The 144,179-nt window shown below is 36.4% G+C and overlaps 1 protein-coding gene across 2 annotated transcripts; it reads left to right on the forward strand.

The window, feature by feature from the left end:
• Nucleotides 1-5,491: 5,491 nt before the first annotated feature.
• TBC1D32 (TBC1 domain family member 32) lies at nt 5,492-76,272 on the forward strand (the record flags this gene model as incomplete). Of its 2 annotated transcripts, XM_082276840.1 has the most annotated exons (35): nt 5,492-5,533; nt 6,087-6,224; nt 7,727-7,881; nt 11,148-11,309; nt 12,457-12,634; nt 13,276-13,347; nt 14,529-14,654; nt 15,532-15,610; nt 15,755-15,855; nt 15,936-15,997; nt 16,498-16,642; nt 17,389-17,448; nt 19,309-19,399; nt 19,670-19,807; nt 21,199-21,291; nt 21,547-21,689; nt 22,386-22,510; nt 23,630-23,828; nt 25,637-25,719; nt 27,347-27,485; nt 27,983-28,070; nt 29,562-29,680; nt 30,265-30,381; nt 33,738-33,826; nt 44,058-44,180; nt 45,445-45,553; nt 46,397-46,490; nt 54,651-54,776; nt 61,579-61,662; nt 68,259-68,328; nt 69,137-69,252; nt 70,257-70,411; nt 71,796-71,936; nt 73,711-73,899; nt 76,153-76,272. In XM_082276840.1, exons 3-35 carry the CDS (start codon nt 7,727-7,729, stop codon nt 76,270-76,272), a joined length of 3,891 nt encoding a protein of 1,296 aa, XP_082132966.1. In that variant the 5' UTR covers nt 5,492-5,533; nt 6,087-6,224. The 2 variants fall into 2 exon arrangements, with proteins under 2 accessions (XP_082132966.1, XP_082132965.1); XM_082276839.1 differs by lacking the exon at nt 5,492-5,533 and having other exon boundaries at nt 5,626-6,224.
• Nucleotides 76,273-144,179: the final 67,907 nt, after the last annotated feature.

Consider the following 144,179-nt stretch of genomic DNA (forward strand, 5'->3'; position numbering starts at 1 on the left):
TCTGCCTATGTTTTGCACTTCCTTTGGCAGCACAGCCATTGGCAGCTATGCAATTGACAGAATCGCAGAATAGGTAAGGATAGAAGGGACCACGGGAAGTCATCTGCTCCAAGCTTCCTGCTCAAGTCAGGTCATCCTAGAGCACCTGGCACAGGACTGTGGCCAGATGTTCTTGAACATCTCTGGTGTCCACAACCTCTCTGGGCAACCTATCCCAGTGCATGGCCACGTGCACAGTAAAGTTCTTCCTCACATTCAGGTGGAACTTCCTGTGTATCCGTTTCTTCTCATTGCGTCTTGTCCTACTGCTTGGCACCACTGAGCAGAGCCTGGAAATACTGTCTTGACACCCCCTTCAGGTACTAACAGACATTGATGAAGTCCCCTCTCAGCTGTCTCTTCTCGAGGATGAACAGGCCCAGCTCCCTCAGCTTCTCCTCACAAGAGAGATGCTCCAGTCCCCTCATCATCTTCATAGCCCTCTGCTGGACCCACTACAGGAGCTCCACAACTCTCTTGTACTGAGGACCTCTGCATCAAAGTGGCATTTCTGGGATAGCAGTTCCAGAACTTGGGCCCTTGTTCTGGATGCCTTGTGAGAGCAGTCCTGGAGCTGACAGAAGACTTGCAGGCAGGAGAATCACCTGGCATAATGCAGTTCTATTAGCAAAAGAGATAGGGGAGGAGAGCCCTGTTGCAGAGATGTCTTTGTGGGCTTCCATGATCCTCCATTTAGATTGCAGTGGGATCTGCAACTCCCTGACCAGGCAACTGCTAGCAAAATGAAAGGAGAGAAAAGTTCTCTAATTATTTCCTATTTCTAATGTCGATGCAATCGCCTTGCCTCAGTAGCAAAAGCATTTCACAATAATGCAGTGTACCACATCCAGGGCAAAAGGAGAAGATCTAAAGTTTCTTTTTTCATAAAACCCTCAAATGCTGTGAGATAGTTGGCCTGAGTGGCCCTAGAAGTGATTTTAAACGATTAAGATCAAATGGAGGAATGGAACTGAAAGGAACCCTATAGACAGGCTCTAACATTCCTTCAGTGATCTCACACAACATTTGTAGTGTTTTGAACTGCTAATGTAGTGCCCAAAAATGAGCTTACAGATTACTTCAGAAAATGCATATGATACAGGCTTCACTGAAGACAATGAAATGGGTAACTTTAACTGTAAGCAACAGTACATTGTTAAAAATATTTAATACTTTAGGAATACTCCTTTAGCTTCCGAATTTTTATCATATGAAAGAATAAGCAATTCTAATGCTCCAGGCCAACATAGTTTATTCCTATGTTCTAATGATATTGTACATCCTGTGTCTACAACAGAAATATCTATGTAATCAAATTTTGATTTTAGCATATGATTAATATCCATAAATACAAATACATTTACATTGAAAGAAATGCTGTATTACAGGTCAATAGGTTCAAAAGTCAGACATTCACGCAACTCCTGAATATTGCTGCCACCTTCAGGAAACACAGGATAAAAAAAGACCAAAATATTAATTAGATAAAAAATGGAAAATAAAGTCAAGATTTATGATGCCACTTGGTTGTTATGTTGTAGTTCTGTGAGATTAATTTTCACAGTGGCATATAATTTTATTATTCTCAATTTATAATGAAGACTTAAGTCTGATGCTAAGAGAGCTGCCTAAGGCCAGTCAGAGCTAGTGACACATGTCCTTGGCTCCTTGAAGTTTCACCAAAAGAAAGTTGTGGATCAAAAAATTATTTTATTGGCATTTGGATATTTGTATTGTCATTGAAGCTTATTTTGCCTTTGACTCTTTGAGGTAGTTACTTAGCATTGCAGTATGGATTTTATCACTTCAGTTCCAGTAGTTACTTTTACAACCTCAAGCAGAGCATCTATTGAAAAATGCGTCATAAAATACAGATGGAAAAATCAGTACGCATATATTCACTAAGTTACATTTTTAATCAATAACATTCCTGATTGCTATTGGACAGGCTGGTTCCAAGTTGGTGCTTTACAATGTTATGCAAGAGTCCTATTGATTTCCTGCCAGTTTCTCACTTTTCAGAAAAAAGAGATCAGGAACAGCAAAGTAAGATCTTCAGTCTATTTGAAATGTCAGCATAACTGAAGTTTAATTACCAAATAAGCAAACTGACCCAATTATTTTTTTGATTCCTGTAATCGCTTACATGCATCTCATACCAGCTTAGCTCTCAACAGGAATGTACAAAGTCATCTGATGTAACTTTAGACCTGTCAGGACACTTTACATCTTAGCTGTTATGGAACTGATATAAATTCTGTTTGCATGTGTTTTAACACAAGACTTCCAAGTGCAGCTGACAGCATAAGTGCTCCAGCCTGCAACCCTCAGGACCATTTACCCACCAGTTCCTTAGTGTTTGTTTTAACGGAAACATCTAGCCATGGGTTAGTATTTCCCTGGAGTGTACAGGGAGGAAAGGACAGATGGTCTCCAAAACAGAAAATTTCCTTTGGAAATTATTTAAAAAGACTTTCCCATCAACAGTAATATTTTAAGCAGTTTCCTTTTTGATATTTATGATTAGATTACGATCTAATGATGTCTCAAAACATGCTCATTGTTCCTCCAAATTTGGGAAACTGCCATAAATGTGATATGAGAGGGCAACAAATGCCACAGCATTCATACAAGGCTTGATGAAGTGTCTTCATCTTTTATTTGGAGGCTCAAGAACTGGTAAAGGGGTGTCAGAGTGTGCAGAAAGGTGGTACAGACTTCTTGTGCTACCACCAGAACCAGAACTCACACTTATTTCTGCTTTCCTAACTTATTTCTTCCTTTTCCTATCTTAGTCCCAGATTGGGAAACTCTAAAGTGAGTTACAGAAACCAACACCTTGGCTCCTTCTGGTCTTGATTTAGCTCTGAAATGGGAGTATAGAAAGTTGCTTTTGGTTTGGTTGAGTTTGTTTTGGTCAAGTGGACTTCGCCTTCCCTTTTAGTTCTTTGGTATATACTCCTTTGAAAACTGTATCAGTCAAGGAAAGGCTGATAAACTGGAATTTCAATAGATACTGGCTATGTTAAATTATTCAATCAGACAGTAAATGCCAATTCCTTTAGTAGGTCCTATATACAGAGCTGGTGAAAGTCTTAGCTAAACAGTCTTGGAGAAACTAACAGCTGTACATCACCTACATAAAATCAAAATCTCTCCAGACCTTTGTGAGTCATCCAGAAAAAGAGTTGTCTTTGTGGGAAGTTACAATGAAGGAAAAGAGAAAAGTCAGAACGAGCAGAAAGAGGGGAGAGAAATTATGTCCCTGGTGTAATGACATGAGCACCAAGACAAGCTATTTCCACTGCTACCATCAGTTGTAAAGAAGATTCCTTTGTTTTCCACAGTTTCCTTCTTTCTGGTCTGCCACACTGAAGACACTGCAGAAACATAAATTTACAGAAATTTGGCATAAACTGGTAATTCAAATTTTGGGCTGTGTTCAAGGTATGGGGAGACAACTGTATCAATTAAATTAAACTTCTCTATAATACTTAAATTATTCACATTCCTATGTTTCAGAGTTTGAAACTCTGCTTACCTTATATGCTACACACTCTAAGAATTTGTGTATTTGTCGTTTCCTTTAAGTTTCTAAAATTATAGAAGCCAGCACTGTGACTTTCTAACAATGATGGGATCTTATGAAGAGTTATTTGTATCTCATGCCTTCCTGAACTGGGGTTAGGAGCCAGGCTTTCCTGTTTGTGCAACCAAGAGAGAACATCTGGAATATTTTTACCAAGGAGAAGGAATTCCTAGTATAAGAGAGAGTGGAATTTCACCACTGTGAAATCCACAGGAACAATTCCACAGTGATTGCAACCTCTCTCATGTGACAGACATCCATCCATGTAAATTCACTGTATTTCAGAACAGCGTTGTTCACTCTGGAGTATCACCCTCGGAGGGTGTCTGCCTGGATGCATCCTAATAATCATGGCCAATGGCATCTGAGCTCTGCCACCTTTGCTCATGAGAAAGGGCTCCAGGTTCCAATGGCTGCAAAACGTGGCTAAAGAAGCTGGATGAAATACAGAAGGTGGGAGAGGGTAGACAGGAATGGAAGGATTTCAGAAACACCAGAGGCATCATGAGGACATCTTTCTGTGATGCCACTACAAGTGCAACTTTTCTTATAAGGTGTTTTATAAGACAGGGAAGGCTTGTTAAAGTGGGGACTCTTTCAGTAAGGAAATGCTGAACACTATGTACATTGAGTTTTTTCTATTCCTTATCAGCTATCAAACAGAGATGCTGTCACTTGAACCAGTGCTTGTGAAGTGATAAAGGAATTAGAAGTATTGCACCACAGCGCCTCTCAGTTGGTATGGGGAAAGAAAAGAAACAAACCACGGTTACCTGTGAAGGAAGAGCCTAGCATGGATGAGGAATAAACTGCTGTCACCTGTAGCCTATTCCAAACAGTGCACTTAGACGATGGGGAGAGTGCATGGCCAAGTTAACAGGACTCAGGTTAATTTACTGGAGACCCTTTGCAAGTAGCAATCAGCAGACAATTTTCCCATCAAGGAAAGGGGCAAGCACGGGCCCCTTCAAAGGACTGAGGAGCTCAGTGCTAAAGATTTCACAGAAATTCTGTAGCAACTGATCAAAATCTGGTTTCTGAGAACTGGCAGTAAGATAGGTTTATGTTTCAATTCCTGAATTAACCCTTTTCGATAGAAATACTGCAGTTTACATTCCTAGTTCTACTGTGCAAATAGATACCCACCCTTAGGTAGAGCTCTATTAACTGAAGGGGCTACAAGTCCAGTTAAAGGAACAAGTCCTTACGGAAGATTAGCGTTACATGGAAGATTAGCATTAAAGGACACGTCATCATGGAAGATTAGCTTCCCCCACCATCAGAATCACTAGAAAAATGTAGGAGGAAAGGATAATAATGAACTAGGTAACACCCTGCATGCAAGCACTGACAAACATTGTTATGAGTACTTATGGTAACTAGATTCTGGTTTATTATAGCTAAACTAATAGAAATTATTTCAAATCAAACTGCTTTTGCTGGTTTTTTGTGTTATGCATTTATTTGTTGGAGAGAAAAAAATACTACTTGATGTTTTTGTAATGTTTCCTTCATCACAGGAGGGAATGGAGAGTTAAAAATAGGGCTGAAAAATTCCTTGCCGTTCACTATTTTACTTATTGAGACAATCTGCTCCCCTGCTGATGTAAATTGGGAATAGCGGCATGACTGTATTCCTCTGATTTCAGTGGGAAAGCTGGGGGCCACCATCCCGGGCTGAGCAGAGAGGAGCCTGAAGCGAGAGCGGAGCGTCCGCTGAGCGCGGCCCGGTGACCCTCACGCGCGCCCCCGCCGCCGCCCAGCGCGCTCACAGCGCCGCCGCCGCCGCAGCGCCACCCCGCGCGGGCGGGGCGCGGGCGGCCGCTGCGGCCTCTCGCGATGTTTCCAGGGCCCGGCGAGACTCGGCGGCGGCGCCGCGGTTGCCAAGGGCCGCGGCCGCCCAAGGTGAAGGGCGGCGGGCCGGGCAGCGGCGCGGGGTCCGGCCGGGGAGCTGGCCGGGGCTGCCCTAGGGCTGGGCTGGGCGGGACTGGGAATGCGGGGCTCTCGGGGCGCGGGGAGCGTGGTGGAGCTGAGTGGGTGCGTGGGGAGAGCGCATCCGAGGTGCCCGGGCTGAGCCCGCCCGCGCTGTCAGCGATAGCTGAGGGAAGCACCTGGGCAGGTTTAGCCTCTCCCAACGCTTGGGAAGAGACCGACTGCTCTCCTCGTGCGTGGGTTGTCCCAGGAATCCCGGGTGCTGCCCAGCACTGGTGCGCAGCCGAAGGACGGGCGGTACAGCGCGAGAAGGGGTAGGAATTCTCGCCCTGCTCCCATTCTGGGAACTGCGCTCCTTGGTTTGTTGCTAAAACTGCCTGCGTGCTCAGGCGAAGGCTTGTGTAAAGATAAATGCTGGCAACAACAGGCCGCTTCTGAATCCTCCCTTGGGTTGTGGGGCAGGATTTGCATTCTGGGACAGTGCCGGGACCTTGAAAGGACTGCCCTAACTGGGCTTTGGGTAAAGCTGTATTTTAGGGAGAAAACGACCATTTAAATGTTGCCTGGAAGCTGAGTGGGGAATAAGCCTGCTGGGAAATAACCCCCAAACCAACAACAACCAAGAAACCAAGCACAACAAACCACAAACCTTTACGAATGAAATGTAAGATATGTATCTTTGTTAGTGGTTACATAAGTCAGGTATGACTTTCCAAGGAAAACTTGGAGATGAAGCTGCAATGTTCTCATGACGTCTCTCTATGAATAATTTGAGCGGAGCTTTGTACTGCCAGCCAGTATCTGGATACCTTGTGCTTTTGAAAATCCCTAGTTATACCAAAATGCTAGGTGATTTTTTTTTTTTTTTTTTTTTTTTTTTTTTTTGGATGATTAGGGTATTATCTGATGTTTATATAGACCTAAAAATGCATTGACTTTGATTAAGTATCTCGAGATTCTATAAGAAAGAAGGCTGCAAATTTAAGATTATTACAAGGAATTTGAGGTGTTTTGTTTGTTTGCTCTGAATTTACTTTAATGAAATTTCTGGTAAGATGACTGAATTAGTATTGAATTATGTTTGATCAAAATAAAATGTTTGGTAACTCTGCTATTTACAACTGAGAAGTGCTAACTTGATGAACTGTTACCTTTCTTAAAAGATACCTCCAGCTAGTGCTGTACGGCTTTTCATTTTTTTAATTTTTTTTTTTTTGCTTGTTGATGCTGTTTGATTCTTGAACAGTAATTTACTATATTGTCTCTTCCAAGTGTGTGTGTATTTATTCACAGGTGCTTAAAGAGTCCTTAATTTTTTTGACAAAAACGTCAAATATCTCTGAGTAATTTTTACTTAAATAGGCTATAAATATATAAGCTAGAACTGCCACTGAGGTTTGAAAGTATTCCATGGCATATAAAGATTTTTAAGCCATTAATTAATTAAGATCAGAATTGAGCTTTTGTCTTGTTTCACAGCCCTTGAAAATTTAATTGATAGTCTGTCCTCTGGACTTGACAGATGTTTCCAGTTTCTCACTGCTTCTGCTCCTCCCAGTTTTTCCCAGCAGTTTCAGTTTAATTTGACAGGACTCTGTCTAGTCACTGCAGTTGATTAGCACAGGGAAATTAAGCAGTTCTGATAATTCCACCTGGCGCTTCCAAAAGCTCACAGCACTTTCAGTCATGGGCACAGCAGTAGCACTGAGTAGAGGGATCCCAAAGTCAGAACTGGGTAGTTACAGTGGATGAGAAGCAGGTGAGAGACTTACAAAATTTTCTTATCAAGATATAGTCATTATATCTGTAAAACGGTTCCTCCTTTTTATTTTTCTAGCTTACAGTGTGGTCTTGTGCCTATATGATGGGCAAGTTCTCAAGCAAGTACAAATAGGAATATTCAGGCTTTTCTTAATGTAATATCTCCTTTAAGAATATTATGCTACAATATCAGGAGTTTTATTGAAACTGATTTGATTGTTTTGTTTCCAGTTTATCTGAAGATAAGCTGTATCAAATATTTCCTGTCTGTGATTGTGTCTTTTGATAGAAAATCCTATTCGTAACAGTAAAAAAGTGGCAATGTAAGGGATTTGTGCTTTTCTTAGCATCTTGAGGAAAAACAAAACTATGAGAGTTTCTTATTCTTCTGTTTGTTTTCTACAGATGTCTCACTTTACAAGTGAAGATGAAGCTCTACTACAGTCTATGCTTAGACAGTTGCTGCAGAGTGTGAAGGAAAAAATCACTGGAGCCCCATCAGTAGAATGTGCAGAAGAAATTCTCTTGCATTTGGAGGAAACGGATGAGAATTTTCACAAGTAAAAATATTTTTGCTATTTTTAGTCTTTTAAAGAAATTGGTATGTGTTAAACTGTATTAACAGTTGGGAAAAGTCTACACTTTATATTGCTTTGTAAATATGTGTGTATTTATACATATATAGATATTCCTGTCACTAATCAACTCTCAGGTGATGCTAATTTAAAGAATAAAATTAATGTTGCCATTTTCTTGGTCTGGTTTTTTTTCCCTCCACTCTTCCTAATATATTTTTACTGTAGTAGTAATTCATGAGCTGTTTGTGAGAGAGGAATTTACAAAGCTCTGATGCATGTGCACATGGAATGTACTAAATGCACACATGAAAAGGAGCTAGAAGAAGTAGTCACTGAAGGCTCTCAGTATAGTTGACACCTGCTAAACAAGATAATCTTGTTTTTCAAAATAGAGTACTTTTTCAGAGCGCTATTTGGCTTCTGTATTTGATTGTTCTCTCTGGCCTATATTACTGAACATGTCTATCTTATCAGGGAGTCATTCTTTTAATTTATGTTTAAGTAAAGCAGAAATGTATCCCAGTCACACTTCTGTAAAATCAGACTTGACAATGTGACCTCACTTACATGCAATCTAGATTTCCAGATCCCATGCTTCTCTTTCCTTTCCATGATGTTATAACTTGGTTATATTTTTACTACATGGGAGATTTTTAGTACACATTTTATGACAAGCCAAGAGAATATCAAGCTGAAATGACCTGCAGACATTTTTATAAGGAACAGAGCTCTGTGATCTGACTTCTTCTGAGAAAGCTGGTTCCCTGTCAGTTTTTTCAGAAGTGGCAACTATTTAGTCTCAAATTTACCTAGGTACTGGCATTGCTTTGTCAGTGGTATGAGTTAGGTGAAAGTAAATAAGTGAAATAGAACTAAGGTTTATCTAAAATTTCACTGTAATTTTAAAACTTTGAAACTTCCATGTGTTCTGAAGATTCTTTAAAAGGTATTTTAGCTCAGTTTTAGTTTTTGTTACGAATTATATTGGATTACACTGTTGCTTGAACTCTTGTGAATTTTGAGTAGTAGGTTGCTGGGTGACAAGCATGAGGGTAAAAGAATTTGGTTGTAAACATATGAAAGTTGAAAGATACATGTAATTCTGAAAGAAAAAAAATAGAGAAGATTTATACAATAAAGCTCAAAAAAAATTGAAACTATTTCTGTCATTTTGTCTGAGAACTTAATAGAATACCCAGGGTGAGGGAGTAAAGTCTGTAAGGAGTTGAAGCAATGCCTGTATAGCTTTTCCTTTTAAACAGTGAAACCTTGTCATCCATTACTCCTGTATGTTAGAAAATTGGTGATCCTAAAGATACTTTCTTTTCATGGGAACAGTTTTAATTTACATTTAATGGGAAATCAAGTGATCTTTAAATGCAGAACATGAGGATTACTCTCTGGTGCTGTAATATTTCTGGAGGTATTCTTGTCTTGTTTGTGACCCATGGCAGTACAGACTGGTTTTCGTGGGAAGTCAGAGAGGTCATATGGTCATTTATAAGTGAGGCCATTAAGAAAGTTTCTTCTTAACCCATCCATCCAGATTGCAGGCTCCGTTATTAGTAGTGTGTGCTTTTGGACTGTCCAATGCTCTAGTTCAGCTCAGCATTTTGAGCAGTACTGTTTCTGTAATTTTACCAGATTTTGAGACCTTACTTTATCCTTTGTTCCCACTTCAATGTAGAAAAGACAAATGCAGGTTCCTCAGAAAGCTAATGAAAAGGAAAATTGAATCAAGTACAAAACTTCTGTGCAGTAGTAGACATCAGAATTTTAAACTACATAAGTAGGATGTTTCTGTTACATTAGAGGTGTTTTTAACACCACCCCAAGCGTGAATCCTTTGTAAGCCCTGCCAGATCAGTCTGAATTGATTCAGCTTGTGAAGTAGTACTGTCATTGCTGAAACACATAATTATTACAAAACATTTCTAAGGTGGAGGAATAATGCAGAAGATAAAGACTAGAATATTAGACATAAAAGTAGTGGTCTGAATAGTGATGTGGCTGCTGTATATTTCAGAGTGAAGGAGTCACTGCAAAAATATTTATATGCTGGAAATGTTGCCCTTTTAAAGCAAAGGGGAAAAAGTTTCATTAAAGCTTTCATGCCGTGGAGAGTTGTGTGCAATTTCACAAATGAAAACAGAAATAATCATGTTTTGCATCTTTCTTGAGGTGTATTTCTGTTACTTTCACTGAGAACAAGAATGGAAAGGTAGGAAAAAAGAAAAATACTGACACACCTGATGGAATCCAGTGAGGAAGTAACTATCATGATACAATTTTGTGTGCTTTGTTGTTTGGTTTTTGGGGTTTTTTACCCAAGTTAACATGAAGTAGTTGCACATTTGATACAATGAAAATAAAATGATACATCTACTGAATATATGATTACTTTTTTTGTATGTTTCTGTTTGCCTTGCCCTTTATACAAATCGGAAAATTAGCCAAAAAGAAAAGTTGATTTATTCTGAGCAAAAGTTGATTTATTCTGATACTCTTCAGCAATTTCTATAGCTAATACAAAGTTGGAGAACCCAGGGAGAGTCTTTAGTTTGAAATCTCCCTCTGATTATTCTATTCTTTTAGCAAGGATCTGTGGGTATCTGATCATTAGACTGCAAAGTGCTAAATCCTTGACTTTAATGTGTTTGTGTAATCACAGACAGCTGTTTTGTCAATTTGACTGACATTTGTGTACTGTCATGACACATAGAATTTTATAAGCCATAGGTATTCTCACATGCTCTAATTTATAAACTGTGTTTTCTGTGTACCTTCTTGTTTTGTATGTATGCATAAATAATAATACCAGACAGTTTATACTCTAAGACAGTGCTATATTCAGAGTGCTACAAGGAATGTTTCTTTTGGAATTTGAAATTTCTTGATACTCTTTGGTTTCTACCTAGAAAACCTTAACCTTTTTTTCTGAGTGGATTTTTACTTCTAGAGGAAGCGCAAAGTGAAATTGTGCTATTTGGTAAACTAGCTATTGGTTTTGTTTCTTCTACTTGGTATTGTTTCTTCCTACAATATGCTGATAATGACCATATTGAAGAAAATCAAACTGTAACGTGTTATTTCACACTCCTAAAGTTTATTCTATGCAAGTCATAAACTCTTACCTCAGGTAACAGGTCTCCTGGGAGAGAAGGTAGTGGTTGTTGATACATCATGTTGAAAATGTTTCATGGTGAATCAAGGAGATGTTACATTTTAATTTTGCTTGTTTCTCGCAGCTATGAGTTTGTGAAATATCTTAGGCAATATGTAAAAAATACTGTGGGACCTGTGATTGAGGAAGAAACAGAAAAATGTACCTCTGCTCAAAATCAGGGTGAAATATCTGGCTATGACACACTTGTCCAACATCTTACTAAGAAGACCTGTGAATCGAAAGAGTGAGTATATACCTGCAATTCACATCTGTTTCTTCTTTGTCTTAATTTCTTTTCTCTTTTTCATAATGCGTTTTGAAAAAGTAAGATCCGAACCAATAACAATTCTGAACCTGTAACCAAAGACAGTGCTAAGCAGTTCAGATAATGCCAGCCTACACTGCAATTTGTCATGCTTTCTCTCACCTTGGAATTAAGGTTGTGAACTATTACATAAAAAGATTGGTAGCAAATATGTGACATTTTTTACGTATTTAGGATTTTAGCATCAGTGGTCATTTTTATATGCTGCAAAATAAGAAAACAGGAAAACAGATGTTAGGATGACCATTTTTCAGATTATGCTTGTATAATTTTGTTTCAAGGATCAGGACCTTAGGGTTCTTGTGCTCATTAAAATTGGTAGAAGAAACTCCAATGAACTAAATATGTGTCTTATATTTTTAATTTGACATGTAGGAGGATATTAAAGCACAATATGATAATTTGTATATTTGATGACTGTAAAATAAATAATTGTATCACTGAGGTAAAAAATAATTTGAAATAAAACATCAACATTTTACAACAGAATGCTTTTCTGAAGCATTTTTTAATCTTGAATTGCTTCCCCGTGGATATTAATTTTCTATTAATGGAAATTAGAAAAACCCTGGTTTTGTTGAAAGAAAATTATTTTGTGTGCTTGACCTGTACTCAAGATCTTGAATTGGGATAATGTGTTCACTTCTACTGGTTCTGCTTGAGTTTTATAACAGAAGAAAAATTGGATGTTGAGCTACAAGAAACGAACAGTAATAAGGATGAGAACTGGCTTATTTTCTCAGGGACAGATCCTCCTTTTTGGTGGACTCATGTTGTTCTTTCTTAAGAAAATCCCAAAATAGAATTATGCTAGTGGTAATTGAATGGTTCTGGAAGGAAAAAAAAGGAGTTTTATTGTAATTTAAAATATCGTTAACTGAAACATGTAAGGTTTCATTGCTCAATTTGGATTTGGATTTCATATTCATTCATTTCTGTAAGTTCAGTGAGTTCAATTTCAATCAGCATTATGTCATATTCAGTTATTCATGATGTAGCGATTTTTTCATTTTTCTACATAGTGATTTATATGTTCTTTAATATTAAAATCATATTAACTTTGAAGATACAGAGAAATGATGCATGCCTTGAAGAATGTCATGATGATTGTGGTAGAATCTTTGATTAACAAGTTTGAAGAAGATCGGATGCATGATAAGGAGCTGGATAGTAAAGCAAAGAAAGAACGTCAGAGTGGCTATTACACAGACAACTGTTCTGACAGTGACTCCTCCTTCAACCAAGTACGATGGGTTTTCTCTCTGTGTTATGAAATAAGCATGATACTGCAAAATTGTTAAGTTTCTGTCAGTGGAGACTGAGAATGGCCCTAGAGAATGATTAATTTTTCCCTTCTTTTTTTGTATCCTAAACACAAATTATTTACTTTTCTTTCGGTTTTAAGTACTAAGCTTATACTAGCTACTTTAGGCATCATATGCTGGATGAGATTAGTATGATGCCCATATGCTTCAAAGTACCTATCCAAGTGTGATATAGAAAAAGATAAGATAATGATAAAAGCAGAGCATCATCTAACTTTTGTAATTTTACTGTAGAAGCCAAATAATGTGCAGTTCATTTCCAGACCACCGTAATTTGCTAGATTGCTTGTTGAATAAATTATTTTAAAGATTTTCTGAATATATGGAAAACTTTGAAGTAAAGCAAACAAAATATGTCGTGGTAATTTCATTATCTTAAGTTTAACTTCGGGCAAACAGCAGAAAACATTTGGAATGTTGACTTTGTCATTAAATTAGTATAAATGTTGGAGTCCTAATTATTAAAAATAAATTAGGTGTCAGAAAGACTGATGATTTTAATGTTCTGCTGTTCAGTTTAATAAAATATACTAATGATCATTTTATAATGTGTATTACAGAGTTATGCGTTCATGAGTCAAGAACAATTGCAGCTGCTCACAGAAAGGCTTGACCCTATTCAGCCCAAGGAAGTAAGTTTAAAAGCAGAAATGAAATGCTAATACAAATGAATGTTTATGGCATATTGGAGAACAGCCTGTATGTTCTTAAGAGTTCCTATGTACCTAAGTGGAAACTTGTCTTTGTTGGTTCATATATGTTGGCTTCAGTGCAGAAATTCCTCTGCAGTGCAATATTTCATTGTTTGTAACCAATCTGGTTCAAAAACTAGTGTTGCAGCAACTATATTTTTTTTAGAAGTCTATGTGCTATAGATCATCATTCTTAGTTTAAAAAAAAGTTGGTTTATGATAAATAAAGTAACTGAACATTATTTGCCCTGTATTCATGTCCCTTGTCCTGTTTGATAGCTTCTGTATTGCCCTTCGAGTTTTCCCTGTCAGGAGAGATAGATGTGTGCTGATTTGCCAACAACCTCCTGCCAAATGGAAAATACAAAGTCCAAGTTAGGTTTGCTGTCATATCAGTGGCAGTACTAATTTGTGCCTCTAACCAGCAATCAGCACCAGCTGCTGATATTTTTGAGGCTTGGAGAAATACCAGTTTGAGTGTGCTGTCTTGATAAGACTTGTTGGGGGTTGTCTGGCAGTTGAAAAAGCCATGGTAGGTAGGAACTGGTACAAGCATTGTGATGGACTTGTATTAGAAAACCAGATAAAAAGTCTGATGCTATTAAATGTTATTAAAATGTCCTACAGTTTCTTTCAGTAAGATGAAATAAATTGCTAGAGATTGCAGTTGTCTATGAATAGAAAAAAAAATTGCTTGAAATTATTTAGAATGCTGATGAAAATTTCAGCAGTATAACACAATATCTAATATCTGTGTCTACTTTTCCTAGTGAAGAGCTTTAGAGAGCTATATTCCCCAATAACAAAATATTTGATTACAGGCAGAAAGTAGAACATAAACCTTGCATCCAGTATTGAAAACCTATTTAAAATGGTTTTATTGCTTCTTCGAATGCACACATTTTCCCCACTCAGTGATGTAGTGTTTTGTCTAAATAACCATCAAAAATATAGCAGAAGATAAGTATTTTTTTATTTCTTATCTGTTCTGCAGCCAGGTTCTGTTCCTTCCTTCCTGCCTCCCTCTTCCCTACCCTCCCTCACTCCCTCTGACTTGTAAATTACGGATTTCAGAGGTTGCTATGAATGGATTTTTGGTGTTTATCTTTTGACTGCTTCAGATTCGCCAAGAAGCTTTGCAGACGCTGTGCTTGGCCCCTGCCTCTGATATCCTGAGCTCTGAGAGTTGGCCAAGTCTGCGTAAGCATCTGACAATCTCTCTGGCAGATCCTGATGCAACCTTCAGTGTAAGGGAATGTTTTGTATCTAATTATCAGATGTGTATCCAAAGAAAGGAGTACTGAAGAGATGTAAGAAGTTACATACATATTATAAGTAGTCCAGCAAGGTTCCAAGACATTTTATTATTTGCGTATGAATCACATAAACAATTTTTTGAAGTAAAAGAAATACAGGATTCCAGTAAATTTTGGTTTAAAGGACTGCAACAGGCTTTCAATAGGATTTTTAGATACCAAAGTACTCATATGCATTTCTTTTAATGGCAGTGAAGATGTCTGAATTTCTTTTAGCAAAAACACATGTAAAAAAATGGACATAACTGTTCTGTAAAATAGGTCATGTTAATATTTCCTACTCAAGTCAGGTTTATGCTCCATGATGATGAGAAAGTGACACATAGTAATATCACACAGGCAGTGATGAGGAAAAAAAAAAGACAGCTGCTTAAATGGCTTTTAGATTATTTATTATGTCAATTAAACTTCTTTTCTTCTTCTTCAAATTTTAAAGTGATTACCAAATAAATAGGAAAGTTGCTTCAGCTGCTGTCATATATTTCTCTTTCACCTGAGTTCTACAATTTCTTTTAAAACAGTGATAATTGCAAGTCACTGATACGTAATGGAAAAGTAATGGTCTACTTCGTAACTCAGTGAGGCTTTGCATTGGTGCTGTAGTTCAAGTATTTGAATAAAATTTCCTTTGAACTGTAGATTTCTGTAATCAGAAACGATATTTTTATAAAACATGCTTAACATCTGCACAGATCTCTAGATGAATAATATGTAATATTGAGAATAATGCCTCTGCATATTGATTATTTTGCAATTATAATACACAGTTAATGACTATTTAATACATTGCTTGCTTTTTCACCCTTAGGAGAAAATCCTTAGATTCTATGCAAAAACCTTTTCTTCTTCTCCATTTAATATGACAAAAGAAGTCTATACAAGTTTAGGTATGTGCATTTAATTACATTTCAGACTTCATGAGTCACGTACTTTTTGAAAAGTTTTATAATGAAGACTGTATAAGAGTCTGTTTTGTCATTGTTGTCATGGAGGTGAATCGTATTTTGTTGTTGGGTTTCTTTTTTTTTTAGCAAGACACTTGGAGTTGTACTTTCTTTCTGGAGGATATTCTCTTCATATTTCAGCTGGCCTGGATGTAACTAACTCAGATGTAAATCGTTTACTTAAAAAGGTATGAATGAACTTTCTGTACCTTTTCTATCATTACTGAAACATCATGCATTAATTATTTTTTAATAATTATGTTTTCAGGTTCGCCTTTTAAATGAGTATCAAAAGGAAGCACCATCTTCCTGGATTCGACATCCAGAAAAGTATGTAATCTTCAAAACCCAGTAACTATTTCTTAATTTAATAGTTATTGACATAAAATAGGATGCATGTAATTTTAGCAAAGGCATGATTATAGGATGCACAGTGGCTGGTCAGTGAAAACAGGGGAAATAAAAGTAGAGGGTGAGAAAAGTCAAATATGGAAGTTGCATAGGAGTAGTCATATTAAGCTGCTAACAGCTTTTGGAGTGTTCTAAGTACTTTTGAACAAAATAATAGTTTGGATTCAAGTGTAGCAAGTGTAATATTTAGCACTTAACAAAAGATGTAATAACTTGGGAGAATATTGATGCATATTAGTTTTATTTGTGGTATTACAAAGAATTAATATCTATACTAGATCAAAATAAAGATAATGCTGTTGATATTTATGATCTATCTGAACAAGGTTTTATGAGAAGTTTGTTCCTGAATATTACTGGTGGAAAGACTTCAGTGATATTTTTGTCTTCTGTCCATTTTTTCCTATTTGTGTCATAAGGTACATGGAAGAAGTAGTGGAGAGTACCTTGTCACTTTTGTCAGTAAAACACAAGCCTAATCATGCTGCCTCTCCAGATTTCTTGAGTCCAATGCACTTCTTGGCTCTGCTAGATATCAAAGCAGTGTGGTTTAAGAAGTGGACGGTAAGCAAAAACCCGCAACCCAACAACGCATAATTTATTCATGTCTGACAAGTATTTTGGAAAGTTTGGGTTGTGACATCACAGACCTATTGTGTCCTATAACAGCCTATACTGAGAATTGTAATTAAGGAAGTGCAAGGTCATTTTAGACTTTTATGTCCACTGCTTTTCAATACTACCCTCCACTTCAATTTCTGTTCAATTACTAGTTTTCATGAAATTTCTGAGTATTTTCTGTGCTTTGTGACTTCAGTCCCTTTCGTAGAATTGTCTGACACCCATCAAAAGATGCAAGTAATTTTTTTTGGAAGAAGTGATGAGCATGAAAGAACAGTTATTATTGCACATTTTTTTATTATATTATTATATTACATGTTACACACAACTTGCTAACTTCCAGTGGACATTAGAGCTTCTTCCAGTCTACCATTTATAAACTTACGATGTAGAATTTACATAGCAATGTCAAAACACTACATTTAGTATTTCAGTGTACTTACTCGTTTTCTGTTTTTACTGCATGTTCTACTACACTTTTTTCTAATGATGTAGGGTTTTTTTGTCATAAATGTACTAAAGTCTCAGTTGAGTATTATACTGGTTTACTTGAGCTGGAGTTCAGTACATTGAATATGTACGGTACACGGGATGCCTAATAGAACAGAATCAGGCATAATTTCTACTTTTTTGGTTAAAAAACAGAACATATCTTTGCAGCTGATACTACATCTTCTTTGTCGTTTAAGCATGCATATTACAGCAGAAGAGTGGTATTTAGGCTTTTGGAAAGGAAATATAAATCCTTGGTAAGTACTTCTATTAACATGTTTTATTGATTATATATTCAACAGGAGTCTGTAAATAAAATTTATTGAGAGAACGAGGGCTAATGGCTTCAAACTGAACGAGGGTAGATTTAGATTAAATATTAGGAGGAACTTCTTTGTTATGGGAGTGGTGGAACATTGGAAAAGGTTGCCCAGAAAAGTTGTGGATGCCTCATCCACAGAAGCGTTCAAGGCCAGGTTGGATGGGGCCCTGAGGAACCTGGTCTAGTGCAAGGTGTCCTTGCCCATGGCAACTAGATGATCATTAAGGTCCCTTCCAGACAAGGCCATCCTGTGATTCTGTGAATTACCAAGACAAGTTTACTTGCAGCTTTTTTTTTTGCACATTGTGATTTGGACTATTTTTTTCCTCTTTTTTTCTTGTTGGAGCTATTCCATGTTGTTCAGCTGGATAAGCCTTTTGGATTTAATTTTTTTTTTTTTAATTTTTCTTTGCTTAAATGGATAATTGATAAATGCAAAGAAGCGTATGGCCAGCTCTGAGTAAGGGGAATTTGGATATTTTATTGCAGGTGTTTACTTGGGATTATAATTTATTGATTTGTTATGTTGCATTCATATTTAGAATTATTTCCACAAATGCATAAAAATGGAAAATGGTGCATGAAGAAATATCATAAATACTCTGTGCTATATTTTGATTTTTGACAAAAAGAGGCTAAAAAACTGCCATTGTATTCTTTGAAGCATTAAGGGTTCAGAGTCAGCAAGATAAATCAAACTGGGAAAATATAGTTATATAAAATATAGTTATAGAAAATATAGTTATAGAAAATAGTTATAGAAAATATAGCTGTTAATCCTATCATATATTTTGTACGGGCAGATCTCTTTACTGGGGTGGAGGTTTCATTGTTTTCAATAAGACCAATGTGGATGTGGGATCTATTCATATAAACAGGACTTGGCTATGTTTTATAAAATCTTGAAATACAAATGATATCAAATGTAAAATATATGGGACTGATAAAACCTTAAGATGGAGAAAAGGACACAGACAACTATAAGAGACCTTTATCTTTTTTTATCTGTGTGCACAGAATAGAGCATAGAATAAAGCATGATCTGTGCAACAAAGAGTTTATAGTAGAAAGTCCATGAGCAGGGTAGTCTAATCTAGTTTATAAGCACAGGGTAAACATCCAATTAAGGCTGGGGTTTTTTTATTGTGTATGTCTGCATATTTACACTTGCGAATAAATCTTGGCAGCTCCAAGCTCTAATAAATCTAGCTATTCTTCTCAGAGCATAAGAAAATAGAAAAAATTAACTCTATCCCAGCTGAAACCAGGACAATGTGCTTTGTGTTTCCTTGCTACAACCATGCTTATAATTTTTAAACTTTTATAAACCTTGATTAGATTATGATGCTATGACAGTGATACACCACCAAGAAATGTAATAGCACTGACAGCACCTGGCAACCAAACTTACAGTTTAGTAAGTGTATTCAAGACAAAGTTTTTCAACATGTGTAAACTTAAAAATCTTCCAGACTAATGATGATGGGGCATTCACAGATTGCTGCTGACTTCTCAAAACACTTGCATGTTATGTTCCCTCTACTCTTCTTCATAGATTATCTTTATGTGTATAGAGCTGGTTGTGTGAAAATGTAATAATAATGGTGATATATTTTAGTAGCCCTGTTAAATTTTGCCTTCTGTTGGTTAATTCATCCAAAGCACTGAAAAATTAAGTCATGGAAGTGAAGTGGGTATTTAAGTTCTTGTGTTAAAGGACAATACTTGAATACAAGAGAGAATGAGTTTATTGTGAAATATCAGGTACTTTCTTATTTTGTGCTTCATTCCACAGATTAATGCAGCTGTCCAGCAATGTCTTGATTATTTTGAATTTTGCAAAGCAGCAGTTAATAAAAATTCCAACTTTTCCCAGCAGCACTGTTGTGAGTATCTTTGCATGTCTCGTATTATATGCACATACATCCACATACTTTAGGTTTTTGAGCATGCTACCTCAAGAGGAAGACATTCTATCTATTCTATTTCTTCCCCAAATGTTGTATGACTGTCTTTCAAGAGAAAAAGAATAGTGGTGGTAAATTACTTAAGCTGTCTTTATATACAAAATGATCCGCTTGTGTTGCAGGTAGTAGCTAGGTACTGTAAAGTAAACTACAAGAGAAAAGTTCTAATTTCTTGCTTTGTTGTTACAGATGATATGGAGAGTTTTTCTTACACTGGGCCAGAATTGCAGTACATCTATTTTGTTCATTCACTGTGCCTCTTAGGAAGATTGTTGATCTATAAGCAAGGCCAGAGTCTCTTTCCAGTACAGCTGAAAAATAAAAAAGGTAAGGGGAGAGTTGAGGAAAACGGAACCTGTTGAGAAACACTGTATCCATACTTGGTATATATTTATATATTTGCACTGCAATATTGTGGATGTTGAAGAACACTTTGTTCACCAATTCTGGGCCTGGAAACTTTCGTAAAGGTGGTGTGTGTATATACCTATATATATCTATATATGAGCATCTACGCAGTTTTTTATTCTTTGATGGATGTGGTTAAATGGATCGCTTATGAATTTTACTTTTAGTATAATTATTTCATGTTGAAGGACAGTTGGATCAGTCCTTCAAGTGATTCAGTTTTTCTAGGTGTGAGTAATAGCTTCTGTCAAACCAACTGATGTAATTGGTTGGAAGAGAGACATGTCCAGGGACCAAAACTGGTTCTCAGGTGTGAAAGAAAAATCAGTATTTCAAGCTAATTGCAAATTGAAAACAAGTGCTGTGAGTTTAACTTACTAATTACGATAAAATAAAAGTAGAAGAAAAGTTCCGTACCTGTGGAACAGGGTTAATAGGGATACAAGATCTAAGATGGAAAAGCTCTTGGATATCCAAAGAAATCTATATTGTGCAGGGTTGGGAAATGGAAGCGTGTGAGGGCAATTGTAGCATTCCATTGCTTTAGTGTCTCTATTAATTCAATGTAGAATTCAAAGCATTACTGGATACTAGTTCTGTGACTTGTCTTTTATCCCTATGGTTAGAGGATCAAGATTTGATAGATCCAGTGTAGGGCAGTTGTGAGTAAGAAACATCTACTAACAAAGTGCTTTTGTCGTTTATGCATTACCTGTGTAACACCATTCCAGCAGAGATCCAGGAGTGGTGGTTGCTTTGTTCTTTTCCTTACAAATGTAACAATCTTGCCATTTCTCTTCTTAATAGTGTCCTTCTCAGCTTCATAGATGGCAACTTTTTTCTCACAAATTGTCTGATTTATTAAGATAATTACATTAAACTTGGAGCAATTGTTCCCATCTTGCATTTTGCTACATTTCTTGGTTTTGTTTCAGACCTGAGAAAGAGTTGTCTGACAGCCTCTCCCTTTTCCAGTAGTTTCACTTAATCTAATAGTAAGGCAATGCTTTTTTTCTATAGCCATGTATATTCAGTATTTTCAAATGTTAGCTGCCATTTGTTACAGTGAAAGACATTGTACAATTTCAATTGGCTAAATTTATAGCAAGATCAAGTCTTAGAAGTTTCTAATGAAATACCTTAATAGAGTCCCAAGGACATGCATGTCCTTTGCTTTATCATTTTTACATGATTGATCTCCTCTATTCAGCAAAGCATTCTTTACATATATTTATAAAATCCATTTTTTATTTAGAAAATTAAAGTTGTACTTTAATTTGAAAAGTACTTTCCTTTTTTTTTTTAAATAGATAACGTATCCATAACTGATGTGTTGGTATTATTTACTCAGCTTATTTATTACTCTCCAAGTTACCCAAAGACAGCTTTGGCAGCACATTCAGGTAAATGCTCTTTTTTTTTCCTTATATGCTAATATATTTAGTTATAATGAGGCATATGATAACTTCTTTTACAATCTTTAATTTGTGTCTGTTATTTGTGCAGTTTTTCTCTTCCCTTCCGCCCTTACCCTTTCTTCCTCCCTGTGTTAAATCAGCACTTAACAAAATTAATAATAATTCGGAAGCAACTACATAAATTATATAGAGATATTTGTGTAAGTTAAAATATAAATACATATTTCTTGTGTTCACCAGACAATTATTCTCCAGAAAGTCTTGTTATGGAGATCCTGCAAGTTTTTTGTGATCAAACAGGATGTGCTACTGAATGTTTGTATACAGATGCAGTGATAGATGCCCTACTTCATCCTGTTCAAAGTTTGCTGAGTGGCACAGAGGTTTGTAATAATCTTCCAAATGATTTTTACATGTATAGAATATTGTAATTTTTATGTATTTTCTATGTAGAAGATTTATTTACTTACATAATATGGTAGCTTCTGTGGTATTTTATACATTAGCTATCATATTGTGCATTGAGTAGTTTAGTCTGTTACTATGATTGGTCTGACATTGAAGTCTTGTGAATAGTAGCAAAATCTGTGTTGTAGTGAGATTGTTTCCTTGGGGAAAAAACACACCGCTTAATTTTTTTGATTGGTTTTGCCTTTTTTCTGATGTCACTGGGATATTTCTTGGATGAATATTTGCTCTACCTTTTATTTGAAAGGCAACCTACTTTTACTTTTAAATTCAGTTGGCAACTTGGAAGCTAGGTCTTCTCAATAACAAGTATAATAAAATACATAATTCTCCATGGGAAACTACTATTTTCTGAATTGATAAAAGAAAAAGGGCTGGTGGGTTTTTTTAATTTTATTTTTATATTTTAAACATTTCTGTAAGGATTATGAAAATATTGGGAATTAGTGCCCTCTGTGATGAAGATTTCTGTGTGATGACATTTGAACATAGGCTATTAAGCTATTTAAGAAATCATCAGAAAGGTGAGCTTCAGGTTCTGCATACCTAAGCCAGACTTGAAAAAACAGCTTTCACAAAAGCAATGTTTTTTTTTTTCCTCTTCCAAATAGGTGTATATAAACTGTCTTGAAACTGCTTTACTTGATGTAGCTGATATTTTGGCAAGGATTGCTGCTTCAGAAGATGGTCTTTCTCTTCTTCTGTATGGAGAAAATGAAAAAAATGCCAAAGGCAGGTAATAGTGCATTAATGAATGGCATTAGTGAGCACTTCAATGAATTACATTGTTCTTACAAGACTCATTTTCTCTTCTTTCATTTATCTATAATGTGATACATTTTGGTTTTGTTTAGAGTAAAATACCTGATTATAAATTAAAATAGTAAGTGTTTTAGAGAATGTAGTAGGGAGATATTTATGTGTAGAATGAGGTGAAATGACAATGGAAAGAAATAATTGTGTTTTATTTCTTTTTCTAATTCATGTGAGAGCTTTCCTTTCTCTGAAGGTAGTTCCATTATATTCGTAGTGTTACTGTTCAGACCAAAGGCCTCTTTTCTTCATTTTTCTTTGTTTTTAGAATAAATAGTAAAATCAACCAAATTTATTGAAAGAATAGATTTAATGTAGTATTCACATTTCAATACATCTAGTAGAAACAGATCTTGTACAAGAAGCTGCCATGTGTAACACTGTACCTAATTTAGAATCTGTGTGTTCCTATGGGTAGAATATAGTTAGCTGATGCTAACACTTGAAACAGCAGTAAAACTGAGATGAGCCTTTGAAAACAGCTAAGCTGTAGGTCATGAAAATGTTTGGAATGTATGTCTTCTAAGTGGATAAATCTCAGAATTGCCTATGTTTTTAGGGGGGGTGGAAGTAAAAGTTACTTTTTTGGAGAAAGAGTTGTCCTTGTCATTACCAATCTACAATATTTCAGAAGGATATCTTGGATAGGGAAAAGAACAAGGACAAATTTTACCTTATACTGATATCCTTAACAGTGATAAAGCAGAAGTGAAAATGATTATCTGGTTACTCTTCCCAGCTGGACTCCTATTAAATATAGAGTCTGTGTAGTTCATGGTCCCGTGGGCTGCATGGAAAGCAATGGATATACTTTTGCGTTGCATAGATATATTTGCCAAAGTAAAATCACTTGTACATTTCTTTTCTTCTGACTGGTATTACCAGATATAATGTAGTTTGTCCCTCCATAGTGGGTCATAGTCTCTTTCTGTAGTTTCTTTTCCCCTAAAAAAAAAAATTAAGTAAGTTCAGTCAGAGGATCTGCTTTAAGGTTTATTGTTTACTACAGAACAACATTTAAAAAGTGTTATTTTATTTCTAGTCTTACAGCCGCTCATGTAATTGTTCAGTTCACAAAGAAACTTCTTCATGATGACATTTCTCTCTTATCTGGATCTGAGCTTATACCAGTTAAAGGAGCTTTCATTTTTGTATGCCGTCAAATGTACAGAACTTGTGAAGGCCTACAGATGCTAATTCCTTATGCTTTGCATGAATGTATTGCAGAGGCCTGGAGAAAGGTAAATCTTGCTTTTGGATGGGGAAAAACCTTACTGTGAGACGTTCAGCTTGTGTAATAGTTGTTCTTACAGGTTGATCATATTTACATAGTGAAGTAGCGCTTGAAAATGTTGTAAAGGTGAAGTCCTGCTTGAAAATTTTCCTTCTGAATGTGAACATTGCAGAAGTTTAATTTGAGTCTTGCATGCCAAAGATTAAAACAGGAACTCTTGATGCATTGGTAGACCTATCATTCATTGTCCTTGATGATAGAAGCCACTTCATGTCATGTTAACTGCTATCTACCACAGATCTTTCCTTCACTCTTGGTTTGGGATATTTTGAAAGAAAAGACTTCTGAGATGTCCTTTAGTAATTTTTAGTTAAACTGGTTTTCTCAGTGGAAGATACAGAGGAAAAAAAAAAGAAGATGCCAAACATTTGTTAAATAATGAGGTGACATTGAAATATTCTCAGGAGACCATAATGAGAAGTGCCAGGCAGGAGTTTTTATCACAGGCAGACTGTTTAAAGCTTTTGGTGGGCATTTCCAGTCACTTCCTCTAAAACACCACAGCATTTACACATATACAAAAGACTTCTTTTCACATTAAAATCTCTTACTATGGTATAAAACATAATTTAGACAGATTGTCTTGACATGTACAAGATATGTAGACTGAATGTGTTGAATAAAAGCTAAGTTTAACTAACAAAAAGTTTCTTCACATCACTTTAGTGGTGAGATGTAAACTGAAGTAGAATCAATATATTCTTGACTTCAAGAATCAACAAGTTACTATGGGAAAGTCAACTCCATCATCTTATTACTTTTTAAATTTTTTTTCTGTCATTGTTCAGTTTTAAGACACCTGAAGTTTTTAAAATAATCTGCCATTAATAGTGTAGCAAAAATGGTGGAGTATGGTGGACTCTTTGCAAGCAGTAGTGTCAATTTGTATCCATTTCTTTTACATGTCTCCTGGAGTTTTAAGACCAGTGGAGAAAGAAGTTCTTTCTTTTTCTTGGCAGGTTCTGATGAAATTCTGAGACAGAATTTATAGACATGATAATAAAAGGGGAACACCAGATCCAATACAACTGACTAATTTAATAGAAAATTCTTTTGTTGTTTCAGTACATCACATGTATAAGGCAGTAAAGTAATAACTGCTTACTTTTATTTCAGTGGGGTAATTTGCTTTTTATCCCATAAACATAAAAAAACCTTAAATGATTAATTTGAAATATGCAGTCTTTCATACCAGTTATTTTCAAATATAATTTAAATTATAAACTAAATCAGATATGAAAACATGTATATATATTTGTTTGTAGCTCTAATCACATCCATACCAATACAGAGAAATTTATATAATTTGTAAATAAATAAAATAAAAAGTGGCAGAATTAATAAACAGTATTGTGTTGTTTACTCCAGAGGCTGTTATTTCCATTGCCTGTGACAGAAATTGAGTTCAGAACTGTGTTACAATTTTTCCTTTTTTTTCCCTTTTTTTCTTTTAAATGCCAATTTTTGATTTGGGAGTCTCCAGTTGGAAAACAAAGAGGTTTATTTAAGAATTCTAATTTTAAAAAATTAAATGTAATAGCTTTAAAATTGTTTATACCCAAACAAGTAAAAAATAAGTTTTTCTGAAATAAAAACAAATGTAGTGGAATAGTGCATTCTGTGCTAAAGACTAGACTACAGCCTGATCACTGTGGTTTTTTCTTTTGTATATAACAAGAGAATGAACAAAATCTGAAGTTTTAAAATGGTGTATATAAACAGTAGGGACCTTTTTATTTATTTTTCATTTTACAGACAAGTTGGCTTTCAGAAAGAGTACCTACTCCTGTAACTGATGCAGACTCCATTTCATCAATAAGTCAAGAATCAAAAAACAGGTAACTTGGTACTTAATTTATGCATGTGTATAAGTGTGAACATTGCTACTTTAACCACAATTGAGACATCTTGTAACCCTATGACTTTGTTGTAGTTTGATTCCAGCTGGCAAGTAAATACCACGCAGTCCCTTGCATCCCAATGGGGTGGGGAGAAGAATCAGGAAAATTATGGGTTGAGATATGAACAGTCTAATAATTGAAACAAAGCAAAATATAGTAATACTAATAATAGTAATACTACTAATGGTAATAATAACAATAACTGTAATGAAAAGGAGAGAGAGAAGTAACACACAAGAGAAACTAGTAAGACACAACTCAATTGCTCATCACCCTCTGACCGATGCCCAGCTCATCCCTCAACAGTGATTGGCCCTTTCTGGCCAACTCCCTACAGTTTATATACTGAGCATGACTTCCCATAGTGTGGAATATCCCTTTAGCTGGTTTGTTTCAGCTGTCCTGGCTGTGCTCTCTCATGGCTTCTTGTGCACCTGCTCACTTGCAGAGCGTGGGAAACTGGAAAGTTCTTGACTTGGATAAGCACTACTTGGCAACAGCTAAAGCATCAGTGTGTTACCAACATTATTCTCATCCTAAACCCAAAACATAGCACACTATACCAGCTACTTAGAGGAAAACGCACTCTATCCCAGCCAAACCCAGGACTTTTTGCCAAAAGGATAGTGGTAGGTAGAGAAGCCATCCTAGCAAAGGTCTCAGTAGAGCTACAAAATTCTTCCTCACCTTTGAGAACTTTCATGGCTTAGAGAGTGGTGTCTAATCTATGTAAAATTGACTTATAGTTTATTCTCTCTGACTAAAGAATTGGGTTTGAGGAAAATGTGAATTGGAAAGAACAAAATAGCTGTCTGTTTATCTTAGGCCTTTGATGTGGTGCTAATTTAAAATGCTGTTCTGCTGAATCATATTTACACCTTCAAAATATTGTGTAGCAAGATTGGCAGCATTTTGACTGAAAGCCTAATACATACCAAGTGAAAGGTGTCCTTCCTTTTGTACTGAACCTTAAGGTCCTGTTATAGAAGTTTGTATGCATTAAGATGAGAAATACACAAATATTTGTGAGTCTGAAAATTCAGGGCAATGTTGATTTTCCATTTACTGCTCTTAGTATATGAAGCTATTGTGTAAATACAGCACCTTTCTTCGTAATTCTGTACTAATTTCTTGCAGGAACCTTTAGCTCCTCAAATATGAGTTCCTCATAGTGTTTTTACATTGTGGAGAAATTCGGTGCCTGTTTTGCCAACATGTAAATGCCATGTTAATATCTTAAGACTGTATAGAGTCAGACTGTAAGTCATACGTATGTTTAAGGATAGCAGAGGTCTTTTGGGTTGCCCATTACATCATCTTTCTCTTCTGTGTTCCTACCTAACCTTAGTTTTGCCATGCCGAGTTTGAATGTTCACACAAAATACAGTCTAGTATGTTATCTTTTTCCCTAATCCTTTTTTCAAGCTGACATAAACTTATAAATTCAGCATAGAGTCCAATGAGTAAAGTACTGTTGTTTTTCAAAGTTAGAAATTGTACTTTTTCTTTTTTTCCCATGCTTTTTTACATATAATTTTTAATTACTATTTTGTTACTCTTGCAGTTTGTTATGGGAAGAGACTTTGTTAGATGCCTTGCTAATTTTTTCTACTACACCCAAAGGACTATTTCTGCTTCATAGTACAGGTGCCATGAATGACTGTGTGAACTTTATGGTTAACAGTTTATCAAAAAAAATCCAGGTAAGCATTGCAGTCTGTACAGTTTACTTTTTACTGTAAGGTTTGAAAAGTTAAGAAAAATACTGTTTTTCTTTTCTTCTAAGTGCAATTTTTTTTAGACAATGGTGGTAGGTCATGTTGGAATCTAAACATGCTTGAAATATAACCAAAAAATCAGATAATAGGCATTTTTAGGACAAGAAAAGTAATGCCACAGGCATCCTACTGAATGTGTACAAAAACATTATAACACTAATGGTTTTATTTGCTCATATAGCATGTCTCAACCACAGTATTTTGTGTTTAAATTTTTATAAGATACTTGATAAAGATGTTTGGTTTGGAATCTGACCCTGGTAATTCTTTAGAGGATAATATCTATGAACTGTTCAAGTCTAAACATAAAGTGGATTAAATTCTGTCAACAAGTGTAAGAAAGATCAATATTTAAGAGATCATTTGAGAGTTTCATGCCTTCTGAATAACTAACACTGCACTTTTATACTTCTTATCAACAGACAAATGAATATGAAGACTTTGGTAATAGAATCATTGTTACACAAATGGCAACAACACCAATGGCTGCAGTAGCTCTGCAGAATTCAGGTAAATTGAAGAATAATGTTTTTATGAATAATTACATGCTGTAGTCTTGCATTTTAGAAAAAGGGAGAAAGATGTTAAAAAAAGATCAACTGTGTAAAATAATTACGCAGTATTAACAAAGACTCTTAAGTGTCTGTTAATTTCTTCTTGATGGAAATTAATTCTCTCCAGCTTTCAAGTCATTCATTAATCTTGATGCAGCATTTTAGGGTTTGTTTTATTTTTTCTTCTGATATTATGCAAAATCTTTACTTCACTGGTTTGGATTTCCAGAAATTTCTTGTATGTGTATGAAGACATTTGTACTGTTTAAAAATAAGTTTTCAGGTGTTTCTTATTGATCTGAAGCTCAGAATTAATAACTGTTGATGTCTGTAATTTGTCTGTACATTTCCATGGTTACTGAGTACTCAAAGGGTGAGGAACTGCAAAGGCCCCAGTGTCATTGGTGCAGTTATACATTAGTGAGCTGTAGATGAGATTGTGCTACAAGAATTGTCAATTCAGACAAAGTCCCTGCAGAGTCAATCTCAGATAATGCAACTGTTGCCATATTATCAACAGTCTGGGTACTCATTATATTAAAACTAGAATCTCATCAATAAAATAGAGGTAAAATCTTAGGTTGCCAAGGAAGTCCATGAGGTACGAAAGTTGCAAATCATCTCTCTGAGTATCTAGAGGTGGCTGGCGTTGACTGAAAGACTGTCAGAAAGGCAGGCAAATTCTGCCAGTCAAGGAAACTGATTGTTAGTTACTATTTATGCCTCCGGGATTTTTTCAGAAAGCAGGGAACAGATCTACTGAGGAGTTACCCATCTGTCCTATTGTAAGGTTTTCAGCCAAATTGCTTCTTATGGCCCTTTTGTGCCCTGTGGCATCAGAGATAAATGATATACCAAAAATAATCAGCATTGATTTTCAACCCTCACAGCTTGTGTAATGTATGTAAAGTTTCTATTAAGCCTATAACTTACATTCGAAGATTTCAGAGTTAGATGGCTCTTTCCTCTTCTATTTAAATATTTAACATTTTGAATTTTAACAATTTAAATTCAGCTAGTAGTGCTTCTCTTAAAGGTTTTTTTTTAGTCCTTTTCATTGTGGTATGTTTTAATTTATTAATGAGTTATAGTGAATCTGTATTTTTAGAACCACAGAGACAATACTAGCTAAGGCTTGATCTGTTACAATTAACTTTTTAAAGAAGATCAGAAGCTCGTTTACTTAGAAGAGATCTAAATATAATCCTACTCTAGTGTAATAGTCTTTGGAAACCATTGCTGCAGACTGTAGATGGATCATAACTAGACTGCTCTAGAAAGGTAATTTTTACTAAAGGGTTGAGAATAACAGGGATAGTAACCCTCAGGCAATCTGTGATGTGACATTTCAGCCTTCAGTATAGAGAATTTTGAGAATCTTGGTTAGAATTCTGGTGTAACATATTTTTAACATGAAACTCATGATTAGAACAAACATTTGTTTTAGGCTTTATAAAGGCACTTGTAACTGAATTATGGGCTCTTTTGGAGTGTGGAAAAGATGATTTGAGAATAACCCAACCCAAATCTACTCCAGTTGACCCTATTGACCAAAGTTGTCAGAAGGTGAGAAATTATTTAATCTTATGTTTTTGCCTGGAAATAAACAGTGCCGTGGTTCAGACAGGATGATTTTTATTGCAACTATACTTGCTTCTTGGCACATGTGTCAAAATTTGTATAATACACTAGTTAAATGATGTCTGATAAAGGATTCTTGTGTTGCATGGCAGTTCACAATGCAAAGGATTAACTATGAAATAATGAGTAACAATCATGACAAAACTAAGTCTTAAATGCTGGCCATCAGTTTATGTCCAGATTACTGTAATAAGACCAGGAAGAAGGATGTGTTTTAGAGTATTCTGTGTCTATAAATTTTAGAATTATGTGGTAATGAATACTGTAATTTTCAAAATTGCTTGTACAGTTTGATAGATAATAGATATTTCAGACACTGCTGCCCTTTTAGATTATATAGATGCTTACCAGGACATGCAGTTTTATTTTGGGCAGGTCTATTTATGTCAAGTTCAGCCTGTAAAGGATAAGAACAAAGTTACTGTAAATGGCAAATAATTTCTAAAACTTACTTGGTTGCACTTAAGTGATTAACGTTCCCTGTTGCCCTCTTTTTTTTCTTTCTCTAGTCTTTTTTGTTTCTGGTAAACTTGCTCACTTATCCAGCAGTTTTTGAGCTCCTGAGTAAACGAGATATACCGAATAAACCCATGTATTCATTCCGTGAAGTACCCACAGATATAATTGTAAGTATTTTGAAAGGAAAATACTTCTGTTAAGATGTTTCTTCCTGAGAAAATGTTATTGCTATAAAAGACGTAAGTTTTTTTCTTATTGAAAGATTTTGAATTTTTCTGCATTTTGTATTATATACAGCATGAGGGCAGTATATGCACATATGACTTCATATTAACCTAAATTTTCATTTTGAAATCTTAAAGATAGTATAAAATTTGATGCCTAATTTAAAGATCATCTTTCCTGACTTGTGTTAGAATTGTGTTTTTTCATGGAAAAAAGTAACTTACAGAAACACATTTGTATGTGCATGCAGTTACATACTGGAAAATGTTGGTAAGTACATATACTTGTGTTTTATACAGCATTGCTCTATCACACTATCTGTGGATTTAAACAGAATAAAAGAAAAAAACTAACAAAATGAAAACACAAAATCCCCATACCTCAGGCAATTTTTTTAATAGGACACATGATTCACACAAAAGAAAAAATCAGTAATGGGAAAGCTGCTGATTAAGACATACTTCAGAAAAATAGCTTCACCATTTCTGTATTTAGTATTATTTTGTATTCAATCATCCAACTTAGTCAATTACGGCTTTTTTCTCATCTACAAAGCACAGACAAGTAATTTGTGACCTTGTGTGGCAGTTAAAATCAGATTTTTTTTCTAATGAGTTAGCACTTTAATTGCTGTTAATGTTGAAGTGTTTGTTTAGCACAGGCTCTGGATTGGTGATAGTTTAAGTTGTTTAGACGGAGTTTATCATAATAGTGTATGTTATGTTTGGAAGGGATTTTTGAGTTCTTTTTTGCAATACTGTTTTGATGATTTCAGGAGGAAATGACATGATAAATTTCATTTTTCCAATCTACTCAATGTTAGTGTGTTCACTGCTGGATAGCTTTGTTCAGTTACCAAGTTTTTTAAGGCATTGGGAGCAAGGAAGATAGATGTATGCTGAAGATGATAAATATTTGAGAGCATTCAAATTGTGGTAGAGTTCAAGAAAGATTTTTGTAACTTTTGAAAGCCAGTGTTGTTTTGGCTTTTGAGGCACTTCAGTATTTTTATGAAATTCTCTAGTTTCTAGAAATGCCAATACTGGTACAATTGTGCAAAGTTCCCTGAGGAGATAAAGATGTTTTGGATGAGGCTTGTCTCACTTAACTACTGTGCAGCTGTGGGTTTTGTAAGCCTAGACATCCAAGATTGGATAGAGATATGTCTAGCTATGTAAGACAGGCATCCAAGGTTATGTAGTTAACAGAAAGGAAATAGTCAGATCCTCTGATGTTAATTTAACATATAATGGCTGAGTCTAAGTACTCAGAAAACTTCTGAAGTTAAGCAGAGATACAGATTTGTTATAACCACGTCTTTGGGCAGTGATTGCAGAAAGCAAAAGATAAAAGATTTTGGCCAGATGTAACTATAGAAAGCAAAGTAAAAGCAATTTCAATGCCACTAGAAGATTTGATTGTGTTCCTTATTTTTTCTCTGTTTCTGAAATGTGTCACATTGCCACAGAATCTGACTTGTTTATGCTAGACTATATTTGCTAATGCGCAGAACTTACTCATTTTTGTATATTTATTTCTTGACTACCCAGGATTTAACCATTTTTACCTCCTTTGTATTTTTGTCTGACTAGCTGCATCATTGACTGAACAGATTGTCAGCTGAGCTTTTACTACTTCAAACTGTAGACTAATCAGGTTTTTATTTTGTGCCCTTTGGAAAGTTTTCCTTAATACATTCAAGATTTCTTTTTCCTGTGTTTGGCATGTAAAGTTACTTTAGAAAATGGAACATATAAATGAGGGTTCTTCTCCCTGCCTTCACTCTTTGAGGGTTTCTGCAGTACATATATTCAGGGGAATCTAGTTTGGATAGTACCCTCTAGATCTGTAGCTTTGCAAGACGTTAAAACAGGTAATTTTCTTCAGTGATTCTGGAGAGTCTTAGATGGTTTGTCTTAGGTATTCAAAGTAGATGGCATCTGACCATAATATTTAAGCTGTGCTCTATAGCTGAGCAGTGCAGATCTATCTGCACATTTTTTGGACGTAATCTTGTGTTAAACCTCGTTAATTATCTTCCTTCCTAAAACCTCAAATCAGAGCTTGGTCTCCTTTCTCAGTAGTCCTCTCACTGTGCCTGCTCTTTGTATACTTTTGCAGCTCCAAGCTTTGATTTATAAATGAGAGGAGGTTGTTACCAGAGAAATATCCCTTAGCATTTGAATGTACAAATATACCAAAAAATCTTAAATCCCATACAAATCAATTGCTTGCATTATCAATTTTATGAACAGCCTTGAGGTATAAGTTGAGTTTTTTAATTGAGAATTTGATTGTGAATGTACTATGTGGAAAAAGCTGTCTCCCCCACAGCCCCAAAAATCTAATAGGAAAAATATGCTTTCATTTTAAATAAGAATGCATTTTATGAAGACAGTTTACTTTGAAAAGTTCTAGCCTTTTTTTTGCTACTGTGAGTTTTACTCAGGAATTTTACTTTTCTCTGTTAAAAACCAGATCTTTTGTTGATTTCATGAAAGTATGGGTCTTAACTTTCCCCTCAAATCTTATCGAAATGGCTCATTGATCTATTTAGGTGTTGTCTCTGAAACTGTACTTCTTAAATGTGAAAATAAAACTATTGTATTTAATAGAGATTAAATAAAGCTGATAACAATTTTGTAATCTGTTTCCTCTGACCATAGCACAGCAATCTGTCTCTGAGATGATAACATCACTGAATGTTTTTGTTCTTTCCTATTTTTTAAATGAAATTATTCCTTCAGAAGCAGTTTGCATATGCAGTGAACCACGGGAAGATAATTAGATTAGATATATGGAAGAAGTGGGAAGCAGCCACAGGTCATTGTCTGTTACATGAGATGCTCTAAGATAAAAGGTGTAAGCCTCAACATCTGAGCCAAGCCTTGCTAAACTGGGAATAAATGGCTGTGACTTGAAGCATGTACTACTAACCAGTGTGAAAAAGGGTTGTTATACTAAAGGATTTGCTGTTCTCTTCATTGAAATAGACATGTACACATTCAAACATACAAAAAAGAGTTTAACTTTTTTTTTGTGGTTTAATACTGAAGTAGAACTAAGATAGTTGATACACAAGGATCTTTTTGTATGTTTATATTTTTTAACAGATTTTTTTTTTCCTAACCTTCTACATGGTTTCTTTTTGCCATTGACTTTTGTGTGGAAAACACCTCTTGTTACAGAAATAATTTTGGTGTGTGTTTTAATAATAGCTTTCATTCAATAGTAAATATCCATATGAAACTATGATGTGCATAAATTACAAAAGCATACATTTCTCTTCCTTTGGCAGGATATCATTGACAGGCTTATAATTTTGAACTCAGAAGCTAAAATTCATTCCTTATTCAATTACGAACAATCCCATATATTTGGTCTGAGGTAAGATGCATGTTTTTTATTCTCTGGTCACGTTAACTAAATAGGATATAACATGCTTGGATGTGTTACTTCTGACAAGATAACATTGTTTGGGTTTTATGATGTATGAAGGTGAAATTTCCCCCCTTTTTAGCATAAGGAGATTAAATGAAAAATGGCCTACAAAATGAGAACAGTTTGAATCTAATCTTATTATCTGTAAATGGATATATTGTAATATGAGAAGCAGTGATAGAAATTGCATGTGATTTTGCCTATTTGACTGTAAAAAACAAGTTGTACATCCACTGTACACCAAAATACTGAAATAAATTATTTTTACTATGTTTATGTCAGTTTGGCTTATGTAATCTCCCTGTACTTAAAATTGTTTTCTTAAGTATTTGTTTAATTATCACCAATTTCACAAAAACTTAGTTTGAGAAGAGTAGCATTTGATTCCAAGTATTTCTAGAACCTGAAGGTAAACTTAAAAGATGCTCACACTGTTATGCTCATGTTTTGTAATATTCAGTGCCTTATAATTTTAACGTAGACATTAGTTTCTGCATTTTTATTCTGCTTTCCAAGGCTGAATATATAAATCCTTGAATTCACATTTTTGTTACGAACTTATTTTATGCAGTTGAAATAAAAGAGCTATTGTATTGTACTTCGTAATATGGAAAACTTTGATAACCTTGTTTGAGCACGATATAGCCCAACTGATTAAGTTTTGAAACACTAGCTTTTTGCAGCCATATTTATACTTTGATATCACTGTAAAATTATTTCATACTGTGTGTGAATAACCGTAAGGTATCAATTTGTTGATAAGGATGAACATGGAGGAGATGAACAACGGCAGAGATTGGAATTGGGAGATACATGATTTTGACATAGAAGTTATAAATGCTGCTTTGGAGAAAATCACTAGTTTATATAGGAATGAGAAGTCTTAAGATGAAATTTGAAAAATAAATTATTTTTCTTCATTTACGATTAGGTAGACTCCACAGTAAACTTGACAGACCTTCCATTGATTTAATTAGGATCAAGAGAAAATGAGATGGTTTACAGCTTAAAATAAAGGGTGGTTGGGCACTGGAACAGGCTCCCTGGAAGGTGGTCACAGCACCAAGCCTGACAGAGTTCAAGAAAGCATTTGGACAATGCTCTCAGCCTGTGGTGCAATTCTTGGGGTGTCCTGTGCAGGAACAGGAGTTGGACTTGATCCTGATGGGGCCCTTCTAAATCAGGATTTACAGTGTTAAGACTTATTTAGATTATTAAGACTTGCAAGAAACTGTAGCCTATATTATCTGAACGTGGGAGGCATACAGTTAAAGTTCCGTGATTTTTCCTGTAAATGCTACTGACTGCAGACATCCATGTTCTGTAAAATGAACCTTGCCTTGTGTAGTTGGTTTGCTCCGTGACCAAATTCCATCAAGAGTTCTAAGTTCAGCAGCAGTTAGATCAAATAATATTAGATGCTTAACAGATCTGAAAATGTGGAAATTGGAGCAAAAGATCTACATTTCTCTTTGCTGTTATGTAGAAATAAAATATTTAGGTGTTTGTGATAATTGCAGCATTGAAAAGCAGTATGATTTTGTGAAGATTTTGTCTAGAAACATTTTTGCTAGACTCAGTACCAGCAGTACAGCCAAACCCACTTTATTTTAATTGTTCACAGATCTATACAGCCATACACTTTATATTTGTACATGTGGCTCACCCAGAGCTGAGTGCTGAACTTCAGATCTGTTTAACTTACAGGTTATACTGTAAGGTCCTGTTTTTATTGTTCAAAACAGTTACACATTTACTTACTTGAATGTTAAACAACTTCTGCAATTTAGAACTAAATTTTCCTTCAGGTGTATACTGAGCTTCAGTGTCTTAAATTATTTTGGTTATTAGCTGTATCATTGCATATAAAAACTTTTAATACATTGGTATTTCCACTGTCTGTTTAATCCAAAATGCACAGATGTATATATTTATGTTTGTAATGTTATTATTGCACTCTCTGGTGGATAGTTTTCTTCATTTTGAATAAGTATGAATTCTGAATTATAATTTTGAAGGACAGACTGGTAGAGGCTCTTCTGTCAACTTTCCTTTTCAAGCTTAAGCACTCTGTAAAGTGGTGTGCATGCAGTAGAAATCAAAGGGAAAACACAGGGAAGCTAGATATGGTGTGCATAGCCAATATCTGTTACTCTTTAAAGAATACTCCCTATGGTGCATTCCTGTAGATGAGGACCTGTGTGGTCAAGGGTGAAATAGTTCCACAGTAAGCTGTAGCTAAGTTCAAATCTGTGCTATCTTTGATTTTCTTCTTTTGTTTTTTTTTCTTCCTTTTTTTTTTTTTAATTTGCTTGTTTGTTTTTAGTTTTGTTTGTTTGTTTTTTGTTTTTAAGTTATTGGGAGTGTCTTGGCCTAGGATGGTTCTTCAGTAATTTCACAGGCAGTGAACTGGTATTCCATTAATTGCACTATTGTGTGTTTCTGTGATGAGATTTATTCATTCGAAGGTCCTTTTAAGCTAATTGGAGAAAAAAAAAAGGTATTATTATCATTATTACTTATTTATTAAAAAAACCTTAGGCAAGAAGTGGGAGATAGGAATAGATATGTGCAAGTATATAGACAGTTCCTAATTTGTGTATAGAAAGATTTTCAAACTGTCAGTTCAGCTTTCAGCTTCAAAGCAGATTTACACTTATTTAGAATTGAGAAGTCTCCCAGTTGGCCAATATCAGTTGATAAAAGAACACTGAAGGCTCTCTCAGACACTCTTTTCTACAGGCTGAAAATCTGGATGCACAGGAACTAATGCAGGAATTCTCAGTGGTCTTTCTGTTTTAGAAGGTTCTGAACTTGCCATCAGAGCACAAATCCTAGAGAAGGGAAATTCAAAGCAGTAATTAAAGCAATATTTTTTTAACATACTAAACACAGAGTATTTTCTTAATTTAATTATCAGCTTTATTTCTCTGATACAAGTGTACCCATCAATCTGGTTTGAAAAGATACTGCATATGAGAAATAGCAGTTTTCCTAAAATGTAGCACTAGAAGTTTTCACCAGCTTCCTTTTAAGGCCAAGCTCTTTGAATCTCTGTAACTTATATTAATAAAGGAATCTTTCCGATTGATGGCTTTATACATTATCAAGGCAACTTGTCTAGTATTTCAGTATAGTAAATACATTCATGACTTTTGAGTTTTTACAGCCTGCCAAGAAAATATATGCATAATATATATATTTTCAAAGTCTTTGCCTAGAGCGTTATTCAGGCATTTACATATTGCTGTACCCTCTATTCAGAAAATTAGTTTTCTGTGAATGTTAGTGATACCATTTTGTTAGCTGGATTAAAGTGTGGCAGAGTCAAAATTTGTACCTTTGATAATCAGGTTCCTGTCTCTAAACAGTATCAATACCCCAAAATAAATTCAAAGATACTCCATTAGTGTTGGCTTGAGTAAAAAACAGGAGAAACAACATTACTGGAATATGCATAGACTGTAGGCAGTGGGAGGGCATAAGAGTTGGTTTACAAGCAGCTTTGCAAAAACTCCCTTTACTTAATAGAGTACTTCTATAACACTGTTCCTGGAATCTTTTTTTTTTTTTGTGGATATATGGTAATATGATAGTAGGGGCATTTGAATACTTTAAAGAGGAAAACGAGACCCTTTCTTTCTTTGGCTATCTTATTTTTTCCCCAGTGGCTTATTTCGACCATAGATCAATAGAACTCCTAAATACTGTGAAGTCAAAAGATCTTTTGTATGTACATTCTGAATCAGAAGAACCTTTGTTAGCTCCACACTTGTTCACTGAGATGCCTCCTGCTAGTGGGCATCAGGCGACAAGGAAAGCAGCCTGTTCTAGAGTTTAGCTTTCTGCAGAGAAATACCTGGAAAATTCTGAGGGTAAATCCTTTTCCTTCAGACATGCTAATTGTGACTGCTTAATTGTAAAGACACAATGTGATTTGCCTAGCATTAGAGATATATGAAGATTACCTATTTTGTAGAAGTATAATTTGAACTGCAATGAAAAATAGATTTAGTTTAGGTTTATGCAAGGCAAGGCTGAAAACACAGTATTTATTACAATGCTCAGCGTGAATAAATGCATTTCTGTTTCTGTGGAATTATAGAAAATTGTAAATATTAGTCTAAGTCATATGCTCATCTGTATCAGCTTCAGGATTGTAAAGCTACTGTCTGCTGCAAATAGGAAAAGAATATTGGCTTGTTATTTTCAGGTTTGTGTAACAAATATTTTGACATTGTTAGGTCACATTTTCTTTGTCATATAAAATATCATGGCAAGTATGGTTTTTTATTTATTATCCTAGTTTTGTTGCTTGCCAAATGGGTGCAGAAAATTATAAAAATGCGTTGTATCTATTTTTGTTGCCCCAAAAACTAGCAGAGAAAATTTAAATGGCTCATACTATACTAACATCAAAATCAATCAGCATCTTGAAATTTGCCTTAAAGCAGTATGTAGTAGTCAAAATGTCATCTAAAGCACTCCAGTGAAATCCAGGTGAATGAATTAAATGAAAAAAAAAAGTGATAGGCAAAAGATAACTTTGAGTTTAGGAAATACACGTAACAAACACCCCTGCATTCTTCTCCATTACTTTTGTCAATAGCATTGTAAAAAGCCCCCTTATATAATTGCATTTTAATAGCATATAAAGTAGATTGTTCCTTAGTTGTTCTTGCATTAAGTGTATTGTTAATTAAGAGAATGTGTGATTTTAATGATTGCAACATAATGCTATTTTTATTTAGTGGCTCTTTTTCTTTCTCTTGATTAAAAAACATTATGATTAGCAGAACCCAAAGGTGAAAGGGGACAGGGTCTGGGTTAGCAGTGACTACTAGTGATGAGGATTTGCAACAGGATTATGTGAGAATGCGTCTACATTGTCTGTGATCATGTAGTTACACAATTTATTCAATTTTTTGCTAATTTATATATTAATAAAAGGTTTTTTAGGTTTATTAATTTAAAACAAATCACTATTAATAAAATAGGAACAGTAGATTCTGTGATCAGATGTCACTTGTTTGTTGACTTTTTTTCTTTACTTAGCTGAGGGAAGATTAAAGCACTTCACTTCTCAGTCCTCTAGGCTGGCAAGTGATGCTCATGGAAAGCATTTTTGTTTAGCTAGGGGAAACTTTTTACCATTAGCAATCAGATTACATGTCATTTGTAGGTACATTGGGTAGCTGAAGTGGTGTAGGTGCTCTTTTGAAAATCTCTTCCATGTGGCAAACATTGTAAGGAATACATTAGTCACTGAGTTTTCTGGGAGAAACATGACTGCCCTAAGGTAGTAGCTTCCAGTGCCCCAGGCACCAAAGGTGTAACTTCTGTATCCAGAAACTCATATTTTTTTCAAAACCATGCATTGCCCTCGGTGGAACAACTAGAGCCTCAATCCTTTAGCTAGACCAAGTGCAGAGGCATCCTCTATCTGCTCATTGCTAATGCCTTTTGTTCAGTGTGCAAAGGCAGTGTGCAAAGCTTTGCTTGGCTGAAGCTTCCAAATGCCCTTTGTGTTCCAACACTGACTGAGTGGCTTTTGACTTCTTTGGGGTTTTTTTGTTAGCCATAGCCTTTGTCTACTGGTCTGGCACTTGATAGTAATTGCCACTCACTGTTTGGATCCATGTTCTCATTGAAGTTTGGGCTCTTATTCAAAGCATAATAAAGAATAAATCAAATTGTTTATGTAAGCTCTGATGTTAAATGTTTTGAGGCTGCCCTGCCCCTGATGATGATGACACTGAAATTGTTTAATGAAAGTTTTGCTTTGGATTTCACTGTTGTTGTACCTACTCATTTAGTGACAAGGAGGTCCTGCTACTGCAAAGAAGTTCCAGTCCTTGTTTTATTGCTCTTCAGTTTTTAATATTTATTCCTGAGAGATAAAAGCACCTTACCTTGTCACAACTGAGCTCCCTACAAATACCATGCTGTGTATTTTGCACTGACCTGATTCAGCCATGCCTATAGCTGTAGAAGGCAGTAACTGCAAGCCAAAAGAAAACCTTTTACTAGAGACCAGTTTAGTCCTCTATTTCATCCTCATGTCACTGTCTATAGCATAGATATAGGCATTTTGTGTTTAGTTAGCCATTTTATGCTGCATGCACACATCTCTTACTGAGATTGTAGTATAGTTTACTTTGAGCTGCTTTCTTTTTTCTATATGGTGGAAATTTCGTGCTGCTTATAGCAAGGAATTTTATCTTGTTTCACTGGACTATGTATGGACTGGGGTTAAATTTTTTATAGAACCCCACATGGATGCTGTGTTTTGAATTTGTGAGTAAAAGAGTATTGATAACAAAGCATGTTCCCACTGAAATTGTGCAAGCAACTGCTCAGCTACAGGGCTTTCTTTTTTATCCGCACTCCCCCGAAAGTAGGCTAGGAATGTGCAAGAGGCTGGGAATGAACACAGCTGGGACAACTGACCGGAACTGACCAGAGGAATGTTTTATACCGTGTAACATCCCACTCAGTAATAAAAACTGAGGGGCATGGAGGTTGGTCTTGCAGGTCTCATTGTCTGTGGACTGGCCAGGCACTGTGGCAAGGGAGTGAGCAGCAGGGTGGGTGCTTAGTTGCTGACTGGTGTCAACCCACCACCGACTGTTACAGCTGCTGTGTTCGAGAACAGTATCTTGCATCTTTCACCACCAGCTGAGCATTAGCAGATATCCCTGAAGTGAGGACAGAACATCAGAGTGGCTTTGGAAAGAACATATATTACAACAGTAAGGAAGAACAGTATATGGTGGTGTAGTGGGAACTGCAGGAAAATAGAATTGGATTTACCATAATAAAGGTCCTGTTGAGAGAAACATAGTTTGACGTTGGGAAAAAGAACAAAGGATATATTGCTTTGTGTTCTTAAAAGGAACTCATAGAAAAAACATTGAGAAGTATGTTAATAAGCTATCCTCATCATATGCATTTTTAGCAACTCAGAGTAAATCATGGGCAGTTTAATTATATTATTTTCAGGCAAAAAAATTTAGAGAGGCAACATAAAAATTAGCAAGGTTTATTTACTAGCTGACTTATATCCCAAGAAGGACCTTTTTTTCTGTCATAATTAAAGAAGTCATTATGATTCCACATACCAAAAGCAGGGGAGATAGTTTGTGGAACAAAATACTAGTTAGAATGCCTTTTTTTTAGATTAGGGATTTCTGCAGTGAAGTATTAGTTGTGAAATTGTAGTTGAAGGGATAGAATCCAGGGACCACCTTCCAAGAAAGATAGGGCAGGAAGTGCAGAATTCAGAACAAAATTACTTATTCCTAGCATACTTTCAGAACTATGATATGTATTTTGATATTTCTGAATATCTTTTAAATTATTCTTCTATAAAGGACTGCCTTCAGATAATCTTGTATTTTATATGCATTGCAGTTTGTTCCTGGGTGTATGGTATATCTTATTAGCAGTGATCACAGAATTATATAATCAGAATTGAAAGGGAGGTGGAAGATTGTGTAGTACGACTGCTCTGCTCAAAGTGGGTTCAACTACAGAGCATTACTCAAGGCTGTGTCCAGTCTGGTTTAGAATATTGTCATGGCTGGTGATCCTGCAGCGTTTCTGGGCAATTTGTTCCACTGTTTTACCACCGTCACAATATATTAAAATGGAATTTCCTGTCTTTCAATTCATGCCCATTGCATCTAGTCCTTTCACTGGGTATCACTGAGAAGAGGCTGACTCAATTTTCAAACCTTCCTGTTCGATATTTATACACATTGACAGGATCTCCCCTGAGGATCCTCTTCTGTAGGCTGAGCACTCACAGCTCTCTCTGCTTTTCTCTATGCCAAATGGCCCAAGCCTTAATCATCCTCTTGGCCTTTTGCTGGACCTGCATCCCTGTCATGCTGTTACTGGGGAGCCCAGAACTAGACTCAGCACTCCAGTATGACTTTACCAGTGCCAACGGAGGGGCAGGGTCACCTCCCTCAAAGTGACTTTTGGCAGCACTCTTCATTACTCAGCCCAGGATGGCGCTGGCCTTCAAGGGCATGTTTCTGGCTCATGTTCAACCTATTGACCATTAGGACTCCCAGGTCCTTGTCTGCAAAGCTGCTTTCTGCCTGACTGGCTCCCAGCCTGTGCTGTTGCATTGGATTCTCCCCAGATACAAGAACTTCATCAAAGCCTGTCTTCCAATTTTCAGCAGTATTCAGATTGGGAATTCTGTCTTCCGGTTTCCAAAGAAAATTTTAAAATATGTGTCAAAAAGATATGTTTTATCTTGTTGTATTATATCTGTAAAGGTTTTATACATTCTCACAAGCATGTGCTTCTTATAGATGAGATATTGAGTTGGGGAGTCTGATACAATTCTTATGTTCCAAATGCAATTAAAAGCAAACAAAAAAGAAAAATCTCCATAGCTGTATTCAAGCATGGTTACAAATATACATACTATAAAATGTGATTTTTTAAAAAAAATTACAAACCTTAGTCTATACATTTATGACATTGGAAGGTAATTAATGGAATATTACATTTACTAAATACACCTGTACTTCAATAATAGCATTTTTAAATGTATTTTTCTATATAGGTGAAAATTTCATTTGGATGCCCAAGCAGCAGCTGCTCATATTAGATCTTGTATATTTTGTCATTTATTTTACTATTCCATCTACCTAATTTTATTTGCTTATGGTTGTTTTTTGCCCTGCCTTGCCTACCAGAGGAGATGTTATAAAGCATTCTCAGCTACCAGTCTTCTCCCAAGTGGTTTTTAACTGCTGTAAATAGGTTTTTGCCATTTATTGTACTTAACAGAAGAAATTGTCCATCTTCATGATGGTTTCAGTGCTCTTTTCTGTTTTTTTTTTTCTTCTAAATAATAGTAATAATAAAAGTTATAGTTGAACTGTCATTGCTTCTTCTATGATTTTGAAAAGTACTGAGAACAAATTGATGTCACAAAATAGATAATGTAAAAGAAATAAAACCTGAAGAATACTGAAACTGAACAGATCAAGTTGTATTAAAAAACAACAGGAAAAAAACCTAAAGAGACATATTCTCATCTTGACTGTTTAATCCTTGGCCACAACTGTATGAATTTGCAGGTGTTAAATTATTGGGAGAATGGCTTATGAATTTTTGCTATTGTCAGTAGAAGCATATTGGGAATTACAGGGAAGAAAATAAGCTCTGACTAACAAACAATTTAAAACAGTGTATTTTCTAACAATTTAAAACAGTGTATTTTCTAGTTCATATCAAATCTTATGTGAATACAAAATAAAATGCTGATCAGATGTAATTTATGTTTCATTTTATGACTGTGTTAAAACAGGAAATCAAACCAGTAACAAGAATGTTTAGTTACATTTACAGTTTTCCTTGAACTGGAAGCCCTCAATAAAATTATTCTGTTGCAGTCTTAGAATGAATAGATTAGTTAAAAGAAAAAGTAGTATGATTTGGATTGCTTTACTTCAGATTTATATGAAAATATATTGGAGTACTTACCCTGTTAATTTGCCCCAAATTTATGAAAGAAAATTGTATATAAGGCACTGTCTTGGGCACTTGTTACTACTAATTTCATTTACCATTCATGTTTCTCTGAAAAAACCCCAACCCAGCAGATTTTTTGGTTATGTTACACATTAAATCTTTTATTGCTTTTGAACTGTGTTAAATTTGATTATACAGAAGGGCTTAAAAGCCTGTTTTCTAAAGGAAAGATATTTTTTTACCTCCCTGCCTTCCTCCCCCTTCAGACAGCCTGACTCTGAGTTGCCTTCCCAGCCTATTATTGTATAATTTCCTTACATTTCACATGGAGTGTCTTACTCAGCCTGCGTCATTTCTGTCATTCTTTGATGTAAACTCAAAAGCAGACTGAGCTGACCAGTGGGTATTTTCTCTGGTTGTTCAGTGCACACAAAAAAATCTGTTGGGACCCTGTTTGATTAAGGTTGTGCCACTTGAGTGGCTAAAAAGGATATAAAAGAGTGTTCCTGACCTAGTAATGCCTGGGTTTTTGTCAGACACTTCAAGTGGGTTTTATTTTGTTGTGTATTTCTCCCCTTGCTTTCCATTGCAAGATCTCATAAACACGTTCACTCTTGTCTTACTGTGCGTTACTGGAGTCCTGACTGATGTACTATTATTTCAATGTGTCCTTCTGCAGGCTGTTGAATGTGCTGTGCTGTGAGCTCAATACCCTTTTACTCTTGGAGACTCAGTATAAAGTGTCACAAGTTTTACTAACTGCTCAAGAGGAAAATGTCACAGAAACGTCAGAAGGACATGGGTAAGAAGTGACTGATGTAAATGTTATTTTAGCTGTCAAACTCTTCTTCTGAGCAAACACATGAATGCCTTAGTGGCTTTAAACATAAAAATGCTTTCACTTAAGGTGGCTTCTAATGTCCATAAGTTTCCTTACATGCAGGTTTGTCAGAAGTTTTAAATTATGAAAAGATAAAATAGACTTCTCTTTCTCCCATGTTCACCCCAAAAATAAAAGAAATAAAAAAGCAATTATTTTACTACTTTTTATTTGTATTACTTTTAAGTTGTTCCTTAAACAAAAAGTGTTCAAAAATTGTGGATGTAAATATGCCTTTTAATTTATACTGGTTTTTAATGTTATGTATTTAATATAAAATCAGGGTATTGTTTTAATGTTCATGAATTAAAGGTATCATCAGTACTTGGGGATTTTTGTGGGAGAGTGTTTTTGTTGTTGTCACTGTTCGGTTTGTAGCTTTGTCAACTCTCCAACAGTTTGACTAAGATACAACTCTCCGGCTTCTATGACTTTCCACTGCTGTCTTCTAAATAAAATTGCACAGCACATCCTTTTAAAAGGAAAAAAGTATTTTTGGGAGAGAAGCAGAAAGTCATTTAGTTACAGACATTTTTTCCTTTCTCACAGAATGCAGTGTTTTAAGTATTTTTCTCTTACTATTTGTTATGTGGGATTCAAACAGTATGGGTGAAGATGATAGTAATTTACTATTTGAAGATGAAACCTCCTATTTCCCTATTCAGGCAAAACTTCTGTTAAGAAACTTGGTGAATAAAAACTGGATTTTACTGCTTTCAAAAATTTTGTACCTTGGGCCATACAGTGACTTCAGACAGCAAGTTGGCTATGTTTCAAATAATGAATAACTCAGCTTATTTGTGACAGCAGAAGTATACTGGTAGGCCAAATAAGGAGGAAATTTTGATGGTCCATTAACTGTCACTGCCCTAATTATATAATTTTTATGTGAAATAACAAAACTTGTGGTATTTTCTCTCAAAATTTTGAGTCTAGTAATTGCTCAGATGTTTCTAATCAGTAGTAGGCAGGGAAGCACAAAGTTAGAACAATGCTTGGAGACATCTCAAAATACTTCAGGTTTCTGTTTATTTATGCCTGTGTGTATTCCAGCTTGTGCTTTAATTCAAGTATGTTTCTTAAAATATTCTTGCTTATTAAAGTTTTCTGAATTAAACAGTCAGTAAATCAAAGCAGTTCTAATTTTTAGAGGTTTTTTGTGTTTTGTTTGGATTTTTTTCCACAGAGTTTTTATAATTGATGGTCTGTCAGTGGAGAGAAACCATGTTCTTGTAAGAATAAATTTGATTGGAGGACCACAGGAAAGGATTTTGCCTTTGAGAGAATTAGATAAGGTTAGAACCTAAACTGTACCAGTTTCTTTTTCTGTAACTTCTGCCTTCATTAACTGAACATTTTTTGCTGATAATTTTGCATGTGAAAAATTATTTAACATTAAGAAATACCAGACCACCTTTAGCTTTATAAAGTGTTAACATTTTAAAGAAGTGATACACTGAGAAAACACATTGTTCCCACTATCTGGGGATTGTCATGTACCTATGTTGTTCAGATGACATGTTTATTTTGTTGCATTTTAATATTACTTTTAAGAGAATACAGGGGTTTTTTTTCACTTCTATATTTCTGTGTTTTCTTTACTAGCTTTCCATTTATCTTCATTTTATTTGATATTGTTTCCATGCTTGGGTTTGCATGTGCAGTATCTAAAACCTGGAGCTTTCATCGATGTTCTAACAATGGATAGTTTGTTAAGCAACTTCTTTAAATGTTCTTCTTCTCACTGGCTGTCAGTCTCATAAAGATGAAATGCAGATTACTGTCAGCAACCAACAAAGACACCTAGATCAATGTACAAAATTGGAAATACAGTTTAGTAGGTTGTTGGGGTTTTTTTTCATAACTTTTTTTAAAACTTGCAATTTTCTTTGTGGTTGAAAAAAGGAACCATAAAATCAAACATCAGTGGTATATACACCATAAAAAATTATATTCTCAAATGCTTTTTGGATTCTCATTCCTTTTTTTTGGTTATGGCACATCTCATTGAAAATTGTAGTATCAAGCATAATTTTGATTCATAGGCAGTAATTCTGGGAACTGTACCCTTGTGTATTAATTGAGAAAAAGCTGTTATTTTTTCTGCTAAATTAATTTATTTCTGGTCCTGTTTCTAGGGCAGTGGTCTATATCCTTGGCCAATGTTTTCATCATTCCCTGTGCCAAAGTGTTATCTCTCAGAAATTCCTAGGAAAGCTGAATTCAGACAAGGTACATAGAAAGCATGCAAGCAGTGTAGATTTCATGCAAGCATCTCAGTCAATTTTAAAATTTTCTTTTTCCTTCCTCCCTGCACCCTGCTTCCTACCCTCACATCCCACAGATTATAATCTCATTAAGTACTTAAGGTTATTTCAGTGTTAGCTACAATTGTAGCTAAGTAAGTCGGTTTGGTTTTGCTTGTCTGGCTTTGTGCAACTGTCAATCTGCAAAGCTCTGTTTGGTAATCTAATTCTTATACAAACTTCAAGATTAACCTCCTGGCTTGTCTCGGGTGGGTGACTCACAAAGTGCATTTATATCATCTCTCTAGTAACTGAAGCAAGACAGTTTGCTTAAACTGCAGAGTTTTTTGTACACTACTTTCGTGATTCACATCCCTGTGTTTACAGAGCTTGGTGGTGTGTGAAATAGGTAGCGTTTAGGATAGTTGGTTTCCACATTGAACATCAATTTGGAATGTGAGCAGACTGAAGAATCCTTTGAAGAACTACCTAGGCACAGCAGTTTAATTCACACAGAGAAACCATTTTAAGGTTTTAGTTTGCACAGACAGTGCAAATGAATGATTTGGTAAATAAATCATTCATTGTATTTGTTCGCATTTACTATATCCCTGAGATGAACTTAATGGAAATTATTTGTGAATTTCCTTAGCAGAGACAGATTTACAGAAGTGATAAAAATTCTTCATTAAGTGTGGACTATAAAATAGTCTGTTTGTAAATATCTGGGGAAAAAAATTTTAAAAGGTGATTCCGTGCTCTGACCAGAGGAAAGGCCATATAGTTATAAAAGAAGGGAGTTTTCTGTATCTTAGCTTTTGTACTACTGTTCCAGGCTTCCCAAGGCAAGTTTCATAAGACAACAATCAGATAATGGTAAAGTGGGTGTCTTCAAGAAGGCAGTAGTATTGCTCTTGGGTTGGAAAAGCATATTGCATTGTTATTATTATTCTCAGAACATGTTCAAAGGATCCCTCTGTTCTCTTGTTCAGAATAATTCTGTTGCTCATCATTACCCAGTGGGTTAATGAAAGAGATATTACAGTTGTCACTTTTGTGGATGAGAGCCAACTAGGAAAACTTGGGTAAAACTTTGGCTAACAGTAAGTTTGCTGAAATGAAGTTTCAAAGGTTTGCGAATGAGTTTGATGAAGAATTGAAATAATGGTATCAAAGAAATATTTTAATTTGGAATGGCATTGTTAATGTTAAAGGTAACTGAAGTAAAAGATTATATAGCTGCAAAATTAACAGAACATTTGTTAGTGGAGTCAAAATATTTTGTGTTGTTTAAAAATAAAAGTGAAACAAAACACTGAAAGTGTTCTATTTCAGTACTCAGGTTAAAAAAAAAAACAAACAAAAAAACCCACAAAATTGTGAACATATGATTTGCCAGACTGAGGCCTTCAGGATGTGTAAGTTATTTTGAAAGAAAGTATTAGAATAAATTGATCAAAAATTAAAAGAATGAAATTCATAAATTGCTATTCTAGCGCTTGCAAAAAAAGAAATCAGGAGCATGAATAGTAAACGGATAATATCTGAACAGTATTCTTAAGCACTATGATATGGCAGTGATAGAAGTCTTTCATAAGAGAGGCTCAAAATATGATTATGAGATCGATCTATGAGTTACATTTATACAAGATCTTACAACTTCTTTGTTGTGAATATTCAGAATTCATGCTGTGTGTTACTCAGATTGCTTGAAGTTTAGAAAAATACTTGTTAAATTTTCATTCTGCTTTAGTGCAAGGAGATGTACAGGGTTCACACAGATTTTTGACTGGCAAGAGTTCTGCAGCCCTGGTATGAGTGGGAATGCATGACTGGATCAAAGGCCAGCACAATGTCTCTGGTTCCCTGAATGTGTCTTGTGTTCAAATTTCATGCTGTGGTGTTTCATTATGTAACCTGTGAGGTATCATTCCTGTCCTCTTATTTTGGGTGTTTCTATGACATGAATAATTAAGACTAGTAGATTCTTAATACTGTTAAAGAATGCATAGTTTCTTTCGAAAAAGCTGTGACTGTAGGTTTTATTCTATCTGTCCTGACCTCTTATTTGTGTCCTCTTTTACTGCTCAAGAGATATGGACACCTCAAGAGAAGCTTACCTTTTCTTTGTACTTTGTAAATGTGTCCTGTATCCATCACATTATTGTGATGTCAGGTGTAAAAACATAACCTGAGTTGATTTTTTAATATATTTATAAAACAGATATTGGAGATGGATGGTGAGAGTTTAAAAAAAAAAAAAAAGGTTTACAGATGTGCTTTTGAACCTGATACTGCTGTTTCTAACCCTCCCTTCAGATGGATTTGAATGATGGATTCAATAACAACATTTTGGATTTAGTGTGGCCAAACTGAGGTCAGAGAACAGGAAGCTTCATTTCCACATCCCTGGACTCCATTTAGCCTATGACTCTATCTGGTATAATGGAAACCATGGATAAATCTAAAAGTAGCTTATAAGGGGTGATTACTTAAAAGTACTTATTTGCATGGAGTTTTCTAGCATAAAAACCCAAAAAATGGGTGGGGTTTTTATTCTATAAGTTCTTTTGAAGGACAGTACTAAACATGCAACACTGACATCTTTTTGGTTCAGTTTGGGGTGCAAAGGGAGGAGAGCTAATGATCTGTAAGAAAAAGTAGAGCAGTGGTAACTGACAATGTATGGAACGTGTTTCCCAGTACCAAGGCCTGAAGGCTGCATCTAAAATAACTCCTTTTTAGCACTCTTGCTTTTATTCTGTGCTACTACAGTGATCACAGAAACCAGCACTGACACACTGAATAAAAAAGGACTCCATTGTAATTTATGCTGGTAAATTTGGTAACTGAATTGGAGTAGTGGAGTATCTCTTACATTTCATGAGGACACTTTGACTAAGCAGACTCGCCCAAAAAATGTATTTGTATTTGAGGAAAATTTGTAGTGTGTCAGTGTTTACAAATATCTGTCCTGGTTTTGCAGATGTTAGATATTTGTCTGTGTGGTATATGTGTCTGTAGGAAAGAATTTATGGAAAAATAAATTTGGTTGATTGTATATTAATATGCACTCATGATTTCAGCTAGTAATTAGAGTTTGAAAACTATTGGATAGCAGTATATTAGTGATTCACTTCTGTCAAAGATAATTTATAGTGAAACTTCAAATGATATATGTGGATCATTATTTACATGTGAAAATTAATTATACCATTTCCACCTATTTACACTGCAGCAAGATACCCTGTTGCTTTTCTTGTTTTAATTGTTCAATTATTATTTCATTAAGATAATTTGAGGAAGAACAATTAAGTGGTTTTCCAATAGTAATATAGTCCTTTTATATTCAGGATACAACTGTGAAAAGATTTTCTTTTTTTTTTTACTTGTAATGTTAACTATAGTGTAGATTATTAAAAGTTAAGATCTTTAGAAGTCTATTAAACTGTAATATTCACTCTTCTATTTGCACAGAATATGTTTTCCTTTCCTACTCCTAGCTCTGCAGTTATGACAGTTGGTAGTGAGTGTGGCTGAAAAATATTGTCCATAAATGTCCTGCAATGATGCATTTCCCTAAAGTTGGGTACTCCACCAATCATTAATCTTATTTTCTTCTGGACTCATACAGTCCAGAATTGGTACCGAAAATCTGTGGTTACTTCTTATCAAAAGTATTTTGATAATTTATCTCAGCCACTCTTCTCTGAGTTCTTTGCTTTATACTTGTAATTTGAATGGAAACTTGCTGCCATGTTTCTGGTTTGGTTTTGTTGAGGGTTTCTTGTCTGTTTGCATGTTTGTTCTGTTTTATTTTCTAAATCTGATTTCAGCTTTTTTTTTTAATACCTGTTACTAGCAATCTCTAATTTTTTTCCTAAACTTTCTCTGTCCAAGAATCAGCTGTATTATCTTTCCTGTTATCCCTTATAATGTCACATAAATGTCTTTATCACCTATGCTTCTTTGACTCTTCCTTCTTTTTATATTTGTCTTGGTATTCATGTATGAGTCTGTTGCCTTGTGCTTTTAACTCCACTCAATTAAAAAAGGATGAAAGAGTAGTAAGGTCTCTGAGAAATGCACATGAGGTTTCCTAAATTTATATCTCTATATGGATTTGTTTCTATGTACTAGTCAAATAAATTGTAGTCAGGTTATTAATCTCTCAGTTTAGATTTTGAATAAGATACACATGGATTTACAGATCTTAGTTATTAATACAGAAGAACACTTCTACCACAAAGCACTGTCAGATGAGAAAGGGCTTGCTGCATTTCTTATGTTTTCTAAAACACTGATGAATTTTTTCAGGTCTTACCTGCTTTAGAACACCTAAACAAGCTAGCTGAAGAATTATTTGAAGAATTATGAAGCAGCATCTTTTAGAAAAGGGAGATCAATTTAAACTTGCAGTTTTTATGTAGTGGTTCAGATTTCATACATGCATGTAATGGTAGCTTATTTATAGTGCAATTTCATAGCTTCATAAACTAGTAAATGTGGGGTTTTGGGTTTTTTCATGGGATTACACAGAACAACCAATACTAGCACAAAATAAGTACAAGTAAGATATAGGATAGCAAAATATAGCCACGTATGAAGAAGAGAGCAGGAGTACAGCAGATTAATTAAATTTACATTAGCTTCGTTTCAATCATGACCATATTTAAAAGCTTACTAGCATCAGTAAATGAAGGTCTTAGTAATTTTTTTTCTCCTCGTTTCTCTTCTTCCTATTTTTTTTCTCCTCCCCCTGTTCCCTCACCTTCAATCCTTCATGTCATTCAGCGGGTCTGGTATTTTTTCCAGAAAAAAAATAAAATTCAAATCATTAATTTAGGATAACTAGTGAACTCATTTAGTGACATACCAGAAAAGAGAAGAAATAAAACCAGAACTTCTGTTTTTTGGTGTTGGTGTGTGTTTAGAACACCTGTAGTGGTAGTGTGATAGCCTGCCCTCAGTAATATGTAATATGTATAGCCCAGAATTGTGTGGTTGCTTAAGTTTCATCTATGTGGTAATACTGTTGGGCGGGTTATAGCTGAGTATATATATATACTAAACTGTGAAAGTGAGCTGGCAATTTTCAGTATCATGAGTTTTTGTAAGCAATTTTCATTCAAAAAACCCCCCAAGGTTATATCTTTTTTTTTTTTTTTTTTTTGTACTGTGATGACCGTCTGGCAGAAGTGATAATCCACATTTAATGACAAGTTAAGGCAAGCAAGTGGTTTACCTGGAAGAAAATAAGCTGCAGTAAGTTTCCATAATATGATACCAGTTGCAGTTTGTAATGGATATATTAAATATCTGCAGTACAGTATCTTGGTTGCATGGGATTCTGGTAAGCTGACTGATTAAATCTCAGCTTGTAGTCTCTGATCCTTTTCTGCCAAACTGAACTACTGCAATCCTTGAGGAAGTAAAATAACTGCTTAACTTGTACTACAGGGAGTGTTCCTTTGCAGTTTCAGGATTTTCTTCAATACTCACCTGTTATAGAAATAACAAGGGCAGAGAAAGAACTAGAAATCCTTCTGATAATATTGTAAGAGTTAAATCCTTCTTCACATTAAATTTTCGTAAGTAAGTTGTTCTAAGCATCACTGCATGTTATTTGGGAAGATACTGAGGACTTATTTATTTGAGGATAACAAAGAAATTTCAGGTTAATTAATTTGGTGTCATTATTAATGATAATAATTAAGTTAGTATAATAAGCTTGTTTTGAAATATTATATATTGTATAATAAATTCCAATGACAGGGATACAATTGCTAATTATAAATCATTAAGGTCTTTAGATGAGCTTAAAATAAATTACATGCAAAATCATAATTCTGTTGAAAATATGCTAATCACTTAAAAGAGTAAGATCATTTGAAAATAGTGTTTTGAAATACAAATGCTATAATGAAGTAAAAGTAACAGCAGATATTCTAAATAGCCATAGACTGGCTCAAACAATTGTTGACACTTTAATGAGAAGTCACCTTTCATGGCAGCATTCATTTCTATAGTGTCCAAAATGTAGAAACAGAACAAAGGAGATCTTGCAAGGTATGAAAAATGTTCACTGCCTTAGTGACTACTTAGTAGTAGTGTAGGTTGCAATCCTTTCGTATGATGGGAACTGCATGGTCCAACAGCAGAGGGGTTGTACACAGCTGAAGAGAATGCATGTGCATTTGCCTTCTCTCAGGTACCATCTTTATTTTTCCCCTCAAGATGGCCAGAAAGTATTTCATACCAGGAACCAAGTTACCTGGTAGTTGCCAAGTGCCCTGGCAGCCAGGAGGGCCACCTGTGTCCTGGGGGGAATCAGGCACAGCACTGTCAGCTGAGCACAGATGGGATTGTCCTGCTCTGCTCTGCACTGGGGTGGCCTCGCCTCAAGTCCTTGGGGCAGTTTTGGGCACCACAACATAAAAAAGACATTAAGCTATTAGAGAGTGTCCAAAGGAGGGCAACGAGAACGGTGAAAGTCTGAAGGGGAAGCCTTATGTGGGGTGAATGAGGTCACTTGGTTTGTTCAGCCTGGAGAAGGGGAGACTGAGGGGAGACCTGACTGTGGTCTTCAACATCCTCACGAGTGGAAGTGGAGGGGCAGGCACCAATCTTCACTCTCGTGACAATGACAGAGGACTTGAGGAAATGGTAAGCAGCTGAGTCAGGGGAGGTTTAGATTAGATATCAGCAAAATACTATTCATCCAGAGGGTGGTTGGGTACTGGTACAGGCTTCCCAGGGAAGTGGTCATAGCAACAAGCCTTTATGAGTTGAGAAGCATTTGGACAACACTCTCAGGCACATGGTGTGACTCTTGGGGTGCCCTGCGTAGGGCCAGGAGTTGGACTCGATGATCCTTATGGGTCCCTTCCAACTCCACATGATTCTATGATAGAAAAGCAAAAGCCATGCACACAGACAATGCAAAACAAGGAATTAATTCACTGCATCCTGGTGGCAGGCAGGTGTTCAGCCATCTGCCGGAGAGCAGGGCCCCATCACCTGTAATGGTTACTTAGAGAGACAAATGCAATCAGAAAATCAATAAGGTTTGAAAAGACCTTAGATAACATTGTGATGCCTTGTTGGGACTACCTAAAAGCAGAGGCTAGACAAAGTTGAGAGAATAAAAAGCAGTTATATTTATTGGAGGGCCTTCAGGTACATTAAGGCAGACGAAGCCCACCTAGGCTGGACGACACCCAAAATGGACGACAGGGTCGTGGGTTTTCATACTTTATGAGTTTGGTCCATTTGTATATAAGAGGTTAATCTTCCAACTACAGCTTCAGGTAATGAAGTCATTTACCCCAAGTTTGCTCTCCCCCAACTCACTATTGTTTACATTTCTTGGGGCCTGCGACAGTAAGGTGTCTTTGAGTTTCAGGCCTAGAGAGGAATTGTTTTGTCTGACTAAAATGGGAGAACAGTAGCTAACACTATATATGGATTTTATAGTTATACACTAAAGAATTTCAGAATTCCAAATATATGAAAAATATAAAAGCTAAAATCCTAAGGTCCAACCTTTGACTGAACACCACAATGTCAACTCATCATGTGAACATCACTCAGAATGTTCCTCTCTTTCCTCTTTCTTCTCCACTTTATATACTGAGCATATCATATGGTGTAAAATATCCCTTTGGTCAGTTTGGGTCACCTGTCCCAGCTGTATCTTCTCCCAATTTCCCTCGTACCCTCAGCCTCCTTGCCAGGGTAGCAGTATGAAAGCAGAAAATGCCAGATCTGTATAAGTGCTACTCAGCAGTAACAAGAAAGATCATCAACTCTTGTGTTCAGCACAAATCCAAAACATAGCCCCATACCAGCCACTATGAAGAAAATTAATTCTACCCCAGCCAAAATAAGCACGAAACCCCATCAGTAAGTAGAATGAATATTTCTGTTTTGTATAAAGCAGAATGTCATCGGCTTTAGGACTGCTTCTCCAGTTTAATTGTCTTGGGAAAAGGCATATTTATGTAGTCTTTTCTTATGAGGTCTGCCAAAAATACATGTTGCAATGGGGTTGGAACTATGTGATCTTTAAAGTCCCTTTCAACTCAAAACTATTCTGTCATTGTATGATCATTACAGAATAACACTAATTTTTCATTTCTTCTAGATAAAGATCTTGACAAGCTCTTAACACTCTTAAAAAGTCCAGACAAACCAACTGGGTGGGCAGAAATTTGTAGAAAAGAGTTCTGCAAAGTCATGAAAACCAGTCCAGATAATCTCAGTGGATCAAGTGAGTATGACTTAATAAGTTTAACAAAGAAAGCGGGCAAAAGACCAGTAGTAAGCAACTCTTCTTCTTACTTTCATTGAGAAGTACATTATCTGTACAAGTAGTCAGTAATTTTGTGTTGATTATGAAAACTATTTCAATGGGATTTTCCTAAGAAAACAAGGTTATGCTTCTATGTCCTATGTTTCTCTTTATGACTGTTATCCCTCTATGTTGTCAGTGAAATTTGACAGAGCAAGAGGGCTCAAATACAAGTCTTTGTTCCAGATCTCTAAAGGGTCCATTATTGAGATACTGAGAAAATGTAAAAGAAAGCCTGAAAGAAAAGAGATGTTTCTCAGTGATTGGCAAATGAGTTAATATGGGTTGGGAAATTGTACTAATGGGCAAGTTCAGAATTAAGCCATACTGAACATCAAAGGACCCGCTCATTCAGGTTTTTCCTCATTTTCATATGCATTTTCTAATGAACAGTGTGATCATGCAGGAGCATTGGCTATAGTTAAAAAACAAAAGCAGCCAAAGCAAAAACACTTATCATCCATATGACATAAATCATCAGAAGTCAGACATAATAATTCCCTTGTGATATCATATAAGCTTGTGTAGCCATAAAGAAGGGAGGTGTTCTCAGAAATTGGCTTCCATTCCCATAGGAATTCTGATTATGGTCAGATGGTCAGTATGTAGTCTAATTTGTTGCTTACAGGTGCCCAAGGTTTCCCTTTATATTATTTAAATAAGCACTTAATACAACTGGCAGTTGCAAAGCTCTTCAGATGTTCTGTATCTTCTTGGAGATATTTCAGAAGCAGCAAAATATCTGCACCTCTGTGGTTTGAGACAACATTGTGTTCATTGAATCTGCTTTATGAGAAACAGCTATGCTGCTGTGTATCTTTTGCAGCATGCAAAACTCTCCCAGATTTCAGAGGAGTGAGAGGCTTCAGTCCAGGTGCCCAGAAATCAAAGCTTTCTGTATAGTTACTGATGGAGCAGTCTCCAAGGTTTACAGAACAAAGATGCACACTTGTGCTTTCTGTACTGGGCCCATTCTAAGGGGGACTGACATTAACAGGAGTTGAACCAGAACATAATGAGCAAAGACAACTTTAGATTAAAGGACTGTATAGTGTAATGTGTATTGATTTGTTAAAAATATTCTGTGATGTGGTGTCAGGATTACCAGATGCTGAATCTATAGAACCTGCCTGAACTCCATCAAAAAATTCTTGAGCAAAATGAACGGTATCAATATCTCTAATTCACCCTTCCCATGTTGATTACTCTCACATCAACTTGGTCAATACTTTTGTGCTAAATGCTCTGGTAATGCATTGCTTTTGGGATTGTCCTTAGACTGGTGTTTTCTCTGCTAAAGCATCACCTCTGACTGTAGCTTTTAAGTAATTTCTGTGCTCAAACATCAAGATCCAGTTTTGAAAGGCTTTATTGAACTGCTAAAAGGACATAAAACCTTCCTTAGCCTTGCATGTCTTTTAATGCATCAGGACTGAAAGTTTGGGATTTTATCTTGTTTTCTAAAAGCGAAACATATTGTAGACAACCAGCTTCTACAGTCTGTTGTTCTAGGCACAATAAGCTATGACAAAGACATTCTTGCAGTCATTCCTTCCGTACAGGTGCCATGGATTTGTGGATGTTTAGGTGTATAGCTGGTTGTTGTCTTTGGGTCACTTATCAGCTAGAGAACCATAGGGAGAGCCTTTGGTCAGGTTAAGTCTTGGCTTCTTTTGGATTACTCTTTAGAGTACTTGTGGTCTCCCTGAAGTGTCTTTAGTACATCTAGGTAAGAGCTTTCTGTGTATTGGCATCTAGGCTTTGTCAGGAAAAGAAGCAGGTGAGTCCAGTCTGCTGAGCAATAGCTTAGATTTATGTAGAAAATTATTAGTCTGTGTGAATCTAGGCTTAGTATAGTGCATGTTCAAATAGTTCACGTGACTGAGAGATGGCTTTTGGTCTTGGGGTTTTTTTCTCTTGAACCAGAATCTCATCTTGATTATTTTAGCCATGCCTTTTTCAATTATCTCCTCCTTTTGTCCTTCAGGTATGGAAGAAGGTATTTCTGTTTTCCATTCCATAAACTTCCTTTTTCATCTGTTTGCAGTTAATGTTGTATCAGCAGCTGACTTCTGGGCAGATTCAATACCCTTCTTCCTCTCCCCTTTTTAGGAGACTTTACACCCAAAGTAAAATAAATTAAGGGTGTTGCAGAGATCATATCAGTTATATGCTCACATTCTTCCTTTCATAATGAGATATTCAGTCCCCAAATCCTGTTAGTTCTTCTCAAGCTTTATATCCATATGTGATGTGGGTAGGGATAGTAAACTCATCTAAAATTACTTGTTCCATAGGGTCTTTCAGATTTTCCATCACCTTTGTCCCTGAGGATCTGGATTTAGATCGCCAGTATTCTTTAGGGCTTATTAATTTACCTCTAATTTGTTTTTTCTTTATAAAAACCAATCAACCAATTAAAGAAAAGATAGCAGCTCTTGAAATGGCATGTGAGACCTTACCATAAAACATAGGAATTTTCTTCAGTTTTTACGAGTGAAATGTTGGAAGCAGAGTGGTTACAGTCAATACAGTGTTTTGGAATCCTTTAATATTTTGTGAGCTCTGCATCATCTGACATAGCTCTATCAAAACATGTTGACAAAAAATACAATGAGCCTTTGAAGCAGTGTCATTGTTTGTGATGTATGTGTGCTGCAGCCTTTAGTAATTGCTGCAAAAATTTGAAATTAACTGCAGAACTTTTCCCATAGGATAAAGAACCCATGACTGTTGTGTGCTGTAGTAGTGTTTTCAGTTCAGGATAACAAAATGCTGATACTGTATTTGCAAAAGTAGTTTTTAGAATAATACAAAATAGATGTTTACCTTTTCATGTCCTTGATTTTCCAAGGAAGCTTGTGTCAGAATTCGAGTGGAACAGTGGGTCTTTATGTTATGCAGAAAGAACAATTGCAGATCAGAAATTCTTTCTTCTGTCCCCAAACCAGTTTGGAGCCACTGTAAGCAGTGTGAGTGCACATGAATGTGCATGCAAGCGTGTAAAGATTAGGACATTTGGTTTGGATTCAAAGGGCTGTTTTTTGAAGAAAATACTTGTATATTGATATAAGATATGCAATGTTCTTCTCTAATGGAAGCACTGTCAGAATTTTTATCTTGTTTTCCTCTTTTCAGAGAAAATGTAGGTTGTTCATTTGTCATTTTAATGTACAATAATTGAAAGTCCTCCTTGTTGTTGCCATCAAGAATAGAATTGCTAGCTCTGTTTTTCATATACTTATTAAACTGAAGTATGGTTGATGGAGTTGAAAATTTCTGACCCTACTCTTACAAAAAACTAATCTGTCCAAAATTTTCACTCTTGAATTTCTAACCTCTAACAGAAGTCACAGAATCACAGAATCAGCTGAGTTGGAAGGAAGCATCAAGGATCATTGAGTCCAACTCCTGGCCCTGCACAGCACCATCTCCAAGAGTCCCTGTGCCTGAGAGCAGAACTGCTGTTAAAAGAGTTCTTTGTATTTTCTTTTAAACTCCTCTGAAACATCTAGATCATAGAATACGATCCAGTAACACTAGTTATGTTAGAGGATCTAAAAAAAATCTGATGCTTTTTACATTTTTTGACCTTTTTGGCTTAAAACTTTCAGAGTAGCAATTAGGTTAGTGCTCATGGTTGTTACCTATTAAAACAGTTTTAACCACATGCTTTTTTTCAAGTAATGTTCTTATGCAGTTTTGAAGCTATTTCAGTTACCTTCCTTTTGTAAACTACTTCTTCAAGGAAAAAGAAAATCCTGCAGGAATGTAGGTGTTCTGCGAGCATACTGCAGTAATTTAAGAAATTTAAAAACGCTTCCATTTATTTTGTATATAATTACACACACCTAAATAAAAAGTCACTTTATTTTGTGTGTATGAGTTAAATTTGCATGAGATGATTGCCAGACTCTTAAAAACTTCAGTACTAATACAGCCAAACTACCATAATTTAAGAAAATCAACATTTTCACTGTGTTGGTAGGCCACAACAACTTTACCTGAAAATTTGCGCTTTTACAGCAATACTGACTGTACTGCACAATGAACCTGCCTGAATGTCTTTTGTCTAGTTTTCCAGTTAAATCACTGAACCAATAGTGTCCAAATGGCAGCTAAATGATTTAGTATTAAAAGACAAAAACTTTCTACTTGTCATTTCACATGGACATCCCTTTGGAAAAGACCGTCTGGTGAAAACCCTCTATTTATGAATTAACCACATGTGTTTTGATAAATTCTTGTTTGTCTTCCTCTCTCAAACTTCATTAAAATCTTTTCAAAGATCCTGATAGGTACTTAGATAAATTCCTTCAAATGGTTGAAATCAATTTAGTGTTTGAGTTTCAAAATATTGCTTAGCAGTTGAGCTGTCACTATTATTAACTCAAGCACTGAACAGAAGTATTCACCTGCTAGATCAAGCGTGTGGATGTCTTATGACAAAAAGGGAAGAAATGTACAGTGTCCAACTTGGTTTCAAATTTTCTGAATTATGGATTACTTTAATCTTAACATAGTTCCCACTTATTATTCTAGTATGGCGTATTTCAGTAATCGCCATACTAATAGTTATACAGTAAATATATAGCTATTTAAAAAATTTAAGTCTAATTTCTGCTTTTTGCAATCTACAATTTCAGGAATATACACATTTGCTCATTTTACACAAATATTTGTTATATTGTTTGTGGGCAAAATTCCACTAAACATATTAGTGAAGATAGTGAGTTTTTTTATTCTTCAAAATAGAATAAATTGTCACTCCTCTGTACAGTAAATTGCTTTTTCTAGCCCCATGTGTTTTATTAACCATGTTTAAAGGTAGCTATGTTATATTTAATTAGCAGTCTCTTTTTACTATGAGTGCAACAGATTATAAATTACACATATAGGTTTTTAGTTTTAATTTAATAGTCCTTTGCAACTCAAAATTAATTTTGTTACTGTTGGAGCTGGAACTCTACCTGTAAATTCATGTTTAGCTATTGTAGTGAAACTTCTTTAGCATTACCAAAAATCAACTTTTTCAAAACTTTTTTTGTACTTATTCAAGTGTAAATTAATTTCTGTAAATGTTTTAGACAAGTAATCAAGACAAAAACCCCCATGATTTAATGTCAGTATGTTAGCTTAAAATAATTAGAAGAAGAGTTAATTGTCTTTATTATATCTTTTTCTTCATTGTTTTTCTGGCATAACAAGCATCAGTCTGTGGTTTTCTCTTTCTCCTCCTCCTCATTCCTGAGAGAGCTTGCTCAGCTCTTCAACTGCTTGTGTTAGTTTTCCTGTCAGCATGGCTAGCTCAAGAGTTTTCTGGCTTTCTCCATTGCTACCTCCAGGATGCGTTGCTGCTCCGCCTCACCTGTGCTGCTGCAGCTGCTCCTGCCACTGTCCACTACAGCAGTGTAGTGAGACTGGGTATTCCTTATGGTCCCTTACAAGCCAGGCCATTCTATGATTCTGTGAACTATTCACTTTAAAACCAGCAAACCCACCTGCACAGTGGATGCATGGAGTTATATGCAAGAATGGGGGAGCAGGAGCTGAAGCTTCATTGCTATTAAATGGAGGTGCTGCCAAGAAAATGGTAACATGGCCTTTAAACAGGAAATCTTATGGGTAGCAGCAGTTGTTACTCTCTAAATATGCTCCCTTGCTTTGCCATCAGTATCAGTATGCACATCTGTATGCTTTATATCCTGTTTATCAAGACAACAGTGGCTGTTTTAGGATAGCATTTACTTACAAAAATATGTTCATTGTTGCTATCTTAAATTCTTAATATGGCTTACCTCATACAGGCCTCCTCCATGCAGTTTGTGTAAAGGCTTCTTTGTAAGCTTTGTTTAAACTTGTATGGTGTCATGTGTTCAGTTGCCATAGCCTCAAACTTGCAGAATTGAAGAATCAAGGACAGTTTGGATAATAATTTGTCACTGAGAGTTCTTGCTAACTTCCTGACTAAATCCTATCAAGATGGGAGATAAGCTTTTCTCCGTAGTAAACAGATGACAGCATCGGACTTATCTATGCAGTATCTGCAGGCTCAAAGTTCCACAGCAGGAAGAAAAACTGAAGAAGAACATTATGGTCATCATTAAATACATAATTTCCCAAATAAAATACTCTTATTGCATAAATCTAAATGAATAATTTTTATCCTGTGATGGCAGAGGTGGTTTTATATTGAGTTTTTTTGAAAACAGTCCTTAAACTTCATGTGCTTTTGCTAGCATAATTTTGGGATGGTGTCAGTTTTTTGTTCTGTGTTGGTTGTTGGATTTATTTGGGGTTGGTGGTTGATTGGTTGGTTGGTTTTGTGGCTTGTGGTTTTTTTTTTCCTTTCCTGTCTCCATACACAGACAAATGTGGTAAGATATTATAGTTTAATTATAGTTAATTTTAATTTCTTATTGAAACCATGCAACAAATCCTGAAGTAATCCTTGGAAGATATAAAGGTAATATGAGATTCTCTTTCCGTTTACACTGAATATATTCTCAATAAAGCTATTAAAATTTAATTTAAGTTAGAAACGGTGTTAGGAATGTAAAAGTGCAGTGCAGGTTTTGAGTTGTTCCTTCATAAAAACATGAATAAATATGCAGGAATTTAAATAGCTTTACTTTCCCATATATTGTCATTTAGTTAGGTGACGTAGTTCCACATTTTGTTCATTGTCTCTAATGTTTTAATGGATTTTTACTTCTTGCAGTCTTGGCAGAATTAATTGAAAAGTTCGTGTCACATCTTTCTGAAAGCCGAATGGATTGTTATTTCAGCACGGGAAGCTATAAAGGTCAGTCTCCTAATAACTTATTGCCATGCAGCCTCTTCATATTTAAATTGTTTTTCTTCTAAATGTATCTGTATAATTTTTATGTTTAAAATGTTCTTTAAGAGCTCAGAAATTCAATACTTCACTGGTGGGAAATACCTGACTTGGGAGCAGAAGGTGATGTGCTCGAGTGAACAGAACAGATAGTTAGTGATGGGCTTTCACATTTCTATGTGTATAATGGAAAGATGGAGATGCAGAACAAGTGAGGGTATGATTCAGAGTATTTGTTGACACCTATTATAATATGATTTGCAAAGCTGATGGCATAAATATTTAAGATGATGTAAGCAATCATTGCTCCCCTTTTGAAAGCCCCACAAAGGTATACGTTTTATATTGTATTAAAGGATATGTATTAAAAACTGTTATTGCTGTCAGAGTAATCTGAGTGTTAGTTTTGTACAGATGTTGTGTTTACAGCCAAGAATAAAGGATGAATGATAAAGTTGATTTATTCTGAGTGTAAAGTAATCTGTTTTAATACTTTGAAACACTGATAAAATTAGAAAATTTAGAAGCAATGTTAATATCTGCTGGAAATTGCACTTCCATTCTTCGCTGTTTATCCAGGACTCTTCTCTCAGGCTGTAGTTCAGCCATTTAGAGTACTTATTCTGTTACTAACTGTGGAGAATCAAGCCTACTTTGGGAAGAGTCTGTTATTTATACTGATATTTTACTCTCCCATTCATACGATGCAAATATAGTATCCTTGGAGACTTGGGGCTTGCCTTTGAAGCTTCAAAGCATAAAACTCCTTTAGTAATTTTAGAGGCTGTCTTTCTTTTTATGTAGTGGCATTTAGCTTCCAAAAGCTTGCAAACAGAATATCCTTAACTTCATTTGAGTATCTGTCTCTTTGCTTTATGAAGAGAGTTGCTGATGGGAGAGTTACTTCTATCACAATTTTATTTTTTTTGAAAGATACTGAAAGCGTTTTGTGTCATCCTGCATTACTTTTCAACTTCTCATGAGGCCTAATAAGCAATAAAATAATTCCATGTATTTATAAGGCTTGCTAATTACATATTTCTGAGACTTCCTAATTCAAATAATAATTATGATAGTTCCTTTAAAAGCTCAAAAGGCAAAAACTAACTAGAGGAAGAACGACTATCTGACCGTGCATCCTCCAAATGGACACCTTGCCCAGCAAAGACAGCAATCCTGCTCTTCCTTAATCCTGATAGCTAAGTGCTTCCATCTAATGTGAAAGATCTCTAAAGAGAAGCAGTATTCACTGTTCACTTAGTCATCAGGTACATTCATTTTAATCCACTCTTCTCAACCTTTTGGTCAAAGCTGGGATTTAAAACACATTCAGGAAGGTTGAACCTAGATCTTCTATTTAATTGATTTCATCATGAACCACGGATTAGATGGAGGTGGCAACAACACTGCATTACTTATCTAAAATTTATTGTCAACTTTGAAGAAAGACCAAATTTGAAAATTCTGTGACATTTGCATACATTCAATTAATTATTTAGAATGAAAAATCCCAAAGAATAGATACAGAAACAAAGGTAACATAGTAAAAACCTCAGTTCTTGGTTTTCTTCAGCATTACAGATTTTCTTTTAATGATAAACCAACTCAGTCTGCCTGATATTTCTTTTTGTATTTTCTGAATGAGGGGGTTTTTTTTGGTCTTATAAAGACACTATTGGAAATTAATTCTGGGTAGGTTTGCCTGTTCAGTTATTGGATAAAGGCTCCTACATTTAAAGGGTTGTCTGATGAACAGTTTTCATGTGCAAATGCTTTTGATATTTTATGTGCTTTAATGAAGGCAAGCTTGGAAATGGGAGAGTAAGAAGTTTTCTCAGGGATAATCAGTAATCTGGTGGTAAGAGGTAGGCAAAGGACTGGTAGTGTCTTACTGAATTCTTTCCCTGTCAGCAACACCATTATCAAAGACTTTTTTTGAAGAGGTCTCCAGCCCAGTAAAGTGTTGCTCAGGCAAACAGCATGTGTCATCAAAGGTTTCTTTTAACTTTTATAGGAAAATAGTTATTAAAACTTCATAGCAGCTTTTTCAGACAGATGTAGCAATAAGGGTTTACCAGGGAAGTTAGTTTAGGCCAATAAATTCATGCTGATTGACATGAAGCAGAAGTTTGGCTCTAAAATTGAATCTGTGATCATCTTCTACACTGAAACAGTAAAAGGGCGTGATTAAGAATTGGTCATATAGCTAAATTCGTGCTCATTTCAGGTTCTTTAAATAAACAGTGTGGCCTTCCTATGTTTGTACCAAAAGGACAACAAAACACACTCAAATCTTTGTCAGACCATCTTTGTTTAAAATTAGATTTCTCCCTGACTGAATAATGATTGGTCAGGTTTCTGTACATTTCCCACGGTTTTCTGGTAGTCTTTATGAAGTGTTGCAATTTCTTCAAGGAGAATTATTGAATGCCGTTATTTCACAGTATCTTTTTCATATACTCCTGTAAGAGCCATCTAACCTAAATCCTAAAACTAGTTACTGTAGAGACATTTTTCTGTATGAGATAAAGCTAATGAGTTGTTAGAAGGTAACATCTTTCTAGCTCCACATCTAAGTAAACCAAACATGAACTTGGCAGTTGCGTGTGTCCACAATTCTCTTAAATTTGGGTCTGAGGAACTGAAAACCAGTTTCCAAAAGTTGTTTAATTTCAATGAAGAAAAGTCACATTTTTCATGAAAGTGGATTCAGTACAGCACATAGACATTCAGCATTTATCATATTTCTTGAAATGAGAATTTGATTATCTTAAAAAAATGACAGCTTTGTAAACCTGTAGCTAGTTGTAATTAGAATAACAAAGTCATCCATCTGCTGTGGAACCCCTCAGGATTTCAGTCTCTTATAAAACTTGCCAATATGGAAAAATTAAATTAGATTGTGTTGTTACCATTTTCAAGATAAGAGAGAAGGAAAAAATATCTGATAAAACACTATGCAGTTACAATGTTCAATTATAAACAGTAACACAAATCTTACATGAAGTTTACTTTCTGCCAGCAGCAATACTACTGCTGTGATGTGTATTCAGATGACTGAATCTGTGTATTATATGTTAATGATCTCTGTCTGTCCCCTTTCCTAGAATTAATACTTTCTAGTTTGCTTTTATTTTTTCTTTCTCTTTTATAAACCCCAAAACATTGAAAACCAAATCATTGGTACCTAGCTGTAATAGGTAATAAAATGGCAAGAAACTGAAATTTGCTGTAGTAGTAAAATACCATGCATTATATATTAGAGATATGAAGTTCCTAAAATAGCCTCTTGCTCTTTCTGTTAGCAGATTCCAGTTCAGTGCAACAGAAACACTTTGTGGAAATCTCTTAGTTTTCTCAAGGTTTCGACAAACCCATTTATCAGAGAAATTCTACATGTAAAGTTCTCTAATATATTAGTGTCTGTGCTTCTTGATCTCCACCATGAGTTGCAGACTCCCCAAACTTGGGAATGCTGCAATATTTTGTGATCAGCAGGTTTTTTTGGTAGTTCTGCTTTTTCAGATGACCTTGCAGTCAAATCCTTGGTTTCCACTGGACTTTGTCTCTGAAACAGCTCTGCTGTTTACTGCCAAAGGGACAGAACCTCAGGGATTTCAGGTCTTGGCCATAAAACTCAAATGTCATGGTGCATTCCTTCTCCTAGATGAAGCTTAGTTCTCTGACTGAACAAAATCTCATAGGAGCTTTCTACCATTTAATGAGCTCTTAATCTTTTGAAGGGTCAGGTGGGTTGGGTAACAAACTGAGAAATTTTAAAAACCCAGTGGGAAGGTATCAGTATACGTTCAGAAGGAGCAGCAAACGAGAAATACAGGATTGCAACCTCAAATTGGGCTGAAAGGGAAGGAGAAGGAAGGGCATTCTTCCATTCTTTCTGCATCATTTGATAAATGCATTTCTTCCAACTGTCCTGCATTTTAAATAAGCTGTTAGCAGGAAGCATTTTACCCATTGCCAGTTTAGGTAACTGGACTGAAAATGTAGTTCATTCTTAATGAAGCTGTTGCCAGAAATTACTTGAGTATTTGTGATGACCATTACATAACAAAGATCTAGATATGAATATTTTAGTCTTGTACTGTTGTGACAAAAGTACTGATGACAGATACTTTCAAGAGTCAAGGTGGAATTGCAAATGAGATTACCTAGCTTTGAGAAGCCAGCATCATTCTCCAGCAATTACTCTTGGATCTTGTTTACATTGTCTCCATTTCCTGTTCAAATCCAGCAAAAGTAATACCTTTCTTTGAAAAAAGATTTTTTTATAGACAATTCTAACAATGAATATGAGGTTCAGACTGTCAGAAGTATTCTAAATGAGTAGCCTGGTGAAGGAGGTGACATCATCAAGAAATAGTAGCAAAATGACAGAACAGAATCTGGAGAGAAACTCGTAATTTTTGCTCTGCCCCAAGTCCAAGTAATATTTAAAATAGAAAATTTTTGTAAGAACATCAGAATGAGTAAGGATAGTTACTGGCAAAATGTAAAAATTAATATTGACTGCTTGGGTATCTGCCAATGGACGCTGTCAGTGTTTAGGTACCTGTTGAAGAGTAAGTGAAAACCTGCTGTTTTGTTAAGAAAAATAATAAATCATAGGCAAAAAATCATGAGTTCCACAATTTCAGTTTATATGGACAAAGCCATGGACTAGAAATCTGATAGCAAAAATACCTATCTACTTTTAAGTATTTTGAAGCATCTGTGGGAATTATGCAGGTGGCTCTGGCTGTCATGGGATTTTCAGCTGTTTGCAGAATTTTTACTTACATATTTTCTTTGAATCAAAAATCTTTTTCATCCATAGAAAGAAAACTAAAATTTCTTACCATCACTAAAGTTAAAATTTAGCATCTGTTAGCATATTCCAAAGATTATTTATATAGACATAAAAACATTTGGCCTGGGCACCAGGAAGAGCTAAACCAATAATGTGAGTTGACAGCTTTAGTAATCTTCTTCACTTAAGACAAAGCCAGTGGTTTCTTTGCCGTAGCAGCACTTTAAACAGGGAAATAAATTATATATTATCCAAAGACCATACAAGTTGCATGAAATATGCTGTAAAGCTGTTTCAGCTTGTCATCCTGTCATTTCGGATGTGGCCCATTTTCTGACTTAAACACATAAATGCTTTGTCATGGAAAGAGGAAAAATGAGTAAGAAAGCAATCATCTTTCATATAAATTGCAAAGTTGATTGAAGTCTAGGCTGATCAGAAAGAATACCAGAGGACTGTGCATGGCAGTTAACTTACTCTGGAGTGTTCACAGCTATAGACTGAGTTTAATAATAATACATAGTTGCCTTTGGAAATCATGCCTTGTGGGAGCCTCTTTTTGCGCTCCTGAATGCTACAAAACATTTTGAAAAGCGCTGCCCATTGAGGTGCTAAGAATTTTTTAAAATTGTAAATCAGTTCCTAGAGAATTCTGATATCCTTCAGGTCACTAGTTTAATTTTTTTTTTCCCTTTGAGGCCTTTCCTCCCTGAACTTATAACTATTTCATCTTTAATACCTTAGTCCCTACTTTTGTGCCAGGAACAGGGAGTGTTTACCTACATGAATCGCTAGGGAATCCTTCGGTTTGATTTCTCTGTCCATCTGAGGATATAGAAAAAATACATACAAAGTTACTGTGTGATCTGCTTAATTAGATTTTTACATTTGTCATTTACATGAATATACTTTAACTTCTGCTGCCAGATCTATTACTTACATTTTTAACAAATATTGTCAGTTATTAGGGGTTTTCATTTGTTTCATTTCTTGCTGGTTTTTAAGTAGCACTTTCGAAGAAGTAGATTAAAGGTTTATTCCCTCAGCTTTTTAACTCATAATATTATTAGACTGAATTTTTTTTCTGCGGTATAGTTATCTTAGGTGATACATGTACCTGATAGGGAACATGCCCATTTAAAATTTAATTTAGAATTTAAAATTTTAAGGAAATGCTGCAGCAGCGGTTGCTTTAAAATATTGTTTATTGATTTTTCTATCTTGGATTTTTACTTCAAACAACTGCAGAAAATGGAGTATATTTTACTGTGTGAAAAAAAATGCATAGAAGTACAGGATTTTTTAAATCCATCAGTTATAAAATTTTCTGTGATTCATATCAAAATAGAATTTTTGTTTAAAAAGTTAGAATTACTGCTAGGAGAGTTTAAGGCTTCTGGAATGGAAAAAGGTGCATCAGAATATGCTGCCTTGTCTGATTTCTAGGCAAGAAAGGATAATGTTCTGCTAAGATATGGGGCTGAAATAGATATAACTTGCTGTAAATGTAATGATAACCATCATGATAACCATACTAACCATAAAGATTTCCTTATAAAGAGGGTGATTTTCATTTAAAAAATATATGAAGAATGCAGGTTCTTTATGTATCCTTTCCAAACACCATCAAACTAATTTTGAATAGGAAACAATTCTCCAAAATTGGTATGCATACACAGAAGGAGCTTTACATTAGTATTCAGTTCAAATCATATTTCTTGTGATACTTTATTTAATTTATTTTCGTTTGTTTTAGCCATGGATGCAGATGTGAAGAAAGAAAACCTTTCATCTGTGCAGAAGCTTGGTGTTGAAATGACAGTCAGGTACATGGTATTAAAATATTTCCCTAGAGTATTTCTAGGATTTGTTTGATTTTCATGGAATGACTTTAATGATACTTAATCCATCAACCCATTGCTTTATACCATTTAAATCTAAGATAAACTTTAGGAAAATGAATTCTAATTGGAATTGAAAAAGGTATTAGTACATAATTTAATTATCTTTACAGTTTATGTATGTTATTATCCTCTATTTTTGTAAAGACTAACTGTAACATGCTAGTAAGATTTACCATAAAATGGCATTATCCTGAATTATGTGAGGTTTTTTCCCTCGCATTACTTCTCTAAATGGTTCTGTTTAGCTAAGCTTAGTGATGTGCCATTTAAACATTTCATTTGGCTGGTAATTTGCAGAGCTGTGACGAAGGAAAAGCTAAGATGTCTGTACTTCCACAGATTGCTATCTTTAGCATTAATGTTTGAATTCTGATTATAATAATTACACATACAATATACTTACGTCACATTCTAAATACTGTATGTGAAGAAACTGAGTTGTGTGTTAGAGTATTTGCTCCTCCCCACCACAGTCTCTAAAACTGAACTAAAGGGAATTTGGGTGAGGATTTGTAGCAATGAGCAGCAGATGTTTGCTGTGTATCCTTTCTAGATAGAGCACAGAAGGTTTTATTTAATCATTTATGGGTATACCTACAGCATAGTTTTAGTGATGAAGAACGTTATGACAGTAACTTCTATGGGCTTATTAAATATGAGTTCTTCCTTTTTAGGAATTAAAAAAATATTTAATCTTTAAACAGTTTTGTTTTTTAACTTTTTGAAATAGATATGGAAAATATTTAAACTTGCTAAAAGAAGATGCTGAAAATGGGCTGTGCTTTGTGTTAATGAATTGTGAGGAGTTTCTGAAACAACAGCAAAGAACTGTGGTATCTTCACTTTGTATCCTTTCCTGATCTTATAAATTATATAGCCTAAAAATTTCAGTGGAATTTGAACTCTTGGTTTTCACTTTTAATAGAGGTGTAGGTGCATAATACTTACAGAAAGAAAAAGGTTTTTAAAAGCAGCACTTTTTCCTTGAAATTTTATTAAGTTCAATGCATACTCCATGCACTCAAGAAAATGTTCACCCTTTTGTTCCTATACTTTTTTAGAAATGCAAATCTCATTAATTTTTGTCATCTACTGTTTTGGAGTGGGATCACATCTTTGAATGTGAGAAAGAGCCTGCAGCAATGTACCTTTGAACATTAATGAGTATTTGTGGTACTCCCACAATACCAGCACTGCTAATGATACTGCCCATGTAGTGGTAAGAGTGATAAGTGGATGTAGTCTGATCAACAGGAGTGCTCAGACTTTTGACTCTTTTAGATCTACTGTGGAACTTCTTGTAAAGAAAAAACTAAAGCAGATAATAGCTTTCCAACAAGCTTTGCTATGTTCGTTTCTGTTACATTTGCATACCATTATTAAATTATACTTCAGGTCTATTAGTCAGAATGTGCTTAATCACATTTTTAAGGCTTTTACTTTTTTTTTTTACTCATTTCTTTTACTTTGTTTTTTTCCAATAATTTTAACAACTGTTTTCTTTCCCACAATTCTCCTTTCTTGCACTTTATAAGCATGCTTGTTTTGGTGCAGGTTTTGGTTTTTTGCATTTACTTGCTGTTTGTTTTCTTTTATTGGTTTAGTTTGAGTACTTACAGACTGAAAAAAATTAGTATATGGGGAAAACAGCTTAAATTGTTTCTCTTAGTTCCGTTTGAGAGACAGCTGTGCCTTGATGCTGCCTTCTGTGCAGCTCTGTTCCCCTAGGCCATGTCTAGCAACCCAGCACCTGGCTCTGTCTGCATGAGCCTGGGAAGGAGGAAAGTTGTGGTTGCTGCAGGAGAGTGAGGAGGAGATCTCTGTCCAAGTTCCTTAACCTTCCCATTCAGGCTGCTTGCAGGAGCACTATGCTGGCTATGACTGGTTTGCATCTTCCATCTTCCTTATGATGTCAGGGGACAGGGAGAAGACAGTGACGTTTCTTCAGCAATTTTCACGTCTTCTTGTTTCAGCATTTCTCTGGCTACCAAGACTGCATTTATCTGTAAGAATTTATAACCTGATTCTTTCTGAAAGGCTACTTTGAAAGTTTACAAATGAGACTTTATTAATTTCCTTAGTTTTGTTTTTTCTTTTTTTTTTCTAATGCATTAAATTTTCCTTAAGGCCCCCTAACTAAATACATGGCTCTGAAAAACTCACTTGGAAAAATGTAGATATGACATTTGCTCAAATTTTTGTTTAAAAGGAGAGAAGTAGCAGATGGACTGAGAGTGGAGATTATGGTAATGAATTTTAAAGCTGGCAGTAAAACAAGCTTTGTTAGTGGAATTAAATTCTGTGTGAAGGCTGTGATACTCCTGAATGACCTTTTTTTTTAATTATTAGAGTCCAGTAGAGAGCAAGTTCATCCATTTGATTTTTTTTTTTTGTAAAAGCTTTGAAATTTACTTAATACATTAGAGTGTATTTAGTAAATTTTAAAAATATTACTGCACAAATACTTCATGATTGACAATTTTAAACTGTAAGTATTCTGGATTGAGGTTGTAATATAGGAAACATTATTTCTATCTTTCATTGTGGGTGTTTAAAATAAAACCCTTTGTACATTGTCATGTTGTCTTGAATGTTTAGAACATAAACCCTAAACTGTAGTCTCTACCAGAGAACTCTGGGGTATAGGAAGCACAGATTAGATTCTGTACTTCTGCATGCAGGCTTCTGTAGTAATACCAAGTGATCTGTTTTGTCACCAGAAGTGATGATGGTATTGGTCCATTCAGCACTGAGTCTGGCCTGAGGTTGTTACAGCATAGTGAAATTTGTGCTGAAATTTGCTCCATTGTGCGAGTGCTGAAAAACTACTGGTGCCAAGGATTCATTAACTGGCGTTGATATCCAGAACCTTCTGTAGTGATAAAACCTCTGCTCTTTTTGGTGCACAAAGTAGAATTTCACTCACGCGTTCCACACATACTACAAAGATACGTGCACACAGAAAACAACTTCAAATATCATGGAAGTTCCACTCCACCACTAAATGGGGAAAAAAAATCCAACAGAAATCAGTCTTTTTTTTTCCCTTCTCTTCTCTTGTTTAATATATAGCAACAGTTTCTCCATCTCTGCTTTGACAGTTAAAGCCTATATGCAATAAGAAGCTAGACTGCTAATGCACAGAAACAAACAGGATGTATTTATTAAAACTTTTCTTTAGTTACCTACATGTTTTTCTTCATGGAAGTACAGCCTATTTTGTTTATCCTGTTTCCTGTCTCTAAAATAATCAGAATTACTTACCTTACATGCAAAAGTGTGTATTTTTATATATTGCTCTCAGCAAGGCATTACTAAATAGCACATTTCTGTAGTCTCTAATCCTGTTCCTCAATTTTGTTGTTGATGATGGTATTGTTGTTAACCAGATGCACCTGCCTGTTACAACACTGGAATACGGCATCCATCCAGTCTATTTTTGCAGTGCTCACCACGTTGAAATGTTGCTGAAAGCTGAGTTGCCCCTTGTCTGTTCAGCTTTCCACATGTCTGGTTTCACTCCATCCCAGGTAACTGATCAAAGTGTATTAAAGTATCATCAACCTGTTGACTTAAATCTACAAAATCAAGAACACTGAGGAACTACTGGGTGCGTTTTCTAAACAGCACTTGTGTGGTGGTTTTAAAACTGAGGGTAACAGATATGAACACATAGTGACTTAGAGCATCTGAAAATAGAAAGCAGCTGACTCAGAATAACACCAGTGTACTGGAGCTGATTTATTACATGTTCATGCAGAAAATTTGCTAAAAATAATATATACTAAATCATCAGATTTAGCATTAAAACTAAATAGAGTATTTTATTCCCTGGAATAATTATCTAAGAAATGGAGGGAAATAGGAGGGAAATTAGTAATTTGCAGTAGTTATATAATAGAAAGCTGTTCCTGTGATATTAGAGCGAAATTAATTTTATATGAGCTACCATAACTATTACAATCAGGTATTCTTTCATATTAAATAGGTGTTACTACAGAAGAATAATTATCTATAATTCCAGCTTTCATTTTGCCTACTTACAACAATTCTTTGGTTGTATGGAAAGCTATGGATGAAGCGTTGTTTGTAAAGATTGCAATCATGAAGAAGGGTAAAGAGCTCCATGCAGTGAGTTAGATTGCCAATGCAAAGGGCATCTCGCCAGAGTGAGAAAGCATATTGCTGGGCCAAGACAAGAAAAATATTTTTCATCTTTTGCCTTCAAAATTCCTTTTTGCTGTGACATTTGCAGCTGAAGTGACTTCTTAATGGGGGCTGATGTCAATGTGGTATTGCTTAAAGTAATCAGCTTCGGGTTTGGTCTTTGAGGAAAGAAGAGTGGGAGATGAAGGAAATTATCTCACCATAGGAATAAGGTACTTACAGTAAGATTCCTGTTTGGGAATGGGGAAAACACATGGAGACTCTCACTCCTTCAGCTATTCTTGTACAAGTTGCACTATATGCTTTTTTTAATTGTGTGCACTCAGTAATAGACTAGATACTATTCCAAACTGCTAACAAGGATTTTTTCATTTATTTAACAAGTTACTGAAATGCCACTCGTGGTGCCACTGTATCTTCTGTGTGATTTTGCAGTTCTACTGCAGCATTAAAAACAAACTCTGAACTGTGGAAACAGTTCTGATGTATTTAAGTGATTGTGTGCATCAATAAATACCTCAAAACAGATTTACTGCCAGACTATGGTTGTCATCTAATTAGAATCTTGGTAATTCGGCTGCATATTTTTGAATACTTCAAGGACTGATTAGCAGAAGATTTGTGGTCTAGAACCAAATGAAATGTGCATTATACATCTTAATACTTTGTAATTTAGAACAGAGAAGAGGAGTCACTGTGTTCATACTCACTTCATTAAATGGAAACATGTCTTAGGGAAGGGCCTGACATTCATTTATAATGCAGAGAACTACTTTAATTGAAAGGAAAACCCACACTGAATATGCCTTCATCACTGTCATTACCCTTTAGACCACATTTAAAACAAAATCTTGAAAAAAATCACCTTTGCTTTCCTTGGACTTTTGAGTCTCAATGTCAGGAGGTGCTGGAACATACTCATATAAGTGAGATGCACGGATACAGGGTGTTACGTTTAGTCAAACTCACTAGGATTCTGTTCAAAGGCTGTGCTTTTAAAAATGGTGTGCTTTATAGCTTTTATTTTCGCAGGTAGGGTAATGTTACAGGGAAAAAGTTCTGTAATATAGGAAAGCTGATCAATTGTGACGGAATGTATAGAATGATTTAATTATATATAATTTCATTATCATCTAGATCTGTCTGCAATGGATAACTCAGTGTTTCTGGAATTACATGGACTGGAGTGAGATCTGTCACTACATTGCCATATGCATTTTCCTTGGTCCCGATTATCAAATATATATGTGTATTTCTGTGTTCAGACACCTACAGCAAGACATCCTGAAGCACACAGAAGCCCGAGACCTTCAGGTTTTTCTTAAAGTAAGGGTTGCTTTCTTATTTTTTCAACTTCAGGGGAGAAGCAAAGCTCTGAATATTGAGGATATATACATTACTTAATCTGGCACTCTGACTGAATTTCACTTAGTGATTTTAAGTGAGTGAAATAATACTTTAATTTTACTTGCTTCCTGGCAGGAAATTGTGTGTAGTATTTTCCAGAGAATAGCTTTTCTGCATTTTGCACTGAGCAGTTCCCTTCATGAGCAAATAGCCACATTAAGTCATGAGAGCATTAGATTCAGTTCTCTATATGTGGGCTCAGTCTCATTGAATGAGGTGCTCTCCAGAAAGGTGGGTTTGCACAGTGGTCTCTTGCAGAATCTTGTAGAGATGTGGCACAAAGCTGAGTGAGCTGGTATTTTGAAGAGATGCCAATTACTATACAACCAGCCTCGCAATTTCATATTCTTTCCCTATTAGAAATTATGTTTGGGTTTGGGGTTTTTGCAGGGTAGTGCTTAGCTATAGCTGCATTCATAAATAGATGCAGTATCTTACTCTTCTTCAAAGAGACATTTTTGTCTTTTTCTCTAATCTTTTTTCACCTGTCAAAATTCTTTTGAGAACTAGGTATCTGCATCTTAGTCTGTCCTAAGAATAATAGTTTTCTGACTGGTTTGCATCCAACTTACATATTCTTAAATATGAAAAATATCTCAGCCCAATCAGTTTGCTTGAAAATGTTTGGTACACAGTCTAATGCATGTATTGTTTTGTTTTCCACGGTTTTGGACAAGGTGGCTTAAAAACTGCATCTTGATAGCATTATTGGATAGTATATGTAAATTACAGGAGAGAGAATTTTGTTGTTGCCACATGCAATATAAACAGACTAAAGGTTTGGTATGGTACTGTTAAATTAATGAGAAAAAGATGTTAATTAATGAGAAAAAAATGTAAATTAGTGCAGTACTGGAATATCTGCAATTTATTGAGTGACAACTGCAGAAAAAGAAGGAGCATACTTAACTTGTACTGCTGCTTTTGATAACCTTAATTAATTGAAATTAAAAAAAGAAAAAATGAATTGTAGAATGGTTTGGATTGGAAGGAACCTTAAACATCATCTATTTCCAATCCATCTTCCACTGCACCAGGTTCCTCATAGTCCCACCAAACCTGGCCTTGAACACTTCCAGGGATGGGGCATCCACAACTTCTTTTCAGTACCTCACCATCCTCACAGTAAAGTTCTTCCTCATACCTCACCTAAACCTACCCTCTTTGAGTTTGAAGCCATTCCCCCTTGTCCTGTCACTACATGCCATTCAATTCCAGATATATATATTATATTCCACCATAGCCTTCTCACAGTGCATGAGGAGCAACTTGGAAGGTAAAATCTTACTTCTGCTTTGCTTCTACGTAGAGGAGAAGAAATATAAAGACTATTTTGAATTCCTGTTCAGATGCCAAAGTGCAGTTTTCCAAGCCTGAGTAGACATTCTCAGGAGAATTCTTTTTAGCAGAGATTCATAGTTAATACACCAGAGGTACAACTTGTGTCCACAGAGACTGTCTGGCTCCAGAGAGTTTTTTGCAGCACATCCTGCCAGCAGTGCTAATACTGATTAGTAGATGATGAGTACACAACAGCAACAAATTAACCCTTTTTACCTAACTGTTCTTCAGGATCCTGTGTTCTGTGCTGCATCCTCCTTATCCCTCTAATATAGTAGCCATGAGAAGGAACATTATCTGTTAGTTTCTTTTTCCTGAGGGCACTTTCTTTTACTCTGTGTTTTGGAATTAGTAAGAATTATTTGCTTGCAGTGGTGCAGAACAGTTTATTCTGGTTTTGTTTAAGCACGTCATGAAGATCTTCCTCTATCATTGAGGATATACATCTACTGTTTTCTGCCACACTAATAAACTTATGTCATGTGCTGGTGTAGAAATCTTCTTTCAAAAAAAAATATTTTAGTACCTGGCTTTCCCTTCTCAAAAATTTATTTTTCTTAAAAATCTTCAATGAAATATTCTCCAAAAATGAGGTAAACAATGTTCCCATGAAATAAAATTCTCTGATACCAAGTGTGTAATTAGAAAAAAAACTGTCTGGAAGCAGATATTGCCAAATCTGTATTTCTAATAAAACATAATAAAATCTATTTTAAACAGCCAGGCAGTGACAATCAGAGAACAAAATGAGCTATCTTTAGAAGCTTGGAATTCATACATTCGAGTTGTACATGTCTAGCTAATAAGTGCTTTCTATGTGTATTTGTGCAGGAGGAAGCACTCCATGGATTTCGAGTGAGTGATTATTTAGACTACATGGAAACCTTAGAGGAGATCTACAGACCGATGCTGCTGAAAGATATGAGGACCATAAGAGCACAGAACACATAGATGAAGCAAACAAGCACTTTATTTTACAGTTTTGGTTATGTCCTTTAAAAGGATGCTGATTGATTAATTGATCAATCTCACCTAAAATCAGCCAGGCTGTTGAAACGTACATACTGTAAAACAAATAAGAAGGGATTTCAGAATATAGTTTTTCAAAAAGACATAACCTAATTTTGATAACCAAATTTTCCCAGATAGGTTATGTGCACAGCCTCATTTTCAGTTAGCACAAGGCAGCTTCAGAAGCCACCTGTGGGATGCTGAAATGTCTTCCTTATAAAGCCTTGAACCTGTTCTCAACTCATTGTCTCTTTGTCATCTCCTTGTAGCACCATCCTAAAGCCTTCCTATTTTGCTCAGGTCTGACAAAGGGATTATTTTTTATATTTAGAAACAACTGCTAGTGTGTATTCATGTGCAAGGAAAGTCAACAAATGAAAACCAAATTCTCTGTTCTGACTTTGTGGATAATGCTGAGAAAATGGGATGTTCAAATACATGCAATGAAAAAAGACTTGATATTCCTGTCTTTTTTTTAAATAAGATAAATCATTTTAGGTAATAAAGCATTATTATCTTTCATGTCTGAATGAAATTAGAATCTTTAAAAACTATTATTTAGTTAAAAAAGAAGAGAAAATATTATATTTTGTCAACACCTGTAATAGCATTTTCTTTACAGAATGTCTGAAATCTCAAATCTTTTGATTAGAAATTCATGATATAATAAATGTTTTGGAAGTCCAACAGAAACCACAAATGTTGAATTTAGATTTATCCAATATTGTTACCACATCCTTGGGAGACAAACTAAACACTGCTGCAAAGTTCCTGGAAAACAACTTTGCTAGATAAAATGAATATATATACATGAATTCAACACATATTCAAATTATAAAACACATTAGAACTTGCAGTGAAATTTCTGAAATTATATGCAACCTAAGAGTGAACACTGACAAAGGTTTTGCCACTAATTTCTACTTTTCTGACTCTGCATTTCATAAGTTCACAAGTTTAGCTTTTTTCCCTGTCTAGCAAAGACATGTTTTAAATATTTTTGCACTTTTGCGAACTGTGTTAGCTCACCTACATGAATAAAAGAGGCTGGCAAGTATGAGGAAGGAATTATGACAAGAACTGATAGAACCAAGTGTTTGCCTGTCACTGAGGCCAGTGAGTATTATGACTCCCATAGTATCTGTTCTTTTAACCTTAATAGCAGTCTCTAATTTTTAAATAACCTTATTTTGGCATATATTTGTTGTTTCTTGGTTTGAGATAACAAACATCCAGGTGGTGAATAACACTAGAACGCTAATATATACACGTTTCTAGACAGACCATGGTTGATTAAATATCCATTATGAAGTAAGTCATCAGTTCTTTTAGCAGCACCAGAAATTTTTCAGAAAAATAGGCTCTTGTGATAGGCATATGAGTTACCCAAGGACTCTTGCCATATAAATAGCTGTCATTTTTTATTCCTTGTCCCCCAACAAAGAAGAGAGAGGTACTGCTGAGCTGACCCTTAATATTAACAACTTTCATCACTATTGCATCAAATTAATCCAAAGAGGTACAGTACCCAATAACCAGAAAGAAAACTCAGATACATATAGTAGAAAGCAAACAACCTGACTACCAAGCATTGCTACTGCTAAAAGCAATTTTTGCATTGCTTCCAGCAATTCAGTCAACTGCAGTTTCCCCATCTGCAAAACAGCTACATTTTCATACAGTCCATATATGCTGAGATGATTAATTAGAGAACATCCATAAAACATTTAGTGCATGAAAATTTTATGTAAATGCAAAATCTTAAAACCTGGTAATAATTTAAATTCCATTGTGCCCTATGACAGAAACAGGACGTTGACACATATTACAAGTAGACTGAAATAAAGCTTGAAGTGATGGGGAAACCAGTGGCATCTTCTTTAGATCAGTGACAGTCTGAAAACAAATGACCATTCTAGCAACAGATACCTGAAGACATGCTCACATGCTGTATTACCTCCAGTCTGAAGACTCCCTTATCCAGCTTTGCTGGTTTGTATATAAATTTCTCCAATCAGCTCCCTATTTTCTTTCAGGGAGCTATTCTACTGAGATGTAGACAATTTCTGTCTCTAAATCTATTTGTATTTTTCTCGTTGCCTTTTCCAGCTGCTTCTTCCTTGCCTTCCATCATGATTGTATTTACCTCTCTCAGACTTTTTCTCTCTGTTATTTTCAGCTGTCTCATTGTTCCCAATCCCCAGGGACAGCCCAAGCACTAAAGGATAAGAAGTATTTCCTTGCTCGTACCTAACGTGTGACTAAACTTGATTTAAAATAAACATAATAGTGCAAAACCCCCTAAACAAGACACTAAATAAATCCCCAACTTGGAAAAACTGAGAAGCTGGTTGTAGGAAGATATGACCCTCCCAAATATGCTGTCAGCAGTCCTGACCCAGGTTCCTACAGGAGGCAATTGAGTGCTGCTGCCTCTGCCTGTCTGTCATATCCCCCTGACCATCAGCTGGGATACCATGCTGGATAGAAACATCTGTGTTGTTTCTAAAAGATATGCAGTTTCCAAACTACCTCCTTCACCTAGTCTATGCAGCATGAGTCAGCCTTTTGGGATAAAAATCAGTAATATCCAAAAATATTTTTCACATCTTCATGTCTGCCCAGTTTCCTTTTGCCAAATTATTTTATTTCTGGAAACTTTGAGTACTTTTCTAAAAAAATACAATAATGCTTACCTTTTTTTTTTGTACAAAATGACAGTTCTGCAGGTGGAAACACTTTCTTCATTACTATATATAGTGTTCATGCAACAAGAGAAATACTGGCAGTGGAAGCAACTAGAAACTTTAAAACAAAATAGTTTAGATGTGGTAGGGAAAAAAAATAGATCAACTGTAAATAGTTCCACTGTAAATTCTGGGTTTGGCTGTTTTAATATGTCCAGCTCAATCACTAGGACAACAGATTAAAAGTCTCAGCTTTTCTAAACCATTTTGTGTTGTCTTAAAATACTTTTTAGTAATCCATAGCAATTGTCCATAGATTTAAGAATAGATGGTAATGACAGCATACATTTTCCCTTTCAAATTATAATATCTACCTATATATCACACTGGACTAGAACTGAAGATACATTTCAAACAAGTTTTGAATTTTTATCTGCTCAAACTAGCTAAACTTGTAAGTGTATTTGTGCCAGGAGAAGTAACTATCATTTATTTCCCATGAGGAAGTCATTTGGAGAGCTGCAGTGTTTGTACTGTTTCTGCAGATCAATGGACTATATTTATGACACTTCTGGCATTTTGTTTATTAACTGATCATTCATAAGTAGACAAAGATACAACTCTTCCAAGCTAGATTACTCAAGCTAGTTTCCAATAATTTAAATGACATTTCCATATACACAGATCCTGTCCTTTCAGAGTTCATTTTTGTCCAACATCTAAGCTAAAGGAGAACAATTCTTTACATTTCAGATCGTGAATGAGGTACCAGTTATATTACTTCACCTAGCAAGAACTGATTCAAAAAGTTTTGTATACTCAGCAGTATATCAGGGAAAAAACATCTTCCCGTTCCTTCCCTGTTTACCAAAACACCAGTAAATTAAAAAATCCCCACAGGTCCAGAGCATAATGTTGTTTGATTCTGTTTCATCAGAAAAAACAAAAGGTCTTAAAGCATAATATACAGAGCAGTGGTGCATAGGGAGGTATTAACATGGTTTGAAAAATTAGTTTAGATTGTGTTAAATCAGGAACTGACACCTGACTAATATTTCATAAGGTCAGTTTCCTGTTCAGAAATAGAACAAGACAAAGACAATATATGAAATTCACTTAAAATGATGAATGAGGAAAGCAGGCTTTTTTGGAGTAGGTTTTTAAGGAAACAAACACCACAGGAATAAAAACACCAAGGGAAATTAACCTTTTTAAAGAAATCAGTGTTTAGTCTCTCAAAAGATTTCATCTGTTCCTGGTATTTGTTCCACTCTAACTCAAAGCCTGTCATGGCATGAGATTCATCGATGTTGTGGAAATTAACTCATTTAAAATTTGACTCAGCTTTTTAAATGCTGCTTTAGTTTTAATACAGACATTGACAAGCACAACAATACATTTGAACTTCCCTCTCCTCAAAATTTTTGATAGTTTAGATATGGTTAATCTTTTGGAGTTATCCAGGCTACCTGCTGCCACATAATTTTCACTTAGAAGGCAAATAACAAGTGGTTTTTTTCTGATCAACCTTTTCTTGATTTGTAAAACCCACTGTTGTGAACAATGCCATGATGTGTATACTGTCACAATTTCTGTCATGGATTTTCTAGGTAAAGATTTCTGCTCCAAAAGAACTTACTCCCCATGTTGATTCGGGATGGTGTTTGCTTATAATGCCCTTTTTCCTCTAGCTCTAAATCAACAGAGAAAAGCCTCCTGTTAGAAAATAGGAAACCAAAGTTTGGAACAAATACAGTTTTGGCAAGGAATTCCTTCTGAGGGAAATTATAGACCCATGAAGCCAGTTAGACCATCTGTCTAAATCACTCTGGAGTCATTCAGATATTTGTAGGAAATTAATTTTGTACAGAACCTGGAAGTGAGAGGAAACCATGGTCTCTTGATATCCCAACCCTTTCAGACTCCCATGAAAATTAAATTGGATGAATTTTCAGCCAAGTCACTTGGAGCCATGCAGCTTTCTCCCTTAGAGAAACTAATTTTATATCCTGAATAATTGCCTTGACCTTCAACATGCAGTAGACTTGAAGCTTCCAAAACATCCTGAACTGAAGGAGTGGGAGAATCCCAGTGTAGTGTTTAACAACCATTGTTCTGTTTTTAGCCTGCAACACTGCTGCAGCTACCACTCTGGCTATTCTTAGTGCCAGCTGTTTCACATAGCTATGGACAACATCACGCAATACTAACATGCTGTGCTGAGGAGAACAATGGTATCTTCCATCCTGAATCAACTAGCTCATCCTCTGTGGTGAATAATAATGGGACTGTTTGTCTCAACAAAATCTTGACAACAGATTTTATCAAATATTTTCCAAAAGCACAGTGATTCTTTTCAGAATGGCAAATCGCTTTAAATCTCTCCCATAAAAAAATAGTCCCCCTCTCTATCAGCACTGCCCCCCAGAATTACAAGGAATTATTTAAAATATGATACTCATTACAGAAAGAGGGTAATAAATCCTGAAACATGAATATTTTGGGCAGCTAAAACAACAAGCTGCTACCTTCTGTAATCCCTGCCTCTGTGATAAATACTCTCACTGGTTGCACCACTCTGATTCTTACCAGATCCTTCCCCTAGCTGGTTTATGTAATTTAAAAGCAGAAGGACATCATCTTATTTTGTGAGGGTTGTTTTCTAGATGCTCAGGTGGAGTGTGGGAACCCCATCACGGTTGCAGTGGTTGAATCCACTACAGGAATAACCCAGAAGCCACAAAGCCCCAAAACAGTGGAGGTCCGCTGGTGGGCAGGCTCAGAGGTCTAAGACCACCCCCTTTTACCTTTTTTAAGTTCATGTTCTAGATAGTTCTCCTTTCCTTGATACCCCACTGGTTCCCGGGTACCTCGTTCCACCCCTCGCCTTTCCCACTGGTCACTGCCCTGTCACCCCACGGCCTCTCCACCCTCTGGCCCCCGAAGGATAGGCTCTGATGTTCTGCCCTCCCCGGTGCCGATCCGGATAAAACCCCGGACCGTTCAGCGTTCTGTCCTTTGTTCTTGGATCCCTTCGGGCAGGGAGCTCAATGAACCCCTCGGAACTCCGTGTAAAGGACCCCTCCCGCCTCTCTGTCCTCGGCGACGCTGCAGGAGCTGTCCGGCTCTGTGTGTGTGAGTGGCTGTGAGTATCCCCCAGCTGCGGTGTGTCAGAGTGTGTCTGAGCACGTTCGCTCTGCACTCCCGGAGCGGCTCCGGCGGGACGCGATCGGGACGGACGCGCCGCTCTTTCCACCCCCACCACAGCCAGCGCGTCACTGGGTGAACCTGTAACATGACTAATAGTGTACACATGGAAAAATGTCTCCTCCACTTGTGTCACAAGCACTTAAACTGCCATTTGTTACAGTAGAGAAGATGAAAGTGCCAAAATCCCAAAGTAAGAATAGTTTGTTTCCCCGAACATGAACTTATTTCTACTATAAATTTCAGCCACTGAAGAAGTTTGAAAGATTTAAAGAAATGCATTAACATTCTTTATGGTATAACATGGTCTGGATTGTTAGCAGCCGTTTGACTTGACTTCAAAGAGCAGAGGAGGTAGATGTCAGAACTGGTCTTCCAAATGACCCTTTCAGAAGATAGAAATGGGCAACAAACTAGAAAAAAACCCCAAATGTTACCTCTGATTCTAACTAAGAAAACAAGCTCAGCACCTACGACAAAACAAATGTTTTCCTTTGGGAAAATCTCAGCTGAGACACCCAGCAAATTTTCTTTGGCACATAGCTTTTATTTCAGCTTGCTGATTGAACTGTCCTTTTCCTCCACTGTCTACCACAGCTGCCAGTGTCTTAGGGATAAGGTCCTTACACCATGTCACTTAACACCTTTTTAAAAAACAGCAGTAAAGTTACACAGCAATTGCAATACTAGAAGATCACAAACTCAACGTTTATTATCTTCAAGCAGAAGGGTGCACTCAAATCAGTAACTCTAAAGGGCTACTTGAACCATTACTTGCATATTCCAGGTTGATGGCATTACAGTCAACTCAGGTGGATTTTGGAGTCTTACCAGGTGGTCTTGGATAAGCCAGCTTTAGCTTTTCTCTAGCCTCTCTGACACTAGCCACAGGCACTTTGCACAAGAGTTTGTTTAGCCTGCTACTCTTTAAAGTATGAACAGTATGGAGAACTCTACATATATATCTTCAAATGTCTTTTGCCTGGAAAGAGTTGTGCTTAGTTCCTCATTCCACATCCCTCCTCATGGGCAATGGCATGCAAATCAAGTTCTCTGTGCTGCAAATCCACAACAGTACAACATGGAGAAGAATGTTTGGTCCCCCTCCACCTTAGCTCATGCAAGATCTTCAGGAAACAGCCTTCTCCTTAGTATTTGTAGCAGTAGTTTCTGTTGCCACTTCAAAAAATTTCAGGACGTGGGACAGAATGTATGAAGAATTCCTTGAAATACAGTAACAATCTCATGGTTTGTGTTTATGAAAAAGTCAGTCACAAAAAGAATGTGCTGCTTACAAAGACCAAGGGACTTAGCTGTACGTTATCACTGTAGCAAAACATTCAACTCTGCCATGTAGTAAAGGCCAATGGTGGCACGTTTTTGTTTTATTTAATCCCAATGACAATTTCACTAAGATTATATTATTTGCAAATTCTACCTCAAAAGTTTCATCTGTGAATAGAGAAAGCAATGCTAAGACTTACTAAATCTTTTTCATAAAAAAAAAAGGTAAATTGATGAATTTAGGCTAGATGTGATGGATAAGTTAATATGTAGCTTTAGAGTTATTTAATGTGCCTGAAGAAATTAAAGCTTTATGTGTTCTGCTTGCAGAGAAAATTTTAGCGTTATAAGCTCAGTGCACAAGGCAAGGCACTCAATTTAAAACTATAGCTTGGAAAAGTACATGCTTTTCTCTGTTGGCCTCAAACTAACATTATATTAAGATACATCATTACCTATACAAAGAACAGGCTTGGGAGTTTTTTAGAAATATCTTGCTTTTATTAATTCCAGAGCAACTGACCTAATAAGATCCCAGTTTTTCTTCTGATGGAGCTGAATGTTAGGTAAAGTTTTGAGCTGAGTTTCAATATGGAGAGGGAGAGCTCATAAAATTCAGCAGAACTTTGAGCAAACATACTTTGATCATTTGTGAGGTGACTGTGCAGTTTGATAGATTGCAATTATTATCAGATACAAGTTCAATTCTTTCCACAAAGTAATCAGCCAACAAAGATTAGCTCATTATGCAAATACAGACCGTGAACACTGTGTGCACAGTGGTGTAGCAAAGATGCTGCACTGGCAGCAAGCTACTTAAGGTACAGAGTGAAACCAGAACTTAAACCAGTAAATGTAATAATAAAAAACAATTAGAATGAGTGTAAAGATTAGGTCTGAGACTAAGAAATTAGAAAAGAAATAACTATCAAATTAGTATGCCAGCATGGAGCTGGAAAGCAAAGCCCTTCATAAAATAATCAGAGCACAACAGAGACCATCTGAATTTAAAATTGCAGTTTCAATGGATATGAAAGCATCATCTGCCTGCAACAACAATCAGCCCTAGGGGTACATGAGCTCCTACCTTACTGTAGAATTATGTTTTCTGTGCAATGCCTTGCTATGTTTACACAGCCAAAAATTTCTTGACAGAACCCTTTTTTTTAAAAGTACCAGTGTATTCACCTGAGACAGCTCTTTTGAAACATTTTACAGTGAAGAGTTCTCTATAAACACATGGCCGGCATTTTGAAAACCCTACTTGCCTTTCCCAAGATCAAGCTCTTTCCTCCCTGCCTCCCAGTCTGGCTATTCTGAAAGTGGTGGTAACTATACCAAGAGCAATCTTTCAGGGAAGAGTGATCAGCTTTGAACTAGCATGTCTTTTCCCATCTCCATGTCAGCCTAGCCAGTTCAAATCTCACTGAAAAACTGCAAATCCTGAACACCTTCTTATAAAATGGAAGTGCTCAAATACTTCCAAGCTTTTCCATCAGACAAAAAAAAAAAATCTGCTGGAAGTCCCAACTTTACACATTTGCTTAGATATATTTATTCCAATAGCACTACAACAGATAGTAATTCTTGGAAACTAGCTCAAAGAAACATACTTGTTTCCAAGTTTGGCTCACCACTCAACACCTGGCATCCAATTCCTTGTGTAGGCATTCAAATTTCCATATGTACTCAGATCCTTCTGAAGATATTGTTCGTATCTTTAGAAGGATCAAAGCCTTTAAAGATGTTGTTTGGGTGTTTCACTGCCAACCATGGGTATGTGCCGAAAGAATTTGCTCAGTTTCTTTACAATATTTTGGTCATTCAGTCAGTTCAGATATACATCACTGATACATTCCATTCACTATCTAGCTGCAAATTATTCACTGGTTTACAATGTGATTTTCTTCAGGCTTTATCCACAAGCCACTAATAATCCATATCTCAACTGCTTTTTGCAAAGAAGGAAGCAGTAATGGATTTTAATTAGCCACATACAGTAGGCAAGCATTCATTCAGGAGACTGCTTTCTTTCTCACTCTCTTCAAACTGTGACTAAACCCATCTCATTCTGCAAGAGCTGTTTATTTTTTTGTGAAGAGAGAATGCACTTAAAGAAAATCTGTTCAGAAATGCAGCAATGCAGCACTCCACCTGGTCTAGAGATGAAAGGTACAAAAGCTCTTAAGGAGGAAAGGCTGCTCATCAAAGAGAAGGAATTCAGACTGGAAAAAAATTAACACCCTTCACTAACAAAAATGCAGGGATTAAACAGATGCACGATTTGATAGACAACATATTCCTTGCTGTGTGTTAGACTGAAAGTGAAACACAAGTCTTAGAACCTGATATCGATGAAAAGTTTGCAAAAGAGAAATTATAGAGGAATTAATTACAAAATATCAGAGTATCCTGTTGTAATTTCATGAAGATATGGGGGGTGGAGTGTTCAACTCGTAAGCAAAAGCACCTGCGCCGAGATAGGCAGATGCTGACGCAGCTGTAATTTCATGAGAAGTTTGGACAGGGAGAGATGAACCAGATGAGGACTTTTGCTCCAAACGGGAAAGGAGAAAACCTCAGTCCCTAGAGATGAACCAGATGAGGACTTTTGCTCCAAATGGGAAAGGAGAAACCTCAGTTCCTAGAGATAGTCCTAACAATGAAGATGAGGAAGACCCTTTGCTCCCAGGGAAGGAGAAGGGCCTCTGTTTTTGTTTCTGAACAGCTCAACCTTAAAATGGTACCCCAAGAAACTTCAAGAGTGGACCCTCGAAAGCAGTTGTGGGAAAAGCTGCAAGTCGGGGGAAAGGACTCACATGCAGGCAGAGAGACTCCTCTTCCTAAATGGACTGAACAATATTTGGAAGTGGGCGGCTGTCTCGTTGTGATAATGTTTTCATAGCATGAGCAAGAAGAGACTTCTCTTTCTAAATGGACTGAACAAGGTTATTATGGAAGTGGTAAACAGACTGAACATCTTAAGGGTTGTTTTTTCACATTGTCAGTGGGAGAAGGGAGGAAGGTGGGGGGAGGAGGAGAGTTCTGAAGGTGGTATAATTTTTTTTTCTTCCCTCTTTTAGGTCTGTTAATAAACTTTATATTCTTTCAAGTTTGGTGCCTGCTTTGCATTTCTCCTAATTCTTATCTCACAGCAGATAAACAGTAATGAGTATTTTGGACCAAACCACTACACTAAATTGGTGTTTCTGCCCGGTTACAAACCGAACCCGCGACATTTGGTTTCTCAAATTTCCAAGTAAACACTAAAAGTTAATAGGAGAAGGAAAGAGTGAAAGAAAAAAAATCCTCAAACCACCACAAATAAATAAAAATGAGGATAGACAGTGATCTTTTGCTGATTGTCTTCTAATACGACTTAAAATTTCAGTTCCACACATCTGTCTAATGCCAAGGAGAAATCTATTTATAATTTATGATATTGATGAAATTATAATACAGGCCACTTCCCATAACACCAAAAGAATTGAGACCCAACTACTTAAGAATATTTTGACTAATCTGCCTTTGATATTGTAAAATCCACTGCTGTTCTCTGATCTAACTCTGTAAACATTTCAGCCTGTGAAACTTCAGGCAGGGAGATCTCCAAACCAAACCCAAGCTCTAAAATTTACACCTGGTTCTTCTATAATCCCTAGAGCTATACAATATAATACCTAAATCTTCGGTATAATCTCAGCCTGCCTGCCTGTGCACAAAAGAGGTCAGTAAAAGAAATTTATACCAGCTACTACTGCTACATGTATAACATTTCCAAAGAAACTGTCAGTATCTGTTATTTCACAACCTAAGGCCTCTGTGTTTACTAGGAACACTTTTTCAACTTCACCTCTTTTTCTGTAGTGTTTGTGCACATGGCAGTGATCCTTATTGGTACTGCTTCAGTTCCCCTCCAGTCCAGTTTGCCCATGACACCAGAGCTGCAGCAGGCTCATAAATACCTGTGGATTAAAGCAGTAGAGATTAATGAATTGTTGGTCAAAGTTCTCCAACATAAAGTTATAAGTAATGACCCACCCCAAATTATATTAGCTTTTTGACAAACACTTGAGTAGAATTTTTCCTCATTCTCTTTCTGCTTTATCTCCAGGAGTCAGGCAGGAGCATGCAGAGCCACAGGCTGTGTGAGGCCCAGTTTGTCCATGGCTCCATGATGACATACACTACTTCCAACATGAGTTCCCAGCAGATCATTTGAAACACGGAACTCTTCGGGTTTTTTGATGTAATGTCTGTCTGGACCTCCGTCAAAAAGTGAGCTTGGTATTTTGCATCCAAAGCTAATATTTTAAAAATCAAAGAGCAGCAAAGCAGGGACTCCAGCAGCCTAGTGTGGGAACCACACCAAGAACAAAGTAGTAAGAATATTTTGGTCATCCTTTCTAGGTGTCTGGATAAATGAACACTACAGTTTCTTTCTGCCTCCCTTTTTACTCCCCTCTTCTACAGCGTATGCTAAAAATTCTTATTTCTTATTTCTTTTTCATTTTTGTGTTCCTCCCACCATCCCTTTTGTGCCAGAGTGAAACTGGCAACTTGATGGTCTGGCAGCTGGCCAATGCCAACCCAACACAATCTGGTTTCTTCTGATATTGCTAATCACCTGCTTCCTGTTCTTTAAGAGGAAATCAAATACGTTGTCTCTAATTCTTACAGCTTCTTTGCTTTTCTTACACACAGAAATTGAACATTATGGTATTTTCCACATTTTTGTAACACAGGAGTAAATAATTTAACTCTTTGGGTTTTGTTGCCGTTTGTTTGGTTTTGTTTTTGTTTTTTTTTTTTTAACAGACAGCATTTACCTCATTCCTATCCTTTCAGGTGTTAATTTCCCAGTATACTGAGGAATGGTGTCATGCATTTCCACAGCATCATTACCATTTCCACAGCATCATCAATGGCCAAGTTGAGCTTAAGGCAATTTAAGAATTCTGCTGTGGAAAATCTCATTTATTCTAACCCACTTGAAAGGATAAAGCAAATTGTAATGCGTGATCAGCTGAACAGAGAGCAGGATTTGCTACAGTGGTTGCATTAAGAGGGCATTATTTCCAAATGTAGAGAGAAAAATACGTCTATGACAGTGAGTACAGACTGAAATTTTGAAGCTCTTCCCAAAGTCCTGTTGCATTCATGCTGGATCCCCAGTTTTCAAAGGCATATAACCAAAGTAATTGATCAAAACGTAATCAACCAAACCTTAACTGAATACCTGGGTAGAATTTTCTTTAGTGATGATACTTGTGTGTATAGCAGTCAGCAGAGAATATCACACTGATCCATTCTGCATTTCCATTTCTGAAGTGTAGAAACAGTGAACTCAGAGATTTGTCTTGCAGACTTGCAAAAACAATCCAAAGACACCTGTGTAATGAGTTATAGTCAATTTTCACAGGCTGATGCACAATTCTATTTATGATTGAGCTACCTGAACCCTGCATACAGTACTTGGCAAAAGAATTAACAGACATTTGCTGTTTTCCTTACCATTTTTTACAATATACAGACTCTTCTAGCAGGAGATGCCTGTTTTCAACACTCTTCAGGATACACACCTTGGTTCCACTACTGCCTCTTCAGTCAGCACAGGTAAGCCAAACAACATTTCTTATTATGCCCTAAAACAAGTTTCTCTCCAGATTGCATCCAGACTGATCAATAAATACTCATTTGTGCTTATGGTCTTAGGGATCCTCATGGTCCTATATTTTCAATAGGCTTTTGTTACCATCCCAGGATTGTCATTTGACTTCCTTGATGGTTCTAAATTATCTTTGCCCTGAGGTGCAAACTCAGCAGACTTTATTTCTGACTGGTATGCACATTTATTACAGGGCAGCTGAAAATTTCTTCTTTATAGCTGTGATTCACTAAGAGAATCTATCAGTACAAAGTATGCATTTATTATCTTTTATTTTTTCATGGAAAAATATAGATTCCCAAAGATAAAAACTTTCCCAGCCCATGAGCAGTTAATGACTGCTACATATTAACTTATCCATCACATCTAGCCTAAATTCATCAATTGACCTTTTTTTTTGTGAAAAAGATTTAGTAAGTCTTAGCATTGCTTTCTCTATTCACAGATGAAACTTTTGAGGTAGGATTTGCAAATAATATAATCTTAGTGAAATTGTCATTGGGATTAAATAAAACAAAAACGTGCCACCATTGGCCTTTACTACATGGCAGAGTTGAATGTTTTGCTACAGTGATAACGTACAGCTAAGTCCCTTGGTCTTTGTAAGCAGCACATTCTTTTTGTGACTGACTTTTTCATAAACACAAACCATGAGATTGTTACTGTATTTCAAGGAATTCTTCATACATTCTGTCCCACGTCCTGAAATTTTTTGAAGTGGCAACAGAAACAACTGCTACAAATACTAAGGAGAAGGCTTAACAGGCTACCACAAATGGCTTTCAGCAACATTTGATGTTCCTGACCAAAAAAGTACCTGAAAAGGAGATGTGCCATTGGTATTTCTGTTTTGCAAAACACTCAGCAAAGCATCCTGTCCTTTTACTGACCCAAAAGGTTTTCGTTATATTTCCTCTCCCCTGTCCAGCTGAGGGGAGGAGTTTTAAAGAAGTTTTGCTGGTCACTTGGTATCCAGCTGGGGTCAACCCAACCACACTGGTCTGGAAAAAAGAGAAGTATCTTACAAATGTTGTCTCATTGGACACAAATTATTCTGTTTTAAAGGTATTTTACTGGTGCAAACCCTTCTCTCTTAAGTAAAGCATTACTGGCTTCACCACAGCAGACCTGAATGCTGTCTACAAACAGCCCCAGGGGAGCCATTACCACCATCCATTGCCATAGGCCAGTGATTGCAGTTCAGGAGGATTCTTTCCCAGTTGATGCATCATGTCAGGTATTGAAATAAGACTGAGTTTAAGCAAATTGAGCTATATACCAGCATGGTGGAAATTTTAATGAGAACAGAACTCCTTTTGCCTCAGCAATATTCCCAGCAAATTTTCTCTTTTTCCATGGATATCAGAGTAGTAGATAAACTTCCCCAGTTATATTATGTAATAGAAACAGACAGGCTCTTCTTTTAGACCTCATAAGGAGTCTACCATCATCCATTAAGCACTACATTTCTTCTTCCCCCCTTAGAAAAAGAAAATTCAGAAGGTTTAGATTCCTTCCTTTTTAATTCTGCTTTCCCCACTGTTCCCATGCAAGTAGCAAATGAGTGGGATGTACATCCTCTGGAGCAGCCCGTGCCCAAGCTCATTACCCTTCTATCACCATTACCTGAGCTGTGACTGCAAGTTACAGGCAAGTGAATGGGCACTGGTGAGAGGCTGAGGTATATCAGCCAGCCAGCCATACTTCAGTACCTACTGCCAGAACTGAACTTTCAGCCACTTACAGTTCATTCTAAGGTCACACTGGCCTCTGATGAATTCAGGGTAATTTTCTCATCTACTTCAACAGCATCGATAACACACTTATTGTTCTTCCACCTTTATATTTATGTAAAAGGGAAGATTTGGTGGCATATCTTTCACATGCTCAGCAGCACTTGCTATGGGGAAAGCACTGAGAAAATTACAAAAAAGAACAATCATCTTACTGTTATCTCCTTGCTGTTTTAGCAGCATGCTAAGAGGTACACATGTAAAAAGATTACAGAGTGTACAGCAAAGCTCAAACATTTAATTTTGCTTCAGAATGTCCAAGCAACCTTTACTAATTGCATTGATGGTTACAAAAATGATATCCCTAAATTAACAATGGATTATTACCAACATTTTTCACCTTTCCAAGAAAAGAAAAGCAGCAGTTCCAAAAGATTTAATTAAAGGTGCATTAAGAGGGAAGTATCAGAAAGAAATACTTATGCTATTAACATTCCAGTTCCAGTTTAATGGTACTGGCTTTAGCAGCAGGTCAGTAACAAACTCAAATTTTTCATTACAAGGTAATAATAAAGAAAGTCAGCCAGTCATCCATTCCTTCCTTACTTAGCACAATTCTCTTTTACTCTATTTGTATGTCACTTTTTGTTCTCTCTATACTGCAAAGCTGTCTGCAATGATTAGCTCTAATTCAGTCCTAAGCTCTGAACCAGACATTAACATGCCATACCTAAACCTGGGACAAGGTCATCTCTGCCAGCAGTTGGATTTCTGAAGGTCCCAGATGATTAATTCATTCCAGGCTTTTAAATGCCATCCTACCTAAGTTTTCTAACACGCCACAATATGGCATCAAATAGTCCATTTTTCCTTGAGGATGCCTGGTAATCTAATAGCAGCTGTGAGAAAGAAGGGAGACTTTGTGGGCAGGTGTCAATTTTGTGTGTGTTCAGTGCATCAGGGAAAACTGACATTTGATTCCTGTTGATCAAGAATTGATTGCTCTTCAACTCATAGAGAGTGACTTGGTGTCTGAGCCTCTTTGAGGTATGTAGGATCATCCTCTAGGCTCCCAGAAATATCAGAAACATAATCCCTTTTAAGAAAGTAACAGCCACCATCAGAAGTTCATGCTTTTGATGCCTTAGGTTTTAACCTTTATATTTTTCAAATTCTGTGCTGCTTGGTGTGACTCTGAAGTTTCTTGTAGCCTGTTGATTTCTGCTCTCTCATGCTGGGTAGGCACAACAAAGCCTCTCCAGCCCTGCTTTCCAATGACACCAAGACTCTCCTAGGCCAGAAGATAAACCAAAGAGCCGCTGGGGGGGGGAGGGTGGGGCAAGCTGAGGGGAAAACTGAAGCTTTAATTGGAGAATTAACCCTGCTATGCAAATGAACCAAACCTATAAAAGGGTGAAGAACTCGTGACCTGGGGTCCATCTTGAGAATAGCTTCAGAGTCCCTAGGGTGTGCCTTTGAAGGCCTTTCAAATAAATACCTACTTTTATTCCCTTACTCCTGTCTAGTCTCTGTTTCTAGGAGGCCTCTCAAGGCATCACTTTGAGAAAGGAGGGAAATAGAATATGTCCACTTTGCCTGGCACTGTGGTCTTGAGCAATAGCTTTCTTTGATAGGCAGTGAGACACTTCTTACAGAATGCCATTGCTGATGAATTGATGCAAAACTAACACAGACAACTAAAAAGGCAGATGAGGAAAACAAGGAATTGTTCATATTTCTTTCCCTGTCCCTATAGGAACTGATGTCATGCTTTGGGGACCGTTCATTTACAAGTTGTCCCTTATTTGCTGTCAACATAACTGACACTCATTTTCTCAGCCCTCCTTATCCTCATCCAGAATCAAATTGTTCTTTACCAACCAAATAAGTAGAAAGATTACATTTCTGTGAATAGAAGTAATGATTCGTGATCAGTGCATGCAGAAACCATTACAATTCATGGATAAAGGTATCAAAAATCTAAAAATTTTCCACCCTCCTCAATTCTAACAGAAGTTGCAAGGCAAAGTTTCTCTATATTTTTTGTATTTTAGGTAGAATGAGAAATCATACCCTTTTCCACTATTGTTAAGTTCGGATTTATTTTTTAATAACAATGAAGCTTAATTATGGCTTCATGTTTATCTCATTACAAGAGCTGATTCTATGCAAAACTTTAAAAGACTCCCAGACACTTCAAAAAATTATGAATCACCATTTAAGGATCCAAATTTCATAACTGAGACATTTCCCGACTTTTCAGCAATTCTCACATCAACTTATGCAAAAGTGGTATTTCACAATAACACAGCATTTAGAGGTGACTGTGGGTTTCAAATGTTAGATTATCGTACTCTTAAAACCTAACCAGAAGTATAAATGGACCTAATGAAAAAAGCCCCAGCCAATGCTTCTTTCAAGAAACAGTGCAGATTTCTACATACCTCATGTGATTCTGTAACTTTTGTGATCCTCTAACTAAAGTATATAAAACTGTTTCTCTTCCACATTTTGTTTTTTATTTATTTCTGCATGCATCCCAACTGACAGTATTGATCCCCTCACTATCCATTCAGCAGAGACTGGAGAGTGAGACTTATATAAGGTCCTCTCGAAGATCTATACTAGGAAAGTATTTCCTTTAAATTTTTACTTTCCTTTCTTTAGCTTCAGTAAAATCAAGAGAAACAGAGCCTACTGGGTATCCTGGAGTCCATTTAAAAGCCTTTCCTGAGGCTATTTAAGTTGTTGTGTCCTGCTGCAGGCATTAGAGTATGAGGACACGTTCAAGAGCTCCTTTTAGCAAATATTGCTATACTAAAATTTCTACTTCCTCAGATAAGTACAAAAAATTAAAAAAGAAAGAAGAGAAACTTTTGGTTCACTGATCTCCAAGTATCAAAATTTTTCATAAAGCACAAAGCACAAAGTTCTATTTCAACAGAGCCTTTTGGGACAATGTAATTTCTATTCTACAGCAGCACACAAGGAATGATGTGTCTATGCTGTCTCCTGGCAGTGCTGATTATACTACATCTTTTAAACCTGTTATCAACTCAGGCTGAATACTGATGCCTTTCTGTACAGGTTGGCACAATTTGATGAGAAAATCACCCTTTCCTGACTTTAATTCAACTCACTGGCATTTTCTAATGCATTGAGCTCTCACTGTGCCCTCAGGGGCACATTTGTGGGCAGAATTTAGGTGGCAAATAGGTCTAAGTGCAACTCCTGCCACAGTTTCCTCACCCACTGCAGTACCTGCAGGCTGGACATGTACAAACCCTTACAGATGCCACCTTTGCATGAGAAAGATCTTTCCTGAAAGAAGCAATATATGGGACTGCACTGCAAAGAATTCCCATTTTGTCTGTCTTTTATGGCCAAATGTCTTACCTCTAATACTCTTATGCCATTGTCTCCCCATCTCCTCCTCCCTCCAAAATCAATCCTACAATGATTTACAGTTGCAGAGGATATTGTCTGTTTCCTATAACTCCATTTTTCCTTCAAGAAGAGATGAGAAAACTCCCAGCAGGATGAATGGAATATTAAACCTGAGCAGAGACAATGCTCTCTTGACAAAGTGGTCAGTGCTTCATCAAAATATCTTGTAATTAAAAAAATTAACCCATATGTGGCTCTGCTACTAAGACTGAAAAATCAGGATTAAATTTGAACAGTGGTTTTAGCAATAAGAAATGTGAAGATACACAAACAAGTAAATGCCATGGTACTCTACAAAAAATGTGAAGCCTTAGGTAAAAAGAAAAAAAAGCAAAACAGATTTTTCATCTGCCTTTCCTTGAAACACAGATATATCGTCTCTGGCTATCACAATGGAGGAGTGGAGTAAAAGCAGAAGTGCTAGATAAAAGCTGAAAGAGGCTGCAACTTGAAAAACACCCAAAACAGGTATTTTAAAAGCCCATTAAGAAGAATAGACTATTCAAAAAATCCTGAAGTGCTGTTCTGCACCTTTGTAAAAGTTCAGACTTCACATTTCAGTCCCAAAAATGAGTAGCAAAAAGAGCAAAGGGCTTATCTTTTCTGTTCTTAGCTTCACTACAAGCTTTGTTAGTAGAAGCCTAGCCTCCATTCTAGAATCACAAAGTGAATTCAGCTGAAAAGATGTAATGCATTTGGCCTCTAGTTCCCTTGCACTCACTAAACACACTTTATGTGCTATGAAAGTTGTTTTAGGCCACATCTAGAAAGCACAGCCCACACCACAAATTATATTTCATTACAAAAGCAAGTGATTTTCTCCAGTTTTTAGGGGAAATAACGTCATGAATTCAGACTTACGTGGCATTTCTGATTTAGCTAACAAGGGCACCATAAACCCAAATGTTGCTAACATTGCAAGGAAGTGAAGCTGATTTACTCATTGCTTCTGGTTTCCTTTGGAACTGATATTCCACCTCGGGATGTGTAACGTACAGATCTGCAAGAAATTAATCTCACTAGGGTGAGTAAAGATGGCACAGACTGTTTTGTTCTCACCACTTCAAAAATCATTCTCCCCTGATGGATTTTCTGTCAGAAACAAAGTGAGCAACTTTCTTCTGCTTGAAATGTAGTTAAAAGATTGGAAGCTAAATTAAATGATGATAGAGACCATGCTAGATGAAATTAAATGATAATAGACTTTTGACTGTCACTACATCTGTGACCTACCAGGCCCACTATGACTCTATCAATGGCCAGATGCACACCAACTGTGTACAAAAATGTCCTTGCTAAGTTGAAACCCTCAATACCAGGTATAAAACAAACCCACTTCCACAGAAAACTTTGTCTGCAATCACCTTTTTTATTGTTACAATTGAGTAATAAATACATCAATCAAAGCATATGGTTTTGTCCTGTTTAGTCACTGGCAAACAGAGTTTATCATCCATAAGGACAAAATGTGGCGCATGAGGAAAAATCTCCTGTGTTAGCATTGCTTGTCAGTCCATGTGCTCTGCTTAGTGATTACCTATGGATCACCATCCACAAAGCTGCCATTCTATTCCATGTTGCTACCAAAGAGATGGACTATGACTTGTGGCCAACAAGCAGGTATAGTGAGAAAAGATCTACTTACTGCTACCTGAGGTCCAAATAGCAGATATGACATCAAACACCTTGACAGCAAGCATTTTCTAAGGGAAAATGCACCGGTTCTGGACATCCAGGAAACTCTTTACTTGTCTCCTTACCGCTCTCTGAGGTCTGTTCCTTGTTTCTGCCTCAAAACCCAAACCACCCCATAGTCAAAGAGCCATGCAACTTGATCCCAACATCAACATCCCAACATCATCTAGCAATACACAGAATACACTCTTACCTTCAAACTGCCAATGAGATAGATGGATGATTTTGAAGGAATTCAAATGTAAGTATTCAGGCATTCCTAAAAGGACAACATAAATTCTCTGAACAAACCTAGCTGTAGGTAAATTGAGGATTAAGGGACACTGGCAGTACAGATTGAAGCACCAGGAAGAAAACAGCTTTTACAGAAAAGCCACAAATCTTCAGGCTAAACAAGTGATTTGTGATCAAGTACTTGACCAAAATGCAGGCCACACACCTCGCTCAACTATTCAACCTTGCTCTATTTGATCTATAAATCCTAACATAAGGCTGAAGCATTAAAGGGTTGTCATGCTTCTTGATGGCCATATCTAATTGCCTGCCTTAAGAAAACTGAAAAGCAGCAGTGTATTCCTTGTTATGGAAATACTTCTGCTTGGACTCTGCCTTTCTTTAGTAGTTTACATTTTTCTGCTATTTAATAAGCTACTTACTTTCAGAAATCCCAATTGCTAAGTACCTCTGTATGGGAATTGATTTCCCTTTTAAGTTGTTTCAAATTAGAATAAACACTGAGTTGACCGGGTTTCTTAGATCTCCCACTAAAGTGGAAAACTTTAGGGATTTTTTTCTCTTATTGCTGAGTTTCTCTTCACCCCCCCCTCCCCCCGCCTCTTTCTCTAAGAGCTAAAATTTTCTGATTTCTTTTTTAAACTGAATTTTCAGTGTGATCTATTGTGGACATTTAACTTCTTCATTGATAGATCCCTGCTCTTGCACCCACAGGCCATGTCTGTTCTAGCACAGGAGAGAACCAATAGTTCACAGTGGACTGATAACCTACCACGACTCATCCTCAGGCGCATTTTGCAGAAGTAACCTGGTTTTGGTTTTTTTAAATTTTTTTTATAAATACATGAGCTTAAAAGATGAGACTTTCAGCATGAAATTGTTAAGCATAATAGCATAAAATTGTAAACATTGTCCAAACTGAAATCCTTTTTTTAATCCAAACACTAACAGAATTGCTCTTTAAAAGAGCACTTATTTTACACACCTCTTATTCTTATTCCTACTCAGGCATCAGAAAGGTTGGACTATGCTCCTAGCTTTGTTCTTTTTCTTTTCATTTTTCAAAATTGTCTTTCTTTCACAAAAAGAAAACTTCTACATAAATGATCACTGGTTTTAATTAGTCATAGGATTCCTGATATGCCAAACATCTTGTTTGGTTGTTCTAAAGGATAAAAATATCATCTTCTTCCTTTCCACCTTCACAGTGAAGCAAAATGCCCCACTGATACATATTTTTCAAAATTTCATCTGCCACTTATGAGATGAAAAACCTTCCCACTGATACATCGATCTCTGTGATCCCTGAGGACAATATGGTCTGTATTTGAGAATAGGCACAGCAGATGAAAATAAAAGAATATATTCATCAATCTTGCATCATGGTGACACTGCAGTGACTCAATTTATAGAAGTTACTGACACTTAATAGCTACACTGTAGCCCGCTTCTCCTGCCCAGGACAGAAGGCTAACACTTCTGCCTTATAAGAGAGTTACGGTACTAAAGTAACTTCAACATCTTTCAGGTAAGTGCAAAGGTTTAGTTTCCAGGAAAAATAAAAGAGGTATTTGAAAGTTTTGAAGGAAAAAACCAAAAAAACAAACCATACTTGTTATGTGACATGGTAGATGACAGTACGTACTTTTGAAAAAAAAAAAAAATATTTCCCAACATCTTACCAGAAAGAGGCATTTTATGTAGTGCAGTTAAAGGACTTTTCTTTTGACAGAGATTTCTGCAATAAACATTCCTCGCTAAGATTTTGGTCTGTTAAAATACATACTGAAATTCTCCCTAGAACACTTCTTGCACCAAAGAAGAGTAATAGCTAATATTTTACTTCTCTGAGTAAAAATGATCTGAGATTCTCCCCCAAATTTGCAAGAGGTGGAAAACAGATGAATGGCTGGTTGGACTGAAGAAATAAAACATGAGCAGATGAGTATTTTCTAATATTTACCTACTACGGGCTTGGTTTTTCTGTGCAGTAGTTCTGAAGTTATATTCCACTTTAAGAGGTAAGTCCAAGACTTTAGCACAAAACGTACTACCTACAATCAAATGAAATATAAATGACTGTGTTCTAATTCATTCTGCATTCTTGCACAGTTATTGAGAAAGGCCTGAAAGAGAAGATAAAAGGAAAGTCACAACCTTTCTTTTGTATTCAAATGGTATCCCATTTATACCCATAGATTACAGGTACTCTACTTTTAATGCTCATAACTTTCCAACCTACAACACTGAATTAGATCAGAGATTCTTTGAAGGCACATCAAGGTTTCTGCAGGACCCAATCAGATTATTTCCCATCATTATTATATGAACTCACTCTGTCATGTTTTCTTAGTAGTATTTTAATTAATTCCCATTTCTTTCATCCCTAAGATCTTTAATAAAAACTTCTTACTAAAACTCAATGCTCCTGAACTTCAGGACATAGGAATCATTTATACAGCACCTGCCTTATTTTAAAGGCTGTCTCATGTCATTTAAATGAACACATTGTGTACTAAAAGAGTTTTTGCATTTCCAACCCAAGAAGGCCCACAACTTCATGTATGTTCAGCCAGTTTCTGTGAGTGCAAGATGAGTTTTAAAGTTCTGCATCCTTTTCACTTGTTTAATTAAAATATGTAAAGGGGAGGAAAGAAACAAAAACATCTTCAGCAAAAACCCAAACAAATGAACAACAAAAAGCCACAGAAGAGGCCAACAATATTTCACCTATAATTCTAATACCTTCTGAAACACAAGTACATCATCCATACCCAAATTTAAAAACCTTAGGGATTTAAGGAGGTAGATCTTTTTTTTCCCTGTGAGATTTGTTCTCAGGTGCTGCAGTGGGGAGCTCTAGTGTGGTGCACATGGGTGTTTCGTGATCTAGGGGAACCTCGGGGGAAAAGAGACACCAGCCAGGAGACCACAGCTTGTGCCACAGTGGCAAATGAGGCCTGGGGGAGGCCAGAAACCATGTCAACCAAGCACCCCAACCCTAGAAAAGAAGTCCTTGGGGAGTGCCCATAGACACGGTCTGGTGTGTCAGCAAGGGCATGGAATGACAGCTTGAGCAGAAAGGGGCACAGGAAGGGCACTGAAGCCGAGAGAGCTCAATCAGTGAGCAATAGCGTCCACTCAGCAGAAAGCCCCTGCCTCTCCAAGCTCTGCACCCACCATGACCGATCCAACTGTCCAGACAGAGCTCCAGTGGGAACATCGAGGTTTAGGTTGGATATTAAGAAAAATATCTACACCAAAAGGGTTATCAAGCTACCCGGGGAAGTGGTGGAGTCACCATCCCTTGATGTATTTAAAAAATGTGTCGATGTGGCAGTTAGGGACATGGTTTAGTGGTAGACTTGGGAGTGCTAGGTTAACAGCTGGACCCAATCTTAAAGGTCTTTTCCAACCTAAATGATTCTATTCTTTGTAACCTATTAAGTGCATGGTTTCTTAGCAGCTAACAATTTTTTTTTTTTTTTTCATATCATCCTATGCCCTCAGATTTTGCTGGTTAGGGTGTAAATCTTTAGGGACGAGGATAGAGTAGTTCCATGTATCAGTTCAAATCTGCATAGCCTATACTGAAATGACATCTCTTCCATGGACCTGTAAAAATGCAGTTCATTGTAGCATCCAAGCATTTTTCACAGTCTCTGAATTTATAAACCTTTGGCTGCATAAACAGTGTCCAACCTTTCACTCACTTTCCAGAGGAATGGCTATGGAATGTTTTATTTTAGTGGGCCCCAGATTTGGGTTTTCCTCAGTGAGTGGTGCATGAACTTTAAGCCCTGCTCATGACCAGTTCAGAATATTCCTGAACTGCACTGGGCCAGAGACAGTGAGCTCTCTCTTCCTCCTCTGCTTTCCTGTAGAAATCCCTGTTTTACCTGAGCCAACTTTTGGGACAAGGTTTTCACCTTGAAACTCCAGGTATCAAGGAATGAAAACACAGTCTGGACAGTGCTGAATCCCCAGCTTTGTCTTGACATTCTGTGTGAAGCCAATAAACACATAAAAAAGCTGGTCTGATGTACACTTTGGGGACTAACTCCTTCACAAACATAAAAGCTATTACCTCAGCTGGTATTCCTCTGGATGGGAAGAGGTGGGGGCCGCTTGCAAGAGACTCAAGACAGAAAACATTAAGTGCTATTTTACAACATCTGCAAAGCCACAAATGTGTCTGCTACCAGATTCCATTACAGTAATCATCCTGAAACATCCCATACTGGAAGAAACAAAACACACCATCTCTCCTGTTTGAACGAGGCAGGGAGGAGAGATATGCTGCTGTCACTGTGCCTGTTGTCTATCCAGCCTTTTCATAAGTAATTTATCAAGAGCATTTTATGTGTGCTAGGATAAGGGCCAAGCACTATGAACAGCAGTGTCTACTGACAAGGTAGATAATGCAATACCTTTTATTGGGCCAACAAATAAATATTATGCTTTAGCTTTCAGGTCAAAAAAGCTCTGTCTTTTGGATGTCAGTATTTCCAGAGTATGGCATTTAAATGAGGCAGATGATTTAAGGCATTTCAGCTAACATCACATCTTAGGGCTACATCAAAAAGAAAAGCCTTCTAGGAGAAAAAGACAAGTAAGATGTCAGCAAGCCTTATTTCCTGTCCTAGAGAACCTGTCCTGATATTTCCAACCTAAAATTGTTCTATGCTTTTATTCAAAGGTATTACACAGCCCATGTAAAAATTTCAAAATAAGAATCAGGTGTTGAGATACGCAAGGAGAAATTACACTGCCCAATTAATTTGAAAGTGGCTCAGGAAACCTTAAAAATGTGCAGAAGATTCTTAGAACATCTTCTAATGAAACTGATGAACATTGAGAGAAACAAAGTAGAGACAGAAAGAAGCATAAGAGCCCCACTTAATTTGATATAAACTAAGCTAGCAAGAGGAAAACTAAAAAATTCCAGCAGGAAAAACCAAAACACAAGCCACAGACAAAAATTCCTTCAGGCCAGCTGCCCTGATCTAAGCAATTAGTTATCTGAGTAATAAGACAAATTTCTTATGCATAACTAGCTTTTTAGGTGAAGGTGTGTTAAAGACCAAATCACATTTTCAGTAAAGATGCAAGGATGGGAAATGCAAGAGTAAAATTTTAAAATTTCCAAAATAGTACTAAAAGTATCCTGCTTGTTGCCTTTGGTTGAAACTTTGAAAACTGTAATCATCAAAAGTGGATTAAGTTTTTACCTGTCTTATTCAGGAGAGTAATATAAAACATTAAATTACCTCCTGAAATGGTATCTAAGAACTGCAAAACCTGAGAATAGAGACCTTCTCAGCTCTAAGCCTCTGTCAAGGAGCAGAACTGGATAAAGCCTAGACAAAATGCTGACAAGGGCCTCTCTGTAACCTCTCAGCGAAGCTGTAGCTGGCCAGGGAAACTAGTGCAAGGACATACATTCCTCCTTTGTCTGAAATCCCTCAGCTAGCAAATAAACAGCTTTCCCTAGGAAAGGATTGCTCTTAGGCCTTCAGCTAGTAAAATGTCTCAGGCTGTTTTTTTAAGATAATTTCTTCCACTGATGCATCTTTGGGGAGATAAGACACCATTTCATTATTAATAACTCCTGATGCTACATGTGAAAATAACAGATTATCCTCATCCTACTTAATAGTGACCGGTAAGTCTCATATATAACTTCCACTGTGGATTGCTTTAGGTTCCATTTAATGCTCTTACATGTCTTCCAAAGTTATCCCCAAATCCCTTTCTCTTCTCACAAAACTTAATTTAACTGCAAACCCCAAGATGGTGACAAATCACTGTAGTTTTTAATCTTTTTTTTCCAATGGCAAATTAGTATTCTCTGTGGTAAAAGACAGCAGTAAGCATTCTTTAAACAAGCTTCTTTAGTTCCCAGTGTAATGGAAAGATCACAGCTAGCAATAGGCAGTAGCTTTAAAACAATCATGTAAGGACACTGGCTCACCAGTACCTTGGTTTAAATGATTCATGGAACCCTTAAAACCAGAAAACTGCTTAACCTATGCTATACAAACGGCAAATTTATACCTTGAATACACGAGAACATGTTTCTTTACAATGAAAACAGGAGATGTACTTGTCTAACATCTGAGGCTCAAAAATCTGTCATTAAATCAGAACAAATTAAGAAATGTAATGAACCAATAGTCAGTATCTTGGTTTTTGTAATTTGTAGATTAAACTTTTCTATTATTTGATGTAAGTTACAAAGTCCTTTCCAACTAGTGAACTAGCAGACATTTTTTCTTGTTTTCTTATAATATTCCCTTTGGTATTACCTAAACATTTTCTAAGATATTACTCATGTTGTCAAAGTGTTGATAACAATCAGCAAAGCAGCACTGTAAACAGTATCGAGTTACTTGGTTTGGTGTTTGGTTGGTTTTCTCCCCAGAGGTTCTCAATCATTTAAAAGACATGACAGGAAAAAAATCATAATCTGATAAAAATGGAAGTCCGAAAAGAAGAAAATACCCAACATCTTCAGGTTAGACAGTCAGATTTTCAAATCAAACAGCTAATTCTTTGGGAGATCAGACAGTCCCAATAATTTTGGTAAGGTTGCCCTTGATCTAACTGAGAATCTGCCCCAGTTTTTTAGCACTGGGTAAAACATCAGGACATGCAATATCCTGTTATAACTAGGGGCAAAATATTTCTTAGTCCTCCTGAAAAAGATGTATCTACATTAAAAGAAAAAGCATTTCCAATGTGGTCTCTTCTAAAGACAGCATAAAAACATTTCTAAACTTCCTCATAAAACAACATGATTATGTACTTGCACAGGGGTTCAGTGCCAGAATCCAGGATCAAGCTTTTATGCTCTGGAAAGATACTCTACACCTGTGCAGACCCAGCTCTCAAAATTTCCCATCCTCATCAAAATATCCGACTCTCTTTTTTCTGGGGATGACTTTTAGAAAGATCATCCTTTATTTCCTCAGCACTTTGAGCATTCAGTGTTGATGTAGTCTTGAAGAACATACTAAAGTATTCCAATTTAAAAGTAAGCATCTTTTAAATCAGACATTGGTAGGACTTGAAACAAGCTAACCAAATATGTGGCAAATTCTGATTTCTTAACATTTTCACATCAATATTTTATGCCTTCTTGATCAGACATGTCTATTAAGTACTGATTAAGGAACTCAGTGAATTGCTGTCAATCAGTGACCTGTGAAATATGAATGAACAGACAGAATCCTGTCATCTGATGTAATACACCATGAATCTCATTATCAATTATGTTTCTAGTCCTTGTTTAGATGTCTACAAAAGTGAGTTTAAGGCTTAACTTCAGGATCTGTGTTTGAACCTTTTTCTGTATACATGAAAATATCAAATTTATTCAGTTGCCCTTCCTGAAAGTCTGACTTTTTTTATTGTTAACAGTGAAGCGCTGAAGTTTTGAAAAGAGCAGAGACAAAGCCAGTGTGAAAGTCCTCAAGGAACAATAGAGTTTTGCACCAAATGATGTACTTGCTTAAATTCAAGCCCATTATACTTTGGAAAATAAAGGTTTTCCTGATGAGTGGTTTAGATTAAGATTATACCAGTCTGTAAAATTCAATAAACGTTACTATTTCCTGGTAAGTTATTTTTAAAACAGTTTCAGTCTGCTCCAGCTATTAAGATAATGTGGAAAAAGTTGCATTTCTTAAAATAAATTTTACAAATACTCAGCTTCACTGAAGCTTTGTCATAAAAGCAGCACAGTTTTCTACAAGATATTTGACAGTTTATTAAAATTACTGAAACTCCCCTCTAAGACATAGATATTTTTACTATTATATGACTTCTCAGTCCTTGCTAGTAAAACATTTGAGAAAGGAAAACAAAATAATAGATGTTCCCGTCTGCTGAAGGGCTTCAGATTTGGCTGATGACCTGATCTCAGACCTAGTAGCACTGTCTTCTTCTGAACAGTCCTTTCCTAGTTTATGATGAAGTTGTATGCTTCCACACACAGATTCAAAAGGTCATCCAAAATTACTTTTGCCTGTACAGTACTCCAAATCCTCTGTCTGTCCCATGTGCCTGCCACTCACACTTCTGAACTTTACTTAACTTAGCACCTGGTGAACATAAAAATCTGTTTGATGAAAGTAGAGACACAGCTCTTGACCTTCATGAATGTGTGACAGCAGCTTTCAAGACAATGCAACACAGCTCACTTGACAGACTTCAGAGTTTTAGTACTAACATTAAAAAGTGATTTAGTTGCCATGTCTTCAAAGAGCAAACATATGCTTCCAGTCTGAGCAAAATTAAGTTTACATTAAGAGAAACATTTAACAAGAGTGAAGATTCCGGCATTTATCCAATTCCTCTTGTAACAGTGCAGGGATGCACTGAGAGAGGAAAAGAGAGAGGAGAGAGGGAAATACTCTGCCCTGTAGTATCAGCTGTGCCACTTGGATCTTCCTGAGACAAGGAAGTCTTTTCAATGTTTTAGCGATTGTGCAACTAAGTGTCCAACCTAAGAGGAGTCGGGAGATCGCTCATCCATGCAAGGTTCATAAAAAAAGCTGGGGGTGCCGTGTGTTTCAGGACTCCACTTGTCAGTACTGAGAATACGAAAAAAAACCAAAAACAAAATAGCTGTGGAAAATATTTAACTGCTTACCTAATAAGCTGTATCTCTACAGAGAAGATTTCTGGTTGTCTAAACCAATAGACTAATGTAACCATGTTTTTATTGCGTAGAGACTGTAAGTAATGGGACATGCATACCAAGTCCACTTCACAGTTTAAGTTAAGGCTATTTTAAAAGTCCCACTATGCACACATTTCAGAAATGTTCCTCAAAACAGTGTTGTAGTCACAAGTCTCAGAACACACTAACTCATCTTAAAGTAACACTCTTCTACAACATGTTAAACATCATTAACATTAACAAATAGAATATACAAATGTAATACTTAGTAATATTTGTCTTATATATGTACAAATATGCTATGTTATGTCTTATCTATTTTAGGTGCATTTCTGTATTCTCTCATAAATTTTGTTGAGTTCACAATCTCAGTGTTAAGTAGCACTCAGTGCAAAAAGTGCATTAAGTAGAGCAATGCAAAGGCAATAAGATGAATGAAGAGCCAATACAAAGAGAATGAGCATTCCTGGAAGTTTTCTGCCTGCTTCAGACACAGTTGTTTGCTGTTAAATGTGCTCAGCAGCAGTGTGGGTGTCTTTCAGCTGTGACATAAAAGCAAAATCTTAATTACTTTGTTCTACTGGTAACAAATGCAGCGTGCAATAATTACTAAATTTAACTGAAATTTTCTACTGCTTGACTACCCAGGGAGCAGGTCAAAAAATTAAGTATGTTTGGAAAAATATTGTAATGCTATAAATACCCAAAACTACATATTTTAACTGTTGCATGCCTATGTAAACGGATGTAACGCTGGATAATTTTTCTGTTTCTGTTATTTAAATGGTTTCTGGTTTGGTTTGTTTTTTGGGTTTTTTAACCTTAATATTTTTTAATATTAAAAGCTTTACACATATTTAGTATTCTGTTAAGAGCTTTTGGAACAGAGAAAAGTTGGCTGCAGGTTTCAAGTTTCTTCAAAGATGCAACTATTAACCAATTTGAACACAGGCCTAGAATATACAGAGGTTTTTGAATTATTATGCAGAGGCTCAAAAGAATTATACATTAGGAGATGATAATAGTACTGTACAGAAATAAAAATAGAAAACTACATATGTGTTTCAACTGTAAAAATGATTTTTTTTTTTAATATTGTATGGAAAACAAAACTTTCTTTGTATCTACTACGTTAGACACCATGAGAAATTTTGGCACTTAATTGAAAGACTTGTTTCCTTAATTACAACATGCAGAAGTTTAAAATTGATTAGATTGTTTGTCTTGTTTTCACACTAAAAATAAAGAGTACACATTTATGTGTAGCACAAACACTTTTAAAATGTCTTTAAAGCAGATGAATAATATTAATTTTCACTTATGGAGCCAGCAGTAAACCTTCCACTTAGAGAACCTTGACCCAAGAAACATAAAAGCACAGATCCATTCTAGCCAAAGAAGAGATCACTGCAATTCCCCGTTCTGCATTTTTCAAAGGGAGAAACACTATTTAAACTTCTTGTGGCTGAGCAGTTAATTTTTCAATCAAAAAATAAAATCAGAAAAGTTGATTCTGTAGCATGATGAATTATTACCATATTTAACATGCAAACATCCTTTATATGAAAGTATTTCACTCATGTAAAGCGGTTACAAAATGCTCGACAAAATAATAATTTACTTATTTTAAATTAGGACAATCACACTGGAATTTGAACTATACAAACATATAGTGTTTATAAACATATAATAGTGTTACATTAGCCAGCCAAGTACTTTTTTATTTTTTAATAGTTATGGGAGCTCACAGATATTAGATCACCTCTAGGGAAATAAATTCTTTTTCCATTACTTCAATAGAAATGGATTAAGAATTGCAAAGGAATACTAATAAAGATGCTGAATATCAATGCTTACACATTTTAAAGCCAGTACTTTCACTAGTTTTTTCCTTTAACCAGATTTTATGAGACACCTTGTACTTCTCACAAATAGAGGAAATGAAGGTTAAGAAGTCAGCTTTATAAATACATTCTGCATAAAAGAGATTAACTAGATTTATGTAAAAAGAAAAGTTAAAAGGTTTCATCTACCTGTTAATATTGTCAGGATAGTACTGCATCTTTCCTTACACATAACCTGATAACAATTACCTTGAGGGTCAATGTCAAAATTCACATCGACTTAAGGAGAAGCTGAAAAATAAGAAATAATTTTTCAATTTGGCTTAAAATTATTATCAAGATGTTGAATATATGCATGGAAATGAAAGAGGGTTAAAAAATGCTTTGAGTTAGAGGACAATGTAAGGTGGCAGCAGCTAATTCAAACCAAAATCACCATGTCTTAAAAGTCTACTAATACTGGAGAAAACCAGATGAAAGTGAGACTTTGATTCATCTGGAAAGTACAAGGAAATAGGCACCTTTTCCAATCTGTGCCCAGGAATTCACAGCGCATTCTTAAGTGGCAGTGCTAACAATATTAACAATGCTGAACACTTAAAAGGCAACAGGGATACTTTTTGTGTTTTCCTATACTGCTATTAGTTTCTGACACTGAAAGATATATTTTAAAATATCTAAGTAGAATATTAATGAGGATAGGAGACTTTTATTTCAAAATAAACACTTAGAATTGGTGAGTCAACAACTGGAGTGGTATGATAGTCACCAGCTCTGTTGTAGCTCCTTCCTTTACTGATAAGGTAGAAAGCAAGCTATTAAAATTCACTACCACATCAGAACATCATCATCACCAAAAGGAAAAACAGTCATCACCTAACATAAAATCTTCGTCTTCTAGCAAGTGCTGAAAGAAAATACAGTTCCTATTCTTTAATCACACACAATCCTAAATCTTAAAATCACAGTCTATATTTTTGTCTGAGAGTGGCATCCAAGTCAAAATCTGTTCCTATCTCTCTCCTTCCAGAGTCTGGAATATCTCCTGCTCAAGCATTTCACTCTCATGATCTAAATTTCCAATCTCATTTGTATCTATCTCTGACAGGAGTTTGTGAGAAACACAAAATTTCATATCCCATCCATATTGAAGTTTTAAAATCTCAATGTCCCATCTGAGCACTGTCATTAGAGATTGCATCAGCAAATGAGGTTTAAGAGAATTTAAAACTTCATCATTGTTTTAAATTACGTCCTTCTTCAACACTAACGAGCATATTTTAAATGCATGGGTAGGATTGCTTTTCTTCCCTCAGTTTTGAAATACATATTAAAAAGAGTATTTCTTTCACGTACTCGCACAAGCAATGATGCCTGAATGTAAATGAAGGTCTTTTGTATGTAACTGCTTTTATCTTCCAAATCATACTTGCCTTCTGCAAAGCAACTGAATATGCTAATTCCTTTTCAAAGAAAACTTTGTGACAAAATGGCTCATACACCTGCTAGAGTAATAAAGGATGTTTTCTATTAAACAAAAACAGAACCCCCCCAGTATTATCACTATTAATTGCTGTATTGTTTAAAGAAACAAAAATTCACAGAGAAAATAACAACTGCATATACAGCACTGTGTATCTACAAATTGTTGGAAGCTGACTGCAAGAAGCTTCAGCCAGTTGTTCCAGCACTTGTATTTTACCATGCGGAGGCTTCAGGAAAACTGATTCTTTCATCTTTCTGGCTTTTAAATACTTGGTTTTCTTACCAGTTTACTTCATATGCAGTCACCATTGATTTTAAGTAACTACTGCAGCACAAACTGTTATTTGAATTAGAAGAGTCACTGATTCAGGCAGGAATAAATTTCTTGGAGAAACCAGAGTTTCAACAGCATCCACACCCCTGTGGCTCCTCCCCAGGTGTGCTGCCAGGCACCAGGTATAGTAGTTTCCCTCCTATCCCTTCCTTCAGACCATAACCCTTCTTCCTTGTGATTTTTATAAGCAACTGAAATAAGCTTCTGTTCAGTTATAATTAAATCCATCAGGGGAAAGGTGGGACATGACAAAAGAGGGGACAGGAAAAAGTCATGTGACCACAGCAAAAAGCCAAAAAGAAGCCCTTAAGTTAATATTCTGGGAGACCACACTCATTAGCAGGAAGGCGGAGGGTTAGCATCTTCTTTATCTGTAAATAATATGATTGCTTCAAATTAGGAATAATCCCTTTAAAAACTGGAATACCACTGTAGTTTTATGACCTGCTTAATTTAAAATCCTGTATTTTCAAATTAAAAAAAATAGAGCTGAACTGTGAATTAAAAATTACTCTTTAAGGTCAGAGACATCTCTGGTTTCTCAATGTAACCAAAAACAGATTTCATGGGGTTTTAGTAAAAAAGACTAATCATCAGTGCAGCCCCACCAACCTGAACTAGGAATCCTTGCCAAGAATCATGCAACCCTAACATGAAGACCTCACAGAAGCACTACTTGTTGCACAAGAAATCCTTCCTATGAAAATATATGTGGTCAAGTCCCCTCATTCACAGATCCATTCTCAAACAGTACCCTAACTATGTCTCCCAAATTCAGAACTTAGCTTTGACCTTAACTGCTACAAATTTGCTACACAAATTTTTCTGGATCAAGCCTACAGTGATGAGGTTAAGTGGAATTTTTTTTTTAATGTTATTTTTAAAAGCAAACAACAGCTCTTAAATGGTTGTGGATATATATGTTTGACTAAATAACAGTATCTGAATCATTCAACACAGGCAACCTTTTGAGTCAGAAGCAAACAAGTCAGAGTTAATTCCATCTCAAAGCAAATGTTCAGCAACATTAAAATCAGCTGAATTGAAAGTCCTCCTAAGGCATCCAATTCTCTCCACTTGACAAAGAACAGAAAAATTATACCAAGTTTCACAAGCTAGAATTTCACCTTAGGAATTCTTAGACCATATTTAAAGTAAAGCAATGTCCCTAAAGCTGCATTTCAAAATCAGGTTCCATCTCAATTTTTTAGAGACCATATCAAATTTAATGAGCTTTCTTAAAAAGGAAAAAGTCAAGTGATTATACTTTCACTGTTCCCTCAATGGGTTTATTTCATTCACATTTGAAAGCAGACAAGTTTTTAAGGATATTAAATTATGCCTCCACCCCACTAGAAATTTAATTCTAGGGAGAAGAAAGACACTATTTATCCCCTTAGTAATGAAAATTCAGAAAGAGCTCCGTCCAAATCTTTTCCAAGAGGCAGGAGGCAACATACAGGAACAAAAATAGAAATCCTTTATCCTTTAAGCAGGTGCACAGCTCCAGACAAGCTACATTCTTGCTGTGGTGGTTTCATGACAAAATATACAAGTGTGGGCTGGTGTGTAAGGACTGGTGACAATAGGAAAGCAAGTTTCATTAGTTCTGCTACTAATGGAACAGTTTGTTTTAGCTTGTAAATGTTCTAGAAAAATTTAACAGCTATTAGAACCTTTGAAGATTACATTTGATCATTAAAGTGTGAAATAGAGAAATTTATGTCTGTTTTAATTGAAAAGCTTAATGCAACCTTTACCTCCTGATTTATCTGCAAATTTCTGCAGAAGTTTCTTCTGCTGTGCATATTTTACATATGCCAGGACATTTTAACCTGGAGAATTAGATGGTGAGGACAGAGACAAATTAATGGAGATTCAATTAAGATGTTCATAATTAACACTTCAGAGTGATCACTTTCTAGCTTTTCCAGTTGTATAGCACAAAGGAAAAAAATTGGTGCAATCCTAAAGAGGTCATTTTAGTACTTCTCGGGGGAATATCTCTCCACATAGTGTATACTCAAAGTGTAAACTCAATGGTGTGTAGGTCAACTCCTCAAAACTTCATCTACAGCACTCTAAACAGGATTCTTCTATTGCAACTAGCCAAGTTTGCACTTACGTGATATAATGAAGCTGCAAATCCTCAAGCATCAGAAAGACAGTCCTGCTCTTTGATGCATCCTGCTCTTTGATGCATCTGAGGTTGTATAAACCTTGTGCAAAACCACCTTGTCCCCTGGAGACTGTCAGTTATAGGGTAAATACAAGAGCTTAAAACTGTTGTGCATTGTCCTGTCACTTCAGGCTTTGGCAAAATCTCTTCCTCTTTGTTATAAGCTCCCTTTAAGTATTGAAAGACCACAATCAGGTCTCCTCAGAGCCTTCTCTTCTCCAGGCTGAACAGCCCCAACTTTCTCAGCCTGTTCCCAAACACATGCTCCAGTCCTCTCAGCATCTTCATGGACATCCTCTGGACTTGCTCCAGGAGGTGCACATCCTTCTTACATTGAGGACCCCAGAGCTGGACACAGAACTCTGGGTGGGGTCTCACCAGAGTGAAGTAGAGGGGCAGAATCCCCTCCCTTGCCCTGCTGGCCACACTGTTTTGGATGCAGCCCAGGACACCATTGGCTTTCTTGGCTGCCAGTGCACTTTACTGGGTCATGTCCAGCCTCTCACCCACCAGTAACCTTAAGTCCTTCTATTCAGGGCTGCTCCCAAACACTTCAGTCCCGACCCTGTCTTTGCGCTTGGAATTACTCTGACCCAGGTGCAGGACCTAGCAACGTTAGTTTATAAATATATTATATATGTATGTATATATTGTAACAACTGTGTGTCTGACCATCATCACACTGAGACCTTGTACAACTCACTGGGAGCATAATGTGAGTCAGACAGTTCCCTTACCATTTGCATGGGAATTTGCATTCCTTTCTCCTCAGATTCAAGGTGTAGTCAGGAGCAGCTCATCAAGTTTCAGTAAAAGCTCTTGCCTTGAGTTTGATGGCACAAGTTGGTCAGAAAGCCATCAATTGCAGGCTTTATTTAGATCAAAAATGTTTGTAAGAAATAGCACAGGAAACCTCTCTTCACTACAAAATACGTGTTTGCGCCATCTAATGGATAATTGCTAGCTACATTACTGAAGTCTGTGAGCTCTTGCTCCATTTGGAATACTTTGAATACTCTGTCAGAACAGATGTGGTGCATCCAACTAACTAGTTGGGGTCAAAACAAATGCAGCAGCAAAAATCACACTTCAGTGTCTGATAGCTTTTCCACAGCTTATGTAAAACAAGTTGAGGGAAGTGATTGCTGAATGGGACCTTAGACAGGCGATTTGATAGATAAAATACAAATAGCTGTTGGCTGGCACATAGTTACAACTTAATTTAAACTGGCAATTTGAGACTAGGAAATAAAATCTGCATCCTTACTGTACATTATGGAAAAATTTCATGGCAGCCAGTATACAATAAGATACTAGAGGAAAACCAAATTCTGAAGAAAGAACTTCAATAATTAAAAGCCCTATGACTCAGGCAGTCTGTGCATGGGAGAGTAAAACTCCATCTTCTGGAAGCTCATAGAAAATAATATCCCTATAATTTTCTACAGAGGTTTCAGAACTCCAACATTTCTATAAGATGCTCAATTTTGTAAATACTAGATACTACTTGTGACCGTTGTTTAATGGGACAGTGGGACAATAAGTTTTCTATCACGTTTAAGGGCTTCACTATAGAACTCCATTATATGTTTGGGTTTGTTTTTTGTTTTTTTTTTTTTTTTTAAGGCATTTTTATGAAATTAAACTAAGAGCAGGACAACCTATCAGTTCTGTGATTTCCACCTTATTCAGATAGCAGGAAGCAAAGCAGTGTGGGACCAATAAGACTGCAAAGAAAACCTCTCCCCAATGACACAGTATCTCTGTTTCATCTTTATAACTTCAACCATCATTGTTCTTGGATTACCTGCCTTCCACAACTTTTCCTTACATCATAATATTTCTTCTTACCTCAGTTATCTGGGGATTCTCTTGCACATATTTCAAAACTTGAAATTTTTATACAGAGCTAATGTATTCATCCACAAGATAAAAAAATGAAATAGTATTATCAAGACTCAAGAATATTATTAGAACTGGGAAATACTTTGAATTTTTTTGATGGATTAACTTGCAGTCGAATTTGCTGTGAAATCATTTACTATTTTATAATTGCAATAACACACTTAAACAGAAAAGTGGATTGAAAATTAAAAGCAGACTCTTCTGGCATTCTCAGAATAGCATGGTCTTCTAACAAAAATAGTCTCCCTCCTCACGTATTATGATTTTTAAAATAAAATTTATTTCAGAAATGCATTGGGATAAAATGGGATAATTTCCCATCAGAAACATGTTGAATACTTAATGCATTTTAAATTAACATGCATTTTTTGTATGCAAGATTTTTGTGCATTTTTTGATAGCTTTTCCACTCTGTTCATAATTCATACCAATTCAGTTCTTCTGTTTTGAAGTCAGCTATTAAAGATTCTACATAGCAAAGCAGTGACTCCCAGTATAGGAAACCCAGACAAGCACTTTTCCAAAATTTTGATTCTGAGATACACATCTTATTTAGTGAATTTTTTAATGGTTTTAGTGACATTTAAGGTCTTAAAGGTGATCTAGAAACCCTTGCAAAGGTCGGACTTTCTACTAGGTAACACTGAAATAATTATTGAAAGAACCTTTTTCTCAAAGAGCCTGAAACCTAGCACAAACTGGCTCTAGTTGGTCAGACTTAACTCCTTTTGGAGCACTGTTGATTTGATTCTTGAACATTTTATGCCTCTGAGGTTTCTGTCAGGGCATTATGTAGAAAGCCAAATGCAGGGTTAAATGTCTAACACAGAAAGATCTCATCGAAGTTAGAAATTTAAGCAAATGAGAAAATCAGGGTCTTTCCTGTCAGTAAGATACAATCTAGAAAGCAGTGCAGATCATATGTGGGTCGAACCACCCTCTTAAGATGCCTGATCTGTCGAGGGCATCCAGTAGGCATACCCTGAGGAGTAACTCTGGGATTCCCTTAGTAGTGTTTGCATCAAAAAGTCACAGAAGTATGTTGAAGAGGGAGAGCTACTCTAGAAGCACATGTGTAAATGAAGAGTATCTTCGGAGGTGCCCTAACGAATAGAGTCAGGCATCCAGCTGTTGCTGCTTCTCTCACTTCCAGGATGCTCTACATTTTTTGCATAATGATCAAGTGCTGATAAATATGGTCTATAACTTACCCAAATGCTCTGGAAACCAGGTTGTAACACTGATTCTTCTCAGCCAAGCATTTTCAAGTCCATATAGTCACACAAGTTTCTTGTTAAATCTAGGCTAATTATATTATAGGACACCAGGTGATCATATGCAGCACTTCTTCCTTCCAAATCCAGAATATTTACATTAGAGAAAAGCAAGTTAGATTGTTTTAAATATGGGCATATAGCTGGTAGTTTACAGGTGTGTATATCTACATTCAGGCTCGAGCCATTATTTATAAACCTATCATTAACTAAACCAGTACTAATACTTAGGAGACAAAAAAATAATACATTCTTCCACAGGAAATTATGTCTTTGAAGGCCAATTTTCCCTATGTTATTCTTTTCTCCCTGACCAAAAGCTAACTTTGAGTCATTAAGATGAAGAATTTTCCCTTTTAAATCAATGAAGGTTTCAATTCTGATTTCAGTTTGACAATGGTGACAGCTGGTGGATTACCAGTTCCTGTACACTTGTCTGACACAGATTTATCAGCAAGATCAGACATGGCAGTGCAGGAATAGCACTGTAAATACAAAGGTGATTGTTCTGCCAGCTAGGTGTAAATTGTCCCAGCAGTGCACAGTGAAGCCTTTATTTTATGTGTAAATTAATTGCAGTAACCATCAAACTACAGCTGGTAAGGCAGCCAGCTGGGCATAAATGGGAATTCCAGACTGTCAGAGTCCTCCTGCTGGAGAAACAGCATCTTCACAACATGAGTCTTCAGCTGTTTGACGTGACAAACCAGAAAGGGAAAATGCCACCTCAAGCGCCTGACTTGAAAGTGAGCATCTGAATAGCTGATACTCTAAATAAAGCCAAAAGCAGAACACAAAAAAATCCTTCAAAGCTGTTTATATGATACAGGACAAGAGCAAATGTCTGAGGTTTCATGGTTTTTTTGCAAATTAGACTTGAACTACATTGCCTCTAAATAGAACTGCTAGTTTCTATAGCTTTTAAACTTGGTTATAACCAAGTTCAACCACTTCCTTCTGCTTTTGCATACAGGGACGAACACCAATTAAAAGAAAACAATTATACAGCAGGGTGGTAGCCCCATGATACAAGGTCTTCAACAACAGTAACAGGAATTTTGAGCTTGTTCCCCTTCATACATACTCTTGCACCTCAGTGACACAACCATCCTTTGAACTGGCTCACTTAACATGTATGAGTGAAAATAAATCCTGAGAACAAAAGTTATTATAGTCAAAATATGAAGCTGAGGCAAGGACCTTGAGCAAACATTCTTCTTTTCCAGAAAGCTCATAAAATATAATTTTACTACAGTATCAAAAATATATTTAAATTTTATGGTCTTATTGAGTTTCAAAATTAAGTGGTTTTACTGCAGTCATTGACTGAACACTTAGTGTTCAGAAAGAAAACAAAAAGGCCAGTTATAGAAATTATGAGTAATGATAAAAAATATCTCTTCAGCTTCAGGAAAAAAAAAAAAAAAAATCAGAGTCCTAAATTTAATTTACTTCTACACAATAACACTAACAACGGACCTACTTTCATTGTGTTTTAGGAAGTTCCTCATTCCAGTGGACTGACATGGGGAGGTATAAACCTCTAAATCTGTGCATAGACCACAGCTGTGGATGGATTCAGAGCTTATGCCGAGGTGAAACGTAGAGCAGAAACCAGTGAGTTTATCTATGTCCTGTGAAGGTGTGCTTGCAAAGGAGGGGGTTGAGCCTGGTTGAAAACACACTGATGAGAACATCTGTGCTGGACACTTGTCTGCCTTTCCCTTTTCTTTTAAAGCCTGAAAGTTCATTTGTACAGGCTCTGGTTGTAGAGAAAGATGATTTGGAAAAGCATTTTCTAGGCTATGCTGATCATCCAAGGTATAAGTAAGAAACTGAGAATAACCTTTCCTGGAATAAAGCTTTCATCAATCAAAACAAGGACAAAACACATCCACTCATTTACAAACACAGAGTACATAATCTATTTTTGCTTTTTTGCACCTGCTCACTTGATGATCTGTCATCAAACACAGAAGAATGCAGTTGTGATTAGGAATTAAGAGTACAGATCTCATACTGTTGAATATCCCCAATGGGCCTGTCCAGTTCTAAAAAATTGCATTAATTAAGAAAATTTATGTCAATATGCCTGACACAAGATTGTGCTTGTCTGTGTCAGCTGCTCATACACCAAGCCCAATGATCATTAATTTTTCAGGACCATATTTAAACATGCCCACAAGCCTAGCTGTAATTACACAATGAAAACAAAAATAGCCTCTAGAACTTCTACTAGGACCATATTTTCAAGATAAAATCCCTACCCTCAGAGAAAAATTTTGGCCTTTAAAAATACCAGCACTTGAAAATAACTAAGAAGATGATCTCTTCAAATAACTTACAAAAGGACAAAAAAGGAAGGGAAAAGAAAAGAAAGGAGCCAATGCCAGGAGAGACTGGTGAATGATTAGAGGCCTTGGAGCCTGAAAAAGGCAGCCTATGGATTCAAATTGCTGGTAATTCACAACTTTAGTTTCCTAAGGCTTTCTATTTTGTATTATTTTAGATAGATGACCAGAAGTAATTTTTTATGCCTGAATTAAAAATGTTTCCAAAATATCTGCCCCTTTTTCTTAACACTGAATATGCATTTTGACCATAGAGAAAGAGCATATTCTTTAGGAAAGCTCAATGACAAACATAGCAAACCAAATAAACAATCAAATGAAAACAAACCCCTAAGTAAAATAAAAATGTTTATCCAGAATGGACTTTGTGATTCATATGCCCCTCTAAGCTCAAGTAGATCTCTCAAGATGCATTCCTCAGTTACAAGATAAAATGTAGTGGAATATATCCTTGGGAGATTTTCATCACTTAAGTGGTTCCATGGACAGAAGAAAACAAGCATGAAATTGTTCATTTTAAAAAATATCACTTTTCCATTATGATCAGTTTTGACAGAAAGTGATTGGTATCCAAAATCAAAAAGCAGAAGTTCAAACTCATACTTATTTGTGCATTGAAACATCACAAAACAACCTCTTGGTAATACTTCCTGATATATAAATCCTTGAGTTAAAAATATAAACAACGTTCAAATATGCTCCCAACAAAAGTGTCACTTTAGCTACTGTTGTCCATCTCCCCACTCACAGTTGCAGCCTCCCCTACTTTACCTAGTAGAAAGTATTTCATAAAGCATTCATCTGAAACAAGTTTTCTTGGATTTTGCCTTGTTTTTAGAAAACCACATTTAGCTATTCTTAAACAACTACTCACATTATGATACCAAAACTAAACCTCTTCAAGACCTCTTAGATGAAAGACTAATGATTGATCAAGTTAATTATACTGCCAACCATTTTATCCAACATTGTGGAGGAGCAGGCAGCCATTTTAGAGAGGAAACAGACCTGAAGTTAACTTGCAGATGGCCTTGTTGCCTCTAATCAAAGGGCTGTTGAGGATGGTTTGAACAAAGTTTTTGTCCTACAGAGAGGAGTCCCAAAGGGGGCTACAGGCTCTGTGTTCAACTTTGTAAAAAAATTGCTTGGAAGAACTGTAAGACAATGAGCTGATGACAGTGACATCTATAGACTGATACTCTGGCATGTGTTCTTTTTCAATCCAATAACATTTGACAATCTAATTTCTTTTTTTGAGATTGTCTCAGGATTAAGATTGATTACATCAACTTTGTTCATTCCAAATGAAGTAGGAGTGAAACTTATTATCATGGGATGGGATAGAGTGGTGTCTTTGAAAATCTTTTGGTAGATCACACAATTTCTTGCTAAATTAGTTCAGAGGCACTGCAGGCCTTTGGGCTTTGAAAAAAAGGGTTTGGATTCTCAAAGAACAGCACAGACTTGAACCACTTATTTCTCATGACTAATCTGAGAGAAAAAGTAATGAGCTTTCTACGTTGTATTTGACCAGATCACTTTAGCTGGCAAGAATTGTCTTCCCCCCATTGGACAACACTGAGCTAGTAAGAGCGAGCAAGTCATTCCAACTATAAGCAGATTTATTAAAGCAAACTTCTGGTAGGCATTTGGGTACAAATGTACTGAACAAGACCTTTCCACAGGCAACATTTTGTCTTATTACCTGGTTTACAGCAGTATAATTCCCTAGGAAATAGCTGTGTTAATATTTACAGGTATAGTAAGTCACCTGGGAATTCAACATGCATTAAACAATTTTCAGAAACATAGTTATGCTTTAGTAGGCCAAATTTGCAACTGCAGACTGGTTGTTCTCTCTTTTCTTTGTCTTCTGGATATTTAGATGAAATATGACCTCTTGAGAAAACAACAAAAAATTAAAGGGCATATTTAAACCTAAACAGTATGCCTTTCCTCATGCAGCAGCAGCAGTTCAGTATTTTCTATCAGTCATGCAGAGCTTTGCTTACAGAACCCATGTGGCAACAATTTCACATAGTGCTTTGAAAAGCCTAAAAGATAACATTGAATTCTCTACATGCAAACTATTATTCTGTATTTACTTAATCTTTTTTTTTTTTTTCCCTATAGATACTGTGTTCCTCTCCATCTATCGGATTCAAAAAGTATCTTGAAATGTCTGCCTCATAAAATCCCAAGAAAGAGAGAAATTTTTAAGAAACAAGCCAGCAACAGAATAAAATCTGAATGGAAGACACAGCTTTTTTCTTCTACCACTTCAAAGAGTAAGAACCCCAGGGGAGGGGACCCCACGATAAAAGTCAATCCTATGAAAGGGAGATGATCCTCTTCAGATGTTATTTATTAATAAGATGACCACCTCTTCTACAGACTCTCCTGTTTAACACTCAGTAGGTATTTGAAGGCATGTCTTCTAGGAACGCATTTAATTCTGCCATGTCTAGTCAGACAACTGAATGATTAAATATGTATTTGTCCCCAAACACCTTAAAAGATCATAAAACAGCTCCATAATGTATTATCACCCAGCATCCCTGAGGCAAGAAAAATGAGAAGAACAAATATTCATTGCTCATTCTATATGTTGAAAAATGGGCTGCCACATTAAGAAAGCTCTCTTTTTTCCAGTAGACATGAATTTTCAAGACAAACCATGAAAGATTTCATTTGCCTGCTTTTCATCAATAAAATCAAATACATTTTTTTGTAATGATTTCTGAAAGTTAGTTCTAGATTTAGATTTAAAAAACCCCAGATCATTAACAAACAAAAATGAAAACCCTCTCCCTCTTGAAAAACTCTGAAGAATATAATTTTAGATTTCAGATTAAGGGATGAATCTTAATGAAGAACTCTAGGGACAGGTCGCCTTCTAACAGCTACCCCAGGGAAAGTGGGATAGACTACTGAAGAGGGACCAATCTCCATACGTATGAAGCAAGCAGATTTTTAATCTTCCCATTTCCTTCTTGATAAAGGTTAAGCATTCTTGCATTAGCTACCAAGCAAAAATATCCACTCTTTTCTGCTTATTCTGACCTAATTACCATCCTGTCAATTGTTTAAGAGGAGATTCTTTTTCATTGTAAATTCTCTTTCAAACCATACTGCCCCCCACCCCTGCTTCCCTTAGAGGGCCTTTAATTGTGCAGACTACAGACATTTGACAAGCATGACAACTACTTTGATTTAATGCCACAAGATTATTTATGTGCTGCCTTAATTTAAACAGCAAACCTTATTAAAACCAAAACTTTGAGTTCCAGGATTCAATAAATAAGCTGCAGAAGCAGCAGCAGCGCAGAATGGACATTTCCAGCAAAGGACTGTTTTACTTAGACATTTCAAAGAAAAATGACAATAAATCTTTGCCTATATCCATAAAAAAAATATGCATACACACTCTTCAGTCATAAAGTAAGATCTTCTCAAAGTCTGAAGCCCTGAAATGCACATGTTCAATACAGTCAAGAGAAAGGAAATCATTTTAGTTAAAAGAAACCTTCTGTCTGCTCTACACCTGTGCCTAATTTCTACTGCAATGATTATGCAGGTAAGGCAATTAAATTTCAAAATGAAATCACAGTATTTTCCTGTTGTTTTGACTGTAATTATATGCCTATCAGAACACAATCTCAAAAAAGAGAAATTCTTGGGGTAATTTAAGAGAGGTTGTTATTTTACAGCAGTGAGCATGAAAAAACACTATTGCGAGGAGTTGGGGAAAGAAGGTTTCCTTCATTGCTAATGACTGCAGTCTTGTTTTATTTCCATAATGCTGTTTTTGAAGACTACAAGCACTTGACTTGAAGCCCGTGACCATGAAGTCCCTCATCTTCCTTACTTAGTTTAAACACAAAATAGTAGTTGTTAACTCTTTTCTTAAGTAGTCAGTTCTGAACATCTGAAGAAGAAGCAATGTAGAGGTAAGTTTTACAGTACTTTCAGGGCTCTGAAATGTTTTATGAGCACATGTAAATTATTACAGTACCACAGAGCCATGCAGACACATCTTAGAGGAAGAAAAGCAATTAGTTAATACCACATTGCACCTCAGTACATTTGCTTAGGTCATGAAAAATAGTTGAATTAAAATTTAAAAAATAGGAAATTCTGAAAAGATGGATAATAATTTTAACTGAAAGCTGCTCGAGAAACTTGTTAACCTTGCTAATCCTTTAGGCAGTGAATCAGCACCTGACCATCAGCCCTGTTAGGATGGGTATAAAAAGCTGGTTTCTCCAGGCATGAAGGAGCAGATGAGCCCAGAGCTGTGAGGGAGGGTGTGGGGAGAGATAAAACAGAATTGGGTTGCAGGCTGTGGGATGTGCCTACAGAGGCACATGGCAGCACAAAGAAGCACATCGCAGCACACAGAGGCTTGTCTCCACCGGACGCTGGCGGGAGGAGGTGTCACACGACAGACCCCTACGGAGAGGAGCCTGCCAGGAGCTGACGGGTGGGGGAACAGCGCGTGATCACCCCATCGAAGGACATTTAGAAAGTGTGTTGCTGATGTGGCAACATGGGATAGGTCATGCAATGAGAATTACCATGTAAGGAAATACTGTGCCTTGAAAAAGTGTATAAAACCAGCTCACTTCTTTTGAATAAATGATTCAGTTTCCCTGCCAGTCTGGGTCCATACCTCAGTCATTACAGGAGGGAACCCTGATCACCCAGTCAGGGACATCTCTCCCTGCCCTGGGTGCCTTAGGACATCCCACGAGGGTTTCAGCTGCAAGGACTAGGAGTGACATCTATCTCTGAGTCATCAGGAGACCCTGTCTGAGATCACCTACAGGGTCACTGCTGGGGGATATGTATTTATTTCCCAATAATGAACTTTTATCCTGGTCAGCCAAGGAGGGGAATAGGATGAGGCCATCAGTGCTGTTTGTGTGAGTGTTGAGTGTCTCTGTCTGCACTGATCTGTGTGGCTGGCTATATGTATATGTAAATACATCTGTGTGTATATGTGCATCTACTGGAGGCACATGTTCAGCCTCCCTACTGGCTGGACCTGGGACATGGAGCTGGAGCAGCATTGGCTCTATGTACTGCTGGATACAGCAAGCCCTCCAAGGCCAAAACCCCAGCCAGCACTGACAAGTACTCTTCACATTCACTAAGATTTATTTATAGAAATCTCCAAATTATTTGTGGCCAGGTAGAAAGTAAACTGTACTCCCCAATGTGTGGGTAACAAAATCAGCTTCCTTTTCCTTATTCTTGAAGCAGTTCTTAATCTGCCTTCCTATTCTCATGCACTCCGCTTGCCTATGAGGTGACAAAATTAAAATGTGGTGAAATCTAGAATGCAAATATCCTAAAAATGGAAATAAACTCTCCCTACAAATCAGTCTGTAACAGGGCACAATTTTCTTTCTGTAAATGCACACACACAAAATATGTATACGCATACATACACTCTCAAATTCACATATGCATATATGTACACATACACTATATATTTCTATACGAATAAATTAAGAAAAAAATGGCAATGCTGGCTGCATGTCTTCATGATGGACAAGTTTTGAGGTATTGGATCAAGGACAATTTTTTATAATAAAGTGAGCCCACCACTGAGAGCAAAACAAAGAAAATTAGCATAAACTAGATTCTGCTTTCAGTTGCTGAGAACATTTCTATTTTTCAGACTGAAAAGGGTTTCAGTGTGTCAGGCCAGATCATCTCCCAGCATGATGTGACCTTCCTTCAGGCTGGTCACTCAAGTGAAGTCACAAAGTTTCTAGGGCACTTCACTTTAACTGCAATAGTTTGAGGCTATTTTAGACTCATATTAGCAACTTTCTCTGATATGGGTTGCATAAGAATTTCCCATCATGTTGTTCTCTTGAGTTTACTGTAATTCAAAGTTCCACGTATATATGTAAGGGCAATCAAACATGCTCATCTGTGAATCAGAGCAAATCAGTAAAATAGAGAAAAGCAAATGTAAAGGATTTGTATGTGAGCCCCCAGGTATTAATTCAATGAAATAAACTCCTTGTTTTCTTTCTTCCCCAGCTACATATAGTTTGTTCACCTTCGCTTCTCTGTTCAAGTTTCAGCTGCACGGAAAAAGTTGAAGCCTCACCTAGAACTCAACAGGATTTGAATCAGTTACTCAAGTTAAGGTGGAATCTTGCTTGTATTCCCACTGAACTAGGGAGGTAAGAGAGATCCTGATCTTTCAGTCAGAATCAATGGCCATCACTGGAAATTGTAGCCCACTACATGTAGTGAAACATGTAGCAGAGTCAATGTGCACCTGCCAGGTAAATCTGGCATGCCTACTCATCCATGCTCTGCACCAGCCCAGATCTTCATCTGGGGAAAGGTTCTTCTTGGAAACGTCATTGTCAGAGGAGCATTAACACAAATCACGTAAATCCTTTCCACATATGCATTTGCTCAGCTACAAGTGGAGTTCATCTTAGATGTTTATGTCTGTAATTTGTGAGAGGGACAGGGACTTCTCAAAAACTGAGCACATCCATGCATTATTTTCTGCCTCTGAGAATGAAAGATTTTCATCCTCCAAGTCTAACAATGATGACAAATGCTGAGATTTAAAACAAGCAGTAAGTAAAACTAGCTAATACCAATTAAATGAGTGACCTCCATCATTTTTTAAGGCAGTCTTGTTTTCGTCAATCAGAAGGAATTCAAATAAACTGAGCACTATTTAAAAGGCAAACAAAGGAGTTATGTCTAAACTAGAGCACAGGGAGGAAATGAAGCATGTCATTCCCATTAAGTTATGTTCAGCATACACAAACAAGGAGAGTACTTGCTACACTTTTTAGCAAATGCTCTCAATTGCCTTTACTTGTATATGTTGTACAGACTTACCTATATTTACACTTACTTTCTCTCCTATCCTTGCATGAAATATTCCAATTTACCTTAACCTTGTCTTTTTACATAAAGGGTCTGAACAATAGGAATCCTGAATATATGATTAATAATTATATAAAAGCTAATAATCAACTAATAGGTAAAAATCCCACCTGCAATACAACTCCTTTTTTTCAACATAACTTGAACTTGTCTAAAAGGCCTACTGTGGTGGTTTTTTTAAAAAAATCTCTTCATCTCCGTTCTATCCTACCTTCCCACAATACCTATAGATGCAGTACAACACAGTCTGTATGGGTAGCTACTGAAATTGTCAAGAACATAGTGAGCAATTGCTTACCTTTACAAAACAAGCACTCTTGCTTTCAGGTGGTGTCTTTAATTAAAATTAGCACTTAATTAGGACAACTTGGTATGTCTGATTACTCCACTTTTCAATACTACAGTGTGTCCTTAAATGGGATACTAAAGTGTCTCCCATGAAAAGTTTCTGAATTTCAATGTGAAATTCTTTGAGTAATTTCTTCAACACTGACTGAAAAAATGAACCTGATTTATTCAGAAAAGATAACTTGTTGAAACTTTGTGCAGGATAGATTTTATGAACTACTACTACTCTTAGATAGAATCTGATTAAAGTATCAGAAGTATTTTATGAAAGGCCCTAATAGACATCAGGAACTCAGCTCTCAATTCGCAGCTACTGAACTTGCCAATAAAAATGGGCAATTCTATCTCTACAATTAAATTTCTTTATCAATAAGCAAATGATCATTAATTTCATATAGTACGCAGAGAACAATGGTGAAAGGTGCTAAATTATACAATTATTGAAGTAATATTAAACAGCAGATTTGCCACCAAGGTTCATTTTCACTTGCAGAACAACTTAAATCCTCTATTTCAGAGAAAGCCTTCTGCACAAAGCCCTCAGAACTTCAAAGCAAAGGCACAAGAGTCACAGACTATTCAGAGGTGGCAGTGACCCACAAGGATCATCGAGTCCAGCCCTTGAGTAAATGGCCTGTACAGGGACCAAAGCCATGACCTTGGTGTTTTTAGCACCATGCTCTGACCAACTGCACTAATCAAAGTCCAACAGCCTTGGGCATTGCCAGAGTTCAGTCTTCATCCTGAAAACAAGCCAGCAAACACGGATGATGATTCTTCATGATAGCAAAAACACTTTCTCTCCCCTACTCTTCTCACTCGCAAGAGCTAGGTAACCATTTCTAGAGGAAAACATTAGGCAAATTTCACCCTTTTCTCCACCTGGCCATTGCTCAGGCACAAAGTTCTCAATTCTAAGTGCTCTCTGCCAGGCATACTTTCACAACTCCACCTCAGATGGAGAATTTGGCTTTCTCTTTCTCCTGACCCTAGTATTTCTGTGCTAACTTTTCTCAATATAATTAAACCAAATAGCATTTTATAAGGCTACGTCTAAATTTTTGAGACTAGAGGTGAGTAGTAATGAGTAGGCAAATTAAGAGGAAGATACTTCCTAAACAACAATGCATTTGAACAGAAGGCAAAGCCAAAAGTCTTCTACAAATCTATCTTATGTGCCATGGTGAGGGCTTAAGAGAGCGCTTTTGGACTTCCAAATGGAATAGCTAATTTTCCAAATCTTTCCCTGTTCCACAATGTACAGAAAGTCTTGTCCAGTTCAGCTCACTATCAAAAAGCAATTAAATGGCATCTCTGGCAATAATACGTTTTTAACTAGTTCCAAGTCCTAGCCCATTAAGCACCAAATTATTCTGAGGTGTTTTAATGCTTCAGCTCATGAAATTTTTAATTTGTGCAAAACGAGGAGAAATGGGTGCATATGTTTTGTACATATGGATACGCACAGCAAAATGAAATATTGACTGCTGTTTTCTCCTCTAAGCCCACTGTTTATTTAGACCTCTAGCTGGTCTTCCATCTCAATTACATCTTTTTATTAGCATGAGTAAGTATTAATTATCAAACATATTAATTAATAATTAAATAATATTAATGAAAATAACAAAACCCCACATATATTAATTAATTGTATTAAATATAAATATATAGATATATTTTTAAAACTACTTTTAAGCTCTTGGTCAATACCTGATCTTGTTGATATTTTAAGTTTCCACTTAAAATTGTAACAGTGAGAAATTTTTTTTGCAAGAATGAAAACCCCAAACTACTATATACTACTGAAAAAGAGGAATACATAGGTGGCACAAACAGGTCTAGACAAACTCAGACAGTGATAGGCTGAAAAAAAAAATTTAAAAAAAAGAAAAGTGAGTCTCCTCAAGTTGACATGTGGCCTGGCAGTGAGGCATGTGACACAAGATGTTTTCTAAGCAGCCTTGGAGTGGAGTTCCAACAAGACTGACACGCAAAGATTTTGGCCTTTAAAATAAGTTGTTACAGAAAATCACTTGCAGTTAATTGGTAAAACTGTGTCAAGAGGAAGACAATCAAGAAAAGGACAAGTTCAAGAAGTAGTCCTTGATATACTAGGGAGAAAGAATCTTCACCTGTTTGTACATATCTGCCAGAGGAACAGTAGTTACTTCCTAATGACTGCAGTCTTTGGCCTTGCAGAGGAAGGGGCACGTAAGTTCCATAAGCAAAATATTTCTGTTGACAACACAAATTAGAAACAACTTGGACAGCTTCTCAGGATCCAGGCTGAATAGATAAGACTGGCAGCTAGAAGGCATATATAAAGACAAAAATGCAAACCCACTATATTTCATTACAGTTCTGAATGTGATTTGACAATTCTTTAGAAGGAATAAATATGGGAGTTCATAGGACCATTTGTGTAGCTACATTTTCAAAGCTAGAAATACACACCAAAGACTTGGCAGGTAGCAAGTGCTGAATCCACCTTCTGAATGACTGAACACCACACAGAAGTGATTCTTTCCTTTATTTCAGACTAACTGCCTGGCACATCTGAGCATCTTTACAGACCACCACTGTAAAAGAGGCCAGAGATTCAGGAAAGGAAGGGAAGACTTTTTGTTGTACACTCACAGCAGAAGCAGATTTCCCTTGTATCTTTCACAGGGAGAGGGGTCCTGTGGCACAGCCTTGTTGAATGGCCCAGGTGGGATGTGGTTCCATTACTCTCAGCAACATCACCACAGCATTCATCTGCATTGGCTTTGCTTTACACACTGTCCTGTCTCATTACAGGGAATCACAGTTCAGCAATGCAAGGAACTGCTTGTTATCTTCAGGAGGAATTGGGAAAAACTGGATGATGGAATTGGTTGTACCATTTGTGCAATTACACAATGCTGATCAGACAGAATTAGACAAAACACAAAGTAGGGCTCAGGTGACTTGATATCCCTCAGTGTTTTGTGAATAGCAGAAAGATATCTGTTAGGGATTTCCTGAAGCTGGACCAAATGGAAAGGAAGGAAAATCTTTATGGTTCCTAGTATATCCCAACCTAATTAAAATATGGTTTTCTGTCTCCTAACAGACTTTCTGTATGTTGTTAGATTTTGGAATAGTAACAGATACCAGACTCCTACAAGAATAATCAAAGTCCCCAGATGAATGAAAGAATTGAAGTCTACAAACAGATATAAAGGTATTCTATTCCAAAGATTTTACTGAGATTGCCATTTGGACTATTTCTGTACCAAAAAGCCATCAAGATACTTAAATACTTATTATTGCCTTTTTCAAAATTTTTCTCCTCTGTTTTTACAGGTCTCCCTTTTGTCCATTTCTTACATTCACATTACTTGAGTTCCTTCCTTTTCCCAGGAAAACCACTTAAAAAGAAGGTAAGCCACCTAAAACTGAAAACCAACCCTGCCTTTACATGCTGTCATTAACTATTCATAACTTGGCTCTCAGTGTGGAGGGAACTGCCTGTTCTTTTTCCATAATTTAGAATTATGCACGCTTTCTCACGGTGAGGAAGAACGATCATTTCAACTTAAAACCATATGTTTCTGGCTATATGTGTCTCTCTCTCTAAGGATAGGTTACTGTTTGCACTTTCAGTCATAATTCTTCAAACGTCTTGGTGAATATATCAGAATCATTTTACAATTTACAGGTATTTACAAGCAGCTGGCAGCAAACACTATTAAAACACAGCTGTGAAGTAAGGTTAGTATGTTCCTCTCTGGATTTTGAGTAAAAAAATCCAGTATCCAGTGATATGATAAGCAGGAGGATTTACTGAACATAACTATTTGGTGCTTGTTTAAAGTCTGGTGATGAACAGAGAGACATAGACTACAATACCGTTATTTAGTTGGAAGGAACATGTGAAAATCACCTAGTCCAATATAATTCTAAAATCCGTATAATCTAAACATCATCTACCCCAAAAGGAACAGTACAAATGTATTTTAAATGTATTAAAAAAAAAAATTAAAGCTTGCAAAAAGCACTGTTAATTAAAAAAATGTCACTTGTTCCCACCATTAACTGTCTCCCACTAAACTGACATCCGAGTTATTCACTGTTTTCCTGCTGTCGCCCTTTATTTTGTTTATTATTCTCATTTTCCCTATCATAGAAGCTGATACAGGCTGTGTTTTGGATTTGTGATCAAAACACTTAATAATTTGGTGCTTTAGTTATTACTGAGCAGTGCATACACAAAGTGAAGGCCTTCTCTGCCTCTCATCCCATCCCATCATCTACACAATATGTATACAGATCCTAATGCGTAGACTGTCTCTGCATCCAGCACTATCTATTCCATTTCAGATTACAGAATGGTTTGGGTTTGTAGGGGACTTTAAAGATCATCTAATTCCCATCCCTTCACCACTAGATCAGGTTGCTCAAGGCCCCATGCAACCTGGCCTTGAACACTGTCAGGGTGGGGTATTCACAACTTCTCTGAAAACCAAAAGTGTAGTATTAAATATCATCACAAGCCTAAAACCTGGCACACCTTCATCTTTCACAGTGTCGTCTCATAATGATGTTGATGACATCCTGTGGACTTTTCTCTCCTGAGAAAAGCTCCTATCTGTGGGCCTGCCACTCTCAGTGCTGTGGTCAATATCACTTGTAAATGCTATTTTTAGAAGTGATTTGTGGCTGTGTGCTTGTAAACACAAATAGTATCTTGAACAAGTAATTTAACCATTCTGTACCCCAGCATCCATACACAGGAGAAAGTGGTACAATCTCAAAATTAATGGGGGCTCTGCCTCAGACCTCATTTGCCAAACCCATCCTTTAAACACAGGTCTATTTCCCCAAGCATAGCATGAATGTGTTAGTCATATTACTTATAAATTACAAAACCAGATAAAAACTTACATGACCCCACAGCAGGGGAAAAAAAAAAAAAATCTAGGAAATCACTGAAGCATAGAAAATGCAGGGTTTGCTGCTCCTCTCATTTTTAAGTGTACTAGCAGTCAGAACACTGCTGTGTACAGGGCATCGTGTTTCCTCTCTGCTCCTGGGGCAAAACTCAGATTTTTTTCTCAGCAAGACAGCAGGTTAGGGAAACAGTGTTACTCAAGCTGCCAGCCTCAAGGACAAGAAGTTAAACAACAGCATAAATGTCACTCTACAGGGATCCTGTATGTTTTCCAAGCTGCAATTAAAACTGAAAGGCTGTAGGAAGCAGACCCCCATCAAGACCAAAGATTAAAATATAATCACTCCCATACGTGCTCTGAGTATAATAGTGCAGTAATGGTCTGGCGTGAACTTACCTCTAAAATGAGTTTTCTGAATTAGTGAAATAGCTTTTCCTGGCAAGCTAAGCATTACTGTATGCTTTCAGAAGCTTGTCTCTTAGCATGAGCAAAATGATACACTATCAAAGTAAATTCTTTATTCATTAACTCCAAACTGAAAATTCACTCATAGTGCAGCTTTTCAGAGGGCTATATGAAAGATTAGGCAACAGAAATCCACTGCTTCAGAACTTTGTCAGATGAGCAGCCTGTGAACAAGGTCAAGTTATTGCCAGACAAGGGACAACAGGCACAATCTGAAACACAGGAAGTTCCATCTGCATACGAGGAAAAACTTCTTTACTGTGTGGGTGACAGAACACTGGAACAGGCTGCAGAGAGAGGCTGTGGAGCCTCCTTCTCTGGAGATATTCAGGACCTGCCAGGACATGAATATGAGCAGCCTACTCCAAGTGAACCTGCTTTAGCAGGATGTTGGACTAGATGGCCTCCAGAGGTCCCTTCTGATCCCAAACATTCTGAGAGCACTGAAATCCTTCACAGACTCCAACACTTATCTCCAGCCAAAAATCAAGAAATCACACCTCTGTGGGATGTGTAATTTCACCAATAATGAGCTTTTCCCACATTGAAAGTAGGTCTTCTTGACCTCCTTCACCTTTAGCCCTAGTCTCCAGAAACTGGCATGCTCAAGTTTCTTCAGCTACTCTAAAATTCTCCCATAAAGATCAACTCCCATTATCTGGTAATGATTTGCATCACCTTTTTGTGAAGAAGCTCTCTTTGCCTACCCCTTCATTTCCATTTTCTTACTTGCTTCCTTCTAATGAAGCCTTCTCTATGCTCAGTGTCAGCCCATTCACATCCTCTGAATTCCCCTCACACATCTCTTTCTGCTCCCTTAATGCCTCACAGCATATTTTTTGAGACTTCTCTTCATCATGAATATTTCAGCAGACTTTTTGTCTGTTACTATGCGACACATTAGTTGAACTATTCCATTTTCATTAGTTTATTGTTTACCATGCCATTCTTCTCCTATGTTTTCCAGAGAAATCTTTGCCTTTTCCACCCCTCCCTGTACATTGCACTCATAACAAGAAAAGAGCACAGGCCAGAGAGACTGTCACATTAATTTCTTTTGATACCATTTTCCATTTTATGAGCAAAACCTTCACCGTACCAGCAATACAACAAAACAATCTGATTTTACTCATGTATTATTTAAAACTTGAAGCAATATATCACAAAATAATGCAGGATGGAAATGTGTAAGTGGGTTCTCACAGACTCCTAGGGCAAAGCTGACTAAGCTTCAGCAAATGGAAATGGGAAACACTAAAGCTGTTTTGCTGCTGGCCCCTGTGGATAGCAGCAGTTCCTCTGTGCAAATCCACTGGCTTGGTACAGGAGTTACTCTGTGCAGCACAAGCTTCAATCCTACTGCTGTGCAGGTGTTATAGTTTAGAGATGAGGAACTCTCCTTCCTCATTTCCTCAGACATTTGCTCATCTGGTTCCATGTCTGCCACTGTGCTTTCTTGCTTGATACAATTGAAATTTCCCCACTTAAATCAGAAAATCTAACAGCTACAATTTAGAAAGCAGGCTCACCTTAAGGGAGCATTTGAACTAAGCAGAACTGTAAGCAGGTGTTCATTTCAATCTTACCATCACCCTCAGTGCACTCATCTTCTCATTTTCATTCTCAAAAGGAAGGAAAAAGATCCCCATTTTCACAATATTTTTGTGTCTGTTATCATAATGAATCTTCCAGAAGGGTAAATATTGTACTGATGGATTTGGAAGTAGCTGATTATGATGATCTGCTTTTGCAAAAAAAGTGACATCTTTCAAATATTAATAAAATTTCATTGGTGAAGGGAAGGTAGGAAAGGAATGGTTCTGTACTTCCAACTTTCACAAGCTAATAGGAAAAGGGATTATATAACCTCAAAGCTATGCTTGACCCAGTTGCCTCAGTCAAAATGCCCATGGTTTCTTAATTGGCATTCACATACAGTCACCCCACTGACTGCAAGGCAAAAGGTCAGGGATATTTCTATAGAAACTCAACTGTTGAGCTCAATTGCTCTGATCCCAGGAGGTTCCTGAGGAACAGGATGTGTCAATAACCTAATGGAGCGTGAATACCAGCTTCCTGCTGTGTGTGTGCTGGACAGAGGTGCAGACTGTAACAGTGGTCAGGGCAGGAGAAAAGTGATAACTCTGTGGGCAAAGGGCTGATTTCTTACTATTTCAGTACCAGTATGAGCTCATCATCTTTCTCAACCTAGCAGCATTTTCTGCTGTGAAAGTGGCAAAAAGGCCAAACAAGTGTGTGCTCTTTATTTCAGAACCAGTTTTCATTAGTGAAATAAGAACAAAATAAAAATATTTCTAAAATTAACAACTACTGCTGATATAAAATGGAGGTATTGATGTCTTAATAAAAAGGCTGAACAGGACCTTCCTTGGCCTTTTCCTTTTTTTTATTAGGGAAACAAGGAAATGGATGTAATTCAAAGGCCAAGTGAAGAGGCTGTCCTGCTGTTTTGTAGGTAGGGCACTGGAACAGAACACTGAAGTTTCTTGTCCATGGTGACATACTACTGATATCAGTAATGGAATCTGGACTCCTCAGCATTTTGTTACCATCCTTCCACCCTCCAAGTCAACATCCAGCCTGAGGAGGAATAAACATGCTGCCAACAGCAACCAATCCATAGAAATCCCACAATGATTTACCACCAAAAAAGGGAGAGGATCTTCACCGTGCATTGTTACATTATGTAGGTAGTCCAGATGGCTTGTCAGCAACACTTTGCTTCATCTCCTTTGCAATTAGAAATTCTGAGAGCTGATAAGGCTGACAGACTACAGATATTTCACAGGAATCAGTTTATCTTAGGAATCTCACAATTTGCTTTTGTATTCAGAGACTTCTCAGGTGAAGTTGCTATTTTTGAAAGCTTGGTAATAAACCACGAACACCATATTTCTGTTACAAGTCAGAAAGCAAAAGTTAAGAGAGCTGCTCTCTTCTAAACTCCTGACAAGTGTGACTTTGTTTATGTGTTATCTATTCCCTTGTCTTCCTCCCCTCACATAATCCCTGCTAACAAATTCCAGGTTAATTAACTGCACATGCTTCCTTATTGATGTTTAAGGATTACCTACCTAGGATCCCATCAGTAGAGAACAGAAGAGAAAACTTAGTTCACCTCTCAGAAGACAAAGATGAGCTGGAAAAAAACAAGTTTTTTTACACTGCCTGTAGAATAAGATTGGTGTAAGAGTGAAGCTAAACCTCTTAACTGTTTATCTTAAAACATTTAAGACACTTGTTGCAACAAGGGAGCTCATATTGCTGCAGAAGCACTAAACTAGTAAGAAAAAACCCTAATTTTGTCTTCAAAAGGCTTACAGATACATAGCCAGAGCCAATATATTTGTTACCTGAATCACAGAAATTTTAAGGTTGAATGAGACCTCCAGAGACCATCTAGTTCTAACCCTTGCTCAGAAAAACATCATCCAGAAAGTCACTGTACAATATTCAGTCAGGATTTGAATACCTTCAGGGATGGAGACTCCTTAACCTATCTTGGCAACTTGTCCTATAGTCACATCATTGCAATCACTGTAATAGAAATGAATTTTTTTGTATTTCAGTTTGAAGCTACTGAATCTTGTCCTTTGGCTGGGTACTGCTGAGAAGAATCTGGCTTTATCTGGTCAACACCAGAACCCCACCTGCTGTTCTATTCCACAAAGTTGCTTTGTGGTCTAGCCAAAAAACCCTGCATCACCACAGAATTATTCATTTTCCCTACATGTCCTTTTCCTCTCCTTTGTATATCACCTAGGTTTTTGAAATATCCACTCTGAAATAAGAAGCTGATTCTCTTTGTTTCACCAGCCTTTGCAGTCATGTGTTATTAATGAGTTAATTCTTTAGATATCCATTATCTCCAAATATTTATCATCATTCTTGTTTTTATATGTTTTTGAGAAGACTGAGAACTCATTGCCAAGTCTCCATCTTAAGAAGACTGCTCATGCACATCCGCACACAGCAGGGTTATATATGTGTGTGTACAGTGTGCTTTTAGAAGCACACACAGATCTTGCCTTCTTTCCTTTCCCAGCCATGAAAACTCCAGTACATATTTTTGTACAGCTGTTTTCTTACAAGCAATTATACCAAGAACTTCCACATCTAATAACATGGTACAGAATAGAAAGAAAATCCTTGGCAGCACAAAAAATAATTACATTCTTAGCTGAAAACAAGCTTCTCCATCTTGCATATTTTTTTAGCTGGTCTGGAGACACTCATGATGCTAATGTACAGTTCCACTATTCCCTCTTTGCTACAAGAAACTTTGGGATAATTCTATTACCACCCATTCTTCATTGACCCAGTATCTCATGGCTTCAGTTTTGGTTCCATGATATCACGTGTACCTTCCAGGGAAAAACCCATACACTTTTATTGGTCTTTGCAATATTTGAAAAAAAATTCTATCTGTAAAAGGGTCTCAAGTCCACAGAAATATGATATGTAGCCTGGAATTTGATTAATAACACAAAAATGGTGGCTTTCTTCACAACACACCAGTGTACCCCATAAATAAACTGGGCTATATTATCATATGCATTATAGTCTGAAAAAAAATAGCATATCAGACACTAGTAGCAGAGATGAAAAACAAGACATCAGAAATTTCATTCTAGTTCAGGTGGCAGAATTATTTATTGCCCTTGGGTCATGTTAATCCTACATTCCTTAAGTTCATACTGAGGGAACATACCTTTCTGGCTTTAACAGAGAAAAGAAAATTACTCCAAAGAAAATATGTTATAAATGGCTACAGGGTGTGGGGTTAGGTAAACATTTTGCCCACTGCTCAAATGCAGTGCAAATAGGAGATGGCAAGACAATAATTTCACAAGATAAAACTTATCTTTTACATGTTTATTTAAATAATTTCATCTCTTATTTCTTTTAAAAGTGTTGAATAATTTGACCTCCCAAGAAAACATAATTTCCATTTAAGTCCTACAAATACTCATTTTTTTCTCCTCAACACTTAATTTGTCTCTGCACTCAATGCAAGATGAATTTCCTTTCTTTGAGCTTATTACTATGTTACCCATCTTCTACATCAGATACTTGATACCAAGAATTCTGTGGTAAGTTTATGCTGCAGAAAGAAGAGGTAAGGGAATTTATGTAACCTTAGATTCTTTTAAATGGATCCCCATATTTATGTGGAAAAAAAACCCAAGCAGAAGTGCTTTGTAAACAAGGCCTAAGCCAGGGAAATACACATTATTGCTAAGTACAAAATATACAACACAAGCATGAGTCTACAGCATGCCAACAACTTGAAATCAGCCCTTCAGAATTTAGCTCGCAAGGTAACTTTCCACACAGTAAATTAGCCTACAAATTTACCTTAAAAAAATACAGAGTAGGATGGTTTTCTGTACAGGTGCTCCTCTGTTTGTGATATGGTTGTTCTGCTAATTTATGTTGTCTGCAGTACATATGGAAGTTGAAGTTCAGACAGATAGAAGAACTTTTCAGGGTATCTTTGACATGAAAATTACTTTTGTAAGAAGTATCTGTGCACAATTGCAAGGTGCACAAAAGTAAAACAGTCAAATATTTTTGATGACAGTAAAAGTCTACAGAATGAATGCTGAACAACTTAACTGCAGTGAAAAAGGCAAGGGGGACACCAGGGAACTGATGTCAGCCCTAGCTTTCCCTTCCATCCTAGCTCAGAATTGTATATTGTTGTGTAAAAACCCTTTTGTTGACAGCTGAAGTAAAAATGACAAGTCAAAGGAATAGCAAATGACATCTATCTAGTTAGTTTAAAGTACTGGACTTCTTCAGGTACAAAGGAGTAATTTATGATCCAGGTCAGTATCCAAATTGCAGTGCTGGCAGGGAGAGGATAGAATTTGATGAAGTCTCGGCTGCTTCATGCTCAAAGCAGAATTACAGGAGGGACTAAAATAAACCTTCCCTCAGAGGTTACAGGATTTCAGTGCTGCAAATATAGTCAGCCCAAAACAGTACTTTGTTTTAATTTCTTAATTTAAATATCTTCAACTTTGAAATGGAGGATGTTTTTTATTTGGTTGTTGTTTGTTTGTTTTTTAAGTGCAAAATCTTTTAAAGTTTGTGGTACTTAATGATCCTTAGGAAAACAGTTAATATGTTATTCATATAATATGAATTTCTGTGGAAAATTGTTCTGGTCAACAGCTCTTCCTAAGATACCTTTTGAGTCCTCATCTACTATTAATAAAAAGACAATTATATAGCTATACATCTAAGATCTTATAAAAAAGATTTGTGTCTCAGATTTGGTTCATCCTTTCAGAAGAAACTCTCCACAGGGAATCACCAATTAGAGGGTGGCACCCACAGGAGATGCTAATAAGTCCATTAAAATTTCATATTTTAATGAGGTATCTGTAGAGAATCATAAAACCTCTAAAAATTTGTGAAGCATAAAGAGTGGTGAAACAGTAAATAGTTAGGATGAAAGGCCAGTCACAATATGAAATATGGTGTCATGGTACTTTGCAGGTCAGGTGGGAGCCCAGACCTACACACTCTGTCCCTCATTAGGCTTCTGCAATTAGTGCTTGGGACATGCTGATGCAGCTAAATTACATAATGCAACCTCAGCTAGTACAAGCAATAGTTTGTCAATGTTGCATGCATACACAACCTTTGTTTTAAATAGTTCCAATCTCTTAAAAAGGGATTTTATTGCTGACGAACTTGAAACAACCCTTAGAAAAATTATACCCCAGCTGTACAATCAAAGGGCTGCTGTGGAGCAGAGGGTTCACACAAAGATTTAAACCATTAATCATGGCAGGACTCCCAGCCCAGTGCTATGGTCAGGGGGCCCAAGAAATTTTGGGATGTGTAAAGAGCAACAGAGACAGGAAATGTAGGGAGACAATTGTACTGCTGTCTGCAATATTAGTTGTATGGGGTTTACCTGTCAAGGTTTGGGTGGCACAGGGATTCAAGAGAGAATATTCCAGGAGAGTGATGAATTCTGTATCCTTCTGGATATGCACATAAGCTGGGGCATTTTCTGATAAACATGCTTTAGTCATATCTACCATATGCTTCAGTCAAACCAAAGCTACCAGGCTCAATGTGAAGAAGCTTAAGGTTTAGTAATACAGAGATCAGTTTAAAAAATACAATAGTCACTCCTGATTTTAAAATAAATTTTAAGAAATACCAAAGCACAGTAGATTAACACTAGGCAGAGCAGAAGAGCTTAGAAACTCTTCACATCCCTGTGAAAGACCTTCTGCAGAATGCTTCTCATTGGTAAGATGAAGAAAATTCACAGCATTTCTATGATGTCCCGAAAGATATAAAAGAAATTAATGCTACATTTGCTGTTTGCCTCTGCAGAATATGTATTAAAATAAAAAAAAAAATTCTGTGATTGACAATTTTTTTGGAGAAAAACATTAAAAATGACATTAATATTTCTCTCTCAAAGCTTATAAGCGAGGGAGAATACAGGAAGGAAATTACTCTCAGTGGGAGAAAATTATTTTAATTTTACTGGGTTGAAAGGAATCAGGAATGCCATTCTACAGCCTGAAAGAGACACCCTAATAATAAATTTACAAGTTAAAAAGGCAGTTAAGGGTTAAGAAGCTCAAGACCTAAGCTAGCAGCAGTAGTGAGATCTTTTTGTTTCAACCTGATCAACAAGCAAACCCAAAATCATCAACAAAGTTCCAAGGTACCTTTTGAAGAAAAAAAAGCTGCCATGCTACTCAGCAAGATCTTTTTTTTCCTGAACATCCTCCCCACTATTTTTCCATGTGCAATTCAGTGACTCAACTCACCACATTTCTGAACAACGTTAATATTCCTGTAACTGAGGTTATCCATTACACAATAGAATAACCTTCACCACAAGCCTTTTGCATACTGCTCACCAAATTTCTAACCTGTAACCTTGCAATTACTTTAGTGGTGAACAATGAATTTAACCTGCAAGCTAACCCAGGTGTATGAAAGGAAGAGGTGGCATTGACTGGCATAATCCTGGGTTGAAGTTCTGTAATGATATGCTTCAACAAGGATTTAAACAAACAGGGCTGTATAGCTGCCTAAACACCATCCCTAAAGTTAAACTGAGTTATTTTCCTACTGTTAGTTACATATAGAGAAGGAATTCACTACAGAAAAAAAGGAGAGTCAGGAAGAGATTTTGTCTTCTGGTGTTCAATACCAACTATAACTACAGACATCCTAAGAGAAGAAGTGAAATGTGGCATTAATTCTGAAAGGGCAGTAAGAATGCATGAAAAAGCAGAGCATCTCAGAAATTTAAGGGGGAAAGTACAACCAGGTCTCTGTTGAAACCAGCTGCTCCTCCCTCAGTATCTCCTTCAATTTTTTTTTTTTTTTTTTTAATTGGTCACAAGAAAAACAAGCCTTGTTATCTGAAGTTCACTCCTATCCTCAAGTATTAAGATGTACAATAACTTTACAGCTCCACATATTCATGTTAATTTTTTAAGTGCCAGTCAGCTGATACTTTTTTTCCTGTTGGGAATCCAAATGTTTAGAAACTGTGCTTACTGTTAACCAACCCTCTTTTTCACTGGCAAAACCCTGTCCTTTACATTTGGTTCTGGTAAAAACCTGCATCTCCTCAAGATACTTGATCTTTAAGAGATGTCTGGAGAGAGTACTTTCACATAGCCAAAATTCCCAAAAGCCTTTATATTAGAAAATATACAAGATGATGTTCTGGGTGTATGAAAAATGAGCCTTGGGAGACACCACAATTATCTGACATATAAGCATTAGTTTGAAGACTTTTGCTGAAGTGCAATGCAGAAATAATTCTGTAGGAAGCAGTGCAAAAAAAACCCACTTTTGCTGAAACTACCAAGAACAGACAGAAATTGGAGGTAGGATAGGGCAGGAGACTTGCCAGCCAGTAGACATTTATCTGTTTAGCTTTTGCTTCCACAGTTGTAAAAGAGTGAGAGTCTGAAAGCCATGTGGTATAGTAGAAAAGCTAGAATAGCGCTGGTGAACAACTGTCTTAAGAAAAAAAAAAAGAAAATAATCGACAGCAATTGTGGTTCAAGCACATGACTTTTCCACTGATTGACAGTAACTCACGGGGAGAATATACTAGATGAGAATAGAGGAATTATGTGCCACTACTCACCTCTTTTCCCATTCACATGCACTTAAGGGAACAGAAGCACAAAACCTCCAAATGCCAATCTTTTAAAAAAATTCTACTTCTATAAAGTCTCTCCCACATCAATATTACTGCTCTCTTCTCCCAAGCCTATGTCCTATTCCTTTTTTCAACTGGGTTTTCAGTTCAGTTCAGGCTCACCAGGCATGGATGCACAAGTGTTGTCTGCTAAAAGCATCTAGAAGCAGGAGGGCAGTCCCAGAATCTAGGAATTTGATCAATAGCTTTTGCTACTGGAGGATCCACCCTGAACCCTCTCTGAGTCAGATCTGTTTTGTTGCTGATAATGCCCTGAAGAAACACATGGTAATCTAAAAAAATACCAACAGCTAAAACATTTGACGAGGTGAAGAGACAGTACTTACCAGGAAAATAAGCTACCAGCAAAAGTAATGGTTATTATTAAAACAAAAATTATCTTGCATGAATCACATTAGAGAAGATTGCTGCTAAACTAACAAATGTACCAATGCTCACAAATATTGCCATCCATCTGCAGGCAAATGCCATTTCTTCCCCTAAAATCTAATTTCATATTTATTGCAAGTTTTATTTTGTAAAAGAAAGTTCACAGATGTACTTTGCTGATAACTCCATTAAAGCACACCCAAACAGAATAATTAACAGCCTCTCTGGTCTCCCTCAACTGTATTAGCAATCATCGTTGATAAAAGATCTGTTCCCATCAAAGAGATAACAAACTTTTCCCCCAAGAGGATTCCATTAATGCCCAGCAACTGTTGATTGTATTGTGAGGAATGATGTCCTTGAAAAGTATAAATGCACATCTGCTGTGGAACACTTTAGATATTGTTAAAAAAAAAAAAGCTGTTCGTAACAGTAAATATTCAGTAAAACACTAAAAAGATGTTGTTGTGCTTTCTCCATTTGCTTCAAAAAAGAAAGGAAGTTTTCAAGCAAGCAGTAAACCATGTCCACTGCAAACTATTCTTATCCCTCTTGCCTCCTCAATCTACATATAACTCATTTTGCTTATTTTTCTAATTCCCATCTGCAGTGAATAGAATAGAAAATACTTCTGTATATCAAAACAAGTTAACTGTCTGTAGCCCACAACCTGCCTCCCACCAATTTTAATAAAAAATAAAATTAAATACTACTGCAATTAGTAGGAATTAAAACATCTGGTGTTAAATCATTTTATTGGTAGCTGAAATATTTTCCTCTGAAGAAGCTTTTAAGATCTACCTGATTATAGGAAATACAATGATATTTTAGCCATTTAACCTTCCTACTACTAGCCATCCCTTTGAAGGAAAAAGCAGGGGGGGTTGTTTATTAGACAAGTCTGTCAACAGGTGATCTTGGAGCAAGAAAAGGAGTTTGTCTTCTCAAAACAAACAAAAAGTATAAACCTTGTGAAGATAACCCTTGAATATAAAGAAATTCAAGCCTTTTCTCAAAAACAGCAGTTTTAGTTCATCAGTTTTCAAAGGCATGTCTGTATTTATGTCAGATGAATCAGGTCAATAACATCCTTGCACACATCAACTTATTTTTCAAACCTGACCGTATAATTTATGGGTTTTTGTCACCAGAATTTTCTCAAGAGGGCAGAAGTGCTAACAAGCAGTGACAGCTGCACATATACTCTAGTTATTGGAGCCATGGCACAGGCTGTACAGGAAATCCATTCTGCATCCTCACATAGGGCCACAGGAGAGCAACTTCCTCAGCCTCTGTGCTGCCCCTATACCTGTCTCCTCAGCCGCCAGGGAAAGGAGGCACCCAAGCTACTGCTGTGGCAGGCACACAGGACACTGGCTAAACTTCCTTGCCACAGGGTTTGGAAACTGAGGCAATGTCAAGAGAGGGCTTACAACAGCTTCATCTGTCAAACCAACCCCTTCATCACAAACACCCAGAGAACCTCTGTCAGGTTGCTTGGCTGCCCCAGTCTTGTAGAAATCTTCTCATCCACTTACTCTTGGCCTGTGCTGGTGGACAGGTCATGCTCTGACCACAGAGCCCAGAGTCAGCCCTCTCCTGCCAACCAAGCTTCTGCAAGGTACCTGTGCAGCACAGGCACCGTGGCAAACAAAAACTCAGCTTCCAGAAATTACTGTAGAATCACAGAGCCAAGAGACTTATGTTGAGGACTGGAAATGACATTTAAATTGGTGTATAAAAATCAGAAATGAGCAATTTGGAGAAGAAAGATAATTTTCTTGGTCTACTTTATTCAGGGAATACCGGTGTGAGTCAGTGATGGTGCTAAACAACTGCAAAACCCAGTATTTTATCCTGTTATTGCTATAGCAATACAAAGGACATGCCAGTGTCACAAGAGATAATAGCACTTAAATAGCATTTAAATAGTATAGTAAGTGCTGTTATAAAATACTCTGAGTAAGTGCAAGGTCATGTCAGTCCCTCAGAGAATACTCTCTTCATGTAGGTTTCCATGCTTCAGGAGAATTTTAAATGTTTCAGACAAATCTGCTTCCAACTTATTCTCTATAACTATTCCTGACATACTTTGATAATAGCTGTGATGGGTTTGCATCTGAAGACTTAACAGCCTACCTTCTTTACTTACTGAAACTTGTGCTGAATTTGTAACGATCCTAAATATCTCATACCACAGTTTCCTTTGCAACAGACTAATGTCTTAAACATGTGATGACCTAACAGAAGGACAAGGTGAGTAAAAAACAGAAATTGCCTTTTGTTGCACAGCAGCTGTGTAAAAGCAGAGGAATGCAAAGTGACAGACAGTATTGTGATGCTTTCCCCTTTCCTTTGCCAGACTACCATCAATTGATATCACAGTAATTCTACCAGCCATAAACATGAGCTAAGAATTCATAACTGTATGATTAAGGCTGAATAGGCCACTCCAAGGCTCCATATTCCAAGCCAGAAGGAACAGATTTCTTCCAGAGAGAGCATGGCCTCAACTTCATCCTGTAGAATCAATTCATCTCACTTTAAACCTAAACATTAACACTTCCTTCTATTGCAGACAAACTAAATTCATGTCAGTGATCTGCTGGAAGTATATCTAACCTTCAACCAAAGAATTCTGTCATCTCTTTAAGTGCAGAAGTCTAACAATAAGATATTATATGCACTCAGTTGTTTAAAAAGCAGAGATAAGAACAAGTGCTCAGTTAATTAAGCTTTTTTTGTCTCATTCTGAAGCATCCAAGAACGTCAAAAAAGCCATTTTTAATTATCACACAATTCAACTAATCTTTTGAATTTAGCATTTTATTATCCTGCTGAAGGATTCAGCGCTGCTATTGACCATACCTATCAGCTGGCTTTGCCAAAACAGCACGTTGGTGTCTTCACCTGTGCCTGCTGAAGGAGATTAACACCATCACTGAAGCTACAATGAGCCTTAACTCAGAACACCATAAATGGTTCAATAAATATATAGTCAGTTGAAAGCAAACATGCATTAAAGGGGTGATTTCTAGGATATTCTGCTTTAAAATTAAGATAAAGACTGTTAAATATTGTGCCTCTGCCCCTTTTTTTGGGTAAAACAATACTGAGAACCAAGTCACTACACATACACATGAACTTTTTCCTGTGTCTTCATTTCACCTACTCTCTGCTGATCCCCACTTTAGCATGCTACAGAAATAAAATTTATTATTTTTACATAGCAAGTAATAAGGAAAACAAACCTTTTTTGGAGGCTGCCATTTATGGGGTGGCAAGAGAGAAGTGAGTTCCCACTGGGCACCATTATCATTATATATATGCCCATTAAATTCGAATTAATCAGCCCAAAAAAATGCCCTGTCTAAATCATTCTCCCATTTTAAAATATTTTACAACTTAAAGAAACTGAAAACAAATTTTGGGTGTTTAAGGCAAGAATCTGGACATCTAAGTGTTCAGATCGTTAAAAATGTTTAGAAAATTGTAGCTTTAATCACAAAAATATTTACAGTAGTAAACCTGCAACTTGACAATGTCATCAAAAAATGCAGAATGATATGCATAGTAAATTATGCAGAAATAATCACTAATAAGGCGCATGGTTGGAGAATCTTAAGCTTTAACACAAAATATTTGTGCACAGCAGAAGTTCTTTAACACCATACATCAAATCAGACAACAATGTGACTGGATATAAAAATTAGCAATATACTAAAAATGGAGCAATTCAGGGGGGAATCTAGAAGCAAACATCTTAGCTTCAAAATTAAATTATTCCTCTCATGATTATTGCCATTCCCCATTTCATTGCTTTATACTCACAGAACAAATGTTGATGTTTTAATTTTTACTGGTTTTCCAGTCTCTCTGTGCTTTCCATTTTAATTCTTTTCTAAGGTGTGAACACAAGATTGCAAAAATTTTTTTCTTACTAAAAGTTCAGAAGGCATCCAGAATTTTCACTTTACTTTGAACTAAGCAATTTAAGCAGTGATGTATGTCTAAAATTAAGACCTTGTACATGTAGAGATGATGCAATAGTTTGACAATTATAAAAAGCATTCTTGCAAGAGTAACCTTATTTCATCTGAATGGTCAGGGAGAGGAGGAAAAAAAGAGTTTTTTACCACCATTACTGTTCACAGTATTGACAAAAGAAAATAAAATAATAAAAATCAAAACAGCTGCCCTGTAACCTTGATTTATAAAGCTGTACTTGAAAAACAGATGTACTGTTTCCACTGTATACCTAGTTACACATTTCAGACAAATTTTGTCCAAAAAGGGTAAAACATTATATTCTGATGAAAGGAAGAGCATTGCTTGGACACACTGTAGGATTTGGACAGCAAAAACCACTTTTCAGAGTGCCACAAGGAGACAAAGTCAAGAGATAAATGCTCCCAGCCTCCACTGGAATATTTTGTAGTAAGTCTGTTTAATTAAAATATAAACTATCCCATTACTAACACCAAGCTAACTACTTTGGGTGTTCAAGGCTCTCAACAGAATAAGAAACATAAAAAAGAAAAATAAAAACCAACTGCAAGAAGTTTGGACGCAGACACTGCTCTAAATAGAGGATTACAATTGTTTGATTTAGATGTACACACATTAAGCGTTGTGAGTAAACAAGAAAAACAAGAAAGCTGACCCTGGAAAAGAAAACTCATTCTTTCTTTCCCAGCTCTTAGATTTCTTACCAAAAGCAAAGGTAGATTTTGCTACTTGAGGAGCAAAGATCACTGATTCTTTGAGTTGGGGCTGCGTGGTTTTTGTTTTGTCGTTTTGGGCTTTTTAAAGTCTGCCTGGGAACAGTATTCCACTCAGAAAACCAGGATTTAAGGGGAAATTAGTGACTGTGTGAAAATAGCTGAATTTAGAGGACCTATGAAAGGCTTTTGAAGCCTTAAAAACAGTCACACTGGAAGTTCCCCACCATGTGCACATAGGTTGTTGGAAATATGGTTTGCCACTAGATGTCCGATAACAGTATTTTGACATGTGTTTGTCCTTGGAATAAGTGTTCTCCAACAGCCAGTTAGACTTTGGTTCCTGCCCTGACCTTCAGCCATATCATTCCCAACACCTAGTCTAAGGTCAAAATTGTCATCTCAATATTTAATAGTTATGAGCCCGGTTTATCCAAGGCTAGAAACTTTAATAACACCCATGACAAGCATAATGCTTAATAATATCATACATAAGAGTAATAATCTTAATTTCCCAGATTTTTAATATACCAGACACCTTAGAATCAATAGATTTCATAGTTTTATGCCTCAGTTCTGATTTGCTAAGCCCAAGACAGATAGAATACAATTATTTGCTAAAACAAAACCAGAATTTTTCCTGAAGCTTAACTGCAGAACCTTTTGGAGTTTCGTGCTTTCCCCCAACCTAACAACATAGTTCTGCCTTCTCCAGAGCACCTAAATCATCAAAATACAGGAAGTGTAGCTACTTTCATAGCCTCTGAAGATCACTGGAAGTCTCAAGAGAAAATATTTTATTCTGAGAGTTTTGAGTCAGATTTCTTGATCAAAG

This window comes from Coloeus monedula (assembly GCF_965178545.1).
Source record: "Coloeus monedula genome assembly, chromosome: 2".
Classification (NCBI taxonomy): Eukaryota; Metazoa; Chordata; class Aves; order Passeriformes; family Corvidae; genus Coloeus; species Coloeus monedula.